The sequence below is a fragment of the Zalophus californianus genome, chromosome 17 (genome assembly GCF_009762305.2).
Source record: "Zalophus californianus isolate mZalCal1 chromosome 17, mZalCal1.pri.v2, whole genome shotgun sequence".
Classification (NCBI taxonomy): Eukaryota; Metazoa; Chordata; class Mammalia; order Carnivora; family Otariidae; genus Zalophus; species Zalophus californianus.
This window is the reverse complement of record NC_045611.1, coordinates 58,763,545-58,907,056: the sequence shown is the minus strand read 5'-3', so window position 1 is coordinate 58,907,056 and position 143,512 is coordinate 58,763,545. Positions and strand designations below refer to the sequence as shown.

The 143,512-nt window shown below is 43.9% G+C and overlaps 5 protein-coding genes, 1 long non-coding RNA gene and 2 pseudogenes across 15 annotated transcripts; 2 read left to right on the top strand and 6 right to left on the bottom strand.

Annotated features, from left to right (window-relative positions):
- Window positions 1-4,997: 4,997 nt before the first annotated feature.
- On the bottom strand, window positions 4,998-11,580 carry LOC113936255 (zinc finger protein 28 homolog). Its single transcript, XM_027619313.2, has 5 exons — window positions 11,559-11,580; window positions 10,598-11,016; window positions 9,646-9,772; window positions 8,496-8,617; window positions 4,998-7,847 (listed from the first exon to the last, which is right to left on the bottom strand). The coding sequence occupies exons 1-4, from the start codon at window positions 11,578-11,580 to the stop codon at window positions 8,544-8,546; spliced, it is 642 nt and encodes a 213-aa protein (XP_027475114.1). The 3' UTR covers window positions 4,998-7,847; window positions 8,496-8,543.
- A 16,748-nt stretch (window positions 11,581-28,328) lies between these two features.
- On the bottom strand, window positions 28,329-45,536 carry LOC113935746 (zinc finger protein 543). Its single transcript, XM_027618138.2, has 4 exons — window positions 45,149-45,536; window positions 42,746-42,872; window positions 36,461-36,556; window positions 28,329-31,163 (listed from the first exon to the last, which is right to left on the bottom strand). Exons 1-4 carry the CDS (start codon window positions 45,176-45,178, stop codon window positions 29,323-29,325), a joined length of 2,094 nt encoding a protein of 697 aa, XP_027473939.1. The 5' UTR covers window positions 45,179-45,536; the 3' UTR covers window positions 28,329-29,322.
- A 611-nt stretch (window positions 45,537-46,147) lies between these two features.
- LOC113935757 lies at window positions 46,148-47,572 on the top strand. The gene is made up of 3 exons (XR_003524108.2): window positions 46,148-46,354; window positions 46,452-46,642; window positions 46,767-47,572. It is a non-coding gene; the product is annotated as an uncharacterized LOC113935757 (long non-coding RNA).
- A 20,205-nt stretch (window positions 47,573-67,777) lies between these two features.
- Window positions 67,778-83,863, bottom strand: ZNF805 (zinc finger protein 805). 3 transcript variants are annotated; one of them, XM_035724965.1, is made up of 5 exons: window positions 82,429-82,517; window positions 82,204-82,305; window positions 81,961-82,087; window positions 77,843-77,938; window positions 67,778-72,599 (listed from the first exon to the last, which is right to left on the bottom strand). In XM_035724965.1, exons 3-5 carry the CDS (start codon window positions 81,992-81,994, stop codon window positions 70,987-70,989), a joined length of 1,743 nt encoding a protein of 580 aa, XP_035580858.1. In that variant the 5' UTR covers window positions 81,995-82,087; window positions 82,204-82,305; window positions 82,429-82,517; the 3' UTR covers window positions 67,778-70,986. The 3 variants fall into 3 exon arrangements, with proteins under 3 accessions (XP_035580858.1, XP_035580857.1, XP_035580856.1); XM_035724964.1 differs by lacking the exons at window positions 82,204-82,305; window positions 82,429-82,517 and adding an exon at window positions 83,573-83,863; XM_035724963.1 differs by lacking the exon at window positions 82,204-82,305 and having other exon boundaries at window positions 82,429-82,509.
- Window positions 83,864-86,931: 3,068 nt separating this feature from the next.
- Window positions 86,932-92,390, bottom strand: AURKC (aurora kinase C). The gene is made up of 6 exons (XM_027618149.2): window positions 90,131-92,390; window positions 89,712-89,903; window positions 89,240-89,378; window positions 88,138-88,286; window positions 87,390-87,564; window positions 86,932-87,214 (listed from the first exon to the last, which is right to left on the bottom strand). The coding sequence occupies exons 1-6, from the start codon at window positions 90,304-90,306 to the stop codon at window positions 87,044-87,046; spliced, it is 1,002 nt and encodes a 333-aa protein (XP_027473950.1). The 5' UTR covers window positions 90,307-92,390; the 3' UTR covers window positions 86,932-87,043.
- Window positions 92,391-101,568: 9,178 nt separating this feature from the next.
- LOC113915705 (zinc finger protein 264-like) lies at window positions 101,569-119,340 on the bottom strand. Of its 8 annotated transcripts, XM_035724958.1 has the most exons (6): window positions 118,295-119,338; window positions 117,081-117,264; window positions 116,856-116,957; window positions 116,613-116,739; window positions 109,594-109,689; window positions 101,569-105,730 (listed from the first exon to the last, which is right to left on the bottom strand). In XM_035724958.1, exons 4-6 carry the CDS (start codon window positions 116,644-116,646, stop codon window positions 104,103-104,105), a joined length of 1,758 nt encoding a protein of 585 aa, XP_035580851.1. In that variant the 5' UTR covers window positions 116,647-116,739; window positions 116,856-116,957; window positions 117,081-117,264; window positions 118,295-119,338; the 3' UTR covers window positions 101,569-104,102. The 8 variants fall into 8 exon arrangements, with proteins under 8 accessions (XP_035580851.1, XP_035580847.1, XP_035580852.1 ...); XM_035724954.1 differs by lacking the exon at window positions 116,856-116,957 and having other exon boundaries at window positions 118,295-119,340; XM_035724959.1 differs by lacking the exon at window positions 117,081-117,264 and having other exon boundaries at window positions 116,856-117,020.
- A 10,519-nt stretch (window positions 119,341-129,859) lies between these two features.
- Window positions 129,860-141,908, top strand: LOC113935754 (annotated as a pseudogene).
- Window positions 133,270-134,073, bottom strand: LOC113935755 (annotated as a pseudogene).
- Window positions 141,909-143,512: the final 1,604 nt, after the last annotated feature.

Below are 143,512 nucleotides of genomic sequence, written 5' to 3'. Positions count from 1 at the left end.
CACACCTGTTATAATCATTAAAAAATAACACATGAACACATGTGAATCTTGTATTTATATCAGAAAAAAATAATTTCAACGGAGAAAGCATCACCAAAAAGATAAAATATGTATGTAATTTGTAATACTGACTCAAATTACATAAACTGTTTCAGAATAACAAGGGTAAAGATACCAGTTCATGAATATATCAAGCATTTTTATATCAGCCATCTCAGAAATTATTTTTTTTTGCTAAATAATGATATCCCTATATATTCTTTTTAAGATTTTATTTATTTGAGAGAGAGAGAAAACAAATAGGGAGGAGGGGCAGAGGGAGGCGTCCCCTGTAATATTTTAGATGTGTATCTTGTATCCATGCTATGGTTGGATATTTTTTTAAAGATTTTATGTATTTGTTTGACACAGAAAGAAAGAGAGCGAGCGAGCACAAGCAGGGGGAGCAACAGGCAGAGGGAGGAGGGAGAAGCAGGCTTCCTGCTGAGCAGGGAGCCCAATGCAGGACGCAATCCCAGGACCCTGGGATCATGACCCGAGCCGAAGGCAGACACCCAACTGACTGAGCCACCCAGGCGCCCCCCAAAATCTCCACTTTCTTAAACCCTCCTACAAATCACTGAGCACAAGCCCAGAGCCTGGAAGACATCCTAACACCCTTTTATTGAGTGTTGCACATTTCCAAGAGTGCGCTATCCCCCCTGCAGTGCACCAATACACCTCACTCTCTTCCACTACAGGTATCAGGTGCATTTCTGGTGCCAGAGGGCGCTGGCGCCAACTACCCATAAACCCGAACACTTCTCTGAATTCTAGGCTTGCACATCCAGCTACATATCAATGCCTCCTCTTAGATGTCTGGTAGAAATCTCAAAACAACTGAGCACAAAACCCAATTCCTCATCTCGCCCTACCCCGCTGCACCCTTCCCACCTTAGCCACAGTGGCTGGGCTCTGGTTCCCGCACCAGACCACACTCATCAGTCTTGCGTCGTGACACACGCTGTTACTTTGCAGATGCTCTCCAACTCTAACCCTGCCTGAGAGTCCTGCATCCTTCCAGGGTTGGCTTTGTTTTGTGTGCTTTAGTCCAATGTCCATCTTCCCATTTTATATAAGAACACGGAACTCCAGGGACGAGTGACAGGACCAAAGTCATGTGGCCGGGATGGGCACGGTGCAGACAGGCTGGAATCCCAACGAATTGCAACTCCGAGCTCTTAGCCCTTAGGCCACTCTACCCCCTCCACACCTGTCCTCACATGCCCGTTTCGATCCTTCTCTCATGTTTCCAGGATTCCCAGACACATTGGTGTCAAAGCAAGGGTTCCTTGATTCCGCCTGTTTAATGTATTTTCTATGAGAGCTCAGGGCAGGGCCCATGTCTCAGCCCTCCACGTGCCCTAACTGCCCGTGGCATGCCATGACTGAAGCACGCGGTATCATCCTTCTTGCCCACACGGTAGCAAGCTCAATAGCTAGGCTCTCTGAACACGTAAGGGGAGGCTGGATGGTGGGAAATGGGAGATGAGGGAACAAACCTCAGTCCTTCCTCCGCTGGACAACATGTCACAACTGCTTTGCGACAAACACAGGCCCAGGCCTCTGAATGTGCTGCACTGTACCAAAGAGCTCCCAGGTGGGGAAGGAAACATCCTCTGTAGAGTGTTTCTTCAACCCTTATAGCTACAGCCACTGGTCTGTGCAGGAAGGATGGAGGAGGAAGGAGCCCCTGGAAGGCAACTCTCTTTCCCAAGCGATAGGAAACTATATATGGTGCCATTTAATAATTAGAAGTGTTGTGACTACTGACTCACTGAGAAATGCATGAATGAGAAGTGTGGCAGAGCGCCACAGAATGGTTTTGGCCCACAGCGCGGATGCAACACTATGCCTGTGGTCATTGACAAGGCTCTGAGGAAGACTCAAAGTGAGAATGATTATATTTATATTAAAAATTGCTGGGGCGCCTGGGGGGCTCAGTCGTTAAGTGTCTGCCTTCAGCTCAGGTCATGATCCCAGGGTCCTGGGATCGAGCCCCGCATCGGGCTCCCTGCTCGGCGGGAAGCCTGCTTCTCCCTCTCCCACTCCCTCTGCTTGTGTTCCTGCTCTCGCTCTGTCAAATAAATAAATAAAATCTTTAAAAAAATTGCACAATTTTTTTTTATCATGAGGGAACAATGATCACCTCATATAGTTCAGCATCTGTCCTCAAAGACAGTCCCAAAGGAAGGAGATATTCCCTAATGCCCTGCCTGATGAGAGCACAAAGGAAGTAAGTCCACAGGGGGTAAACGTGAAAGTACGTGCACCTGCACTCATTCAGCTTCATCCCTCAGGTAAATTCCAGTCACTTTTCTTTTCTTTTTTTTTTTTTAAATTTTATTTATTTATTTGAGAGAGAGAGAATGAGAGATAGAAACACGAGAGGGAAGAGGGTCAGAGGGAGAAGCAGGCTCCTCGCCGAGCAGGGAGCCCGATGCGGGACTTGATCCCGGGACTCCAGGATCATGACCTGAGCCGAAGGCAGTCGCTTAACCGACTGAGCCACCCAGGCGCCCCCCAGTCACTTTTCTTTATAACAACACTTGACACATTCTCGTAAGATTAAACAATGAGATTCCTTATCTGTTTTTTTTTTTCTCCAGAGTTTATCATGAATTTAACTGGAATGTGTGGTTTACTGTTTTAGCCCTAATCTGACCCCGGAAAAGTACTGAGGTGGACCTGGAGAAGTCCCTCAAGAGATTTAAAAAAGTGAAAAACCCAGTCAGAGGAAAGGTTTAAGACTCACCTGGGAAGACTACATAGCTACATGAGTAGCATCATGCCTCAGAGAAAATAAAGAAAAATGCAAATCTGGATCAAGGAAAAGTGAGCAGACTGGATGTTTAAAATGACATGAAGAAAAGGCTTGTTTTTTTTTAATCGAAGATTTCGCTCAGCACTCTTACTCAACATAGTGCTGACATCCTAGCTGGAGCAATTAGGCAAGACAAAGAAATTAAAAGTATCCAAATTGAAAAAGAAAGAAGTAAAACTGTCATTATTTGCAGATGATATATTCTTATATTGAAAATCCAGGGACATCTGGGTGGCTCAGTTGGTTAAGCATCTTCCTTCAGCTCGGGTCATGATCCCAGGGTCCTGGGACTGAGTCCTGCATCGGGCTCCTTCCTCAGCAGGGAGCCTGCTTCTCCCTCTGCCTGCCCCTGCTTGTGCTCTCTACCTCTGACAAATAAATAAATAAAGTATTTAAAAAAGGAAAAAAAAAAAAGAAAATCCAAAAGACTCAAATAAAAACTGTTGGATCTAATCAGTGAATTCAGTAAAGTTGCTGGATATGAAATTTATACACTCAAATCATTTTCGTTTCTATACAATAACAATGAAACATCTGGGGGGGAAAACCTATCTCATTCAAAGTAGCATCAAAAACAACAAAATACCTAGGAGTGAATTTAACCAAGGAAGTGAAAGATCTGTGCAATGAAAAATATAAGATTCTGTTGGAAGAAATGAGACACAAATGGAAGGATATCTTGTGTTCATAGATTAGAAAAAATAATAGTTAAAATGTCCATGCCATGCAAAGCTATCTACAGATTCAACACAATCCCTATCAAAATTCCAATGGCGCTTTTCACAGGAATAGAAGAAACAATCTTAAAATTTGTATGGAACTGCAAGACCCCTAATAGCCAAAACAATCATGAGAAAGAACAGGTAGCATCACATTTCCTGATTTCGACTATATTAGAAAGCTATTGTAACCCAAACAGTATAGTATTGGCTAAAAATAGACCAACGGAACAGAATAAAGAGACACAATTAAAACCCCACATATACAGTCAGCTAGTATTTGATGAGAGCCAAGGATATCAAATGGGGAAAAGACAGTCTCTCCAACAAACGGTGTTGGAAAACTGGATAATTCCATGCAGAAAAATGAAATTGGATCCCTATCTTACACCACTCACAAAAATTACCTTGAAATGGATCAAAGACTTAAACATAGACCTGATGCTATAAAACTCTTAGAAGAAAACAAGGGAAGCTCCAAGACAGTAGTTTTGGCAATGATTTTTTGGATATGATACCAAAGGCACAAACAAAAGAAAAAAATCAACAAGTCGGACTATATCAAACTTAAAATCTTCTGCGTTGCAAAAGAAACAATTAAAAAAAAATAAAAAGGCAACCTATGGAATAGGAGAGAATATTTGCAAACCATGTTACCAGATAAGGGGCTAATACCCAAAATTTTATAAAGAACTCATGTAAGTCAATAACAAAAAAACCAATCTGATTAACCCGTGGGCAGAGGAACTATACAAACATCTTTCCAAAGACATCCAAATGGCCAACAGGTACAAGAAAAGGTGCTCAGTATCACTAATCATCAGGGAAATGCAAATGAAAACCACAATGAGATTATCACCTCACACTTGTCAGAAAGGCGAGTATCAAGAAGATGAGAGATATATGTCAGCAAATATGTGGAGAAAAGGGAACATTTGTGTACCATTGGTAGGACTGTTAACTGGTCCAGTCATTTTGGAAAATATGGAGGTTCTTCAAAAAACTAAAAATAGGGGCTACCTTCTGGGGTCCCCTCCCTCCTTGGAGCTTTGTACTATCACTTTGCTATCACTCAATGAACCTTGCTTTTGCTGCCCACCAAAAATAAATAAATAAATAAATAAATAAATAAATAAATAAATAAATAAATAAATAAATAAATTTAAAAAAAGGGGTGCCTGGGTGGCTCAGTCAGTTAAGCATCTAACTTTGGTTCAGGTCTGGGCTCTCTGCTCAGTGGGGAGCCTGCTTCTCCCTCTGCCTTCCGCTCCCCCTGCTTGTGCTCACTCTCTCTCTCTCAAATAAATAAGGAAATAACCTTAAAAAAAATTAAAACCAAACTACCATATGGTTCAATAATCCCACTTCTGGGTATATACATATCCAAACGAAATGAAAACAGGATCTCAGAGATATCTGCACTCTCATGTTTATTGTAGCATTGTACGCAAGAGACAAGATATGGTAACAACTTAAGTGTCCATCAAAGGATAAAGAAGATGTGGCATATATACAACGGAATATTATTCAGTCCTTTGAGATGCTCTGAGAAAAAAGGAAATGCTGTCATTTACGACAATAAGGATGGCCCTTAAGGACATTATGCTAAGTGAGATAAGTCAAACACAGAAAGACAAATACTATATATTTTTATATGTGGAATAGAACTGAACTCAAATGAGAGTGGAATGATGGTTACCAAAGGCTTGGGTGGGGGGATGTTGTTTAAGGGTACATACTTGCAACTAGTATATAAATAAATCCTGAAGATCTAAGACACAGTAAAGGGATTGCAAGGAACAAAACTATATTAAAAACATGAAACTTGGCAAGAGACTAGATCTTAACTGTTCCTACCACTAGGAACACAGGATACCACTAGGATATAGGAGTTAATGCTACAATGGCAATCATATTGCAATATAAATTCATCAAATCAATGTTGTACACCTTAAACTCACATGATTTTATATGTCAATTATATCTCAATGAAGAATAAATAAGTGAATAAATAACTGAAGCCTTAACTAAATGGTCTTAAATGGTGCAGAAAATGTACCCATTCATATATATGTCCTTAGCCCCTTACATATGAAATAATTTTAGGTGACAATATTTTTAGTGTTCTAATTTCTTTTAAATGCTTCATAAATTATGACTTCACATTTATCACAAAGACTAAATGACCCTTACTAGTTGAGTCTGTTTTTTAACAAAGAAGGATTTCGATAAATATTTGTTTAGATGCTGTCAAGTATCCAGCTCTCCTGTCACAGAATGGCAGTGAATGTATATTAAGTCAGGTGAAGGGATGAGGCCCCTTTGCTCCCACCTGCCACCCCAAACAAAAACAACTGAAAACAAATTGTCATGGGTTTGTAGGGAAACCTGAAAGAAACCATGAATGCATTCCTTTTTCTGTTACATCGACTTCTTTTCTTCCTCCTCCCTTATGCCTTTTCTCTTTTTTAAAAATAGTCCATGATTGCTTTTCAGCGCATACTAACACTGAGCTGTAGCTGAAGGTTTTGAAACTGCACAATAACCACTAGTTTCCTCTCCTTTTTAAATTCTCATTTGTAGAGTAAGGTCCAAGCTGAGTCAACTTCCAAAAGGACCCTTTAGAAGACAGTAAGTGATGATCTGCTTCAGAAGATTTTCTCACAACGATGACACTTACAGGGTTTCTCTTTGGTATAATTTCTCAGATGCCGAGCAAGAGGTTTCCTCTGGCAAACATTTTCCTCAGGAGTTACATTCTCCCCAGTATGAGTTCTCTGGTACTGACCGAGTTAAGTCCACTTGCAAAAGGCTTTCCCACATCTCTTACACTCACAGGGTTTCTCCCCAGTATGAACACTTAGGGGGTGCGTGAGGGATGAACGAAAGCTGAAAGTGTGTTCACATTCACTGTATCCACAAGGTTTTCCCCACCGTGACTCCTCGTGTAGAGTTAGGGAAGAGCGGTCACAAGAGGCTCTCAGATCTTTATACTCAAAGGATTTTACCCCAGTGCGGTTGCTATTAATGCCAGAAATAAAAATGGTGAATGAAGGCCTTCCCACATCACTGCACTCAGGCCTTCTCTCCTGGGAAAACCCTACATGATGAGTGAGAAAACAGCTGTCACCAAAGGTTTACCCACATACTTTGTACTTGAAGAGACTTTCTCTTGGGTGGGGGAAATTATTTTGGACAAAAGCAGAGCTGTCCCAGACTTTCCCACATTCCTTGCATTCACAAGGCCTCTCCCATTGTGAATCTGCTGGTGCTGCATGAGGTCTGACCTGCAGCTGAAGGCCTTCCCACACTTGGAAGTACTCCCCTGGCTTCACTCAATGTAAATCCTCCCCTGGCTTCGCTCAATGTAAATCCTGCCCTCTCAAGAAAGGTTTTCTCACATTCGCTGTGGTCACAGGCTTCCCTCAGCATGATCTGCTGATGTCGAAACCACGCCAACATTTGTTAAACTTCCACTTGTAGAAATTCTGCCCATAGACCGTGGAAGCTTTCTGTGGCCCATGTGAGTGGTTCATGGAAAGCACCCCCCTCCCCGAGAGACTCACTCTCATGAAAGTCCTGAATGCAGATTAGCTGTTCCCACACCAATGTGCTTAGAGCTCACCTTCCTGGGAAGACTCTCCTTGTGGGAAAGTGTCCCAGGGTCAGGTGCCTTTCCTGCATTTCCAATGGCCCTTGTTCCCCGGTTCACCACAACCAAGAGTCCCTTGAGATGCTCTGAGTCAATCAACCCTGGAGGGAGGCTGCCTCCAACAAATAGAAGGCTTATGGTCTCGGGTTGTGCTTTCTTGCCTAAAGGAAATCTGATACACAAAAGGCCTCCCCACACTCAGGACCCCTGTGTGGTTTCTCCCTGCTGCGAGCAGCCTGGTGCTGGATAAGTCCAGAGCTGACCACAAAGTTCTTCCCACCCTCCCTGCAAGTAGAAGCCTTCTCCAACACATGGGATCTGCAGATCTTCACAAATGAGGCCTGGCTCCCTTCCTTTCTGAAGAAACTTTCTCAACTCTGCGGCTTCTGCATCTGGTCAAGGTTTATACTACACCAGAAGTCTCTCCTGCTGCTCAGATGGTGTTCCCTGTGGCTCAGCCAGGTGCAAAGATGTCTTTCAAGACTGGGTCACACATATCACAGGGATGAACCTTTCGGGTGGAAGGACCTGCCTTGGGAGTTCCCATCTGTGACACTCACAGAAACACCCCGCTTAGAATGCGCAGCCTCATCCTTCACTCCATGCCATCAACCTGAAGGAAGATAAATGCGGGTTAAGTTCAAGTTTAATTGGTGGCAACTGGCAGGCCATAACACATGCTGTGGGATACAACCAGGAACGAGTCCGTGGGGCTGCATGCAGAACACGGGAGTAGAATCAGGATGAGAAAGGGAAGCTGTGCGCTGCAGGCCTCTAAAGGTCAGAGAATGAAGAAGACCTCACGGGGAGAGGGTACAAGGACGGAGTGCAGTATGAGGAGGGGCAGGGTCTCCAAATCACTCCTCTGCCAATGGTCTCCCAGCAAGGCCTCATTCCTTGTGATAGGTGAGTGCTGTGCAAAAGGGTCTGTCCAGGGCCAGGAGAATCTGGCTGGCACGGAATACTTAGTTTTCAAGGAAAACTGAAGGATGTGAGCACAACTCATGACATGTTAAATGAAAGCCAATGCTGCAGAGTACCAAGAAAAGAAATGACATGGAGATGGCGGGCAGGGGGAAGAACTAACAGGTAACTGAGATCAGAGTAGAAATGACAGTGGGCAAAGCATCCAAATGGGGAAAGAAAAGGGGGATGAGGTCAGCCACGGGTACTGGCATCAGAATACTAGGAGATACAACAGGGGTTGCTGGTATAATGTGAAGCCAGCCCTGAGGCGACCGTCCCCATGGCTTCCACTCACCAGGGCCAGGCCTCCTCCAGATCTGCTTTGCTGTAGCTGGAGCTGTGTTTACCTTCTCAGGCACCCTGGGCTCCCCTCCGGCTCCATGTGGGTAACAACATGGGACCTGGAAACGGCGAGTCCTAAAGGGAAAGAAGAGCTGCTGAGTGGCTGGCAGCACCCCAGAGCAATGCTCTCCACAGAAAAGATTAAATATTTTAAGAATCTTAGAAAAGTGTCTTGCAGGAACAGCTCACTGTTCTTCACAAGGAATGACCACGTTGGTGCCTGCAATTCCTGGAACAGTCAGGCCCCAGGAAAAGTCAACTAGAAGAAGGGGTAAGAATGTGGGCAGAGACCAGGGGTTTGGACAGATACCCAGTCAAGGTGTGGCCAGGCCATCTGGGATCTGTTGGGCAGACCCCAAGACTCCTGACCCCCAAATCCTTCATTTCAAAGCTTTGGGAGAGGAGAGGTTGGGGCTGCTGCAGAAGAGGAGCTAGTGCCCACTGTCCAGCCCTGGGACCCACCACCTACTCCAGGAAGCCAAGGAAAGGGGTTGTGCCATGAGAGTACTGTCAGACAGACAGCTGCCATTTGGGAAAAAAGGGGAAGAACAAAACTCAGCCCAGGAAATTGGGACTCATACCTATCCTCTGGTATCCATGTCCTTGTAAGTCCTTCCAGCTGAATGTGGGCTGAACCTAAAACTTCTTTTTAATGAACAGAATATGGCAAAAATGATAGGATGTCACTTCTGAAAATAAATTATGAAAATACCAGCTTCTACGTTGGATGCTGTCTCTTGCTCATGCTGGTGGAAATCAGCTGCCTTGTTGTGATCTGCTTATATGGAGAAGACAACATGGCAAGACCCTGAGGGAGGGCTCTAGCCAAAGGCCAGCAAGAAAATGACTAATTAGTCCAACAGCCTCCGACTCAGGGGCATGACCTTGAAAGGAGATTCACCTCCAGTTGAGCCTTCAGATGAGACAGCAAACTTGGACAGCTTGACAGCAAGGTTATGAAAGACCTTGAGCCTAGAGGTACCCAAGTACGATATGCCTGATTCTTGACCCACAGAAACTGAGATAATAAGTGTTTGTCTTCATCCCACTGAGCTTTGGGATAACTTGCCACGTAGCAACAGATAACTAAAGCAGGGCCTTACCCAGTGAGGACACAAGTGCAAAGTTCTCCAGCATCACATCACGGTACAGGAGTCTCTGAGCTTCCTCAAGGAGCTCCCACTCCTCCCGGGAGAAGTACACGAACACATCCTCGAAGGTCACACAGCCCTGTCACGACGGGGGACAGTTGAGCCCACAGGCCACAGGGGTCACCTGTCTGTCCACTCACACAACCACCCCTGGTCCCTCTCCTCCTAGCCTCCCACCTCAGAGCAGATATCAGGCCTTGGTACCACCAGCGCCTGCTCTCTCCTGTCTCTCTGATCTCTGTGTGCGGCCTGGAGCCAGGCAGGTGGGCAGATAAATACTGTGTAAGCTGCGGGTCTTCCACGAAGGGCACCAAACTCTCTAGCTGGCCAGTTCTCCCGGTGTCCTTCAGACCATGCCTCCCAGACAAAAGCAAACTTGGGCTCAGCCTTCTTCCATAAGCCCCCAGTACTAGGGCCTTAAAACTCGCAGGTCACATTCCTCCCGAGTCTCCCTACCTCCTCCCTCACTTCCAGTCTCCACTCTGTAGCCAGGGGAAGCCTGCTGAACGAAATCTGTGTCAAACCACCTCCGTCCTCAGCTCCAAACTTCCAGAAGAGAGGCCCAGCATCCGCGGCTGCCATTCCACTGCTCTCTATTCCCCTTAAGACGCCATGGAGACCCTGCTCACTCCCAACTCAATCTCACCTCCAAGCACTGGCACATGCCTGTTCCCGTGACTCGGTCACCCTTCCACTGGCCGCCCTGATCGGGAACATACCCATGTAATACCTGACCTGGGCTCCGGATGCGCGGCCAGAAGTGACCTCCTCCAGGGACTCCACGACCGAGAAAACGTGAGATAACAGTCCCACCACCACCATCCGCCATAAGGAGGAACGGTGACCATGAGGGTGAGACGTGGCGGGGGATGGCGGGGAGGAGGCTGGGTGACCCTCCACTCACCTGCGCCGTATTCATCCGTGCTGCCGCCCCTGCCACGCCAGGGGTCCGGTTGGGCTGAGCAGGGCCCGAGGGTCGGGCGACCAGGGTGCGTCCCGAGGGCTCAGCTGGGGCGGGGTCGCCTGCGGCTGCGTGTCGCGCTCCGAGCTTCGCTGTAAGATGGTGTGAGATGCTCACAAGGCCCCGGCCGCCGCTTTCGGGGGCCCGGGCGACGGAGCGCGGGGACCTCAGGGAAGGTGCAGAGCCGGCGGCGCCCGTCCCACAGCCGGGCACAGTCTCGGGGAGATGGGGCCGACGCCGGGGCGTCACGGCTCGCCCAGGGCGCGGAGGCGGTCCCCGCCACGTCAGTCTCCTGCCCCGCGCGGCCCGGACTGGCCCGGTGCGCGCTCCAGTCCACGTGGTCGTGGCCCGACCAGCCGCCGCTCACCAAGGGATGCGCTCCTGCGCCGCGGACGGAAGTCCCGCCCCGGCGCACAGGAAACTCCCCTCCCCGGCGGTCTGCGGCCCGTCGCTCGGGGCGGAAGCGCCTAGCCCCCGCTTCTGGGTAATGTAGTGTAAGCGCGCCGGCGCCCCGGCGCGTGCGCCAGTCCCGTCTTCACGGCGACGACAAGGGTCAGCCGGAGCGCGCGGGGAAATAAGTAGAGCCAGGTTTCCCCGTGAAGAGAAGCACCCCAGTTCCCGCGGGCGAGGCGCGGAGCCCCGCCCCCAGAAGCCAGGCGTCGCAGGACCGGGGGACCTCTGCGGCCCGCCCCGACCCGGATGCGGGAAACTGCGGCGGCGGCTCAGCGCTGCAGTAAGGCATCCTGCCGCTGCTCCCAGGTTCGGGAACCGGGGCTCTACCGAGACTAGAACGGGAGCTAGGTCGCTCGGGGGATTTAAAGTGCCTTTCACGTGGTTAGTTCTCATTAAGTAACTAGGAGTTGGCATTAACATACCCTGCTGGGGTTGGCGAGGTCGGGCTTGCCTCTTTGCAGGATCCTTGGCATTATCGAAACAATCTACAATGACTTCTTGACCGGAAAGTAGCCTCACAGGTACTGATTAAAAATTTCACATAAAAGCACAGATTGAACTATTTGGCTTATTTAGTTATTTCTTAAACAGCGTGGCAGGAGAGTTTCTTAAACTACAGGGAGGCAAGTTGCCCAACACATGCATTACTACAGGGCACAGGATTCAGATCTCGGCAGCATCATGACTAGCAGCTGTCAGGGTTAAGTGGAGAGTGGAGCTGATATGGTCTCAATTTTGTGACATGACCTGTCATCTAGTTCACAGTAACCAGGACCTTCGTCACCTCGTCCTGCCCTTCTGATGCTGAGGGCAGGTAGGCCTAGGTACAAATACGTGATCATGAAGCTCAGAAGCTTTAGGTCATCATGCCCTGTCCTTATCAAAACAGTGTCACCGTCAGACCATCACCTGAACTTGCAGCCCCCAAAGGAGTACAAAATCCTGGGGCGCTGTGAAATCTAGATCCAATGAGACTATTCCCAGAATTGTGCACAAGTGTGAGAACAATTAAGGCACAATTTTACCATCACTTCTGCCTATATCCAGTTGGCCACAGCTCATTCACATGGTCCCAAAAGAAGTTTAAGGAGAGCTGAGACATGCCATCCTCCCAGGTGTCCAGACAGAGCAAACGGGACTAGTAAGCATCCAGCCACCTTATGTCATAATCCATCAATTTGGTCATCAGATATATACTTTATTATTTCTCGTATGCATTCTACACTGTCACTTTTTTATTGTTCCAACTCAAACCCCATGTAATTACTGAGGCCATCTCCCCGTTACAATCTCTACAGTGTGTTGTTCAAATACTGTTCCTTAACATTAGGAAACTATCAACACAAAGTAAATTGCTTCCACTCATATCCAGTATATGGTGGGTCAGGAACATATGGAATGACACAGTGAAGGTGCCAAAAAAATAATTGTCCACACAGATTTGTATACTTCACAAAATAGTATTTTTCAAGAAAGAACATAAAATAAGACTGTATGAAATCTAAAATGAAAAATATAATAGAAAACTAAGCCATATAAAATGAATCAGGTTTATATTTAAAGGAAGTGATCCCAGGTAAAAGGTCTGCACTGATGGAAGGAATGAAGATCCAAAAGAGAGATACATCTGTGGATTAATACAATTATTCACTATCTGAATAACACATGAACAATATCTCCTTGTTGAGTAGAATGATAGAATTACCATGCAATCCTCAATAATACCCCTTATATTGTTCAAGAAAAGGGTAAAGGTAGTAACACTATATTCTGTTGTGTTACAGACATGTATTATAATTTTTACCTTAAACATTAATAAAATAGGACCATATACATTCCCAACTAAAAGCAATGTTTAGAAAGCAATCTAACAATGGAATATTATGCAGCCATCAAAAGGAATGAAATCTTGCCGTTTGCAACGACGTGGATGGAACTAGAGGATATTATGCTGAGTGAAATAAGTCAATCAGAGAAAGACATGTATCATATGACCTCACTGATATGAGGAATTCTTAATCTCAGGAAACAAACTGGGGGTTGCTGGAGTGGTGGGGGGTAGGAGGGATGGGGTGGCTGGGTGATAGACATTGGGGACATTAACTCGATTCCAGGACCCTGGGATCACGACCTGAGCCGAAGGCAGATGCTTAACTATCTGAGCCACCCAGGCACCCTACAATTTTTTTTTTTTTTTAGATTTTATTTATTTTTGGCAGAGAGTGTGTACAAGCAGGGGAAGCAACAGGCAGAGGGAGAGGGAGAAGCAAGTATGTGCTATGGTGAGTGCTGTGAATTGTGTAAGACTGATGAATCACAGACCTGTACCTCTGAAACAAATAATACATTATATGTTAAAAAAAAGATTGCAAGAGGGGAAGAATGAAGGGGGCGGAAATAGGAGGTGGAGACGAGCCATGAGAGACTATGGACTCTGAGAAACAAACTGAAGGTTCTAGAGGGGAGGGGGTGGGGGGACGGGTTAGCCTGGTGATGGGTATTTAAAGAGGGCACGTTCTGCATGGAGCACTGGGTGTTATACGCAAACAATGAATCATGGAACACTACATCAAAAACTAATGTATGGTGATTAACATAAAATAATAATAAAAAAGGAAAGCAAATAATCTATACAAATTTTTAAAAGGAAAGTATAACAAACAGAACTGAAGCAAAAATAAGAACAAAATAGGAAGATGCATTTGAACCCAAATATCCCAGCCATCACATGAAATGAATATGGAATAAATGGTTGAATTAGTAATCAGTTATTTTTGGTGGGTTGAAAGATATCCCACAATAATTACTTTATACGTCATACTTTTTTTTTTAAGATTTTATTTATTTATTTGAGAGAGAGAGCACATGAGAGGGGGGAGGGTCAGAGGGAGAAGCAGACTCCCCGCCGAGCAGGGAGCCCGATGCAGGACTCAATCCAGGGACTCCAGGATCATGACCTGAGCCGAAGGCAGTCGCTTAACCAACTGAGCCACCCAGGTGCCGTATATGTCATACTTCTAAGATATGATGTTACATAAATGAAATAAAAGTTTGAGAAATACACATCTTGTAATTATTTTTAAAGATTTTATTTATTTGAGAGGCAGAGTGAGCAGGGATGGGGGGGTGAGGGTGCGGGTGGGGCAGAGGGAGGAGAGAATTCCAAGCAGACTCTGCACTGAGCTCAATCTCTCAACCCTGAGATCATGACGCCAAAATCAAGAGTTGGACGTTTAACCAACTAAGTCACCCAGGCACCCCTATATCTAATAATTATTACACAAAAACACAGAAATGTGTATTTGTATTGGAAAAAAAGATATAAGGAAGAAAACAACTGGAAGACATACTTTAAAATTTGTACACAATTTTTTTTTAAGATTTTATTTATTCGAGACACAGATACAGAGAAAGAGAGAGCATGAGCAGGGAGAGAGGAAGAGGCAGAAGGAGAAGCAGGCTCCTCGCTGAGCTAGGAGCCCAATGTGGGGCTCGATCCCAAGACCCTGGGATCATGACCTGAGCTGAAGGCAGACACTTAACCATCTGAGCCACCCAGGCGCCCCACAATTTTTTTTTTTAGATTTTATTTATTTTTGACAGAGAGAGAGTGTGTACAAGCAGGGGAAGCAGCAGGCAGAGGGAGAGGGAGAAGGAGGCTTCCTGCAGAGCAGGGAGCCTGATGCAGGGCTCGATCCCAGGACCCTGGGATCACGACCCGAGCTGAAGGCAGACGCTGAACCATCTGAGCCACTCAGGGGCCCTGTAAAATTTGTATACAATTTTTAAAAATTTTATTTATTTGAGAGAGAGAGAGAGAACAAGGAGGGGGAGGGAGAGAGGGAAAGGGAGATGGACAAGCTGACTCCATGCTGAGCATGGAGCCAGACACGGGGCTCAATCCCAGGACTGTGAGCTGAAGTCAGATGCTTAACCGACTGAGCTACACAGGTGCCCCTAAAATTTGTATACAATTTTTTTTAAGATTTTCTATTTATTTGACAGAGACACAGCGAAAGAGGGAACACAAGCAGGGGGAGTGGGAGAGGGAGAAGCAGGCTTCCTGCGAAGCAGAGAGCCCGATGCGGGGCTCGATCCCAGGACCCTGGGATCATGACCTGAGCTGAAGGCAGACGCTTAACGACTGAGCCACCCAGGCGCCCCTAATTTGTATACAATTCTTAACATCAATTCCAAACTATGTAAAAAACAATAATTTTACTATAAGAATAAAGAGTTAAATCTGGGATATTTTACTATGATTTTTAAAAAGCAGGTATAATGGTAATTTTCCATTAGATTCACAAACCAAGATGGACAAACCTGACCTGAAGGATACATACAGACCTGTAGACACTGACTAGAGGAGGTTTGCTTTTTAGCACAAACTGACTATGTATAAAACTGACAATATACAGAACCATAAAAAAAAAAAAAAAAGAAACTCTTTAGGGGCGCCTGTGTGGCTCAGTAGGTTGAGCGTCTGACTTGAGATTCTCTCTCTCTAGCCCTCTGCTCCTCCCCCCTCATGCTCTCTCTCTAAAATTAATAAACAAAATCATTTTTAAAAACGCCCTCTTTAACTGCATAGAATGAAATAAAGATTGCAATTAGGGTGGAGATTAGTAACAGAAAATATCTGAAAAAAAAAAAAAACTAAAGATATGCTTGAAAATCGAGTTCTGAAATACTAAATAACCCATGCCTAAAGAAAGCAAAGACAATATTGAACTATGGGTTGTTTTTTTTTTTTAAGATTTTATTTATTTATTTGACGGAGAGAGACACAGCGAGAGAGGAAACACAAGCAGGGGGAGTGGGAGAGGGAGAAGCAGGCTTCCCGCGGAGCAGGGAGCCCGATGCGGGGCTGGATTCCCAGGACCCTGGGACCATGACCTGAGCCGAAGGCAGACGCTTAACGACTGAGCCACCCAGGTGCCCCTGAACTATGGTTTTTGAAAATAATGACATTCCCAATGCCAACTTGGCAGGCCTTTTATAAATAGCATAATGGACAGTAATCAGACAAATTAGGAGAAATAGGGTCTGCCCTTGAGTATGGGCTTGGGTTTTTCATTGGATTTCTCTGCACTTCAGTTTTCTTATTACATTGAAGGGGTTTCCATGGTTCTTTAAAGTGCTCAACCTCTATTATTCAAAGCATACTTTTGTTTTAAAATTCTTTTTTTAAAGATTTTATTTATTTATTTGACAGAGAGAGACACAGCGAGAGAAGGAACACAAGCAGGGGAAGTGGGAGAGGGAGAGGCAGGCTTCCCGCTGAGCAGGGAGCCCGATGGGGGGCTCGATCCCAGGACCCTGGGATCATGACCTGAGCCGAAGGCAGACGCTTAACGACTGAGCCACCCAGGCGACACTTGTTTTAAAATTCTTATATTCAACTTGAAGTTTTGCTTTACAATGTACCAAAAATGATGATATCCCTACATATTCTGATGAGATGCAATTAATGAATTCCATTAAAAGGAGTACCATTTAATGTATATAAGAAAGGATGATAACGAGACAAGTATACATTCATCTCAGAAATCTTTAAAAATAACATTAACAGGTAATACAAAAAAGCATCTGTAAAGCATTATTCCATTCATATAAATTTCAAAATCCAACAAAAATATAGTAACCACTATTAGTAATACACATTTAAGGTGTTAAACTATGAAGAAAAGAAAATTAGTAAAGTAAAATTCTGGATGGTGTTCTCTGAAGTGAAGGATAGAATCTGCAATCTCACAGGCTCATCCATGGCATGCTAAGATTGCCATATTCCATTTTTTACTGGGGAGAGGGGATGCATTAGTATCAATTTATTACATTTACCTTTTTTCCTCTTTTTCATACATGTCTAATTCAATGAGATTAAATGGATAAATCATAAAAGTATAGCTTGGAGACTAGTTATGTGTTTCCCATGCAACCCCTAGCTGTACAGAGAGAACATCCCCAATACCTTTTCAGACACATATCTACCTTCCCTCAGTTAATACTATGCAAACATGACCATTATGATGTTTTTTTTTTTTTTAAAGATTTTATTTATTTGACAGAGCACAAGCAGAGGGAGAGAAAGGGAAAATCAGGCTCCCTGCTGAACAAGGAGCCTGATGCGGGACTCAATCCCAGGACCCTGGGGTTATGACCTGAGTCGAAGGCAGTCGCTTAACCGACTGAGCCACCCAGGCGTCCCCATTATGATGTACTTAATCACCATGTATTAGGTTTTCCTGGTTATGAACCTATCTATAGAATTCTGCAGAATTTACTATTTTGTGTCCAATATACATTGCCCCTCAAAGCATTTTGCATGAAAGCACAGTCTTAATCTCTGTGTTTTCTTCCACTGAATGAAAGGTAGAAATTAAGTACCTTACAGGAGCACCTATAAGGCTGCCTGCCGCTCTGTCTACTTGTGCTCTCTGTCAAATAAATAAAATCTTAAAAAAATTAACTATCTTATAGATGACTGTCATCTGAATTATATCCAGTTCTTGGTTATTATGAAATTGTTATAACATTTATGTATAGTTATGTTGGTGTAAAAAGCACTCATTCCTAATGGGTATGCCTCCAAAGTGATTAGCTTGGTTATAAAATGTTTAGAAGTAATATAAAATCTTTACCTCAGACCACATATGAGTATTAACTCAAAAATGGGTCTAGACCATAAAATATCTAGACGAAAACATAATTTAAAGCTTTGCAACCTTGGGTTGCACAAACTCCAATTAGAGAGTACACAGAAAGAACACATAAAAGAAAAAAATGAATTTTGGATTACATCAAGATTAAAATCATCTGTTCTTCAAAAGACACTACTAAAATAATAAAGACATAAGCCATTGATTGAGAGAAACTATTTGTAAAACACATCGGACAGAGGACTAGCATCCGGAATATTAAGTAAACAAATTCTTTAAAAAAAATTTTTTTTAAAGATTTTATTTATTTGACAGAGAGAGAGACAGCAAGAGAGGGAACACAAGCAGGGGGAGCAGCAGAGGGAAAGGGAGAAGCAGGCCTCCCCCTGAGCAGGGAGCCTGATGTGGGGCTCGATCCCAGGGCCCTGGGATCATGACCTGAGCCGAAGGCAGACAATGACTGAGCCAACCAGGCGCCCTTAACTAAACAAATTCTTACAAATCATGTTAGGAAAAAAATTTTAAATGGGCAAAGAATTTGATCAAATAACCAAAGACCAGGGCGCCTGGGTGGCTCAGTCGTTAAGCATCTGCCTTTGGCTCAGGTCATGGTCCCAGGGTCCTGGGATCGAGCCCCGCGTTGGGCTCCCTGCTCAGCGGGAAGCCTGCTTCTCCCTCTCCCATTCCCCCTGCTTGTGTTCCCTCTCTCGCTATGTCTCTCTCTGTCAAATAAATAAATAAAATCTTAAAAAAAAAAAAAGGAAAAAGAACCAAAGACCTATGAATGACCAATGAACATATGAAAAGATGCTCAGTATCATTAGTGATTCTGGCAACACTTAAAACTACAATACAATATACACCTGCTAGAATCGCTAAAATTAAAAAGACTGACAATACAAAGCACTGATGAGGATGCTTAACAACTAGAACTCCCATGCATTGTTGGTGAGTGCACATTGGTACAGCCACTTTAGAAAGCAATTTGGCAGTTTCCTATATAGGTAAATATACACATGCTATAGGACACAGCAATCTCCTCCTACAAATTTACACAAGTTAAAATGTCTCCTTCCAAATACCTGTTGAAATACTTGGCAGTTTTATGCACAATAGCCACAAACTTGGAAATGCTGTCCATGAACTGATTAATGGATGAACAAATTGTAGCACATACAGGGGCGCCTGGGTGGCTCAGTCGGTTGGGTGTCTTGCCTTCGGCTCAGGTAATGATCCCAGGGTCCTGGGATCGAGCCCCGCATCGGGCTCCCTGTTCAGTGGGGAGCCTGCTTCTCCTTCTCCCTCTGCCTCTCTCCCTGCTCATGCTTGCTCTCTATTTCTGTGTCTCAAATGAATAAATAAAATCTTAAAAAAAATTGTAGCACATACAAAAAACTAAAATACTACTTGGCTTTATATAAAAAGAAGAGATGAGGAACATGACCGAATCTCAAAATCATTATGCAAATGAAAATATCTGAAAAAAAGAAAGACCACATATTAAACGATTCCATTCATTTGACATTCTAAAAAAATAAGTCAGTGGTTCCTAAGGCTGGGGGTTTGGAGAGGAATTTGACTGCATGAAGGAAGATTTTGGGGTGATACAAATATTTCACATCTTGATGGTAATAGTGGTCACAAAACTGTATATATATATTTCAAAATTAATCAAGATATATATATTTTAAAGATTTTTTATTTATTTATTTGAGAGAGAGAGAGACACAGCGGGAGAGGGAACACAAACAGGGGGAGTGGGAGAGGGAGAAGCAGGCTTCCCGCTGAGCAGGGAGCCCGACGCAGGGCTCGATCCCAGGACCCTGGGATCATGACCTGAGCCGGAGGCAGATGCTTAACAAATGAGCCACCCAGGCACCCCAATCAAGATATATTCTTAAAAGTGAAATTTCTGAATGGAAATTATGCTTCAATTACATTTTTTTGTTTCAAAACATTTTTTATTTTTTTAAGATTTTATTTATTTGACAGAGAGAAACACAGTGAGAGAGGGAACACAAGCAGGGGGAGTAGGAGAGGGAGAAGCGGGCTTCCTGCTGAGCAGGGAGCCTGATGCGGGGCTCGATCCTAAGACCCTGGGATCATGACCTGAGCCAAAGGCAGACGCTTAATGACTGAGCCAACCAGGTACCCCAAAACATTTTTTAGATAAATTAAAGTTTAAGATAATTTGATGCAGTTCAGATACTTCCCTAGACTTGTCCAAAAGAACAAAGAAGGAACGTAAAGAAAATATGCACAAACCAATAAAATTTTTGAATTTGTTTTACACTGGGTGAAAATTTTGAAAGATTTAGAAAAGAGAGTATCTGGCATATCAATCATTTTATAGGCTGAAAATATTAACATCACAAGGGAAATGCTGTAGAGAGCCACAGTGGGTGAGCAGTGTACAACTCATGGGGAAATGCACACTGGGGTTGCCATGATTTTGGAAGAGTAACACATAAAACTTCATTTGAAATTCCTTTAATCAGTGAGGAGCAGTGGAATTCTAGAAATGGTGATAACAAAGTCAGAAAATACTGTTCATCTGAGTAGCTGAAGTCTCCAGATATTTTAGTTTACTTTATGGACATCTAGGATTTCACCTGTGTAGAGAAGAGCTGCTTGAAGAAAATGGATCAGAAAACATGATGATAAATAAGGGCAGGTACATTCAAGCTGTAAATATAAAAATTGAACCCTGAGAGAAGGCTAAAACGATGCTGAAAAATATGAATATACTTGGAAATGAAGGGTACGCAGAGGTTTGTGGGGTGGTGGAGATGGGGGTCTCCAGCTTTCTCCAGAATTCCCCCACAGCTTGAATCAGCTCAGAAAATGTAGGGCTTATGAATACTCTTGGTTTAGGCCCATGTATGGCAAGTACCACAAAATGGAGCCAAAAGGGGAGCTTTCAGAGGAGCATGGAGTAGTATCTACAAGTGAGAGTGGGAAAATGAGAACTAGGGGCAGCTGGTGAATGGAAAGAAAATGTGAAAACAGAACTTCTTCAGATATTTTACAGCAGAAAACTGTGAGATGATTCCTGGGGTCTGGGGAGTTTATTTGAGAAATGAACTTAGGATGCACAGGACAGCAGGCTGACATCATGGGCAAGTCTGGCTCCATCTTGCTGGGGACCCTCTGATAAGGCTTGTGGGAAAGTGGGTAATATAGAGCATGGGATATCAACAGCGCTGGCTACAGAAACTGCCTTGCAAGACCTCAATCCATTTGTGTCTATACTGTGATTGCATCTTCAGTGTAATGGCCAACTAGTGTTGGCAGATCACGTAGTCAATACGCTCTGTTGTAACGGTGTCTGCAGAGGCCCTGTTGGAAGGGAAGTTAAGACCATATCCAGAAATAGTATCAATCCCAGTAAGGATGAATCATTTCCCCCTCCAGAAGGGAACGGATCTGATATAAACAATCTGCCACCAAGTGGCAGTTTGGTCTCCTATAGAATGTACTGCATCATGATCTTAGCGTTGGTCTTTGTAACTGGCACATTAGACATTCAGTAAGTGAAGTGGCTATTTCAATTGGGGCAAGAGGGATGCCATGATGTAAGGCTCACCTAAAATCTCCATTTCTTTTCTTTTTTTTTTTAAAGATTTTATTTATTTATTTGAGAGAGAGAATGAGAGAGAGAGAGCATGAGAGGGGAGAGGGTCAGAGGGAGAAGCAGACTCCCCGCCGAGCAGGGAGCCCGATGCGGGACCTGATCCCGGGACTCCAGGATCCTGACCTGAGCCGAAGGCAGTCGCTTAACCAACTGAGCCACCCAGGCGCCCTAAAACCTCCATTTCTGCTACCATAGCCAATATTACCTATAGCTCTAGAGACAAAGACTGGGAAGGCCGAAGACTGAGCCTAACCTCAACTACTCTGCTCCCCTCCCTTCTCCTCTGCACTGGGTGCCTATAGGCACTAATGGGGGACACACATATCCATTCACTTTGCACTCCCTCCAGTAACTTCATGCTCCTGTTCCACACAAACTTATCATTGATCTGCCAGTCTTGATTCTTCGGTGCTTCTGAACAACCAGACCAGCCATTTGCCACAAAAGTACACATATATCCTTACATCAGGCCACCCCTCCTAATATAAACAGAGAGGATTTCTCCACACCAGTGTCATACAGGGGTACTCTACATGAGATGTGATGTATCATCAGTTCATTTGCGATGTACCCGGCAAAGAGCAAGGTGCTCCGTCTGTAATCAAGGCCTGGGTTTTTCCTATTCAACCAGCAAATCAAAAGGACAAGAGCCTGATTGGTACCCACTTTCAATCCCATCTCTCGCTTCTGCCCCACATTTGGACAACCTGAGAAAAAGCCCCACATGCTCCTTCCCTTTGTACAGGTGGGAGAGCTAAATGCCCACCCTCACTTAGTACCAAGGCAGAAGGAGGTGATCCAAGGTGGTAATCTGCTTTCACTTCAGGATAGTGTCGCAAAGGCTCAGGGGAGGAGCTATCTTCCAACCACATCCAGAAGCAATGAGGGTAGTTGGCACTCCACTCCCTGATTCCTCCACAAAGACAGTTGATAGAAATTACTCAATCTGAACAGACATAAAACAGACTGGGAAAAAACTGTAGAAAGAACAGAGCCTCAGGGACATGTGGGACAATTAAAAAAAAAGATCTAATATGTTATTCAAGCCCCAGAAATGGAGAAAGAGGGTGGATCTAAAAATAATACTGGAAGAAATAAAGGTTGAAAATTTCCCCAAATTGCCTAAAGGCATACACCTGCAGTTTCAAAAACCTAAACAAACCCCAAACAGGATAAACAAAAAAATTCTACTCCAGGACTCAGAATAATCAAATTTCTGAAAACTAAAGACAAACAAACATTTGAAAAGCACCTAGAGGGAAATGACATATTATCTGTAGGGGAACAATGGTTTGAATGGCAGATTTCTCACCTGAAACCGTGGAGGCCTGAAGGAAGCGACATAACATTTTGTAAGTACTAAGAGAGAACTGCCAACCATGAACCCTATATTACATCAAAATGTCCTTCAAGGATGAGGAAATAAAGCCATTCTCAGATGAAAGAAAATAAAGAACATTTGTCACCAGGAGACCTACACTGAAAGAATGGCTACAAGAAGTTCTCCAACAGAAAGGAAATGATAGCAAAAGAGGCTTGACATTTCAATGAAAAGGGTTAAGAAACAGAGGTTAAACTGACTACCCTTCTTCTCATGAGCTTCTAAAAATGTTTGACAACTGAAACAAAAGTAATAACATCATTTGATATGGTCTTCAACATATGAAGAGTAAACATCCAAGACAATTGTATTAAAAGAATAGTGAGTGGTAAAGGGACCTAATAGAAGTAAGGTTTCGGGGCACCTGGGTGGCTCAGTCAGTTAAGCGTCTGCCTTCGGCTCAGGTCATGATCCCAGGGTCCTGGGATCGAGCCCCGCATCGGGCTCCCCGCTCCGCGGGAGGCCTTCTTCTCCCTCTATCACTCCCCCTGCTTCTGTTCCTGCTCTCGCTGTGTCTCTCTCTGTCAAATAAATAAATAAAATCTTAAAAAAAAAAAAAAGGTTTCTACACTGCACTTAAATTGCTAAAATACAGTTGACAGGAGACTTTGATAAATTGCACATGTACATTTTAATACCTAGAGTAGCCACTTAAAAAGAAAAAGAAAGGAAAAAAGAAATATACCCCCCAAACCCTATACATGAATCAAAACTGAATTCTAAAAAATGTCCAAGGTCCTAAAAGAAGGCAAGTAAACCCCCTACCCCCACCCCCACAAAAACCAAAACAGAAAAACAGGAACAAGAGAGGAAAACTTAAAAATCAAAGTAGAAAAATGACATTATTTAGTCCCAACATGTCAATAACTACTTCAAATTTAAATGGTCTAATATACCAATTAAAAGACACACTGTCAGATGGTAGGAGAAAAAAGCAGGACCCCTCTATATGCTACCCACAAAAAAATTACCTAAAATATAAAATATAGGTAGGTTAAAATAAAAGAGATGGATAAAGATAAACCATATAAATAGTAATAAAAATCCAGCAGTGGCTATATTAATATTAAAGTATACTTCAGAGCCATGAAAATAAACAGGGACAAAGAGGGATATTAGTTGCATAATGATAAAAGGGTCAATACACCAAAAAGATACAGCAATCATAAATGTATATGCACCAAACAAGAAAACATTCAAACACACAAAGCAAAAGGTAACAGAACAGAAAGAAATAGACAATTCCACAATTCTAGTTGGGGATTTTGACACTCTTTTTTCAGTGATTGATAGAAACACTAGGAACAAAATCAGCAAGGACAGAGAAAATCTGGGTAACACCAATAACCAGCAGAATCTCACATTTATAGAACACTCCATCCAACAACAGCAGAATATATATTTTTTTTTCCGGAGCCTTTAACTACCTTCATTTTATTGAGAATGCAGTCAACAGTAAATTATGACTAGTGACTGTGGTTGTTTGCAAATATTTACATGGACGCCGGGAACACCTCTCAGAACTTTTCTGCAAAGACACTGTGCAAACACATCTATATATCTTTTTTTTTAAAGATTTTATTTATGTATTTGACAGAGAGAGACACAGCAAGAGAGGGAACACAGCAGGGGGAGTGGGAGAGGGAGAGGCAGGCCTCCTGCCGAACAGGGATCCCGATGTGGGGCTCGATCCCAGGACCCTGGGATCATAACCTGAGCCGAAGGCAGACGCTCAATGACTGAGACACGCCGGTGCCCCCAAATCTATATATCTTCTTTAAGCGCCCATGGAACATTCAATAAGAATGCTGCTTATGGCTAACCTGCTTGTGGATCATGAAACAAACCTCAACAAATGTAAACATTTTGAAATCACACAGAACATGTACTCGGACCACATGTGAAACTAAAAATAACAGAAAAAATAATAAAATATTCCAAACACTTAGAAATCAAGGAGCACACTTCTAAATAATCCATGGGTCAGAGAGGGAGTCTAAAATGGAATCAAGAAATATTTAAACTGAATGAAAATGAATTCAAAACAAATGAAAGTTTGTGGGATGGAACTTCAACAATGCTGAGAGGGAAATTCATAGAACCAAATGCTCCTTACATTAGAAAAGAAAAAAAAAAACCTTCAAGTTAATAATCTAATCTACCATCTCAAGAAACTACACAGCACTAAATAAAACCAGAGAGAGCAAAAGAAATAAAGACAAGAGAAGAAACTGAGAATAGAAATAGAGAAAATCAATGATATAAAAAGCTAGTTCGGGGTGCCTGGGTGGCTCAGTCGTTAAGTGTCTGCCTTTGGCTCAGGTCATGATCCCAGGGTCCTGGGATTGAGCCCCACATTGGGCTCCCTGCTCAGCAGGAAGCCTGCTTCTCCCTCTCCCACTCCCCTGCTTGTGTTCCCTCTCTGTCAAATAAATAAATAAAATCTTAAAAAGAAAAAAAGCTAGTTCTTTGAAATAGTCAATAAAATTGATAAAAATCTAAGAAGATTAATAAAGAGTAGATATGCATTTCCAATATCAGGAATAAAACAGGAAATATAAACACAGATCTTCCTATCATGAAAAGAATAATAAAGGGATGCTTCAAACAATTCCACAATTTAATTAGAAGACTTAGATGAAATGGAACAACTTCTCCAGAAGGGCATTCTATCAAAACCCACCCAATATAAAATACTCTGAACAGTCCTATACCAATTAAGTTGAATCAATATGTGATTAAAAGTATCCCAAAGAAAGGGGCGCCTGGGTGGCTCAGTCTTTAAGCATCTGCCTTCGGCTCCAGTCATGATCCCAGGATCCTGGGATCCAGCCCTGCATCGGGCTCCCTGCTCAGCGGGAGGCCTGCTTCTCCCTCTCCCACTCCCCCTGCTTGTGTTCCTGCTCTCGCTATCTCTCTCTCTGTCAAATAAATAGATAAAATTTTTAAAACAACAAGTGTCCCAATGATTTCACTGGAGAATTCTACCAAATATTCAAATAAGAAATAACACCAATTCTACAAAAATCTCATTCAGGGGGAAGGGGGAAAAGAGGAAAAGAAAGGAAGAAAGAAAAGAAGAACACTTCCCAGTTCATTTTGGGAAGCAAGTAGTGCTCAGACACCAATACCAGTACAAAAAAATTAAACTATACACCAATATGCTCATGACTTTAGACACAAAACTCCTCAGCAAAATACTAGCAAATAGAATGCTATTAATAATATTCCATGACCTGGTGCAGTTTCCTTCAGGGAGACAAGGCCAGTTCAGCATCCAAATCCAGTCAAAGGAATCCATAATATCAACAGACTACAGAAGATAAATCACATGATCACATCAACCAAAGAAGAAAAAGCATTTGGCAAAATTCAGTACCCATTCGTAATGAAAACTCTTAGCAAATTAAGAGGGTGATTTTCCAAACTAGATAAATAACATCTATATATATAGAGATAAACCCAAAAACAGACCCTTAACTATAGAGAACAAACAGATGGTTATCAGAGGGGAGGTGATTGGGGGAATGGGTGAATTAGGTGAAAGGAATTAAGACTACACTTACCTGTTTTTATTTTTTTAAAGATTTTATTTATTTATTTGACAGAGCACAAGCAGGGGGAGTGGGAGAGAAGCAGGCTCCCCGCTGAGTAGGGAGCCCGATGCAGGGCTTGATCCCAGGACCTTGGGAACATGACCCGACCCGCAGGCAGTCACCTAATTGAGCCACCCAGGAGCCCCAACGCTACACTTATCTTGATGAGGAATGAGTAATATATGGAACTGCTGAGTCACTATATTGTACACCTGAAACTAATATAATGTTGTGTGTTAACTACATTGGAGTTAAAAATAAAAAAAAAAGGTAAAACAAAAACCCCACAGCTATCATCATATTTAATGGTCAACACTGAATGCTTTCTGCTTAACATTATGAACAAAGCAAGTATGTCTTCTTTCACCACTTCTATTCAACATTGCACTCCAAGTTCTAGCTATAGTACAATAAAAATAGGAAAGGGGAATGAAAGAGATACAGATTAGGAAGAAGACAAAAGATGTTTGCTATTTGCTGATAACATTATTTTTTATGAAGAAAATCCTCAGGAATCCACAAAAAAAAAATCTAGAAAAGTGAATTCTGCAAGGTTGCAGGAGACAAGGTCAACATATCAAAACTAATCGTATTTCTCTGTAACAGTAATGATCATGTGCAAACTGAAATTAAAAACTCAATATGACATATAATGACTCCCCCCAAAAAGTGCCTAGATAAAAATCTAACAAAATATGATCAGAGTCTACAAATGGAAAATTATAAAACACTAACGAAATAAAAAAGGATCTAAATAAATGAAGAGACACCACATTCATGGACTGAAAGAGTCAATATAATAGATGCCAAATCTCACCAAAATGATCCATATACTAATATAATGTTTATCAAAATCCCAGCAAGATGTTTTATAAATACAGAAAAACACAATAAAGTGTATATAGAAAGCCAAGGGGAAAAATTAATATGGAAAGCTAAATTAATTTTTAAAATTTAGGGTGAGTAATCACTTTACCCAATTTTAAGATTTCTGAAAGCTACAGTAATCATGATAGTGTGGTACTGGCACAGGTTTAGACATACAAATCAATGGGATAATATAGAGAACTCAGAAATAAACCACCATAAACATGCCTAACTGATTTCTGACTAAGGAGTAAACATAATTCAATGGAGGCATAATACTGTAGTCTAGTTTTCAACTAATGGTGCTGGTCAACTGAATATCCTTAGGCAAAAATACAAGAAAGAAACTCAACCTCACATGGTAATGCAAAAATGAACTCAACATGGATGAGATTTAAACGTAAAGGGTAAAACTATAAAACTTTTAAGAGAAAATACTCAGGACTGAAAGCTTGCTTAAGACTTCTTACACATGACATGAAAAAGATTAAGAGGTTCCTTCATAATAATGCCATGAATCAATATAACAGAAATGGCTTGGCCTACAATGGCAATATAAAAGTACACATGTGGTGATTTAAAAGGCCCTGAGGAGGGTTAACATGAATGCATGATTATTTTTACATTTCTTCACAGCATATTTCTTAGTGTGAGGTAATACTATTATGCGTAGCTCAAAAAAAAAAAATCAAAAACAAACAAAAAAACCAAAGAAGGAATTCCAAAAGACCCTGATAAAAGGTACTACACATTACTTATTATACCAGGATTAAGGTCATGGTAACAAGACTGTGAAACTCAGAGATACCTGCATGTGCACATATCAATTTCATCTGTTAAAATTCTAGTCAATCTCCTCAATGGCGAATCTTCACACGATCTTTTGTAAGATTAAAAATGAGATTTCTTCTCTGTGCTTTTGTGAGTTAATTTTTTCTTTTTTTAAAGATTTTATTTATTTATTTGAGAGAGAGAGAATGACAGAGAGCATGAGAGGGGGGAGGGTCAGAGGGAGAAGCAGACTCCCCACTGAGCAGGGAGCCCGATGTGGGACTCGATCCCGGGACTCCAGGATCATGACCTGAGCCGAAGGTAGCCGCTTAACCAACTGAGCTACCCAGGTGCCCCTGAGTTTATTTTTTCTTAAGCTAATTTAGCTATGTATTTGATTTTGTTTTGGCTCTAATTCAACCCCTAGAAAACAACTGATGTGGACTTGGGAGAAGTCTATGGAGGATGGGAGAAGCTTAGGAACCACAATCAGAGGGAAGAATTCAGATTCATCTGGGAAGGTCACATAGCTACACCGCTGTCCTCACACAAAAAAACCAATAAACAAGTAGATCAAGAGCAAGTATAAGTAGTGGGTTGTTAAAGACACATGAAAAAACATTGTTTTGTTTTTGTTTAAATCAAAATCTTGAGTGTGGTACAGTGGGCCCATTTATACATACATCTTTACCTCCTGAAATTTAACAGTATTTCATAACTCAAGCCTTCATATTTCTCATTAAGGCTTATGCTACTCAAGGGTAGAGACGAAGCTGTAGAACAAAGGCTTTCAATAAATGTTTTCAGACACACCCTAAATGTCCAACTGTCCTGATAATGGACAGCAGTGGAAGTATACACAAGATAAAGGGGACAAGGCTCTCTCATCTCTGAAACAACACTCCCCCTTCCCCAAATAAGATAAGGAACAAACTACCCTAGGCTGGTCACAGAAGTCTGAAAGAAACCATGCTTGAATTTCTCTTTTATGTCTTCTCTTCCTTTGTTTAAATATCCCTGAGATAATTTTTCAGTGTAAACTGAGGAGAAAGATGTGGCTGATGGTTATGCTAAATTCATGAGAATAACTGGATCACACTCCTGGATGAATTCTCAGATGTAGAATAAGGCTCTAGACTGGGTAAATTTCCAGTGTGACTCCTTAGATGACAAATGATATCCTGCAACAAAAGGGTTTCTCATAGGTAAGGAAACTGAAGGGTTTCTCTTTGGTGTGAATGATCAGATTCTGAGTAAGATGTTTCCTCAGTGGTTACATTCAAGAAATCTTTCCCCCATAGGAGCTCTTAGAGGGTGACTGATGGCTGCTCATTTGTGAAGGGTCTTCCCAATTCTGTTACACTGACAGGGTTTCTCCCATTATGAATCCTCTGATGCTGAGTGAGGGATGAGCTGCGACTGAAGGCTTTTCCACACTCACTGCACTCATAGGGCTTCTCTCCAGTGTGGATAACGGAGTGTCGGATAAGGCTTGTGCTCCAGCAAAAGGATTTCCCACACTCCCTGCATTCATAGGGCTTCTCTCCACTGTGAATCCGCTGGTGCCTTGTGAGCCCTGAACGGCGGTTGAAGGCCTTCCCACACTCCATGCACTCATAGGGCTTCTCTCCAGCGTGGATGCTGATGTGTCGAATGAGGTCTTTCCTAGTGCTAAAGGCTTTCCCACATTCTTTGCACTCAAAAGGTTTTTCTCCAATGTGAGCCCTTTTATGCAAGATGAAAGTGTAACAGTAGGTGAAGGCCTTTCCGCACTCACTGCACTCGAAGGGCTTCTCCCCAGTGTGGATAATGGCATGTCGAATGAGGTTTGCCCTCTGGCAAAAGGCTTTGCCGCACTCCATGCATTCATAGGGCTTCTCTCCACTGTGAATCCGCTGGTGCCTTGTGAGGTATGACCGGCGATTGAAGGCCTTCCCACACTCTGTGCACTCATAGGGCTTCTCCTCAGTGTGGATGCTGAAGTGTCGGATGAGGTCTGATCGATTGCTAAAGGCTTTCCCACATTCTTTGCATTCATAGGGTTTTTCTCCAGTGTGGGCCCTTTTGTGCAAGATGAAAGTAGAGCAGTGGGTGAAGGCCTTTCCACACTCACTGCACACATAGGGCTTCTCCCCAGTGTGACTCCGCTGGTGCTGCTTGAGGTGTGACCGGCGGTAGAAGGCCTTCCCACACTCGAGGCACTTGTATGGCTTCTCTCCTGTGTGGATGACATAGTGCTGAATGAGGTCCGTGCTGTCGCAAAAGGCTTTCCCACATTCACTGCATTCAAAGGGTCTCACTCCAGTGTGAATCTGCTGGTGCCACGTGAGGTGGGACCTGCGGTTGAAGGCCTTCCCACACTCTATGCACTCAAAGGGCTTCTCTCCCGTGTGGATGATGTAGTGTCGAAGGAAACCAGTCCTATCACGGAAGGCTTTCCCACATTCTTTGCACACAAAGGGTTTTTCTCCAGTGTGGCTTCTGTTATGCAAGACTAAATTGGAGCGGTGGGTAAAGGCCTTTCCACATTCACTGCACTTATAAGGCTTCTCTCCAGTGTGAATCCGCTGGTGTCTTGTGAGGTGTGACCTGCGGTTGAAGGCCTTCCCACATTCCATGCACTCATAGGGTCGCTCCCCTGTGTGGATCATGTGGTGCTGGAGGAGGTGTGTGCTCTTGCTAAAAGTTTTCCCACACTCAGTGCATTCATAGGGCTTTGCTCCAGAGTGAATCTGCTCATGTCGCACAAGAAAGCAATTCTTGGTAAACACTTTCCCGCATTCCTCACGCTGATGGGGATGTTTCCCTTTATGAATCAAGGGATCTTTCAGTAGGCCCTGTGAGTCATATTTGTGGAGAACACGTCCTGGAGGGATCAGCTCCCGTACAGTCCTTGAGTGTACACCATCACCTGTCCCTAAACCATCATGTTCAGGCTTCATGTTCCCAGGGAGCTTCTCCATTTGGGGGTTTATCCCTGGTTTCAACTGGCTTTCCAGCATTTCTGATGGCCTATCCTGATTTTTGCCTTGCTCCAGCTGGGAGTCCCCCAGAGCTTGCTGAGTCAGTTGTTCCTGTGGTGAGACTTCCTCAGATAAGGCAAGGTGAGAAAGGGAAAGCTCTGTGGTCCCGGGTTTTGTACTGTCACCTGAAGGGAATACAATATACAGAAGGGCTTATTAGAGATGGCAACACAGAAAAACAAAATCGCCATTTCAGTGGGAATAAGAAGATGAAAATAGTGGCTCTGTGCCTGCCATGTTTTCAAATCTCTGAAATCCAGTTTGCAATTTCTTTTTGGACCTTGAATTCTTGAAACCTTTGAGGGGAAACCCAGAGGGAGAGAACAGATGGGGGACAGAGTGTCTGGCAACTAGGGACAAGTACACAGAGTAATGACACTGCATTGCTGGGTTTGCTCAAAGCTAGAATGCCTCCAGGTGCTATAAGAGGCCAGAGAAGGGCCACCTGATGCAGCCTCCACAGCAGCCGTTAAGAGGTAAGGGAGGGTTCCTAGGCAGGGAATGCAAGAAATTGCCATACAGAGAAAACAGGAAAGCCATTTCAGCCTTAGTTGATGGAATGAACAAAGGTAGAGTCTTTCAAGATTCAGGGAACCTTCAGTGCACCAGACGATGAGGCTGGTAAGAGTGCAGCCCGTCATGGGATTGGTGTCCACACAAGAAGAAACAAAAGCGTTTGCATCTTCTCAGGGCCATGTGAGGAGAGGAGACTCCTATCTGCAAACCAGGAAGAGGGCCCTCACCAGACACCCAGATCTGCCAGCCCCTGGATCCTAAACATCCGGCCTCCAGAACTGTGGGAAATCAACATTTGTTGTTTAATCCTCCATTCTGTGGCATTCTTGTTACAGCAGTCCAGACTGACTAGGCAGTTGGTATAAGTAATGTCCTCATTCTTGAAGTCAGTGATGTTAAGTGTATTATTTTCAAAAAAGAAATGAATGAGCAAGTAACTTAGTTGACACATCAATTAATCAAGGTCATTCGTGAATCAGTGATGACAATGTGTCATAAACCAAGGTTTATGAATTATCGAAATCTGTACCTGAGGTCCACTAAACAAAAGTTAGAGGTCACAGCAGTATTACGGTTAAGATCATGGTCTCTGACCACAGAAACCCTAGACCCAAGTCCCACAAGAACTTAGTATTAGCTCCGTGGCACCTGGCAAGGCACTCAAATTTCATAAGTCCTCATTTTGTCTTATAAAAAATAAAGCTAGAAATAGAGACTGTCCTGTAGGACTCTGAGGATGAACTGAAATCCTGCATTTACCACATTTACTATGTGGATCATGTTCAGTATGAGGCCATACCTACATGTCAGCTCTAATTTTTTATTATGGGTTAGTCAAATAATATACATCTGGGGCCTAATTAGGAAGCATATAAATTGGCAGTGTCAGAATGTGTGGATTAACATTGAAGAGTATTGAAGAGTAAAAAGAATGGTCCATGAGATGCCTGATAAGCCAACATTAAAGTCACCAGAGTAAGACAAGGAAGGTCCTGGGAGATTAGCGGCAGAGACTCCAAGAGGATCAGATGCTCACGATACAATCTGAAAAGTCTGCTGCATTATGAATTCACATAGCTGGAGGTTAAGAGAGTTGGCTCTGGAGCCAGAACACTTGGCACAAATTCTGCCCGTACCAAGTGAGTTTATACTATACAAATTACTTAGCTGTTCCCATCTCAATTTCCTCACGTGAAAAACTGAGGGACTCTGTTTCTGCCTCACTGACTGTCCTGAACGTTAAATGAGAAAATGCCTATAAAGTGGTCAGCACAGTGCCAGCCACTGGAGGATCATTTGGGAAATTGTGGGCCATCACCCATTACCATTATGGTTGCTGCTGTATTTGAAAATTAGGAGCGAAGCAGTGACTGTGTAAGGAATATTTTCAGTGCTGTGGTACAGACAAACCCCCCCACAGGGCCTCAAAGCACAGAGAGAATGATGTTACCACTTTCACATGTGAATGGTGGGAATGTGAAAGGGTGCAGCCTTCTTCAGAACTGCTTGGCATTTTTCCAATAAAGCCAACCTGACCTAGAAACATACCAGAATCTGTTCCTAACAGAAATCAGTGCTTATCTGCACCGAAACACATAACAAGAATATTCTCAGCAGCATTAACTTGAAAACAACAGGAATGCCTGCCAAGAGGGGAATGGATAAATGAGTGGCAGTTTTTCACACAATGAGATATTACGCTAGATTGAGAGTGAACGAACTCCAACTATATGCAACCACATGAAAAGAATCTCACAGACATAACGATGGTCAAAAGGAGACAAATACACACACAGCACGTGGTGGGGTTCCATAGTCAAAACAAATTCATGCTAATGGTCTCAATAGGGATTACCTAGCAGAAGGTGCTTCTGAGGGCATGAGACCCTGACGAGGTGCTGGAAATATTGTACAGTAGTCCCCTTTATCTGTGAGGGATTTGTTCCAAGACCCCCAGTGGGCCCCTGAAATTGTGGCTAGTACCAACCCTATGTATACTCTGTTTTTTATATATACAAACCTATACTAAAGTTTAATTTATAAATCTGGTATATAAGAGATTAACAGAAGTAACTAATAATAAAATAGAACAAGTATAACAAACGCTGTAATAAAAGTTACACAAACATGGTCTCTCTGATATTTTATTATACAGCACTCACCCTTCTTCTTGTGATGCTGTGAGATGACAAAATGCCTACAAGATGAGATGAAATGAGGAGAATGACACAGGCATGTGACATAGTATTAGGCTACTGGTGACCTTCTAATGATACATCAGAAGGACGATCATCTGCTTCTGGACCATAATTGACCACGGGTAACTAAAACCATGGAAAGCAAAACCACAGATAAGGGGGCACCATGGTATATATTAAATATTAACATAGGTGATGGTTATACAGGTTTTTATGTTCACAAAGATTCATCAAGCTGACCTCTTAAGATTTTTGCACAACAGAGCATACGAGTTACAACTCATTCAAACAGTGCAAGAAGGGACACCTGGGTGGCTCAGTCAGTTAAGCGTCTGCCTTTGACTCAGGTCATGATCTCAGGGTCCTGGGATTGAGTTCTGCATTGGGCTCCTTGCTCGGCTGGGAGCCTGCTTCGCCCTCTGCCTGCTGCTGCCCCTGCTTGTGCTCTCTTTCTCTCTGACAAATAAATAAAATCTTTTTAAAAAATAAATAAAATTAAAATTAAGAAAAAAGTGGAAGAAAATAATAGTAGATGGGAGAATGGAACACAAGTATACACATCTCTTGCAAGAATGAGACAACTTGGGGCACGTGGGTGGCTCGGTTGGTTAAGCGTCTGCTTTCGGCTTAGGTCATGATCCTGGAGTCCCGGGATCGGGCCCTGCATTGGGCTCCCTGCTCAGTGGGGAGTCTGCTTCTCCCTTTCCCCCTGCTCATGCTCTCTCTTTCTCTCTCTCAAATAAACAAATAAAATCTTAAAAAAAAAAAAAAAGAATGAGACAATTTTTCCTAGGAAATGGGTTATACAGGGAAAGCAGTTGATACCAGTGTGAAGACACTGGAGAGCCATGACTTTTTCATTGACTTTCCCCTAGTATGATGCAACCAAGCATATTTTTATGTTGAACAGAGAATGGGTAAAGTTACAGAAAAGGCAGAAAAGCAGTGAAGCAAGAAGCCAGCTCCCTGAAAAGGTGTGATCTGGCCTCTAGTGTGAGAATTTGCCACGGTCAGGGGCAAGGCCTCCTCTGGGGGGAGGTGAGAAGGGAGACCACACATATGAGAGATTCAGATCAGTGTGTAATGGTTGGTGATCAAGCAACACAAGAACACAGATTATTTCTGACATGAAAATATGCTAAGACATCCATGGCTGGGGGATGTGGTGAAGGTCGGGAACAAGCTCTCAGTGGCTGGGGGAGCCAGTACGGGAGACAGGGCAGATCAGAGGGACACAGATGTGGGGAGACCAGCTATCACCCAGGCAAAAGTTGAAAACATGGACTCAGGAGTGTAGGGATGGGTCTCAGGGAGGAGGGGAGGTGGTGAAGACGTTCATGTGAAATGGAGAGGATGTCTGAATGTAGGGGTTAGTAGAGACGGAGGTGTTGAGGAGTTATCTGAAGCTGCATCTGGCCTAACATGCATGGGAGGTGGGAAGAGCAGGCAAAATCATGAGCTCCCTCTTAGGCATGTTGAGTGAGAAGTGTCTTTTCCACTTTTCCACAGACGTGAGACCAGTGACAAGGATGAAGATTTGGAACACACTCCGAGGGGCCGAAGAGACACATACCTGGGATGAAAGCCCAAGGGACCACCAGAGGGGAGAGAGCATGGCTCTGCAGTGGCACCAGTCACCATACCTGACATCCCCAGGGCCTCAGCAACCCAGATTTGGGGAACAGAAGGCAAAATGTTACCTTGAAGGTTAAGCAAACAGGAGGGGTGCGAAGATATGGAGCAAGGGAGTGCTTCTGAGTGTCTGACTGGCACCTGGAGACTGGATGGATGGAGAAGGTGAGGAAGGGTGGGATGCAGAGTACAGCTTGTTTCCTTGCAGTGCAGAAGGAAATGTGAGATACTATCATTATTCATCAGGACTAATATGATCTGAATAAGACTAACAGCTTACTTTTGCTGAGCCATTCACTCACTATGGGTCAGGGCCAGTGTCAGCCAGTTTCATACACAATCTGGTACATCCTCAAACAACTCAATGACCTGGGAGCAAACTGAGTGTTGCAGACTACACTCACCGAACCATTTGTTCCTCTCCTTGGACACACAGCTCAGCCTCATTTCCCAGGCCCAGGTGCCTAAGTGTGGCCAGATGCCTTGTCAGTGGAATGTGAGGAGAAATAATGTATGTGGAAGTGGGTATGACACCTTCCTTTCTTCTCCCGTTTCCCCTCTGCCAGCTGGAAGACACCAGGACAATGTGCAAGTCTCATGTTGATAGGAGGTACCTGGGTCCCCGAATAACTGAGTGGTACACAGCTCCACACTGACCCACATTGTCCTTGGGTGAGAAAAGTACTTTTCATATGCTGAGCCACCAAGATTCTGGAATATGCCTGTTAGAGTACTTAGATTTACATTGGCTAAACTTATATATAAAGGCACAGTGAGATCATGCACCTTCCCCAGGGCCACAAGGCTGTTGTGGGTCCCAGCTAGTTTTTAAGCCCAAGCAGCTGGAACTGAGAGCCTGAACTTATTATTAATAGGTCCCACACCTCCACAGGAGCGCTGGAGATTGTGATAGGGCTGGAGGGGGTGGGCAGAAGGACCACAGGTTAAAAGGCTCCATGGGTCCTAAGCCTCTAGAGAGGCCACAATAATAAAACTTCCACAAATTCCAGTGGCAGTAATCGCTGTGCTGTCTGTAAGCTGCCATGACCCTGACCCGGCCCGCTGTTGGCACCTACCTGGGCAGGAGTTAGGGGAGAGGCCTCTCTTCAATGTCTGTAACTCTGGGCTGTGATCCAATGGGTAGAACAGCTCTGGTTTGGGCAAAGGACAGCCTGTTCAAGGAGAAAGGAAAAGGATGTGGAAATTGTGGCGAGAAGAAAGAAACCTCTCAATCTAGACTGGGACTTCAGAATTTGGAGAAGGTCTCAGAATGAAGCTGCTCCCATCCATGCAAACAAAATGATATGACCTGGAAACCAATGCATAAAACATCATTATTGGGCCCCAAAGACCGTAAACATTAGGGTTGGCTCCAGAGACAGCACCAATTCCCTTTGACCTCCATCATGTAGAATCCCAACATTGTTCAGACCTATCTCCGGAATGTGCTTTCTCATGAATCCAGTTAGGCGCCTCTACCTCCCTGTGCATCAGCCATACCTGGTGAGTCTGAATGCCACCACAGACTAATTTACATAAAATCTCTGGGGTGAAGCCTAGGCATCAGATTTTAAAAGATTTTTCTTTCTTTTTTTTTATTTAAAGATTTTTATTTATTTATTCATGAGACACACAGAGAGAGAGAGAGAGAGAGAGAGGCAGAGGGAGAAGCAGGCTCCCAAGGAGCAGGGAGCCCGATGCGGGACTCGATCCCAGGACTCTGGGATCATGACCTGAGCAGAAGGCTGACGTTTAACCATCTGAGCCACCCAGGCGCCCTAGGCATCAGATTTTAAACACTCCCCAGGTGATGGCACCCCACCTGGTAGGTTAAAAAACCCTGGTTTCCATCATTTCAAAAATGGCATCCCTGAGTATCGATAGTCTGAGGAAGGCTGGCTACTCTGAGTGAAGAGAAAGGTTTATTCCAGGCAGAAAGACTGGAAGACAAAAACAGGAACAAGGACAACAAATAGGAAACAGTGACAAACATGGTAAATATTAATCCCACTATGTCAATATCACTTGGAACATCAATGTTTTTCTAAATGCTCCAATTATAAGACAGAGGTTGTCAGAGTGGATCAAAAAACAAGACCTGGGGTGCCTGGGTGGCAGTCAGTTAGGCATCTGACTCTTGGTTTCAGCTCAGGTAGTGAGACTGAGCCCCGTGTCAGGTTCCACACGCTCAGTGCAGAGTCTGCTTGAAATTCTCTCTCCCTCTGCCCATCCCGCTCATGCTTTCTCTCTCTCTAAAATAAATAAATAGGGGCACCTGGGTGGCTCAGTCAGTTAAGCGTCTGCCTTTGGCTCAGGTCATGATCCCAGGGTCCTGGGATCGAGTCCCACATCGGGCTCCCTGCTCATCAGGGAGTCTGCTTCTTCCTCTCCCTCTGCATGATGTTCTGCCTGCCTGTGTGCTCTCTCTGTCAAATAAATAAAATCTTAAAAAAAAGAATAATAAATAAATAAATAAATAAATCTTAAAAACAAAAACAAAACAAAACCCAACTATAGGTTGTCTATAAGAAACCCACTGTAAATATACAAATAAGACACATACATGTTGAAAGTAAATGAATGGAGAAAAATATACTAATATGTTAATAAAATATGCTAATACTAATCAAAAGAAAGCAAGCATACCCATGTTATTTCAGACAGAGGAGACTTCAAAGCAAGGAAAGTTACCAGGGCTAAAGAAGGCATTATGTAATGATAAACGGGTTAATTTGCAAAGAAGACATAAAAATCCTTAATCTGTTATGTGTCTGGCAACACAATGTCAAACTATATGAGGCAAAAACTGATAGAATGACAAGAAGAAATAGATGAATCCACTATCAAAGCTGGAAACCACACTACCCCTCTATCAGAAATGTACAGATCCAACAGGCAGAAAACTAGTAATGACATAGTTGAACTCAACAATACCATCAATTAATTGGATATAATGGACATCTACAGACTACTTCATCTAAAAACAGAATATATGTTCTTCTCAAACTCACACGGAACATTTACCATGATAGATTATATTCTGGGCCATAAAACACACTTTAACAAATTTTAAAAAGAACAGAAATCAAAAAATGTCTGCTCTCAGACAATAAAGTAATTAACTAGAAATTAATAACAGAAAGATAATTGGAAAATCCCTAAATAGGTAAAGATTAAACAACACTTTTATTTATTATTTTTATTTTTGTTTATTTTTTAAAGATTTTATTTATTTATTTAACAGACAGAGACACAGTAAGAGAGGGAACATAAGCAGGGGGAGTGGGAGAGGGAGAAGGAGGCTTCCTGCTGAGCAGAGACCGATGTGGGGCTTGATCCCAGGACCCTGGGATCATGACCTGAGCCGAAAGCAGACGCTTAATGACTGAGCCACCCAGGCGCCCCTGAACAACACACTTTTAAATAACACATTGGTCTAAGACGCAATCTCAAGAAAGTAAAAAATATTTTGAACTAAATGAAAACAGAAATACAGGGCACCTGTATTTGGAGAGTTGGAAGAACATGTGACTCTTGATCTTGGGGTCACGAGTTCGAGCCCCACACTGGATGTATAGGTTACTAAAAAATAAATAAATAAATAAACTTTCAACAAACTAACTAAAAAACCAAAAATACAACCTAGCGAAATTTATGGGATGAAACAAAGCATGCTTAGCAGGAAATTTATAACACAGAATGCATATTTTTTAAAAGAAAGATCTGAAGTTAATTAAATTTCCACCTTAGGCAACCAGAAGAAGAATAAATTAAATGCAAAATAAACACTACAAAAGAAATAAGAATTAGAGCAGGAATCAATGAAATTGAAAACAGAAACTAGAAAAAGTAAACAAAACCAAAATCTGGTTCTCTAAAAATATCAATTAAGAGTGAAGGGGGGGGAAATCGGAGGGGGAGACGAACCATGAGAGATGACGGACTCTGAAAAACAAACTGAGGGTTCTAGAGGGGAGGGGGGTGAGGGGATGGGTTAGCCTGGTGATGGGTATTAAAGAGGGCACATTCTGCATGGAGCACTGGGTGTTATGCACAAACAATGAATCATGGAACACTACATCCAAAACTAATGATGTAATATATGGTGATTAACATAACAATAAAAAATTTTAAAAAAAGACAAAAAATAAAAGGATCAATAAAATTGATAAGCTTCTAGTCAAGCTGACTAAGAAGAAATGAGAAATGACACAAATTACTAATATCAGAAATATAACAGAGGACATCACTACAGATCCCATGGACATTAAAAGAATATTAACAGAATACTATTAACAATTTTATCTTCACAAATTTGATAACTGAGATGAAGGAACCAATTACTTGAAAGACACAATCTGCTAAAACTCACACAAGAAGAAACAAAAATCTGAATAAGCCTATATCTATTAAGGAAATCGAATCAATAGTTAATAACCTTCCAAAAAAACAAAGCACCAGGCCCAGATGGGTTAACTGGTGACTTCTACCAAACACTGAAGGAAGAAATTATACCAAGTCCCTACATTCTCTTCCAGAGACAGAAACAGAGGGGTATTTCCTAACTCAATCTGTAACTCTAATATCAAAATGAAACATATTACAGAAAAGTATACACAGTATCTCTCATGAATATAGATGTAAAAAAATCCCCCACGAAATATTAACTAATCAAACCCAACAATGTATAAAAAGATTACATACCACTACCAAGTGGGATTTATCCCAGATATACAAACCTGGATAAAAATTTATTTATTTATTTATTTTTAAATTTTATTTATTTTTGACAGAGAGAGAGAGCACAAGCAGGGGAGCGGCAGGCAGAGGGAGAGGGAAAAGCAGACTCTCTGCTGAGCAGAGAGCCCGATGTGGGGCTCGATCCCAGGACCCTGGGATCATGACCCAGGCCGAAGGCAGACGCTTAACAACTGAGCCACCCAGGTGCCCCAAACCTGGATAAAAATTTAAAAATCAATTAATACAATCCATCACATCAACAGGCTAAAGAAAAATCACACAATTATATTGATAGCTGCAGAAAAGCATTGATAAAATCCAACACCCATTCACTAAAAAAAGAAAAAGAACCTTAGAAAAATAGGAATAGAAGGAAATTTCCTCAGCTTGATAAAGAACATCTACAAAAACACCTACACTTAACAACCTACTTTAAGGTGAGAAACTTGGAGCTTTCCCACTAAGATAAGGAACAAGGCAGGATGTCCTCTCTAACCATTTTTCAACATTATACTGAAAGCAGCAGCTAATGTAATAAGGCAAGAAAAAGGTATACAGACTGAGAAGGAAGAAATAAAATTCTTTATTTGTGGATGACATGGTCACCTATGTGGAAAATCCAACAGAATCAACAAAAGACCTCTGGAACTAATAAGCAATTATAGCAAGACTGCAGGATACAAGCTTAATGTACAAAATGCCTTTGTATATACCAGAACTTAACAAGTAGAATTTAAAATTAAAAACACATTACCATTTACATTAGTACTCCCCAAATGAAATACTTAGGTATAACTCTAACAAAATATATATAGGATCTGTATGAGGGAAGCTACACAACTTCAATAAACAAAGTAAAAATAAAAAAAATAAATGGAACGATATTTCATGTTCATGGATAGGAAGGCTCAATATTGTCAAGATGTCAGTTCTTCCCTATTTGATCTATAGATTCAATGCAATACCAGTCAAAATCCCAGCAAGTCATTTTGTGGATACCAACAAACTGATTCTTAAGTTTATATGGAGAAACAAAAGACTCTGGTCTCCTAAGCATTACAGTAAAAAGGAAACAGCAAACACTCTTGTATGGGGCCAGCAACCTGAGTCCAGGGCGCCTGGGTGACTCAGTCGTTAAGCGTCTGCCTTCGGCTCAGGTCATGATCCCAGAGTCCTGGGATCAAGTCCCACATCGGGCTCCCTCCTCAGGGGGAAGCCTGCTTCTCCCTCTCCCACTCCTGCTGCTTGTGTTCCTGCTCTCACTATCTCTGTCTCTGTGAAATAAATAAATAAAATCCTTAAAAACAAACAAACAAACAAAACCTGAGTCCCAGAAGGCTAAAGCAGTGAGAGAGGGAGGGGGATGTGCGCAGGAGGATTCAATCCTCAAGAAATGGGGGTCCAGAGAAGAGGCAGACTTGGTGATGCTAGACACCATTTCATGAACCACTAAGAACAAAAAGCTGGGAACCGCACTCAGTAATTTGGTCAAAAAAAGACACCAGCATAAATAGAAAATATCATCTCTTCTGGCCAACATTTCACAAAAGAAACCACCAAAAAATGCAGAGGAGAGCTTTTCACAATGAAGATGTGTCTTTTAAATTGAACAGACTGGGGTGCCTGGGTGTCTCAGTCGTTAAGCGTCTGCCTTCAGCTCAGGTCATGATCCCAGGGTCCTGGGATCGAGCCCTGCATCGGGCTCCCTGCTCGGCGGGAAGCCTGCTTCTCCCTCTCCCACTCCCCCTGCTTGTGTTCCCTCTCTTGCTGTGTCTATCTCTGTCAAATAAATAAATAAAACCTTTTAAAAATATTAAAAAAAAATTGAACAGATTAAGCTTTATGAGGGACTCGCTGCAGTGGCCCTATTTTCCTTATTTGCCAAGGATGTCACTCAGAAGAATTAAATGAGTGAAGAGGAACAGTATCAGCATACAGACAGAAGTAGAGACAAGGACCATGGGGCTTCACACAGCAAGGACTGGGTGGCCACTTCCTGCTGCAAAATAGCTGTGGCAGAAAAAAATCATTGTGAAAAAAAAGAGACACAAGCAGACCCACAGAGAGAAGCCAGGACAAAAGTCCCAAAAGCCAGGGATTGTGTTTCTCTAAGTTCCTGTATCAGTCCCTCAAGGGGCCCAGCTGCAATTCCTGCTTTTAGGTTTTGTGAGACAACCCCATTTCCTCCCAACACACCCTTCTCCTTTGGCTGTGACCAAAAGTAAACTAGACCAAAAGGCACCTGGCTGGCTCAGTCTGCCTTCGGCGCAAGTCATGATCCCAGGGTCCTGGGATCGAGCCCTGCATCGGGCTCCCTGCCCAGTGGGAAGCCTGCTTCTCCCTCTCCCACTCCCTCTGCTTGTGTTCCTGCTCTCGCTGTCTCTCTCTCTGTGTCAAATAAATAAATAAAATCTTAAAAAAAAAAAGTAAACTATGTTTCTTACTTAACGCTCCTTGAGACACGGGAGAGCAGGAAAGAAGACAGGAGTCTAGAATATGACTGAGGTGGGGAGGAGAACAGGAAGGCTACAGACGCCTTCTCAAGCAGCCAGGCCTGGAGCCAAAGAGCAGAGTGAAGGAAGTGACAGCTATTCCACACTGCAGAGTTAGGGAGCCCTTACCCAGAGAGACCAGGAGCCCACAGGTCTCCAGCATCACCTCCTGGTACAGGGTCCTCTGGGCCGGGTCCAGCTGCCCCCACTCCTCCTGGGTAAAAGTCACGGCCACATCTTCGAAGGTCACAGGCATCTGAAAAGTCAAACACAGGCAGTGTGTTGGTCTTGGGGTTATTGACGGGAAGCAGAGCCCATCTCTCTCGATGGCAAGGGGGCAGAGTGACCAAATACCCCCTGAGGGCTGAGCTCTGTGCTGGACTCAAGGAAGCAGAGATGCTGTTTTGTCCTGATTACAGCAACAACTCATAAGAGACAGAGCCTCCTATGTGGGAGCCAAAGGAGAATGGTGTGAGGGCAGGACCTTTCTGTGTGGACTGTGAGGCACAGAATGGTAAGGGCTTTAAGATGCCACAGGAATGGGAGAGAGTAACAAAGATAATGAAAACAGTACCAATAATAACTACAGCAACAGCAGCCAAGACTCACTGATCTTCACTGCATGCCTGACTCATGCTGACCTCTGTCTTGCTAATGTGAATGAAAGTCCCCAGCTCTGAAGTCTAGAATCAACACTTGCCTGCCGTGTGAACTTGGGAACCTCACTTCATTTTTCTCAGCCTCATGAGAAATTCTCAGCCTCAATACAGTAATTCTCACTCAGCAGTAATGTTATGAGAATTAAAGAAAAAAATCTTTGTAAAAGAAACACTGGGGTGACTGGCCACAGCCTGTGAGGTCAGTATCATTATCACGTTCGCGTCAGTCAGGGCCCTGAAGTCCAGGGGACTCTAGTAGTTCACCCACAGTTTACATATGGTATGAGCAGAGGCAGCATTTGAACTGAGGTCCCTCTGGTCTAGAGTCTAATGGCATAATCTTGACACTCCTCCATTAGCAAAGGAGTTAATGAAGATGGGAAGCATTTCAGATAAATTTCTCTGCCACACACTCATTTCAGCCACCACTGAACATAATTCTGTGGACATGGGCAGAGGAGGGAACTCAACATCACCCACCTCACAGGACGATCACCTGAGGTGGTGGCACCCACTTGGGAAGTGGCAGGGCCTGGATCAGGTCCCACTGCCTTCTGTTCCTCAGAGACTACTAAGGAGAATCCACAATGCGTCCATGTTTCTTTTTCCTACCTGAGCCTTTCCCTCCACCCCTTTTGGCAGCTCTGAGGGAGTTCAACCCCCCCCACCTGAGTCTCAGTAGCACGTATCCCTGAGGAAAGAATACTTCAAGCCCAGAACACAGAAGTTACCGAGGACAATGCAGGCTGTGGCCATGACAGCAGCCTTTGCCACAGTGTCTGTCATGGCTGCGAGTATGAAAGAACATTCAGCAAATGACCACACGGTCTGGCCCTCCTAGGGTATGTCTCAGCAGAAGGGGGTAGGGGCACCATGGAAATCACACAGGTACTCTGGGGACTCCTTAAACAACCAATCTACCTTTTTTTGTCCACACACCTCCACTTGCTAAAAGGCCATATCCCCACCTCATGCACAAGGCCTGCTTGGCTTACAAAGCTGACTTCGGGTGTCACCTTCAGGCATCCCCATCTGCTTTTTGTAGAGAAAGGAGTAAAAATGCAGGCTGTGGTGGTCAACACATTGGCTGTTTCTGCTACTTAGGAGCTGCAGTGATTTTGGACACTAAATCTCTGAGCCTCAAGGTGTTCTTGTGCAAAACAGCGATAACACAACTCAACTCAGAGGAGCTGAGGATTAAACGAGGTGATACGTTATGCCTGCCTGTCAGCCCACAGGAAGAACCAGTGAAAGCCAGCTATCACGGTTTTTGTTACTGTTTTCTCTTTGCTCCACAACATCCTAGACAAATCCAACCACGAACACTTACCTAATTTTGCCAGGTTCCCTACACAAAAACGCAGATGATGGGCAAGGAGGGAAGGGGGCATTTTAGCCTGAACTGCTAGGAAACATCTCTCCGAGCGAGTGACATCCGAGCAGAAGCCACAAGGATGTGAGAGAGAGGCCCTGCAAAGTCATAGGGGCAGTATCCCAGGCAAAGGCCAGTGCAAGGACGGAGGCTGGGCGGATGAAGAACTCGGCATGGTCGGGCTGGTGCATCCGGAAAGGCGGCAAGGTCGGAGGAGGTCGGCGGGAGAACCGGGTAGGCACCTGCAAGTCATGGCAGCGGGCTGGACTGAGAAGTGACCGAAGCCCTTGGCAGTAAGCACTTTTCACCCTTCGTGCACTGACTGAACACCTGCCAGGGACCCGCCACAGACGTAGGACTACGGATAAGGTGACAAGCCAGCGCCACTTGCCGTAAACAAACGACAAGGAGAAAAGGAAATCGAACGGCATTCTCGGCCTCCAGGCTGCCTGGGAGCCCCTCCGCAGCACAGAGGAAGCAATGCTGAGCATCGTCACTCACCCGCACCGGCTCCATCCACGCCGCCGCCATCACAGGACCCTGTGCACAGAGCAGGACCCGGAGGGGCAGCGGCCGAGGGGCCTGCAGGATTCAGCCGACCGCCACCCGTTCGCGGCCCAGAGCGGGGTGACCTTGGCTGACTGTCGCACTCCGAGCCTGAGTTCCCCAGTGTGAAACGCGCCCGAGGCCCAGGGCGTCGAGTCAGGGCTGCGGGGACAGCGACCCGCGCCCCAGCGGGCGCTCACGTGACACCCCGTTACGGAGGATGAGGGACGGGTGTCAGGCTTGTAAAAAGATACGGAGGCGGCACCTACGGCCCACAGCTTCTCCGCTCAGGCCTCGGAAAGGCACCCTGCCCACCGCTCAAAGCACCACTGCCCAACCGCCACAGGCGGATGACGTACGCCTCATAGGGTCCGGAAGTTCCGCCCCCGCCGGCAGGGGCCGCAGGAAATGCCCCTGTCTTGGACACTCATTGGCCCAGCGCCCGCGCAGACACGCGGAGCACAGCCTTCTGGGTAATGTGGTTTTCCCCTTACCGACAATCGGCGGTGGGACACTTTCCAAGCGTGTCTTCTCCGGAAGAGTGCGCGAGGTCCAGGGAGCAGCCTCAGACCCGCTTCTTCAGAGTGGGATCAAAGGGCGGGGGCGAGGCTCAGGGAGCGGGGACCTCCGACCGGGGTCAGGGCACGTGCCAGGTCCCGTAACCGGCTTCTCGGCTCGGCTGGTGAGCTCCCCCGTGCGCCTCTCCTCCTGGCGATCGTCCTGGAGCGAAGACGGACGCTCGAGCGGTGACGTAACCGCCGAGACCGGGACGCAGGAAGCCCGCTGCGACGCGGCGCACGCGCACCGCACGGCCCCTCTTGGGCCGCCTCTGGTCCAGCGCCACGTGCTGCGGGGCCTTGACGCGTGGAGGCGGCCCCGGGAGCCCGAGGAGCGCTGTGCGAGCCTCTGAGCTGGGGAGGCCGCACCCGAGCGAGGCTGGGGGCAGGTCGGGACTCCAGTCTGGAGCATGGGCACTTCCAGCTGTGTCTGAGCGCCGGCAGAGGGGTCGTGCGTGGATACGGAAATTTCGGGCATTGTTAGCAGATGCTGCCATCTCAAGGCAACACGAGGGTGAGACTAGATGGAGAAAGGCATGGACAGGGGCGAACCCTGAACCAAGCCGGCATTAAGTAGCTGCAGACAAGAAACCAACAAAATAATGTTAGGAATGCTAACAATCCTTCAAGAATGTGTTACAAAACTTCTTAGAAGTCATCATCGGTTACTTCTTTGGGTTTGTTTGTTTTTTCTCTCTTAGGCCAAGGTGAGAAAATAAAATGCAGCTTCCGATGAATTGAGCATACGTACAGTTATAAAAAACATGGAAACAGCGTGTGCATTTGACCCTGCTGTCCTGTCACGATTACTAAACACATCACAAAGGACTAGACCTCCCCTTTCTTTTCTCCCCATGTGTATAAAATGGGAATCACAACACGCATATTTCTTGTAAGTACTTGTATTTATTCAATTTTTTAAAAACAAGAATAGTGCTCTCATGTAAATGCATAGAGGGAGATAAGAGAAATCTCCCTAAAGAATTCCAAGTAATACACAGATACTCTTATTTCAGGTGGTAGAGCTTGAGTCCTTTCGTTTGGGTGGACTTAGAGACTAAGTATGGAAAGAGAAAAAGTGTAACTTGACAGCAGAGGAAACTGGCAGACATCACCCTTACCACCTGATCAAGGCTAGCGGCATTGGTAATTGTCATGTTCACACCAGGTACCACAAGTACAATACAACAAAACTATTCTATGATGTCCTTCCCCAAAACCCCCAACTTCACTCATAAAAAAAAAAAAAAAAAAAGATCAGATATTGCAAATTGAGGAACATTGTATAAAATACCTGATGAATCCTCATCAAAAGTGTTTGGATCATGAAAAACAAGATATGACAGAGCAATTGTCAGAGATGAGAGAAAACTAAACATAAAATGATTAAATGCAACTTGATGCCCTGGAATGGGATGCTGCAATACAAGGACGTTAGTTGGGGGGAAAAATGTAGTAAAATCAAAATCGTTTGTAAGGTAAACAATATTATACCAATGTTAATTTCTTAGCTTTGACAAATGTAACATATATCTGTAAAATATTAACATGAGGTGAAACTGGGTGGAAGTTACATGGGAACTCTATATCTGCCACTTTACACTAAATCTAAAATTGTTTAAAAATAAAAAAAATTTAAAAAGAACAAGGAGGGACTTCTAGCTTGACAAGATGAGTAGTTATGTGGACTCATTCCCTAGTGAAACTGGTGAAGAAAGTTTTAAAACAAGTAAGCAAGGGCACCTGGGTGGCTCAATCGTTAGGCGTCTGCCTTCGGCTCGGGTCATGATCCCAGGGTCCTGGGATCGAGCCCCGCATCGGGCTCCCTGCTCGGCGGGAAGCCTGCTTCTCCCTCTCCCACTCCCTCTGCTTGTGTTCCCTCTCTCACCGTGTCTCTCTCTGTCAAATAAATAAATAAAATCGTTAAAAAAGAATAAAAAAATAAAACAAGCAAGCAAAAACAAACAAGATTTAATGTCTGTGGAAACGTTCCTAAGGGTACACACCAAATGAATATTTATTCAAGACGATCTATAATTCTGTAAAAACAATGAGTCTGTGGTATTTGAACTGAGACATTCATTCTCCTTCAACATTCGCGATTTAGTGAGATAGAAAATCCACTATACGGTGATGCAGATGAGAGCACAAGGATCCCTCACTCCCAGCTCCCAGTGGGAGAGTTACCTTCCCAGGAGGGGCTGAAGGTCTGCATTTCTCATCCTGCTCCCAGCTACTTGTTGCTAAGGTTAAATTCCTGGCCAGTATGGTCCCAGAGGTTTCTTCTTCCACCAAATCACCACTTCTGGGTTGGAGGCTCCACCTGGGGCACCATGCTGCTGAGAATACTGGTACGCTGTCATTTTCACCCCAGCTGAAAGGAAGTATTTCCATAGTAGGAGAGGGCAGCTGAAAAGACTTGAAGCTTCTTTCCACCCACCCCACTGATCCTTCAACTCCCAAAATAGGGGTGTCTGAGAGAAGTGGGCCATTGTCCCCACTCCCAGGTCAAGAGCACTGGCTCAGTAATTTTGCTTGGGGGAAGCAGAGAACCTGGGAAGACAAACTTGGGAGTACCTTGCCTGGGGCAGAAAAAATATCAAACACCATAGGAACCCAAGAAGCTTGAATATTTTTGGTTCAGGCAGTGGAGCAATTTGCCTCAGAACTTTGTTGAAAGCAATATAATTCTGGAACTCTCTCCTCAAACCCCATGAATGGTCTCTTTAGTTCTCTGTAGGTGGAAAAACTCACCAACTCCCAAATTCTCTCTGGCCAGGAATGTGTTAAATGGGTCACAACCCTGGAAATTCTGTAATCGGCTTCATGTTCAGCTCCTGTCAATTGGGGGGGGTATCACCCTCTAACAGGTGTCAGCTCCAGTCAGCTCTTCCTTCCATTCCTTGTAGAATCTCTCTTGTTCCTCATGGAACCAGGAGCGCAAACATATCCTAATCCCAAACAATGACTGTCATCCAGGGACTGTAGTTCCCCATGGAGTCACATGCTAGTTTTTGGGAGCAGAGACAGGGAACTAGTAGATCAACAACCAACAGTCCTAACAATGGGAGCATTTAGTAGCCTTATGGTAAAATCCACTCAACATTTACTCTACAAGTATTTCCTGGAGCAGCTGAGGGAAGGCACTTTGCAAAGTTCTGTGAAGGATATAGTGTTGAGTCATTCAAACCTAGATTGTAGACAAGGTGGGCCAGGGTGATGAGACTCCTCATGTCAACCATTCCCTCCTCATAGAGGTCTCTCCATATCTCTCAGTTTTAAAGTAGTCCTCCACCCCGATATCACTCTTCTTCTACTTCTCTTTTGTCACTCATAATGTTTTAAAAAAATAGATATTTAGGGCGCCTGGGTGGCTCAGATGGTTGGGCGTCTGCCTTCGGCTCAGGTCATGATCCCGGGGTCCTGGGATCAGGTCCCGCATTGGGCTCCCTGCTCCTTGGGAGCCTGCTTCTCCCTCTGCCTCTCTCTCTCTGTCTCTGTCATGAATAAATAAATAAAATCTTAAAAAAAATAAAAAAATAAAAAAATAGATATTTATTTGATCAGTATTTAATGAAGGCCAGTTTTTTTTGACAGGCACTGCATTAAACAATGGGGACACATATATACCAAAAAAGAATGTATTCCTGTTCTAGGGGATCTTTGATCCTAACAACCAATACTTTAAAAACAAGAACAATGAAAACCCTAAACAATATAGGTTGAGGGCGCCTGGGTGGCTCAGATGGTTGGGCGTCTGCCTTCGGCTCAGGTCATGATCCCAGAATCCTGGGATCGAGTCCCGCATCGGGCTCCCTGCTCCTTGGGAGCCTGCTTCTCCCTCTGCCTCTCTCTCTCTCTCTCTCTCTCTGTGTGTGTCTCTCATGAATAAATAAATAAAAATCTTTAAAAAAATAAAAAAAACCCATATAGGTTGAAAGGAGGGAGTGCTATGGAGATAGGAAAAATTAGAACAGATGAGAAATAGTGGGAGAGTAGAATGAAAGCAGTTTTGCAGTACTAAGTAACATGGCTGGGACAAGTCTAGTGAGTCATACCAGATCAACCAATTCCTGGGCACATTTTATTTATTTATTTTCCCCTGGGTACATTTTAGAGCATACAGGAAACATTCCAACCTCCTGTTGATGGCCTACAAGGCACTACACAAGGTTTCTACTTATCTCTCTGATTCATCTTGTCCCACTTGAACGCCTACAGATGCAGCTCTGGCCACACTAGCCTTCTTGCCCTTCTTCAGGCACCCAGTGCTCCCCCACTTGTTTCCTTTCCTAGGTGTTTTCTGTGTGAAACACTGTTCCCTTAGATAGTCACCGGGTGACTCATTATCTGAGCACAGATTTTGAGGAGGGGAAATGATTATCATGAAGAAAGTTTATTCTTACAGATCTCTAGACTCAGGATGCAGAGCCCGGAAGAAGGGGGTGGTTCCCATTAGGGTTTTCAGGATTGTGTAATTTGCATATGAAAGGCAAGTCCTCTATCAGGAGTTTCCTATCTCTGAGAACTGGTTATCCCAGGAACTGAGAGCCTCCCTGCAGTGAGCAAGGTCCCAAGTTCAAAGCATCAGGAATACAGATAAGAGGGGCGCCTGGGAGGCTCAGTCGTTAAGCGTCTGCCTTCAGCCTGCGGCCTGATCCCGGGGTCCTGGGATCGAGCCCCGCATCCGGCTCCCTGTTCAGTGGGAAGCCTGCTTCTCCCTCCCCCACTCCCTCTACTTGTGCTCCTGCTCTTGCTATTTCTCTGTCAAATAAATAAATGAATAAATAAATAAACAAACAAATAAATAAATCTGAAGAAAAAAAGAATACAGCTAAGAAATTACAGTTAATACACTGTGATATGGGTAGCTACAGCAGGGTTTTTTTTTTTTTTTTTAAGATTTTATTTATTTATTTGGCAGAGAGATACAGAGAGAGGACAAGTAGGCAGAGAGGGAGAGGGAGAAGCAGGCTCCCCGCCGAGCAGGGAGCCCGATGCGGGGCTCGATCCCAGGACCCTGGGATGATGACCTGAGCTGAAGGCAGCCGCTTAACCGACTGAGCCACCCAGGCGCCCCTACAGCAGGGTTTTAAGTAGAGGGGTGATTCCACTTGATTCATGTCTCAAAAAGATTACTCTGGGTGCTAGATGGAAGTTAGATTATGGAAGGGGCATGAAAAGGGGGAGGTCTGTTAGAAAGTTCTGACTGCATTCCAGATGGGTGAGGACGCTGACTTAAAGTAGTGATAGGGAGGTGGTTTATCACCAAGTACAAACAGTTGACCAGAAGGGACAAGTTATCAAATTAGTAGAGAAATATGGATATGAATGTAATGGTTTCACAGTATGGATTGTTGTTATTTTAACCTACCCATACCCCACACTGCCTCCTTCATATGGTAAGCAGATTTCTGATGATACTGAAGTGCACCTTCACAGAAATGCTTTACTACATAGAGATGCTCACGCAGATATCACTGTTCTGCTGTCACAGAGCCTAAGCCAAGGGCCAGCACGGTGGACTGTGCAGGAAAGTGTTCATTGAATAGGCTTTGGCTGCTCAACTGCTACGCATCCCAGAGCTCTGGCCTCTGACCAGCTCCAAGAAGACAACCTGAGTCCTTGAACATCTGGCCTGGTAAGAGTGACTTTAGGCCTGTATCTGCAGGCCCCGCTGCATCAGTTTGACCAGGTAATTTATGCTAACAGCGTAACTCACAGGGAATGATGGGTTTTGGATGCCTGAGGCTCTGAGCCACACCGTATGTTTGCCTTCTGCGATCCCACCGAGTGGCCATGGTCAGTCACGAAGGTACTGCATGCCTCAGGAAGAAACCCTGGACACCGAAGCTTGGGTGACGTTCCCTCATTGGCGATACTTGAACATATTGTCCCACATCTTTGCCAAAAGAGTTAAGCGAGGCCCTGTGTGACTGCATTGGGAGGGAACACCTGAAAGCTTGGGCTGAGTTTCCCCTAGACTTTTTACCCTGTGTGCCTTTTCCCTTTGGTGACCTTGACCTGTGTTCTTGTGCTGTCACAGACAGTGAGCATAACAGCAGTTTTCTGAGTCGAGCGAATCCTCCCAGCAACCCATCAAGCAGGAAGGTGGTTTTGGGGAGCAAAGAACCATATGTATACACGGTTATGATCTAGATGGTGTGCTGGTAAAGGTTCCCTGAGGACGTGCCATTTGAGATGAGATGGGAGGGCTAAGCATGCACTAACTGGGCAGTGTGGGGAGGGAAGACGCCATAGCAGGTGGGAAAGTGAAGGAAAGGGGAACAGGAAGTGAAAAAAAGAGACCAGAATTGTGCAAAAGAAAAGGAAGTAAATTAGGCACATCCCACACCAGGTAAGGCCCCATGGATGGGCCACGTTAAGGATTTGGTTTTTATCCCAAGAGTGAAGGGAAGTCATGAAACATTTTAGGGAAAGGGGGCAGGGGTGAGCCCTCCATGACCAAATCGGAGCCGCATCTCTGGCTTCAGTGTGGAGAATCGACTGGAGGATAAAAGCGGAAGGTAAAGCAGAAGCTGAGGTGTCAGATGATGTTTGGATGGACCAGGGAGGGGGCAGTGGATTGCACAGCAGCAAGGTCCCATATGGGAAAACTTCACAATGACAACATCTGCTTGACACAGAAATAGAAGCAGAATAAACAGGGACTTAAAAAAAAAAAAAAAAAAAAAGGCACCCAGCAGCTAAGAACAAGTCCAGGAAGTATAACCAGGCAGTCTGACTAGAGGGCCCATGCTCTTTCCTCTAGAACCCTCAGTTTGTTTCTTAGAGTCCATAATCTCTCCTGGTTCGTCTCCCCCTCCGATTTCCCCCCTTCATTTTTCCCTTCCTACTATCTTTTTTTTTTTTTTTTTTAACATATATTGCATTATTTGTTTCAGAGGTACAGATCTGTGATTCAACAGTCTTACACAATTCGCAGCACTCACCATAGCACATACCCTTCCCAATGTCTATCACCCAGCCACCCCATCCCTCCCACCCCACCCACCACTCCAGCAACCCTCAGTTTGTTTCCTGAGATTAAGAATTCCTCATATCCGTGAGGTCATATGATACATGTCTTTCTCTGATTGACTTATTTCACTCAGAATAACACCCTCCAGTTCCATCCATGTCGTTGCAAATGGCAAGATCTCATTCCTTTTGATGGCTGCATAATATTCCATTGTGCGTATATACCACATCTTCTTCATCCATTCATCTGTCAATAGACATTTTGGCTCTTTCCACAGTTTGGCTATTGTGGACATTGCTGCTATAAACATTGGGGTGCACGTACCCCTTCGGATCCCTACATTTGTATCTTTGTGGTAAATACCCAGTAGTGCAACTGCTGGGTCATAGGGCAGCTCTATTTTCAACTGTTTGAGGAACCACCATGCTGTTTTCCAGAGTGGTGGCACCAGCTTGCATTCCCACCAACAGTGTAGGAAGGTTCCCCTTTCTCCACAACCTCGCCAACATCTGTCGTTTCCTGACTTGTTAATTTTAGCCATTCTGACTGGTGTGAGGTGGTATCTCATTGAGGTTTTGATTTGGATTTCCCTGATGCTGAGTGATGTTGAGCACTTTCTCATATGTCTGTTGGCCATTTGGATGTCTTCTTTGGAAAAATGTCTGTTCATGTTTTCTGCCCATTTCTTGATTGGATTATTTGTTCTTTGGGTGTTGAGTTTGATAAGTTCTTTATAGATTTTTGGATACTAGCCCTTTATCTGATGTCATTTGTAAATATCTTCTCCCATTCTGTCGGTTGTCTTTTGGTTTTGTTGACTGTTTCTTTTGCTGTGCAAACGCTTTCTATCTTGATGAAGTCCCAATAGTCCATTTTTGCCCTTGCTTCCCTTGCCTTTGGCAATGTTTCTAGGAAGAAGTTGCTGCGGCTGAGGTGGAAGAGGTTGCTGCCTGTGTTCTCCTCAAGGATTTTGATGGATTCCTGTCTCACAATTAGGCCTTTCATCCACTTTGAGTCTATTTTTGTGTGTGGTATAAGGAAATGGTCCAGTTTCATTCTGCATGTGGCTGTCCAATTTTCCCAACATCATTTGTTGAAGAGACTGTCTTTTTTCCATTAGATATGCTTTCCTGCTTTGTTAAAGATTAGTTGACCGTAGAGTTGAGGGTCCATTTCTGGGTTCTCTATTCTGTTCCATTGATCTATGTGTCTGTTTTTGTGCCAGTACCATACTGTCTTGATGATGGCAGCCCTGTAATAGAGCTTGAAGTCCAGAATTGTGATGCCACCAGCTTTGCTTTTCTTTTTCAATATTCCTCTGGCTATGTGGGGTCTTTTCTGGTTCCATACAGATTTTAGGATTATTTGTTCCATTTCTTTGGAAAAAATTGATGGTATTTTTTTTAAAGATTTTATTTATTTAGGGGCGCCTGGGTGGCTCAGTTGGTGAAGCGACTGCCTTCGGCTCAGGTCATGATCCTGGAGTCCCCGGATTGAGTCCTACATCCGGCTCCCTGCTCAGCGGGGAGTCTGCTTCTCCCTCTGACCCTCTTCCCTCTCATGTGCTCTCTCTCTCTTCAGCGAGGAGTCTGCTTCTCCCTCTGACCCGCTGCTGCTGAGAGCACATGAGAGGGAAGAGGGTCAGAGGGAGAAGCAGACACCCCGCTGAGCAGGGAGCCTGACACGGGACTCGACCCCAGGACTCCAGGTTCATGACCTGAGCCGAAGGCAGTCACTTCACCAACTGAGCCACCCAGACACCCAAAGTTGATGGTATTTTGATAGGGATTGCATTAAATGTGTAGATTGCTCCAGGTAGGATAGACATTTTCACAATATTTGTTCTTCTAATCCATGAGCATGGAACGTTTTCCCATTTCTTTGTGACTTCCTCAATTTCTTTCATGAGTATTCTATAGTTTCCTGAGTACAGATTCTTTGCCTCTTTTGTTAGATTTATTCCTAGGTATCTTGTGGTTTTTGGTGCAATTTTAAATGGGATCAAGTCCTTAATTTCTTTCTTCTGTCTTGTTGTTGGTGTATAGAAATGCAACTGGTTTCTGTGCATTGATTATATATCCTGCCACTTTACTGAATTCCTGTATGAGTTCTAGCAGTTTTGGGGTGGAGTCTTTTGGGTTTTCCACATAAAGTATCGTATCATCTGCAAAGAGTAAGAGTTTGACTTCTTCTTTGTCGATTCAGATGCCTTTTATTTCTTTTTGTTGTCTGATTGCTGTGGCTAGGACTTCTAGTACTATGTTAAATAGCAGTGGTGATAGTGGACATCCCTGCCGTGTTCCTGACCTTAGGGGAAAAGCTCTTAGTTTTTCCCTATTGAGAATGATATTTACTGTGGGTTTTTCATAGATGGCTTTTATGATATCTAACCCTACACTGTGAAGAGTTTTAATCAAGAAAGAATGCTGTACTTTGTCAAATCCTTTTTCTGCATCTATTGAGAGGATCATATGGTTCTTGTTCTTTTATTAACGTATTGTATCAGATTGATTGATTTGTGGATGTTGAACCAACCTTGCAGCCCAGGAATAAATCCCACTTGGTTGTGATGAATAATCCTTTTAATGTACTGTTGGATCCTACTGGCTAGTATTTTGGTGAGAATTTTTGCATCCATGTTCATCAGGTAAATATTGGCCTATAATTCTCCTTTTTGATGGGGTCTTTGTCTGGTTTTGGGATCAAGGTAATGCTGGCCTCATAAAATGATTTTGGAAGTTTTCCTTCCATTTCTATTTTTTGGAACCATTTCAGAGAATAAGTATTAATTATTCTTTAAATGTTTGGTAGAATTCCCCTGGGAAGCCATCTGGCCCTGGGCTCTTGTTTGTTGGGAGATTTTTGATGATTGCTTCAATTTCCTTAGTGGTTATAGGTCTGTTCAGGCTTTCTATTTCTTCCTGGTTCAATTTTGGAAGTTTATACATCTTTAGGAATGCATCTATTTCTTCCAGATTATCTGATTTGCTGGCATATAGTTGCTCATATGTTCTTATATTTGTATTTCTTTGGTGTTGGTTGTGATCTCTCCTCTTTCATTCATGATTTTATTTATTTGGGTCCTTTCTCTTTTCTTTTGGATCAGTCTGGCCAGGGGTTTATCAGTCTTATTAATTCTTTCAAAGTACCAGCTCCTAGTTTCGTTGATGTGTTCTACTGTTCTTTTGGTTTCTATTTTATTGATTTCTGCTCTGGTCTTTATTATTTCTCTTCTCCTGCTGGGTTTAGGCTTTATTTGCTGTTCTTTCTCCATCTTCTTTAGGTGTAGGGTTAGGTTGTGTATTTGAGACCTTTCCTGTTTTTTGAGAAAGGCTGGTATTGTCATATACTTTCCTCTTAAGACCACCTTTGCTGCATCCCAAAGATTTTTTTTTTAAGATTTTATTTGTTTATTTGACAGAGAGAGACACAGTGAGAGAGGGAACATAAGGAGGGGGAGTGGGAGAGAGAGAAGCAGGCTTCCTGCTGAGCAGGGAGCCCGATGCGGGGCTCAATCTCAGGACGCTGGGATCATGACCTGAGCCGAAGGCAGTCACTTAACCAACTGAGCCACCCAGGCGCCCCCATCCCAAAGATTTTGAACAGTTGTTTTCATTTTCATTTGTTTCCATGAATTTTTTAAATTCTTCTTTAATTTCCTGGTTGACCCATTCATTCTTTAGTAGGATGCTCTTTAGCCTCCATGTATTTGAATTCTTTCTGACTTTCCTCTTGTGATTGAGTTCTAGTTTCAAAGCATTGTGGTCCAGAAATATGCAGGGAATCATCCCAATCTTTTAGTACCGGTTAAGGCCTGATTTGTAACCCAGGATGTGATCTATTCTGGAGAATGTTCCATGTGCACCAGAGAAGAATGTGTATTCTGTTCCGTTGGGATGAGATGTTCTGAATTTATCTGTGAAGTCCATTTGGTCCAGTGTGTCATTTAAAGCCTTTATTTCCTTGTTGGTCTTTTGCTTAGATGATCTGTCCATTTCAGTCAGGGGGGTGTTAAAATCCCCTACTATTATTGTATTGTTGTCGATGTGTTTCTTTGATTTTGTTATTAATTGGCTTATACAACTGGCTGCTCCCATGTTAGGGGCATAGATATTTACAACTGTTAGAGATCTAACTGTTAAGAGATCTTGTTAAGAGGATAGACCTTTAAATATGATATAGTGTCATTCCCCATCTCTTATTACAGCCTTTGGTTTAAAATCTAATTTGTCTGATATAAGGATTGCCACCCCAGCTGTTTTTGATGTACATTAGCATGCTAAATTGTTTTCCACCCCTTCACTTTCAACCTGGAAGTGTCTTTGGGTCTAAAATGAGTCTATTGCAGGCAGCATATTGATGGGTCTTGTTTTTTTTTATCCAATCCGATACCCTGTGTCTTTTGATTGGGGCATTTAGCCCATTTACATTCAGGATAACTATTGAAAGATATGAATTTAGTGTCATTGTATTGCCTGTAAAGTGACTGTTACTGTATATTGTTTCAATTCCTTTCTGGTCTATGTTACATTTAGGCTCTCTCTTTGCCTAGAGGACCCCTTTCAATATTTCTTGTAGGGCTGGTTTGGTGTTTGCAAATTATTTTAGTTTTTGTTTGTCCTGTAAGCTTTTTATCTCTCCTTCTATTTTTAATGACTGACTAGCTGGATATAGTATTCTTGGCTGCATATTTTTCTCGTTTAGTGATCTGAATATATCATGCCAGTTCTTCCTGACCTGCCAGGTTTCTGTGGATGCGTCTGCTCCAATTTAATGTTTCAAACATTGTAGGTTATAGACCTCTTTTCCCAAGCTGCCTTCTGGATTTCCTCTTTGTCTCTGAGACTTAAAAGTTTTAGTATTAGATGTCGGGGTGTTGACCTATTTTTATTGATTTTGAGCAGGGTTCTCTGTGCCTCCTGGATTTTGATGCGTTTCCTTCCCCAAATTAGGGAAGTTCTCTGCTATAATTTGCTCCAATATACCTTCTGCCCCCCCCTTCTTCTGGGATCCCAATTATTCTAATATTGTTTCATCTTATGGTATCACTTATCTCTCAAATTCTGCCCGTGACCCAGTAGTTATCTTTTTCTCAGCTTCTTTATTCTCCATCATTTGGTCTTCTATCTCACTGCTTGTCTCTTCTGCCTCATTTATCCTAGCAGTTAGAGCCTCCATTTTTTGTTTTTTCTTCTAAAGATTTATTTATTTATTTGCCAGAGAGACACAGCAAAAGAGGAAACACAGCAGGGGGAGTGGGAGAGGGAGAAGCAGGCTTCCCTCGGAGCAGGGAGCCTGATGCGGGGCTCGACCCCAGGACCCTGGGTTCATGACCTGAGCCAAAGGCAGACACTTATCGACTGAGCCACCCAGGCACCCTAGAGCCTCCATTTTTTTATTGCACTTCATTAATAGCCTTTTTTATTTCAACTTGGTTAGATTTTAGTTTTCATTTCTCCAGAAAGGGTTTCTCTAGTATCTTCCATGCTTTCTTCAAGCCCAGCTAGTATCTTTATAAATAATCATCATTCTGAACTCTAGTTCCGACATCTTACTAATGTCCGTATTGATTAGGTCCCTGGCAGTCGGTACTGCCTCTTGTTCCTTTTTTTGAGGTGAGTTTTTCCATATTGTCATTTTGTCCAGAGGAGAATAGATGAATGAGAGAACAAAATGCTAACAGGGTAAAACGACCCCAGAAAAATATACACTAAACAAATCAGAAGAGACCTGAAACCGGGGGGAAATAAAGGGAAAGAAAAAAAGAATATGATCAAATATGATCAGGCTGGTGAATAGATCATTGCCACACACTAGATTTTGGGTATATTTTGGTCTGTTAGAAGAAACTGCCTCCCAAAATTTTTAAAAAAGGAAAACATATATGTATAAAAATAAGGGTAAATATGATGAAGGGATGGAATATGATTGTAAAGATGAAAATTATAAAAGATTTGATAAAAGGAATTGATAAGAAGTTGGTTGAAAAAGAAGAGAAATTTAAAAAAAGCGGAGGGGAGGAGAGAATGTGATCAGGCAGGAGACTAGAACAAAGGCATACACTAGAAATTTAGGGTATATTTCGGTCTGTTAGAAGAAACTGTATCTCAAAATTTTAAAGAGAGAACAACTTATATATATGCAAAAATACGGTTAACTACAATGAAGGGATAGAGTATGACTCTAAAAATGAAAAATAAAAAAGGTTTTTAAAAAAGGGATTGATAAGACATTGGTTGAAAAAGGGAAAAAAATAAAATAGGAAAAGAAAAAAAAGAAAATTTAAAAAATTAACTTTGAAAGACTAAACAATCATGGGAAAAAAAGCCATGAATTCTATGTGCTGTATTCCCCTAGTGTTGGAGTTCTGCCATTCTCACTGATCAGCAACTTGGTCTCTTGGTCTTGGCTGGAAGGGGACTGTTGCAGTGATTCTCAAATGTCTTTGGGGCGCCTGGGTGGCTCAGTCGGTTGGGGTCATGATCCCAGGGTTCTGGGATCAAGCCCCGCATTGGGCTCCCTGCTCGGTGGGGAGCCTGCTTCTCCCTCTCCCTCTGCCTGCCTCTGCCTACTTGTTCTCTCTCTGTATCTCTCTGCCAAACAAATAAATAAAATCTTAAAAAAAAAAAAAAAAGCCTTTGCCCAAGGCGTCATTGCCCAGCCCTTGCTAGGGGCTGGGCTAGGTAATCAGTTCGGTTTTGCTCTTAGTATCTTTTGTTCCCTGTAAGTTTTCCGTACAGCTTTGGAGGAGGAGAAAGAAAATGGCGGCCTCCCAATCTCCACCCCGGAGGAGCTGAGAACTCGGGGCCCCACTCCTCAGTGAGCCTCCGGAGAAAAGCAGTCAATCACTCCTATCTCTCCAGTCTCTGGCCATACTCCGTGCTCACCCAGCCTGTGACCGAGCGTTTCTACCTCTGGCACCCGACCCCGTTTGGAGTCTCTAAACCCAGCAGATCCCTGCAGTGCGCTCCTGCACTGCTCCTCCCGGGGGATCTGGGCAGATCCCCAGATCTGCTACTTGCTGGGTCCCTGCTTCCAGAACGTGGTCGCTTTTCTGTTCAGAGTTGCTGGTATTCTTCTCTTCGATCTCCTATTGAGTTCATAGGTGTTCAGAATGGTTTGATCCCTATCCAGCTGAATTCCTGGGACCAGACGAAATTTAGGTCTCCTACTCCTCCATCTTGCTCTTCCTCCTAGAGGGCCCATGCTCAACACTCCACTGCTCCAAGGAAGGCAAAACGCAGTTGCCCATTTACAATTTAGCTCAATTTAGACCATTCACTTGTGAGACGTGTAACCTATCTGTGAGCAAGCAGATTACAGGTCATTAACCCTCAAAACTCAAGGATGACATCATTGAGCATTCCAGAGGCATCCCTGCATCGCACAACTGAGACAGGAAAGGCCGTCTGTGGGCCAAGTGTGAGAACAGAGGGAGCTGCGCATACTCTGAGGCCAGATTCCCACAGGCCTCCAGCATCAGGTCTCTGTATAGAGCGCTCCCATCTGGAGCCCAATGCTCCCACTTCCTCCCAGTCACTCCCTCTGACAGATCCGTCAACCTGATGAGGCCTGCAACACACTAATCCCAAGTTATGCACATATAATGATGCATAAATTATGACAACATATTTAATTTTCTCTTTCTGGAGCCAAAGGCTACAAGTTTTAACAGCGGGAACAAAGAGTAAATGAGAAATCACTGACATATGTGCAATGTAAATAACAGCATTGACCTGGCCATTTTATCTTTGTAGAAATAAAGGCAAAAGAGGGAATATTTGCAAATCAAATCACCTGAAGCTTTATGTATATAGAGGCAAGAGCCTGTCTCACCAGTCTCTGTACTTTGTCACCATTAAATTAAACCCTACTTTGTAAGAATAGGTACTGTGACTTAATTGTTTTAGTTACAATGGTTTACATGTATATAAGCCGTGACCTCAAAGCTAGGACTTTTTCACTACAGCAAACTGTATTTGTTTAATGCTTGTAAAAGATATTTGAATTTACTCTTTTAGTACCATTCAAGTCACTGTGAAGAAAGAGCTGACATTGCAGGCCTGAGACTGTTATCCTTTGAGATTCAAAGTTTGCCCTTGGCTGGAGTTTGGGACCTTATATTTCAGATTTCCCATAATTCTCAGAAAAGACAAATGGCTCCGGGTGCGTATTGTTTGTGTCAACAATGTGGCTTATGCTGGTGATCTGCTATTCTTCTGGAGGTCTAGAATTTTGATTATATTTTAGAGAAACCGTGCCCAATAATAACCTTGTGCATGGAGTTTCTTTCTTTCTCTCTCTCTTTTTTTAAAGATTTTCTTTATTTTAGAGAGAGCAGAAACTGGGTAAAGAGCAGAGGGAGAAGCAGACTCGAGCGGGCGAGAGGCAGAGAGAGAGGGAGAAGCAGACTCTCCACTGAGTAGGGAGCCCAATGTGGGGCTTGAACCCGGGACTCCAGGATTATGACCTAAACTGAAAGCAGATGCTTAACTGACTGAGCAACCCAGGCGCCCCACGGCATGGAGTTTCTAATGTGCTTCCCTAGTAGACATTTCACAGATGCTGTCATAACTCATCGATGGAACTTATGCACGCAGAACTCTTGAAGAACTTTAGTACTTCTGCCTTCTCCCTTGGCTGAGTTTGCTTTGTATCCTTTTGCTATAATAAATAAACCACAGCTGTTGAGTAAATGCTGAGTCCTTAGAGTCTTCCTAGTAAATCATTAAATCTGGGGTAGTCTTGAGGACTTTCAATACCACCATTCATTATGCAGTCCAATGTTCTACCACTGAGTTACCCCCACACCTCCACCACCATTCATTATGACTTCTTAAGTCTTAGAGATCTGGTCACAAAAGCTGGTGTGGTTTCTCTCCGAAGTCAACATATGCTATATACTGTGCCAACTATATACACAGCTTTGTGTAACCACTCTGTGAGGGACCCAAACATTATAATAAGATGTGCTGTGTGTGGCCATTTACTAAGACACACACATTAAGTGTCTACTAAGGAAAATAAAAAGCTAAAGACAACAGAAGGATACACTGGATGCAGGGATAATGAAAGAAAAATGGCTGCAAGGTATCCAGCTCGGGTAACAAGACAGAACACAGTGGGATTCACTGAGATGTTTCTCAGGCACCTCAAACGTGATGTGTAAAACCAAATGCTTCCTGTAGTCCTCTTCTACCTCCCTACCATCTGAAACCCAGAAATTTTTCTATAAATTCCTATAACACTGTAACAGATTATGCAGCTGTTAAAAAGTTAAGTTTGGTTTATCTCACTCAAATGAGAAAAGGGGATTATAGCTAAATGAGCATAATTTGATCCATTTTAATAAAAATGATGATGACCAGGAAAACAGACATCCTATGAGAAGGAATATAGGAAAGGCCACAGACATGAATCCTACAGCTACCCTAACTGGCCTCAAACCCTAATCTCATATTTCTTGGTTAAATGTACAACTCTTAGTAAATCCCTTAGCCTTTCTGTTCCTCGGTTTTCTGATCTGTAAAACAGGGATAACATCACCTACCACAGGCATGTTGCAAAGGTTAAGAGTTGATGTGTGCAAAAAATGCAAAACAATGACTGTAATATATCATGTCTGCTTGCTCTCATGATTATTGTGGGTGCATCCTCATGGTGATGGCCATGACCACATGACACATGCAGACAGGCTCAGTATGTATGAATACTGACAAGGTGTGGAAGGATGACCAGAAAGAAACATTCAACCTGGAGACAAGAATTTGGGGAACTCTGTAGATCACTGAGCGTAAAATACCTTGAGGGGGGAATTAACTCACTCATGGAACACCTCTCAAGTGAGAAAGCAAGGGTGACAGATTCTGAGAAGCACCACTGTTTGACAGATGGAAGAAGACACAGATCCTCTGAAGGAGTAGGGCAGGAACTCACAGAAACCGGGAAAGGACCTTCAAGTCAGAGGTGGGCAGCAGGAAATAGGTCCCATAACAGACTGTGTGTGTCGAGAAGGGGCAGTGCAGAAGCTGGGAGGACAAGAGGAGACTTTGTGAGACTTGCCTAAGTCGGGTGACAGCGGTGGAGACCACTGTTTAGTTGTCAGTGGGGTGAAGGGTCATGAGGGGGTGGGGACAGACAGTGGACAGTGACACGGGGTGTGTCTGAGAGAGAAAAGAGAAGGGCACAGCTCACTGGGCATGTGGGGCAGAAAGCGCCTGGGGGCAAGCCTAGAGACTTGAACACGGTATAGATTAAGAGGACAGAAGGGGATTAAGAGGGAGAAGTTAAAGACCAAGCAGGGAGGGTATACAGGAAAGAGGTCCTAGACAAACTGGGGGTTGGGTATGTGTCCAGCCACAAAGAGTAAGAGTGATCCTTCAAGAGGAGGGACCTCTTTCTCCTTTGAGACTACATAGGTATTTACTGTTTTTCAAAAGTTTGCTTACACGACTTTGCTTCTATAAAAGACCTACATTAGTACTTGTTTTCAGTAACCGAAAGAAATCTGAGGATTTTCACTTGTACCAAAATGCACCAGCATTTGTTTCGTAGCAAGCTGTTACAGAGGCAATCAACACCCCAAACAGCAAGACTGGAACCACCAAGCTCCTTCCTCAGGAACTACTCAGAATCTCAGCATCGAGCCACCATAGCTTTGAACTGTGTCTGTGAGCATCTGGGCTTTATCTTGATTTATTTTGTGCATCTGTTACCAAGATGTCCTAAAGTATCAGAAAAGCTTAAGAGAGGTTATTTTTTGAGTCTGGGAATGCTAAAAAATTTTTTTCATATAAATGAATGGTAATTGCTTCTTTGCTTTATGCCATTTCAGCTTAGAGAAGGTTTCACAGAAATGCTCTACTTTCTAATAGCAAGGGTGGGGGGGTGGTTGTAGAGAGCTGGGGTATTTTACACAGAAACCTTTCCTGGAGAACAAAACTCTGGACATCCTGCAGATCACACTCAGTTCTAATGTCTGTTCTTAGAAATATACAGGATACCAACACAGAAGACTGCAGGCTTTCCATTCCTTCATATAATCCAGGATTTCTATTCCAACATCAAGATAAACCACCAGAATATATGATTTTGGACTACACAGTATTGCCTGTTTTCTTAGAGTCCTTCTTTGGCACTACAAAGCAGGCAGAGAAATAGAAGATGTATAAAGGCGGGCACCTGGGTGGCTCAGTCGTTAAGCGTCTGCCTTCAGCTCAGGTCATGATCCCAGGGTCCTGGGATCGAGTCCCACTCGGGCTCCCTGCTCGGCAGGAAGCCTGCTTCTCCCTCTCCCGCTGCTTGTGTTCCTGCCCTATCTCTGTCTCTGTCAAATAAATAAATAAAATCTTAAAAAAAAAAGATGTATAAAGGAAACAAATAGAAATTAAACAACTGAAAAATTCAAAAACCAAAATGAAAACTCACTGGGTGAGTTCAATAGATTAGATACAAGAGAGAAAAGATTCAGTGAGCTCAAAGAGAGATCAATGGAAACATCACTCTAAGCAACAAAGAGAAAACAGATTGGGGTACTGGGCGGGAGTGGGAGTCCAAGGACCCTCTGGGACCAGACCAGAAGATCTACCACTCACGTTAGTGGAGTTCCGAAAGAGAGGAGAAACCATGGGGCTGAAAAAATAATCGAAGAATATCTAAAAATCTTCCAAATTGGCAAAGGGCATACACCAACAAATTCAAAAAGCTAAGCAAACACCAAACAGGATAAACCCCCAAAATTTCATGCCAGGTTATATCATAATCAAACTTTTGAACTCTATATACAGTAAGAAAACCACAGTGAAGACAGCCTGACAGAAAGATGAATTACAGACAGGAAAAAAATGGATCAAATGGCAGACTCCTCATCTGAAACCAAAGAGAATAGAAGGAAATGACATGCTTTCCTAGTACTAAAGGAAAGAACTGCTGACCCCAAATAACATATCCCACAAAAATATCCTACTAGAATGAAGGAGACTTACATTTTTAGATACAGGAAAACAAAAACATTTGTTACTAGAAGACCTTCCCCATAAGAAAGACTACAGATGATCCCTGACTTAGAGTGGTTTTAGGATTTTTTTGATCTTATGATACTGTGAAAGTGATATACATTCAGAAGAAACCATACTTCAAAATCTGATTTTTGATTTTTTTCCCTCAGACTAGCAATATGGAGTGTGGTACTCCCTTGTGACGCTAGAGGCCGCACATCTCCCAGTCAGCCCTGCAATCACAAGGGTAAGCTACTGATACTCTACAGTGTACTATGTTGCCAGCAATTTTTGGATATTGTGTCTTGTGTTTTCCCATCCCATCATGTCTACAAAACACCCATCTGTGTCTCCTGCTTCTGGTGAAAAAGAGAAAGGCAATTACTCTTGAGAAGAAACTCAAGATAATTACCTAGCATGAAGGTGGCAAGCTAGTAATGGCCATCACATGTGAGTTAGGACGTCCTTAATCAACAATCAGCCATATTAATGGTCAGTATTGGTTAAATCCACTGTCATCATTAAGAAAAGAGATGGGTCAATTGATGACATGGAGAAATTACTTGTCACATAGATAGAAGACCAAATACAGAAGCACATATTGCTTAGCCCACTGACGGTCCAGGCTAAGGCAAGAAGTCTTTTCAATATACTAAAAGAGCATGCTGATGATCCTACACATACACAAATGTTTATAGAAGTCATAAGTGATTCCAGTGCTTCATAAGGCACCATAATTTCCATAAAATATGAAGGTTACCAGTGAGGCAGAAAGTGCCAATACCGAAGGTGCCGAAGCTTTTAAGGAAGAGCTGCATAGGATAATTGTGGATGAGAAACATTTGCCAGAATAAATATTTAATGACAATAAAAGAAGCTTGTTCTGGAAGTGTATGCTGGTGCATTCATACATTTGTCGAGTCCAAGACAGTGCCAGGAGTCAAGGCACTGAAAGACATCTAATGTTGCTTTGGGGTGGAAATGTTGCAGAGTTCAAATGAGAGCCTTTTCTACTCTACCATTCAGAGAACCCTAGAGTATTCAAGAATGTGAGCAAGTATATGCTTCCCATTTATTATCACCATAACAAGAAAACCTGGATGACATTAGCACTGTTTAAAGACTGGTTTTCAAACTGTTTTATTCCACAGGCAAGAGACTACTGTAGGCAAGAAAATGTTCTATTCAAGATTCTTCTTGGAGCACCTGGGTGGCTCAGTCAGTTAAGCGTCTGCCTTTGGCTCAGGTCATGATCCCAGGGTCCTGGGATCGAGCCCCACGTCAGACTCCCTGCTTGGCAGGGAGACTGCTTCTCCCTCTGCCTGCCACTACCCCTGCTTGTGTCAAATAAATAAATAAAATCTTAAAAAAATTTCTTCTTATCTGAGATAAAGCTTCAAGGCATCCGCAGCATCTCAGGGACATGCATCCTGATGTAAAGGTTGTACATTTGCCAGCAAACACAACTACACTCATTCAATCAATGGACGAAGGTGCAACAGCAATGTTCAAAGCATACTATTTATGCCATTTGTGTAGGCTGTTGAAGTGACTGAATCTAGCCAAATGCTCGACGTTTTAGAAAGATTTTCACATTCTAAATGCTCTTCAGAATGTCACTACACAATGAGAAGTCATGTAGCAATGCATGATGGAAGATATATGTGAACACATTCAGAAGCTTTAACAAAGATTCTGCTGTTGATGAATGTTAAGTAATGAGAAAGATATTAGTGCTTGGGAAACAGCCAGAATTAGACATTAATGATGAGGATGTTCCTGAGCTTGTTGGCATTGAGGATGAAAAGCTTTCTATTGAGGTGCTAATCAAACTGGAAGGACAAAGAAATAAAGAAGTTGACGCAGAAGAAGTAACACATGAAGCACCAAGAAAGGTCACAGGAAACAGACAGACTCTGCTCCTATCGTAATGGCATTTGGATGTTAGAAGAAATGATGTCAGTCACAAGACATTCACAAGAGCTGATGGGAAGATACAGGATGCTCTTGCTTGCTACAGAAAAATATGTAATGAAAAGAAACAAACTGCACAGTCAAAACTTGGTATCTTCCTAAAGAACACTATACTGCCTAAACCATCAACAAGTGTTGCTGCCCTGGTGCCTTCTACCAGCTATTCTTCAGTCTCATCATAAGAAAGAGAAATTGATGACCCTGTGACTGTAGCATCCCCATTACCCAGTAATTAATTTTAGTTCACCACCTCAAACATTCTTTAGGCCCAGCTGTGTATGTTAACGATAAGTAACCATACAATCATAGTTTTTCACTTTCAGTATAATATTCAATAAATTACATAAGCTATTCAACACTTTAGGATAAAATAGGTTTTGTGTCAGATGATCTGCCCAACGGTAAACTAATGTAAGTGTTCTGAGTATGTTTAACATAGGCTAGGTTAAACTATGGTCAGTAGGTTAGGCGTACTAAATGCATTTCTGACTACGGTATTTTCAACTTTCAATGGATTTATCGACATGTAACTCCATCATAAGTGAAGGAAGATCTGTATAGGAGTTTGCAAAAAAGAAAGGAAATGTTAACAGAAAAAGATCTTGAGATTTCAAGAAGAAAGAACAGTGGAATGGATAAAAGTAGAAGTAAACAGACTACACTTCTCATGGGTTTTGTAAAAATTGATAGTTGAAGCAAAAACCATCATCCAATATGATGCTCAGTGTATAAAGAGGAAACACCTAACACAATTATATTAAAGAGTGGGGAATGTAAAAGAACCCAATGAAAGTAAGATTTCTACATATCAAAGTGCTAACGTGTTGATACCATAGGTCGTGATAAATTATATGTGTATAAAACAATACCTAAAATAACTACTAAAATACAAAGAGATAAACTAAAAAACATTATAGATCAAATGGAATTCTAAAAATTAACCCACAGGAAGGCAAAACACAAAATAAAAATAAAACCCCAAAACAACAGAGGAAAAATAAAACAGGGAACAAAGAAAAACCAAATCATAAACTGGCAAACTTAAACCCTAATGTATCAGTAATTATTTTAAACTTAAATGGTCTAAAAATAGCAATTTAAAAAAGAAATCAGCAAAATGGATAAAAACAAAGCATGACCTGAATATGTGCTATTCCTGGGGACTCCTTTCAAATGTAATGATATACCTAAGGTTGAAAATAAAATTACGGAACAATATAAACCAAAACCTGCAAAATATTACCCCCAAAATACAATAGTGACTATATTAATATCAGTTAAAGTATACCCCAAAGAAAATTTACAGGGGCAAAAAGGGACATTTCATAATGATAAGAAAAGTCAACACACCAAGGTGATAGAGCAATCCTAAATGTGTATGAACCTACAACAGAGCTTTAAAATACTCAAAACAAAAACTGATAGAACTTAAAAGGAGAAACAGACAATTCCAAATTATACTGCAGGACTTCAAAATCCCTCTCTCAGCTATTGAGAGCGATACTAAACAGAAAATCAGCAAGGATAAAGAAAATCTGAATAACATCATCTACCAACATGATCATGGGGACATTTATACAAACTCCATCCAATGACAGTAGAATATACATTCTTTTCAAGCAACCTTATCAACATTCATCAAGATAGACCATATTTTGGGTCATAAAGCAAACCTCAACAAATTTAAACAACCAGATCAAACATAAAACAAGTTAGAAGTCATTAACAAAAAGCATGAAATACTCTCAACACTAGGAAATTAAACAATATACTTCTAAATAATTTATGGATTAGAGAGGAAGTCTTGAATAAAGAAATTTTTAGAACCAAATGAAATGTAATTAAAATGTATTACAACTTGTGAGGAAAGTGCTGTGAGGAAAATTTATAGAATGTAATGCTTACATTAGAAAAGCAAAAGATCTCAAATCAGTAATCTAAGCATCCATCGTAAGAAATTACAGAGGAAAATACCACCAAAGCAGATGGAAGAACAGGTCAATACAGATATCAGTGAAATTAGGAACAAAAAGGTAACAGAGAAAAAACAGTGGCATAAAGTGCTGCTTCTTTAAAAAGATACAAAAAAATGATCAATATCTAAGAAGATTAACAAAGATAAAAAGAGAATTGACACATTTCCAATATCAGGAATCTAAGAGGAGATATAAGTACAGATTCTTCCATCATAAACAATATAATAAAGGAATACTTGAAACAAGTAAGAAACTTTAGATGAAATGGAACAATTCCTTAAAAAGGACAACCATGAAAATTCATCCAATATGAAATAGATATTCTGAACAGTTCTATACATATTAAATAAAATAAATACATAATTAAAAAGCATCTGGAGAAAAAACTCCAGGCATAAATGGTTCACTGGCTACCAAACATTAAAAATAAAACCAATTCTATATACTATTTTCCACATAATAAAAGCATATTCCCAATATATATTGGGAGGCCACTATCACCTAGACACCAAAACCAATGACAGTATGAAACAAACAAAAGACAAAAAACAAACAAACAAAAACAAATGAAAGAAAGAAAACTATGTATCATTACCAATTAGAGGAAAACTTCCTCAACAACATACTAGCATATTGAATACTGTAATTTAATATATAAAAATAATTATACTCTAAACCAAGTAGGGCTTATTTCAAGAACACAAAGATGATTCCACATTCAAAACTCAAATCAATGTAATACATCATATCAACAAGCTAAGAAAAAAAACAAGATTATATCAATTGGTAGAGAAAAAGTATGTGATAAAATTCAACACCCATTCATAATAACAACAACAACCAAAAAACCCCACAGCAAACCAGGAATATGGGAAACTTTCTAAACTTGATAAGAAACTTCTATAAAGAAAACCTCATACTAACATCATACTTGATGAAAAACTGAATGTTTTCCCCATAATATCAGAAACCAGACAAGTAGTTACTAATACTGTTCAACATCATATTGGAAATCCTAGCTAGTACAGCAGACAAGAAAATACTAGGTATACAGATGGTAAAGAAGAAATAAAACTGTCTCTTCTGTAGATGATATTTCTGTTTTCTAACCCCAAGCATTCAATCAAACAAATAAATACCTAGAGTTCAGCAAAGTTGTAGGATACAAAAATGACATCCAAATTTTAATTACATTTCTGCACACTACCAAAACTTGTGTGGAAACTGAAGTTTAAAATCAATGCCATTTATAATAAAAGAAAAAAAAAACACCTAGATATAAACCTTATAAAAATCATGCAAGACCTATTATTGAAATTTACAAAACAGTGATGAAGTAAATCAAGCAATACTTAAATAAACATAGAGACATACTGTGTTCATAAACTGAAGACTCAACACAGTAAAGATCCCAATTCTCAAATTGATCTGACAATTTAACTCAATTTCTACTGAAATTCAAGAGTTTTTCATTAAAATAGACAAGCTTCTCCAAAACTTTATGTGGAAATTCAAAGTAATGAGTGCTAAATCAGTTTTAAATAAAAAGAATAAAGAGAGAGAAATTATTTTACACAACTAGAAGATTTACCATCTAATTACAGCAATCAAGTAAACCAATAGTACAGGACCAAGAAAAAGTCTAAGTATCAGCTCCTTAAAACCACATGAAGGTTCATTTTTTTCAAAAAAATCAAAGCCTTAAACAGTTTTAACTGGTGCAATAAAATGTACCCATTCATATGTGTATTCTTATCTCCTCAAACATAAAGGTGTTTGATGGCTCCAGCCTTTATATTTCTCACAAAAATTAAGCTCCTTAAGAACAGAGACAATGTTTTAGAACAAAGAAGATGTTCATGAAGTTTCCAAACCTGCCCTCAATTAACTCTCTTGATACTGGACAGCAATGAATATATATACAAGACACATAAAAGTCTAGGTCCTTCACCTCTAAAACAAAACCCTTCTCCTGCCAAGTAAACTAGGGAATTCAACACAAAGTGCCAAAGGCTTGGCAAGGAAGCCTGAAAGAAAATGTGTTTGTGTTTGCAGTTCATTTTCTCTTCTAAGTCTCTCCTTTCTTTAAAAAAAAAAAAAAAAAAAAAAAAAAAAAAAAAAAAAAATTCCTGAGGTAATACTGCAGTGTAAATTAAGGAAAGAGATGTAGCTGGAGATTTTCCTATGTGCATATAACCACTGGGTCTCCCCTGGATGAATTCTCAGATGTAGAATAAGGCTCTAGACTGGGTAAATTTCCAGTCTGACTCCTTAGATGACAAATGATATCCTGCAACAAAAGGGTTTCTCATAGGGAAGGAAACTGAGGGGTTTCTCTTTGGTATGAATGATCAGATTCTGAGTAAGATGTTTCCTCAGTGGTTACATTCAAGAAGTCCTTCCCCAGTAGGAGCTCTTGGAGGTTGACTGAGGACTGCCCACTTGTGAAGGGTCTTCCCACTTCTGTTACACTGACAGAGTTTCTCCCAGTATGAATCCTCTGATGCTGAGTGAGGGATGAGCTGCGACTGAAGGCTTTTCCACACTCACTGCACTCATAAGGCTTCTCTCCAGTGTGGATGATAGAGTGTCGAATGAGGTTTGTGCTCCAACAGAAGGTTTTCCCACACTCGACGCATTCATAGGGCTTCTCTCCACTGTGAATCCGCTGGTGCCTTGTGAGCCCTGAACGGCGGTTGAAGGCCTTCCCACACTCCATGCACTCATAGGGCTTCTCTCCAGTGTGGATGCTGAAGTGTCGAATGAGGTCTGCACGATTGCTAAAGGCTTTCCCACATTCTTTGCACTCAAAAGGTTTTTCTCCAGTGTGGGCCCTTTTATGCAAGATGAAAGTAGAGCAGTGGGTGAAGGCCTTTCCACACTCGCTGCACACATAGGGTTTCTCCCCAGTGTGAATCCTCTGGTGCCTCTTGAGGTATGACCTGTGGTTGAAGGCCTTCCCACACTCTAGGCACTCAAAGGGCTTCTCCCCAGTGTGGATGACGTAGTGGTGAATGAGGGCTGCACTCTCACAGAAGGCTTTCCCACACTCACTGCACTCATAGGGCTTCTCCCCAGTGTGAGTCTGCTGGTGCCACATGAGGTATGACCTGTGTTTAAATACCTTGCCACACTCAAAGCATTCATAGGGATTCTCGCCACTGTGGATGATGTAGTGACGAATGAAACCTGGCCTATCTCGGAAGGCTTTTCCACATTCTTTGCATACAAAGGGTTTTTCTCCAGTGTGGCTCCTGTTATGCAAGACAAAAGTGGAGCGATGGGTAAAGGCCTTTCCACATTCATTGCACTTATAAGGCTTCTCGCCACTATGAATCCTCTGGTGCTGTGTAAGGTGTGACTTACGGTTGAAGGCTTTCCCACACTCCATACACTTATAGGGCTTCTCCCCTGTGTGGACCATGTGGTGTTGAAGGAGATAAGTGCTTTTACTAAAAGTTTTCCCACACTCGGTACATTCATAGGGCTTCACTCCAGAGTGAATCCTCTCATGTCGAGCAAGGAGGCGTTTCTTGTTAAAAACTTTCCCACATTCATTGCATTTAAAGATATTTTCTTCTTCCTGAATCACAGAATCTTTACCTGACCCACATGAGTCATGGTCATGGACAGCACTTCCCAAAGGGACTGGCTCCTTTACAATCCCTGAACACACATTATCAGCTGTCCCTATGTTGCCATGTTCAGAGCTTGATTTCCCAGGGAGTTTCTCCTTCTGGGTGTCTATCTCTGGTATCAAGTGTCCCTCTTGCATTTCCAATGACCCATCCTGATCCTTAGTTCGGCCCACCTGGGTGATCCCTGGAACTCCTTGTGTTAGTTGTTCCTGGAAGGAGACTCCCTCAGACAGGGCTGGCTCACTAGCAGTAGATTCTGTGGTCTTGGGTTTTCCTTTGTCACCTGAAAGAAATCCAATACACAAAAAGGTCTGTTCGTAATGCCAACATAGAAAAAAATGAGCATTTCAGTGAAATGAAGAGAAAAAAATGAAGATGAAAATAGTGTCTCTGTGTCTTGCTACCTCTGAATCCCAGGATAACAATGTCTTTTTTTTCCCAAGAGTCCTAGGACTACTGACACCATGAAAGGGAGACCTGGGGGAGTGGTTGGGTTAGAAGATGAAGTGCAGGAGAGGAGACACAGTCAATTCCAGACTGGATATTTATGCAAATAGGTAACTCATTTGGGACCCTGAGAGTTCATGCTTAAAAGATGACTGAGGGCAATGCATGACATGTAATTAGAGGGTTGGTGCTTCGAGCTATAAGGTAGCAACTAGGTCTCTGGACACAGTCATGTAGGAAATGACTCAATCAACTGTGCTTATGTAATGACAGTAAATAAAACTCTGGACCCTCAAGCTAGGTGAAATTCCTAGGTTGCCAATACTTTGTATTGGCACGTAAGGAACCCCTCCAAAAACTGTTCCAAAAAACACCTGATGCAGACATATTGGACATGACTTTACAACACCACGTTGAAGAAGCTCAAGGAGCTAAAGTAAGATATGGAGAAAGTCAAGAAAACTATGTATATTTAAAAAAAAAAAAGAAAACTATGTATAAACAAAATGGAAATATCAACAAAGAGCTAGAAACCTAAAAAGAAACCAAAAAGAAAAGTATAATAACTGAAATGAAAAATTCACTGCAAGGATTCAAAGGAAGATTTCAGTAGGATGAAGAAAGACTCAGCATACTTAAATACAGAAAATGAAAATTATGTCCACAGGGGAGGGGGGAGATTTAAGAAAAGTGAACATACCCCAATGGACCTGTGATACACCAGTAAGAGAACCAATATACTCATTGTGGGATTTATCAGAAAGAGAAAGGGTAAAAGAAAATATTTTAACAAGTGGCTGAAAATATCCCAAATTTGATGGAGACATCAATAATAAATATCCAAAAAGATCAGTGTACTCCAAGAAAGATGAACTAAAATAGATTCACACCAATAAAACTTAAAATCAAACCTTTGAAACCCAAAGATAAACAGAGTATCTTGATAGCAAGCTTGAGGCAACTTGTCACAAAAAGAAATTCTCAGTAAGATTACAAGCAGAGTTCTCATCAGAAACTTGGGAGGCCAGAAAACAGTGGGTCAATATATTCGAGGGTAAAAGAAAAAAAACTGTCAACCAAGAGGCAAAAGTGTCCTTTAAGAGGAATAAATTAAGACAGTTCCATATGTAAAACCCGAGGAAGTCTGTTACCACTGGACCTGCCTTGCAAGAAATTCTCAAGGAAATCTTGCAGGGTGAAATGAAACGACACTAGACAGTAATTCAAAGCCATATAAAAAAATAAAAAATCTCAATAAAAGTAAATATATGAACAATTATAAAGGTATTATTTTAACAATGGCTTATAACTCTACTTTTTGTTTTTTTACAAAAGTTTTTACATGATTTAGGGGACTAATTAAAAAAAAACTATACTAATCTAAAAGCTAATGTTACTGTAACTTCAGGTTATAACTCCACATGTAGTTTCTACATAATTCGAAAGACTAATGCATTTAAAAGAGTCATTAGTTTTGGGCGCCTGGGTGGCTCAGTTGGTTAAGCAACTGCCTTTGGCTCAGGTCATGATCCCAGGATCCTGGGATCGAGCCCTGCATGAGCAGGGAGCCTATTTCTCCCTCTCCCACTCCCCCTACTTGTGTTTCCTCTCTTGCTGTCTCTCTCTGTCAAATAAAAAAATAAAAAATCTTTAAAAAAAAATAGCAGGATACAAAGTCAACACAGAAAAATCAGTTGAATTTTTATACACTAATAATAAACAATCTGAAAATGAAATTACAAAAATAGGTACACTCATAACAGCATCAAAAAGAATGAAGTACTTAGGAGTTAGACCTAAACAACAAGGTAAAAGATGAAGACAATGAAAACAATAAAACGTTGCTAGAAGAAATTAAAGATGTAAATAAATGGAAACACATACCATGGTCATGGATTAGAACTCTTAATATTGTTAAGATATTGATACTCCCTAAAGTGTTCTACAGATTCAGTGCACTCCCTATCAAAATCCCAAAGACATTTTTTGTAGAAATATTAAAAACCATGGTAACATCCATATGGTATCAGAACGGACCCTGAATAACCAAAACTCTTACTTACCACAAAACTACAGTAATCAAAAAACAAAACAAAACAAAACAAAACTACAGAAATCAAAATAGTGTGGCACTGGCATAAAGATAAGACATATAGACCAAGGTAATATAATTGACAACCCAGCAATGACCTCTAACGTATATCATCAAATCATTTTTTTTAAAGATTTTATTTATTTATTCATGAGAGACAGAGAGAGAGAGAGAGAGAGAGGCAGAGGGAGAAGCAGGCTCCCAATGAGCAGGGAGCCCGATGCGGCACTCGATCCCAGGACCCTGGGATCATGACCTGAGCTGAAGGCAGATGCTTAACCATCTGAGCCACCCAAGCGCCCTATCATCAAATCATTTTTGACAAGGGTTGCCAAGACCATTCAACAGACAAAAAGACAGTGTTTACAACAAATGGTGCTGGGAAAACTAGGTATTTACATGACAAAGAATAAAACTGAACCCTTATCTATCTAACATCATATGCAAAAATGAACTCAAATAGGATCAAAGACCCAAATGTAAGACCTAAAATACAAGATTCTTAGAAAACACGGAGCAAAACCTCTATGGCACTGGATTTGGCAATGACTTCTTAGATATGACACCAAAGCCATCAGCAACAAAAGAAAAAATAAACAAATTGGAGTCATAAAAATTAAAAAACTGTGCATCAAGATACTATCAACAGAGCAAGGCAATAACCCCAAGAATGGGAGAACATATTTGCAAATCATATATCCAGTAAGGGATTAATATCCAGAATATATAGAGAACTAAAACTCAACAACAAAAAATCACAATACAGAAATGGGCAAAAGACTTGAATAGACATTTCATCAAAGATGACATACAAACCGTCAATAAGCACAAGGTGTTCGACATCACTAACCATTAGCGAAATGCAAATCAAAACTACAATGAGGTATCCTCTCACATCCATTAGGATGGCTATCAGAAGATCAGAAAATAACAAATACTGGAGGATATAGAACAGTGGGAACTCTTGTGCACCGTTGGTGGGATTGCAAAATGATATAGTCTCTGCTGAGACAGTATGGCAGCTCCTCAAAAAATTAAAAATGGAATTAAGAGATGATCAAGTAATTTCATTCATTTCTTGTTATATTCCCAAAAGAATTGAAATCAGGTTCTCAAAGATGTTTGTACACCCATGTTCACAGCAATATTATTCACAATAGGTAAAACATGGAAGCAACCCAAGTGTCCATTGAGGGATGAATGGATAGCAAAGTGTGATATGTGGAATATTGTCGAGCCTGAAAAAGGAAGGAAATTTTGACACATGCTACCACATGGATAAACCTTGAGGACATTATGCTAAGTGAAACAAGCCAGTCATAAAGACACACACCCAAATACTGCATCATTCCACTAATATGAAGTACTTAGTCAAAATCATAGACACAGAAAGTAAAATTGTGGTTGCCAGGGCCTGGGGCACAGAGATGGGGGGGTTACTGTGTAATGGGTAGAGTTTCAATCTTACACAATGAAGAGCTTTGGAGATGGATGGTGGTGATAACTGCACGGTATTACGAATGTATTTAATATCACTCAACTGTACACTTAAAAATGAATAAAATGTTGTTTTATGCTATGAATATTTTAACACACACAAAAAGTAACAGAAGGAATATACAAAGAATCCCTACAAATCAAAAAGAAAATGCAAACCAGTTAAGAGAAAAATAGGTAATTATCATGAAATGACATTTCAAAGGAGAAAATATAGGCTGACCAATAATCATATGATCAGGTGCTAAAGCTCTTCAGCAATGAAGGAAAAGCAAACCAAGACCATAAGATACAGTTTTGTCAGCTTAATACTTGAGAGTACCAAACATTGGACAGAGTTTTGTCAACGATTGAGGAGCCTTAGAGTATCAAGTATTGGGCAAAGTATAGGTTGAAGGAACCTCCACGCTTTCCCGGGGAAAGTGTAAATTGGTACATGTCCTTTAACACAATGGCAATTATCCAGTAAACTTGGAAGCTTGCATAGCCTATAAACCAATAATTTCACTCCAAGAAACACCAAAGACACCGTAATCATGTGCAAGGGGATGACTGATACAGGACTGCTCCTGGCAGCACCACGTATGAGAGTCAAAACATGTGAATAACTGAATGTACACAGAGTAGATGATTATGATGTGAGACAGGAATTTATTGATTTTCTTCAGCTAAAGGAATTTGAGTCTATTTTTATGTTGAGTAGAGAAAGGATGACATTACATTACAAAACAAACAATATGAATGAAGAAAACATCTTCCTGAAAAGGTGTGCTCTAGACTCTGGTTCAGGAACTGGCCAAGGCCAGAGGCAAGACCTCTCCCTCAAGATGGAAGGGGAAGCTGCAGACACCGGAGCCTGAGCAAGTGCGGTAGGGTCGAGGATCAAGCAATGGAGGAGGCGGACTTTACTTTCAACGCAAAGACCCACTGACACCTCAGGGGTCATATGCTGAGACATCCACGGCTGGGGAAGTGGTAACCACCTGGAACAAAGTCTGAGCTCCTGGAGTAGCTCATGCAGGACACAGAGCTGACTAGAGGCACCAGCAGATACAGAGGCCGGTGAGGAGACTAGTAGCATCCCCCAGAGAAAAGAGGATGGGAGCGTGCACTGAGCTTGGGGACGGGTCTGAGGAAGGTGGTGCAAGTGATGGGATTCAGGAGATGTACGAGATGTGAAACGCACAGGACTGGGGCATGGCCGGATGTGGGGGCTGAGGGAGGTGGCGGTGTGAGGAATTCTCTGAGGCCGTACCCAGTCTCTAACCTGCTTGGGTGGCAGGACCATTCACTGAAACTTGGGAGGTGGAAGGAGTGAGCAACATTCTGGGTACCTTGCCAGGCATGCTGACTTCGGGTCAAAGGGCTCCGTGCCTTCCAAACCCCCAGAGAGGCCAGAACAAGAAGCTTCCCCAGGGAACCAGGGCCAGTGGTCTCCTCCTGGTCTCGAGCCTGCAGGGTCTCCCACCTGCCCACATCTTGGCTCCTACCTGGATAGGCGCTTTGAGACAGGTCTCTCTTCCACGTCCACAGCTCCTGCCCGTGCTGCAGCTGGTAGATCAGCTCAGGTCTAGGAACAGGACATCCTGTTCACAGAAAAAGAAAGAAGACGCTAGGATTTTTGTGAAAAAAATAAAATCCTTCAATCTAGTCTGTAAACAAGATCTTGGAATAAAACTTCTCCCATCCACACAAAATGCTAACATGCAAACCCAGAAACGAAAGGCATGCCATACTGCCAGGGAGTTATTTTCCTCACAATAAGTAAAAAAACAATATATACAGTCATAAATATCATAATATAAATACAAACTGTAATCATAAATAACCATAATCATAAGGTACTGTGTCAAGCAACTTAAATGCATATCATTTCAAAATTGAAATAAATTACAACTTACACATTTAAAATACTTATTCATTCAAAACAAGGTATTTGCCTTCATTGATCTAGCTTTCTAGATCCTAAGCACAATTTTGTATCGTTCTTATAGGCCACAGACAAAATGAGGATTCTATCTTAGGATTTCCTCACAGCACCTTCAGCAAGTACATACTGTAATCAGCACCACTTTGTAGATGAAAAAACCAAGGCTCGGGCAGATAATGTGATCTGCCAAAGAGCAAAGAACTGGTGAATTGCTGAGCCAAAATGGAAACCCAGGTCTAGCTCTCTATGCTGTTTTACCACAAAGCTACACTTCATTGTTCCAGAGGTGCTGAGTCCACCATCCATAAGGATGATGAAGATCATGATGAGAGAAACACAGTGTTGGCAGCGAAATTCTCAACTGCTAGCCTGCACACAAGCTGGTCACACCACGCATTGTTCTGAATCCTGTTCTTAAGTTACCCATTTATCCTTGCTACAGTCCCAGGAAGTATATACTAAAGTATATATTAACGCAATTTACCAGTGAGCACACCCAGGCAGACAGGTTCAGTAACTTGCCTGTAGCCACAGTTTTTAAGGAGCAGAGCTAGGACTGAACATCAAGGATCTGGCTCTGGACCTTTGTCTCCTAAACACGACACTAAGGAGGAAACAGCAAACACCCTTGTATGTGGCCAGCAGCCTCAGACCAAGTGGAGCGTGGTGGTGAGGTAGGGACATGAGCATGAAGATTCATCCTCAGAGAACAGGGGCCTGGGGAGGGACAGACTTAGGGACTCCAGACTTCAGCATTTCATAACTACTAAGAAATAACTGAAAATCCTACATAGTGATATGGTCCCAGACAGACATTTACAGAAACATCAAATACTGTACACTGTCAACAACATTAAACATAAAAAGGATTTTTACTACAAGGAAAAAAAAAAACCAGAGAACAGCTTCATAAAATGAAGTATGTTCTGGGGCACCTGGGTGGCTCAGTCGTTAAGCAGCTGCCTTCGGCTCAGGTCATGATCCCAGGGTCCTGGGATCGAGCCCTACGTCGGGCTCCCTGCTCAGCGAGAAGCCTGCTTCTCCCTCTCCCTCTCCCCCTGCTTGTGTTCCCTCTCTTGCTCTGTCAAATAAATAAGTAAAATCTTAAAAAAAATGAAGTATGTTCCATACTGAGTAAATTAAGCTATATGGGGGACTCACTACAGTGGCCGAGACTTCCTGATTTCCTGAGCACTGGGAGGCCATGAGATTATATGGGCGGAGCAGGAAGAGGGCTTGCGACAGTGCTCCAAGGACCTGAGCAGGCTGTGACTATTATTAATCACTTTTCCTAAAAGTGACCCACTTTTATTTTTCCTAGATTCCTTCAACAAGGGAATCTATTATCACTCTAGTAAGTGGAAACCGGAATCACTGGCCTTGATGGCAGGTCACCCTGAAGACACAGCAATGAAATCAGAACGATCTTAATTCCCAGTGAGCTCCTGCTGCCTACTCAGGGCTGCATGCTCACTCTGTTGAAAAGGGAAATTAGCAACAATTAGGGGGTGAGATGTTAAGATTCAGCATTAAACCCAGATTTTTCCGCAGCAACAATCAGGAGACAAGAGCGAGCAGAAATAATGCAGTGATGATGTCAGGTGTCCCTCCATGCCAGCTGATGAAGTGTCCACGCGCCCTCTGAAACAGGGTTTCTCAACCGCCATACAACTGACATTTAGGTCAAGATAATTCTTTTTAATATATACATATTTTTTAAGATTTTGTTTATTTATTTGACAGAGAGAGACACAGCGAGAGAGGGAACACAAGCAGGGGCAGTGAGAGAGGGAGAAGCGGGCTTCCCGTGGAGCAGGGAGCCCGACGCGGGGCTCGATCCCAGGACCCAGGGATCATGACCTGAGCCGAAGGCAGACGCTTAACGACTGAGCCACCCAGGCGCCCCTAGGTCAAAGTAATTCTTTGTTGGGAAGACAGGGAGGAAACGGTCCTGCGCGTCGTAAGGACGTGCTGGCAGCATTCCAGGTCTCCCCCCACTAGGTGCCGGTCCCACCTCCACCCCACCTGTGACAACCAAAAATATCTCCAGACACTGGCCAGCGTCTGCGGGGGGCGACACCGTCCCCGGATGAGAACCACTGGCACAGAGAGTGGTCACCAGGATGACGAGACCAAGTGAGGGGTGGGGGAGGGGCCGCCATGAGCTCCGCTGGGCAGGACACAGCTGGCGAGACAGGGATTCTGCACAGAAGGGGTGACCGCGAGAGAGGCTGAAATGCCCACGGACACTCCCCAGGCGGACACAACAGCAAGCAGAGGCCCGAGGCAGGGCCGGGCGTGGGGAAATCACTAGATGCCCAGCACAGCCAGAGCACAGTGAGCTCAGGGAAAGCACTGATGGTGGCGGATGAGGTCAGCAGGAAAAGAGAGCAGACTTTTTATTTTGAAACATTTTGTTATGAAATATTTAATCTAGCCAACTTCTCTAATTTTGCTTTTTCTCTTCTCACTGACAGACATAATTCCAGTCCTCTAAGAACAGGCATGTCTCATCCTAAGCTCTGGATTTATAGCCCTTTCCCTCAAGTTGAATGGCGCTGTGGTCATTCTCCTCAAGCAGAGAAACATCTAAGCTGGTGTTTCTCAACCATGGCACTCTGGATGCTGCAGGCGGGATAATCCTTCATTGAGGAGGGCGGTTTGTCCATCGAAGGACGTTTACGGCATCTCTGGACTCTAACCACTAGACGCCAGTACCACCTACACTCAAGGCCAGACAACCCAAAGTGGCTGCAAACATCGCCAAATGTCTCCTGGGGGCACAAATCCCAACTGCTGAGAAGTATTACTCTAACCTCTCTCTCGGACTGGCAGAGGATGTTGGCCCTCGAAACAAGCGATAATCGCGAAGGCACACAGACACAAAGGAGCCCCACAACCGGGATCATGTTGTTTGGGACAACACCTGTTGGCACTGAAGGCCAAGGCCTCCCGGGGCCCTGCCTGACTCACTCTCTTCTTGGAGAACATCCCATCACTCACAGCCCTGCTAAGGACACTTGAGCCAATCAGGCTCACGCAGTCAGCTCCCTCTCTGGAATGTGAAATCAGAACCTCGGATGGAGGCCGGTCTGTGCTGGGCACTGGGTGAGAGGTCCAGAGAAGCACTGGCTCGGGTGGCCATTCCTGCCCCAAGGACACCGCACACAGCCCAGCAGCAGACACAGAAAGAGGAACAACATAAACACGAAAAAAGACGCGGAGACCAGGAATCTGGGGGCCAGAAAGAGCAGGGACCAGGTGGCCAGTCCTGTCGCAACCTGATGAGGCAGAGGAAAAACCTTTCTGCATACAGTGACATGAGCAGAGAGAGCCAGAGAGAGAAGCCAGGACAAGAGACCAGAAGCCAGGGTATAATCGTGGTGGTTCCCTGTTCCTCTGTCAGTCCCTCACAGGATCCAGCTGGAAACCCTCCCTCTGGGTCTGCACAACACCCCCCTTTCCTTCCATTACTTTCTAGGAGCCAAAGAGGAACTGTTTCTTGCCCAGACAGACACAGGAGAGCAGGCCCAAAGAGATGAGTCTAGAAAATGACTGAAGCTGCGGGCGGGTGGGGGTGGGGACCCAGAGGCCTTCTTGACCAGCCAGGCCTGGAGCCACAGGGTGCTCTGACAAGAAGGTGGCAGGTCCCCCCATGGTGGAGTGGGGAGGACTCACCCAGAGACACCAGAAGGCCACAGTTTTCCAGCATCACCTCCTGGTACAGGGTCCTCTGGGCCGGGTCCAGCTGCCCCCACTCCTCCTGGGTAAAAGTCACGGCCACATCATCGAAGGTCACAGATATCTGGAAAGTCAAACAGAGGTAGTAGCGTTGGCCTTGGGGCTGTTGGATGTGATCAGAGCTCATCCCTACATCCCTGGTAAAGACGCAGAGTGATCAAGGTTCAAACCACCAAGTACCTCCTGAGGGCTAAGCTCTGCGCTGGGCTCAAGGGGCAGGTGGGCAATGCTTCGGATGTACTACGGTAGAGTCTAAGGGAGAAGCTTTCTCCGTGGGAGCCACTGGAAGGTCACACAAGACAATGGAGATGACGCGAGGACTGGGAGATGCAGACAGCAAGGGCTCTAGGACGTCAGAGGAATGAGTGAATATGATAATAACAGTATCAGTAACAACAGCAGTACCTGAGCCTCACTGGTCCTGCTAGCTGCCTGCCCCATGCTGAGGGCTTCACATCCTGGTTAAAGGGACTATAAGTCCCCAGTTCTTAAGTCATCTTAAGTTTCCACTAATGTTGTCTTTTGACTTAAAAAAAACACTTCATTATGGAGTTTGCCTTGTTAATGTTTCCCTTCACCATATTCTACAGTTTCCGCAATGTGAAATGTCCAACACATGCAGGACCACATCCCTGCATGTGACCAAACCCACTAATTAAATATAAGTAACTCAGCTACTCCACTCCACTCTCTGATGGACACAGCCCCACTACTGCAGAGCTGTCATTTAAATGCTCCAAGTCACTGGCTCACGGTTTTTCATGTGCACCTGCAGTGCCCACATCTCTGTGCTTTCTAGCTTTGTCCCCTCTATCAGGGCTCTCAAGTTAATATTTAAATTAAACACCTGGAAATTCCTAATAAACTAACTGGTTCATACATAGGAACTCTGCAATATTACTCAGTTCTGGTGCTAGATAAACTCACATCACTGGGCACATTTTGGACAGATAGATAAACACAGAAAAGTCAACTGGGGCCTCCACATTGGCTACTAGGTGATATATGTCCAAATTATGAAAACTCTCTGACATGCACTCCCCTAGCATCGTATATGATTGGTTAGGGGTGCAGATACAGGTTTTTTTCTGATCGGTCTTATGTTGAAAGTAGGGGGAAAACTAGGGAGGATCAGTAATTAATGAAATCGTGGCTATTTGGGGCCGACTCTTAGAGAAGTCACTGTTTAGCTTCCCGGACTGTCACTAGAGCTCGTAATCTGGCTTCCGGCCAAATAGGACAGAGCGCACTGGTTTCCTGGGTCGCTAACGGTAGATAAGGGATTAGTTTCCCGGGCCGGCAGCTCCAAGTTTTGGGTCAGAGCTCTACTTTTAAATACGGTCTGCCAATTGTCAGATCACGTGTATATTCAGGCTCTCTCTGTAAATTCTGTTCTAAGGCTGGCGATCAAGAAAGTGACAAGCCTTCTCCGCTCGTCTTACACAAACACAACTCAAAGAGAAATCGCGCACCTCTCTCGACTTCCAGCCCGCCCAGGAGCCCCCTCCGCAGCAGAGAGGCAGCAATACCCAAAACATCGTCCACTCACCTGCGCAGGGTCCGTCCACGCCGCCGCCATCATGGGACCCCGTGCACAGAGCGGGGCCCGGAGAGGCAGCGACACAGGCGAGTCCCGCGGGCTCGGCCAACCGCCACCCCTCCCCTACTCCGGGAGGGGTGACCTCGGCTGACTTTCGCACTCCCCGGTCACCGGGTAACTCACGGCTCCTTCAAAGGCGCGGAGGCAAGTGGTAGCCTTCTTTCAGCTCTTTTTCCCCAGAGCTTCCCTGGAGGCGGGTCACAGAACAGCGATCCCCTCCCCACAGCTGGCGTGGACGGAACCGTCGCACACGAATGACGTCCTCCACCAGGAGACCGGAAGCCCCGCCCCCACCCGAGCGGACGCCCGGTGCACAGCCTTCTGGGCAATGTAGTTTTTGCTTTACAAACGAGCCGCAGAAGAACGTGTTCCGGAACCGGTCTTCCTCGTCCTAAAAGACTTATCAGGCCCAGAGTTCGCTGTCAGACCCGCCTCTTCACAGCGAACACAACGCGGGGTGGACCGAGGAGAAAGGGCGAGGCCGTCCCTCTCATGCCCGGGTAAGTCGAGGCTCAGGGAGCGGGGGCTTCCGACCGGGGTCAGGGCACGTGCCAGGTCCCGTAACCGGCTTCTCGGCTCGGCTGGTGAGCTCCCCCGTGCGCCTCTCCTCCTGGCGATCGTCCTGGAGCGAAGACGGACGCTCGAGCGGTGACGTAACCGCCGAGACCGGGACGCAGGAAGCCCGCTGCGACGCGGCGCACGCGCACCGCACGGCCCCTCTTGGGCCGCCTCTGGTCCAGCGCCACGTGCTGCGGGGCCTTGACGCGTGGAGGCGGCCCCGGGAGCCCGAGGAGCGCTGTGCGAGCCTCTGAGCTGGGGAGGCCGCACCCGAGCGAGGCTGGGGGCAGGTCGGGACTCCAGTCTGGAGCATGGGCACTTCCAGCTGTGTCTGAGCGCCGGCAGAGGGGTCGTGCGTGGATACGGAAATTTCGGGCATTGTTAGCAGATGCTGCCATCTCAAGGCAACACGAGGGTGAGACTAGATGGAGAAAGGCATGGACAGGGGCGAACCCTGAACCAAGCCGGCATTAAGTAGCTGCAGACAAGAAACCAACAAAATAATGTTAGGAATGCTAACATTCCTTTCAGATTTATATTAGGCAAAATCTTACAAGTCACCATCAGTGACTTACTTAGTTTTCTTCTCATGACTATGAAAGTGAGAGAATAAAATCTCACTTCTAATGAATTGAGAATCCATACGGTTATGAAAATGGAAACAGTATGCAGAAAATGCCAAGAGATTTATTTTGTGGAATATTACTCAGCCACGAGAAAGAATGAAATTTTGCCATTTGTAACGACATGGATGGAGCTGGAGTGTATTATCCTAAGCAAAGTAAGTCAGAGAAAGACAAATACCATATGATTTCACTCAGATGTGGAATTTAAGAACCAAAACAAACGATCATGGGGGGGATAAAGAGGAAAACTAAGAAACACTATTCACTATAGAGAACAAACTGATGGTTGCCAGAGGACAGGTGGATGGGGGCATGGGTTCAGTAGGTGATGGGGATTAAGGAGTGCACTTTTGATGAGCATTGGGTTATGTATGCAAGTGTTGAATCGCTATATTGTACGCCTGAAACTAATATTACACTGTATGTTAGCTGAAATTTGAATAAAAACTAAAAAAAAAATTTTAAAAAGTGGAGAAAAGCATAGTGATTGAATCAAGGATTAAGATGCAGTTAATTTCCTAGAAGATGCTGTTTATAAAAGGAGGTTGTGGAGAAGTGTGGCTTAATTAGCACACGGAACAGTGTGATCCACCACTGAGCATAGTAATTTGACCAAATTGGAAAAGACATTCTTCTTTTCACATGGGGTTGACACGGTTAAATTAAATGGTTTGAAGGTAGGATGTATGTCAGATATCAAAGTTAAGATTTTTATATTCTGTGTCATGGGCGGCACAATGTCCGGAATCAGTGGTGAGGAAAACTGTGTAGCTATTGGAGACTTTGAAATCCCTACTTTACTGTAAAGCATGTCTGAGAGTTTTCGTAATTTAGACATATATCATCTAGTAGTCAATGTGGAAGCCCTAGTTGTCCTTTGTCTGCTTATCTACCTCCCCAAAAATGTGCTGGGTGATGTCAGTTTATCCAGCACCCAAACTGAGTAATATTGCAGGGTTCCTATGTACAAACCAGTTAGTTTATTAGGAATTTCCAGGTGTTTAATTGAAATACTGATTCAAGGGGCGCCTGGGTGGCTCAGACGGTTAAGCGTCTGCCTTCGGCTCAGGTCATGATCCCAGGGTCCTGGGATCGAGCCCCACATCGGGCTCCCTGCTCAGCGGGGAGCCTGCTTCTCCCTCTGCCTCTGCCTGCTGCTTCCTCTGCTTGTGCTGTCAAAAAAAAAAAAAAATTTGAAATACTGATTCGAGAGCACTGATAGGACAAAGCTAAAAAGCACAGAAATATGGGCCCTGGAGGTGCAGATGAAAAACCATGAGCCAATGTCCTGGAGCATTGAAATGACAAATCTGCAATAATGGGGCTGTCCATCAGAGAGTGGAGTAGCTGAGTTACTTAATTAGTGGGTCTGGTCACATGCAGAGATGTGGTCTTGCATGTGCTGGAAATTTCACATTGTGGAAGCCATGTAGAATATGGTGGAGTAACATTAACTCCATATAAAGTATGGAGTTCGGAAATAGTGGTGAAGGCAATGCCTGCGATGAGCAGAAAACATATTTAAGCTCCCAACTGTGTCTAGATGTTTATTCTGGTGCTGTCAGCTTATCATGGATGGAGTAGCTGACACATGCAGCTATAACAGGATACAGGGAAAAGTCAGAAGAGAGTTCCCTAAATTGCTGAAAGTGGAGGATGTGATTTCAGAAGATGTGGTGTTACATTTATTATTAGGGATGACTTATTTGATGCAATCAGAATATGACACACCACGGAGGTGCTAGTGAATTCATTTGAGAATTGAGTGGCATCGATGTGCAGTGAAACATTTTGTCTCAGAGACATGCTGGATGTCAGTACAAAGAGGGTGGACCTCCGGGTTGATCAGAGTCCTGGTTTACAAATGGCACACTCCTGAAAACACGGGGAATAGTAAACTGAGTCTAGAAGAAATGTGATAGGTGGTAGGTTGTACACCACCAGGGTGGTTGTCTGCATAAAGCAGTAACTAAGTTTTCAAGGTGAGTAGAGTCACCATCCTTGGGGACCAGGAGGGACATCATCTTGGGACGCTCTCATGGGAAAGAGTTTCTACAAGAAATAGATTCTACCCAGTCACATAACTGCATAGTCAAATAACTCTAAAGAACCGGTACAAAATGATTCAGCTTTTATTAATTAGCATCTTGCATCTTAGAAGAAACAAAGGACAGGTAAGATAGTGGAGCCAGGAGAGCTCCCTGGACAAAGACAATAAAACAGGTGCAGACAGGGCTCAAGAAGCCATCTGAACAGACGGAGGCAACACCCTCTGAGAGTGGGCCCGGACCCAGGGGTGCTCCAGGATCTGGGCCAAGGGCAGCCGCTCCGAAGGCTGGTATCTGAGAAGCTTGGAGATCAAGTCCTGGGCCCCCAAAGGTAATGATGGGGGAAACCTTACATCTACCTGATGAGGCCACAGAAGAAAAAAAGAGAACGTGGTTAATTTCTGTGCCGCATGCTTTCTCCATTCCTTAAGACCCTTCAAAGCACTGTTCTGGATCTTTTTGGACAACCTTTGTGTGCATCCCAGGCTCTGCAGCCTGGCTCCCTAGTGAGTGCCCAGAGTGTAGCCATCCTACCTTGAGGATGCGTCTGTAGGTCTCATTATGGGAAGGGCTCTCAAAGGGTGGATTTCCCACTAGCAGCTCATAGCACAGCACTCCAATGCACCACAGATCAACCTTCTCATTGTATGTTCTCCTTTCAATCATTTCTGGGGGCAAGTAGTCCAGAGTCCCACACATTGTCTTTCTTCTAGAGGACAGCAGGGAAGAGAGCACTGTGTAGAAGCCAAGAACAAGGGTAACCCTCCTTTTCTATATTCCAGTGAGGTGGGAGACCCTAGAAAGTCCGAGCAGTCCCCTCCTGAGCATGGGAGTTTGGAAACACTAAGTTTTAATAAGGATCAAGGTTTAGGGAAGGCAAATACTGGAACCCACCAATTCCATATTTTGGAATTATTCATAAAGTTATGTGGCTCCCGATCGAGGATGTTTTCAGAATATTTTGGGCATCAGTAGAGATTTTGAACAAACTGATGGTGCATCAAGAGGGACCAAGTAAAATTCCTGGAGTTATGGAGCAATGATTCTTACTTACATGGAAACTTACTGAGAAAGTTACATGTTAACCGAGATCAAAAGATAAAAGATAAGGTTGAGCCACATTCTTTCAGTCTACAAATGCACATTAAATATATGCATATGAAAAAGGCAGTACTCAAATACAAAACCAAATTTGTATCTGGGTCTTACACATGGAATGCATGAAATTGGATCATTCCTAAGTGGCACCCAGGGCCCATGCCGCCACCACCACCTTACCTACCTCAGAGATGGGGTGTGCACTGACCAGCCAAAGTCTGCAATCTTCACCTCACCCCTGAACCCCAGCAGTAGGTTCTCTGGTTTAATATCCCTGTGAATCACCTTTTTCTCGTGGCAGTAGGTCAGAGCATCTGCCAATTCCTCCATTATCTGAGTGAGCAAAGAAAAAGCCATCAGGAAATGAAGCCCACCACAATTTCATATGAGATAAAATATGCATTTTATAGTTGTAGTGGAATCTTTTATTTCCTTTTATTTCCTGTTTACCGACCCTGTTGCTTCCTTAATGGCACCACAGTTTTTGGTGGGGGAGGGATTCCTCTCCCCATTTTATGTGGTCTTATAGGATGGATGATAAAGTGGCCAGAACCTCCATTTTGCCTTAGAACAGCGAGTAGCTGGACACAGGACCTACGCTGAGCTATAACAGATGATCTCCCACAGGATTTGACACCTGAAGAAATGATACAAAAGCAGGAGGAAAATTGCAAGATCACTCATTCTGACAGCAAGCTGACCCAACCCTTCTGCTGGGATAATTGTTGCTCTGATTCCCCATCTGGAGCCCTCTAGAAATCTCTTGCTTCCTATAAGCCAATTCCACTCACTTATTCAGTGAACTCCTTCATAGGCCTTCAACATGCTTTTCTGCATAAGGTAGTGGAGTTAGATGGTCTTGCTTACACTAATTATTAATATTCTGGGGTAATTAGGGTATCAAACTGTGAAGTTATGGGCTGTATGTGTCATTATATAAAAGGTATAGAATTCGTGGGCGCCTGGGTGGCTCGGTTGGTTAAGCGACTGCCCTCGGCTCAGGTCATGATCCCGGAGTCCTGGGATCGAGTCCTGCATCGGGCTCCCTGCTCGGCAGGGAGTCTGCTTCTCCCTCTGACCCTCTTCCCTCTCGTGCTCTCTATCTCTCATTCTCTCTCTCGAATAAATAAATAAAAAATCTTAAAAAAAAAAAGGTATAGAATTCAGAAACAAACAAATAGAACCTGGACAATAATGACAGCCACAAGCAGTGACACCCCCCCCATCCCCCCGCCAACCAGTCCACAATAAACTCCGACCTCAGAGCCCCCAGGCCCCTGCCTCACCGTGGCTGTGTGCTGTTCATCTAACGTGTGGCTCTTTTGCAGCTCCTTGTAGAGCTCACCCCTTGGAGCATATTCCAGAATCAGGTACACACGGCGTGCGTCATGGAAATAGTTGTACAGACGTAGGATATTGGGGTGTCTGGAGAAGAGACAGAGGAAGGGTCAGACTCATAAGACCCAACTCCTGATGCTATCACAAGTGACTGGTCACACAAAGGGCAAACTGTGCTGGGACCAGAATAACAGCAGCCTGATACTGGAATGTGTGAGAGAACAGGAGCAGGCATCAGGGTTTTGGTGTCTGAAACAGGGACGATTACATGGTGTAAGTGGAGTGAACTGCAGAAAAAAATCTTCAAGGTGGCCTGTTTGAGGGTAGTTTGGGGGAAATGCTGGGCTCAGATGCCGGAGATGGAAGAGAAAGCAGAAGAGCAAGAAGCCAGTGCCGGATTCGCCTACAGGCTGTCCTTACTGTAGATGCGCCTGGATTTCAATTTCCCTGCGCAGTTGGTGCTCCAGTCCTTCCTTTTCTATCTGGGACTTGAAGAGGACTTTCAGGGCCACGATAAAATGGCTTTCCTTGAGCCGAGCCAGGTACACATTCCCAAATTTTCCCTTGCCCAGAGGACGCCCGATTTCAAAGTCATCAATTGTGAGTCGCCGCCTGAGAGCAAAGGAAGGAAAGAGCCTCAGGTTGGGAGGTAGGTGGAGGGCCATCAGGGGCTGTGAATGCTCACCTTCCTCTTCCACTTCACCCCACCTCTGCCCCTCGCCCTTCTCGGGCACAGCCAGGCTGTCTGGTCCGCGAGCCAACACGGAACACGTGCCGCTCGCTCTTCCTCTCTCTCCCCGCCCCCTGCCCCCTTCCAGAGACAGCGCCGAGACACTCACACGGGCGGGATGCTGAGCTCCACGCGGCCTGCTGCAGCTGCTTGAGACAGACGGAGGCCAGCGCTTCCTCCTGCGCACCCTCCCGCCCCAACCACGGGCACCAGCCCTTCGCAACCTTTTCTCTGGTCCTGGGTCCTCGCCCCTTCACCTGCGGGCCCGACACCGCCCGACTTCATCACAGCGTGCGGGGGGCTCCCGGCAAGAGACGACGGCGACGGGACAGCCTCCCTGAGCCCTTTGGAAATGTCCTGAAAAGGCGTGAAGGTAGGTGATATTCAGGCTGACGCCCCTCGGGTGCCGACCGACCCCGACGCCGCCTGCACTGACGCCCCCAGGAGGTTCCCCCGCTGCTCGCCGCCTCGGACGCGCGGAGACCAAGGCAAGCCCGGCGAGCCGGGGCCGTGGCCTTTATCCTATCGCCCCCCTCATTGGCTGAGCCAGCACTTCCTGATTGGCTCCCATTGGTTGAAACTTCTGAGCGAGCAGGCAGCGTGCCCAATAGAAGAGACAGAAATGGGAGCTTCCGCACACGCTTAGCCAATGAGATTGCAGGGCGCGGGGACCTGCGGGTCGCTGGGGCGGGGCGGGGCGGACAGCAGGAGCTGGGGCCTCGGGAAGGGGGGGACGAACGGAGGGCCGCCCAGAGGGGACGGTGCGAACGGGTCTCCGAGAATGAATACCTACAGAAACCCGTGAGTGCGCGAATCCGTTAATGAGCTGACGTGGTGCACGTGGGCGTGAACAGACACCAATCGCAGGAAGCTGCCGGGGTGCCCCCGTGAAGTCGGAAACCGCGTGCGCGCCGCCCCGCTTGAAGGTCACGTGCGGTTTGGGCCCCTCTCCGCTCCCCCCGGGAGTTCGGCCTCCGCGCCGGACGTCCCGCAGCGCTTGCACTCCGCTCTGCAGCCCCCAGCCCCGGAGCCTCGCCCAGCCTAGGACTGCAGGCGCATCCGGCGCGATGGCACAGCCTAGTCACCCCTTGCCTCCGTGTATGTGTTGGACCAGCAAAAAAATGGGTTTATTTGGACATAACAGAGACTTACAGTGAGGGACAGGGAAGCTACAGCAAAAACCATAGGCTAGTCCCTTAAACATAGGAGAGGAACACTATTTTATGGAGAAGGAAATTTGGGAGCAGTTGTGAAGCAAAGGCCATTGGAGAAAAGCAACAGATTAGTAAAAGACAGTTTCCCATTGGTTGAGTTTCAGGGGTAGTCTATTGCTTGTACATCTTTTCTCCTTGGGGCCTATAATTGATGGTTCTTTCCTGTTGAGGATTCTTCTGTTGAGGTCTGTGATTGACATCCCTAGGCGGCATGTGAGAGCCCCGCCCCCCCCTCCCCGCCGGCCTCCTGACTCCATTTTAGTGAAATTCCTTTTTATTTTCACAGACCCTGTAATCAGTTTGCATTTGGGGTCTCAAATAGTAAAATCAATCCACATGTCTATTTGGCAAATACAGATGTTTCAAAAAGTTTTAAATGGAATTCTTTTAGACAGGTAACAATATAAATTGTTGGAGAAATAGAATTTAAAAAGAAAAAATCTTCTCCCAACCCAGAAAACCTCTCCACAAAGATAGTAGAGAAAAAAGTTTATTACCAAATAAGGCTTAAACCAGAATTTGATGCCATATCACAGATAATCGCTGAGAGATGGCAAAGTCAGAAAGATACCCTTTCATATTAGCCAAGCAGATACTGGCTTTCTCAGTGTCTCCCATTACGTATTTTCAACATGGACGATAATTAGCCCTCAAGTAAGAAACCATGACGGCACCACTTGTTATGCAATTCATCCTAAATTTACCTAGTAATTGGGCTGCCTACCTGCTGCTACATTGGCTTTCTGTACGGGAAAACAAACTTCTCATTACCTGAGGGTAGAAGGTAGTGTTAACCTTAAACATAAAAGTTATTTTCCCAGCAAAAATGGGTTTATTTGGAAATAGGATAGAATTGCAATTAGAGACATGCAGGCTATGGTAAAACCATAGGCAAATCCAACAAAGAGGAAAGTTATTTTATGGAGGAGGAGTAAGTTGGGACGGTTGCTTTGAACAAAATCCTTTATGGAAGAGCAACAGTTCAAGGTCATGAGAGTCTCAGTGGCAGAGTTGCAGGGATGGTTGATCTGGTGGGAAATGCGGTGTCCGTATTCCCTGATGGGGCCTATAATTGACAATTCTTCCTGAGATTGACGGAGTGGTGCTGTGTGAGAGGTCGCCCTTCTGGCCTCCCAGCTGTTTTAGTTTTATTTGTTTAATTTTTAAAGATTTTATTTATTTGACAGAGAGAGACACAGCGAGAGAGGGAACACCAGCAGGGGGAGTGGGAGAGGGAGAAGCGAGCTTCCCGCGGAGCAGGGAGCCCGATGCGGGGCTCGATCCCAGGACCCTGGGATCATGACCTGAGCCGAAGGCAGATGCTTAACGACTGAGCCACCCAGGCGCCCCATCCAGCTCTGTTTTAAATGAGGTTTCCCTTAATTTTCAGTTTTGCAACTTGGAGCAAGGTGCCCCAAAATTAGGCCTCTACTTTCCCACAGAAATTGGGAGATAGGGATGCTATCTCCCTTGATGTGTGCATTTCAAAGAGATAGCTCCTAGGTCTTTTGAGAGACATTCCTGGGGTGGGAGAGCATGGGGTGCCTGAGGAAAAGCAAGAAGGCTAGTGTGTCTAGAGCTGCAACTGCAGGGGTTCAAGTGGGACGAGAGGAGTTAGATAAATGGAGACAAATTGTGTAGAACCTCGTCAGCCTTTGTAAGGAGGTTGTAACATGCTCCAGAACGTGTTCTAAAATGTACCGGCTGTTTGTTTAATCAGGTATCATAAGGCAGCAGACCTGGAAGTGATTGTCATGAAGAAAGTTTATGCTCACAGATCCCCACAAAGAAGAGTCAGGGAATGCTACCGATGGGAGATTCTGCATTGTATGAATGGAAATCTTGGTTCTTGGCTTCCCCATGAAAGATTTACATGGGGACCCACTCTCAGCCAGCCAGAAGGAAGGTAGCACGCACAAAGCAGTTTATTAAGGGCAGTACACTGTCAAGCTGGGAGAGCAGGCAGGCGCAGAGGTGGCAACTGCCCTGAGGTTGCAGAGATCCACGGAGGGGGTGGTCTCTAGTGGAGGCTACTTCCAGTCATTTGGGGGACTCCTCCCACTGGTTGGGAGGGGGTTTTTGACCTTACAAGGTTTGTACCAGAACCCTCTTGGCAACCTTCCCCCCATGGGGCAGGGGACAAAACTGCAATGAAAATTTACTGGAACGATCTACGGGTCACCCCGGTGCAGAGGTGGAAGAGGAGAGCACAGGTTCAGCACCTGTGGCTCTTGGTCTGTCAGCCCTGGGGTGTTGGAAGCCAGTCAGTACGTGTGACCCCAGGCTTCTAATGTGTAACCTACTTATCACCACCCTTATCTCCACCTCATGTCTGTCCTATTCTATCAGGCATACCATACAAGGCAGTATGGGGAGGCAGCAGCTGTGATGGAGAAAGCATGGCCCAGCACATTTAGTGTGTATTTTGCAGGAAAGGCGAGGCAAGACATGTAAACAGTTTAGGACTGACTTGTTTGAATACAATGTAGGGACTTTGGAGCAAACGGATCACTCCCTGTCTGGTACCTGGCCCTGGAGTTTTAGGGTAGAGGAATGCTGCCTCCTGGAGTTTAGGAGCCAGAGAGAGGCGGTTAGTTTGCATATGAAAAGTGAGGTCCTGAAAGAGTTGTTACCTAGTCCAGGGAGGGGCAGTGTCTCCCCAGTCAGCAAGGCCCTCGATGCCAACCACAGAAAACTAAAAATATATAGTTACTACACTGTGAAATAGACAACCATCCGGGGGGTTTTGAGCTGAATGGTAATGTAATCTGATTCGTGAATTAAAAGATCAGTCTGGGTATTGTGTGGAAATTAAACTATAGGAGGGGCAAGAAAAGGTACGATCTGTTAGGCTATTTTCCAGATGGGTGAGGACGCTGACTTAAATTAAGGTAGTGACAGGGGAGGTGGTTTATCACAAAGTACAAACAGTTGACCAGAAGGGAATTTTGTAAATTTGATAAATTTACTGTAACGATCAAGTTACAGTTATCAAATTAGTAAGTTATCAAATTAGTAGAGAAATATGGATATGAATGTAATGGTTTCACAGTATGGATTGTTGTTATTTTAACCTACCCATACCCCACACTGCCTCCTTCATATGGTAAGCAGATTTCTGACGATACTGAAGTGCACCTTCACAGAAATGCTTTACTACATAGAGATGCTCACGCAGATATCACTGTTCTGCTGTCACAGAGCCTAAGCCAAGGGCCAGCACGGTGGACTGTGCAGGAAAGTGTTCATTGAATAGGCTTTGGCTGCTCAACTGCTACGCATCCCAGAGCTCTGGCCTCTGACCAGCTCCAAGAAGACAACCTGAGTCCTTGAACATCTGGCCTGGTAAGAGTGACTTTAGGCCTGTATCTGCAGGCCCCGCTGCATCAGTCTGACCAGGTAATTTATGCTAACAGCGTAACTCACAGGGAATGATGGGTTTTGGATGCCTGAGGCTCTGAGCCACACCGTATGTTTGCCTTCTGCGATCCCACCGAGTGGCCATGGTCAGTCACGAAGGTACTGCATGCCTCAGGAAGAAACCCTGGACACCGAAGCTTGGGTGACGTTCCCTCATTGGCGATACTTGAACATATTGTCCCACATCTTTGCCAAAAGAGTTAAGCGAGGCCCTGTGTGACTGCATTGGGAGGGAACACCTGGAAGCTTGGGCTGAGTTTCCCCTAGACTTTTTACCCTGTGTGCCTTTTCCCTTTGGTGACCTTGACCTGTGTTCTTGTGCTGTCACAGACAGTGAGCATAACAGCAGTTTTCTGAGTCGAGCGAATCCTCCCAGCAACCCATCAAGCAGGAAGGTGGTTTTGGGGAGCAAAGAACCATATGTATACACGGTTATGATCTAGATGGTGTGCTGGTAAAGGTTCCCTGAGGACGTGCCATTTGAGATGAGATGGGAGGGCTAAGCATGCACTAACTGGGCAGTGTGGGGAGGGAAGACGCCATAGCAGGTGGGAAAGTGAAGGAAAGGGGAACAGGAAGCGAAAAAAAGAGACCAGAGTTGTGCAAAAGAAAAGGAAGTAAATTAGGCACATCCCACACCAGGTAAGGCCCCATGGATGGGCCACGTTAAGGATTTGGTTTTTATCCCAAGAGTGAAGGGAAGTCATGAAACATTTTAGGGAAAGGGGGCAGGGGTGAGCCCTCCATGACCAAATCGGAGCCGCATCTCTGGCTTCAGTGTGGAGAATCGACTGGAGGATAAAAGCGGAAGGTAAAGCAGAAGCTGAGGTGTCAGATGATGTTTGGATGGACCAGGGAGGGGGCAGTGGATTGCACAGCAGCAAGGTCCCATATGGGAAAACTTCACAATGACAACATCTGCTTGACACAGAAATAGAAGCAGAATAAACAGGGACTTAAAAAAAAAAAAGTCATGGGGCGCCTGGGTGGCTCAGTCGTTAAGCGTCTGCCTTTGGCTCAGGTCATGATCCCAGGTCCTGGGACCGAGCCCCGCATCGGGCTCCCTGCTCCGCGGGAAGCCTGCTTCTCCCTCTCCCACTCCCCCTGCTTGTGTTCCATCTCTCGCTGTGTCTCTCTCTGTCAAATAAATAAAATCTTAAAAAAAAAAAAAAGTCATCCCACAACTAAGAACAAGTCCAGGAAGCAAGGAAGCATAACCGGGCAGTCTGACTAGAAGGCCCATGCTCTTGACACTCCACCGCTCTAAGGAAGGCAAAACCCAGTTGCCCATTTACAATTTAGCTCAGACCATTCACTTGTGAGACACGTAACTTATCTGTGAGCAAGCAGATGACAGGTCGTTAACCCTCCAAACTCAAGGATGACATCACTGAGCATTTCAGAGGCCTCCGCGCATTGCACAACTGAGACAGGAAAGGCCATCTGTGGGCCAAGTGTGAGAAGAGAGGGAGCTGCGCATATTCCCAGAGGCCAGATTCCCACAGGCCTGTATAGAGGCCTGTATAGGTCTCTGTATAGAGCCCTCCCAGCTGGAGCCCAATGCTCCCACTCCCTCCCAGTCACTCCGACAGATCCCTCAAGCTGACGAAGCCTACAACACACTAATCCCAAGTTAGGTGCCCTGAATGATGCACATATTTGGTTTTCTGTTTGTTAAAGCCAGAGGCTAAGAGTATGAACAGCAGGAACAAAGAGATGAGAGATTGCTGACATGTAGTGTAGAAAACACCACCTCAATCTGGCCTTTACACTTTATAGACAAAGGTATTAACAGGGATATTTGCAAGTCAGACCACTTGAAGCCACACACACACACACACACACACGTGTAATACATATACATCTATCCGGTGTATATATACATATGTGTGTATATACAGAGTCCTAAGTAACATGTACACACACACACAAATCAGTATTTGGAAGAAGTCCTTTCTCACCAGATTTCCCTGTACCTTGTCATTACTAAATTAAATCCTGGCTAGTTTCTAAGTTCTACTGTGGCTTAGGGGTTTTTTTGGTTACAGTGGTTATGCTCATAGAAGCCTCCAAAGTTATGACTCTTAATTGTTGCTGTAGGAACTGTATTTGCTTTATGTTACAGAAATTTAATCAGCCTTTTAGTACCATTTCAGTCTGTATAAGGAAATAACACAGCAGGCTGGAGAACTCCTATCTTTTGAACTTGCAAGGTTTGCCCTTGGCTGGGGTTTGAGACCTTAGATGTCAGCAGGTTTTGCACCACACCTGGACATGTGTCTCAGTGTGCCCAAGTTTCTGGTATAAACAATGGGGCTTAGATTTAAGGCCTACTATCCTTCTGGAAACCTAGAACTTGGTGCGTGCTAGGAGAGCCCCACCCCCTCCAAAAAACCCCGGGTACCGAGAGTTTCTAGGGAGCTTTTCTAGTAGACTTTTCAAATCATTGTCGTAACTCCTTGATGGAGCTCAAATTAAGCATGTCCTGCTTGACTTCCCTGACACGGGACTCTTCAAGCTTGTCTCTGATGTCCTCTGGCCTTCTTCGGTCCTTGTACCTCTTCCCTTGGCTGAGTTCGCTTTCTATCCTTTTGCTAATAATAAATCATAGCCAGTGAGTATGACAAAACGTGGAGTCTTGTGAGTCTTCCTAGCACATCACTGAAACTGGGGATGATCTTGATGATTCCTGACACAATCATTGTGACTTCTAAAGTTTTACCGATCTGGCCATACAAGCCTGTGTGGATTCTCTTCAAGGTCAACATGTCATATACTGTGCCAACTACATAAACAGCTTTGTGTGAACACTCTGTGAGGGACCCAAACATTACAATAAAAAACACCCTGCTGTGAGTGGCCATTCACTAAGACACACATATACTGAGTCTGTAAGGGGAGAAAAAGTTAAAATGAACATAATGGGACAATGGCTGGAAGTGGGGATGATGAAAATGGCTGCAAAGTGTCTGACTTGGGCAACAACGCAAAAGACAGTGACATTCGCTGAGATTTTGGCACCTCAAACCCAATGCCAGAAACCAAATGCATGCCTTAGCCCTTCTCTACCTCCCAGCCACCTCACCCCTTGTCTGTACTTTCTGCAGTTGCAACAGATTATGCAGCCGTTAGAGTGAGCTTGGTTTATCCCAACCTGAAGGGATGGTCAAGATGCACTGTCAAATGAGAAAAGTAACTTGCAGACAAATGATGGTGATTTGTTCTATTCTGAAGGGGTGCACAGACCTGCCTTACGCAAGGCAGTAAAGTGGTAAGGGCGTGGATTCTGCAGCCTGACTACCTGACCTCCAATCCCAAATCCCATACTTCCTAATCAATTATGAAACCTTGGACAGATGCTTTGTGCCTTATTTTTCTAATCTGTAAAACAGGGATAACATTACCTACCACACAGAGTTATCAAAAAGATGAAAAGAGTTGATGTGTGTAAAACATTCAAAACGGGCGCCTGGGTGGCTTGGTCGTTGAGCGTCTGCCTTCGGCTCAGGTCATGATCCCAGGGTCCTGGGATCGAGCCCCACATTGGGCTCCCTGCTCGGCAGGAAGCCTGCTTCTCCCTCTCTCACTCCCCCTGCTTGTGTTCCCTCTCTCGCTGTGTCTGTCTCTGTCAAATAAATAAATAAAATCTTTAAAAAATAAAACATTCAAAACAATGACTGAAACATGGTAACATACCATGTCTGCTTGCTCTCATTACTACTGTGGGTGCATCCTCATGGTGATGGACATGACCACATGACACATGCAGACAGGCTCAGTATGTATGAATACTGACAAGGTGTGGAAGGATGACCAGAAAGAAACATTCAACCTGGAGACAAGAATTTGGGGAACTCTGCAGATCACTGAGCGTAAAATACCTTGAGGGGGAATTAACTCACTCATGGAACACCTCTCAAGTGAGAAAGCAAGGGTGACAGATTCTGAGAAGCACCACTGTTTGACAGATGGAAGAAGACACAGATCCTCTGAAGGAGTAGGGCAGGAACTCACAGAAACCGGGAAAGGACCTTCAAGTCAAAGAGGTGGGCAGCAGGAAATAGGTCCCATAACAGACTGTGTGTGTCGAGAAGGGGCAGTGCAGAAGCTGGGAGGACAAGAGGGGACTTTGTGAGACTTGCCTAAGTCGGGTGACAGTGGTGGAGACCACTGTTTAGTTGTCAGTGGGGTGAAGGGTCATGAGGGGGTGGGGACAGACAGTGGACAGTGACACAGGGTGTGTCTGAGAGAGAAAAGAGAAGGGCACAGCTCACTGGGCATCTGGGGCAGAAAGCGCCTGGGGGCAAGCCTAGAGACTTGAACACGGTATAGATTAAGAGGACAGAAGGGGATTAAGAGGGAGAAGTTAAAGACCAAGCAGGGAGGGTATACAGGAAAGAGGTCCTAGACAAACTGGGGGTTGGGTATGTGTCCAGCCACAGAAGAGTGATCCCTGAAGTGACCCCTTCTCCTCTGGGGCTCTAACAAGGCTGAGAGAGCTGGGGAATTTTACACACAAATCTCCCCTGAAGACTAGAACCCTGAGTAATCTGCAGATCACCTTCAGTTTTAAGACCCATTTTTAGAAATATCTGTGGACAAAAGAACTTCCATTTCTCCAGATACTTTAGGATTTCTATTCCAGCATCAAGATAAACCACCAGAGAATCCTGACTTTGGACTACATAGTTTTGCCTGTTTTCTAAGAGTCCTTCTTTGGTGTTATAACCTAGGCAAGGAAATAGAAAATGTAAAAAAAACAAACGAGAAATTAAACAAAAAACAAAAAAAAAGCAGCAGCCAAAATGAAAACTCGGTGAATAAGCTCAGCAGGAGAGGAAATGAGAGAAAAGAGAATCAGTGAGCTCAAAGAAAGATCAAGGGAGGGGTGCCTGGGTGGCCCAAGTCATGATTCTGGGGTTCTGGGATCCAGGCCCACTTTGGGCTCCCTGTTCAATGGGGAGCCTGCTTCTCCCTCTCCTGCTCCCCCTGCTTGTGCTCTCTAATAAATAAAATCTTAAAAAAAAAAATCAATGGAAATTGATCAATCTGAGTTAAAGAGAGAAAACAGACTGGATAAACAAAAAATCTGAGAACTCATTTAATTCGAGTCCCTGAAAGAAAGCAAAGAGTAGGGCTGAAAAGCTATTTGAAGACATAATTGTTGAAAATCCCCCAAATTTGGCAAAGGACCTGTATCTTCAGATTTAAAAAGGTAAACAAATTTAAACAGGAAAACCAAAAATTCAATGCCAGGACACATCGTAATCAAACTGATGAATTCTATAGACAAAAACACTTTAAAAGCACTTGACAGGATGCAGCACAGTAAGTTTTTCATCTGAAACCACGGAGAACACAGGGAAGTAACATGTTCTTCTTGTACTAAAAGAACTGTAAACCCAAAGTCTTCTCTCCCACAAAAACATCTATCAGGAATGAAAGGGACATAGAAAATCTTTTAGATGAAGGAAAACAAAGTCCTTTGTCAACAGCAGACCCACCCCAGAAAAAAGGCTACAGTAAATTTGCCAAACTGAAGGGAAATGTTAACAGAAGGCCTAGGACTTCAAGAGGGGAGAAAGAAGGAAGGAGGGAGCAGGGAGAAAACAATGCAATGGGTAACAGGTAAACAGCATACTTTTCGTGAGTTTTGTAAAAAATGTTTTCACAGCCCAGGCACAAATTGTAACATCCGAATTGGTGCTCAGTGTATAAAGAGAAAATACTTAGAATTATATTTAACCCAGAAAATGTAAAGGAACCTCATGGAATTAAGGTTTCTATACATCAAAGTGCTAAAATGCTGATAATACTAGACAGTGATAACTTATGTATGTATAAAACCTAGACACAGAAATTAAGACAACACTCAAAAATGTTATAGATATACTAGGAATTCTAAAAAATGCTGAAGTAACCCACAGGAGGGAAAAACAAACAAACAAACAAAAAACACAAAACAGAAAAGCAACATAACAAAAACCAGAAAACAAGATGAATGCTATAAAGGGAACACAAAAAACAAATTAAAAAACAGTACACTTAAGCCCTAACATACCAATAATTATTTTCAATCTAAGTGATATAAATCTACCAATTAAAACATAAAAAGTAGAAGAATGGATAAAAAAGTTAAGACCCAACTATATGCTGTTTCAAGAAACTTGCTTCAAATGTAAAGATACAGATAAAGTTGAAAATAAAATTATGGAAAAATATAAACCATGCAAACATTAATCAAAACATGCAGTGGGGGGGGGGGGTGCCTGGGTGGCTCAGTCGGTTATTAAGCGTCTGCCTTCAGCTCAGGTCATGATCCCAGAGTCCAAGATCGAGTCCCACGTCAGGCTCCCTGTTCAGCAGGGAGTCTGCTTCTCCCTCTGTCCTTTACCCGGCTTGTGTTCTCTCTCAAATAAATACATAAAATCTTTAAAAAAAATGCAGTAGGGACTATGTTAATATCACTCAAAGTATGCTTCAAAGGCGAGAAAATGAACAGGGACAAAAAGGGACATCACATAATGAAAGGGTCAACACACCAAGATAATATACCAATACTAAATGGGAATGCACCAAACAACAGAGCTTTAAAATACCTGAAGCAGGGGCGCCTGGGTGGCTCAGCTGGTTAAGCGACTGCTTTCGGCTCAGGTCATGATCCTGGAGTCCCAGGATCGAGTCCCGCATCAGACTCCCTGCTCAGCAGGGAGTCTGCTTCTCCCTCTGACCCTCTTCCGTCTCGTGCTCTCTCTCTCTCATTCTCTCTCTAATAAATAAATAAAATCTTTAAAAAAAAAAAAAATACCTGAAGCAGAAAATGATAGACTAATTTTTTTTTAAGATTTTATTTATTTATTTGAGAGAGCAAGAGAGCACACAAAGAGAGTGGCAGGCACAGGGAAGAGGGAGAGGGACAAGCAGGCTCCCTGCTGAGCAGGGGGCCCGATGTGGGGCTCCATTCCATGACCCTGGGATCACGACCTGAGCTGAAGGCAGATGCTTAAACAACTGAGCCACCAAGGCACCCCAGAAAAACGACAGAATTTAACAGATGAACAGACAGTTATACCTCAGGACAGTTCTACATCAGGACTTCATCATCTGTCTCTCTGGAATTGACAGAAATACTAAACAGAAAGTCAGTAAGGATATAGAAAATTTGAATACTACTAGCAACCAAGAGGATTGTGCGGACATTTATAGAAACTCCACCCAATGACAGCAGAACAACATTCTTTTCAGGAGGCCTTTTAGAACATTCAATAAAATAGACTGTATCTTGGGTCATAAACACTTCAATAAATTTAAACAGACCAAACTAGAAATCAGTAACAAAAGATAACAAAAATACTCCAAACACTAGAAACCTAAATAATAATCCATGAACCCATTAAAGTCTCTATAAAGAAATTGAGAAACATTAGAGCTGAAGAAACTGTAATGAAAACTTATGGGATGAAGCTGTCACAATGCTGTGAGAAAACTTTATAGTACTAAATGCTTACATTAGAAAAAAGAAAGAGCAAAATACAACCAAAGTAGAAGATATAAAGATGAGAACGGAAATTAGTGAAATTATGAATAGCAAGAGAAAAATCAATGAAATAAAGTGCTGATTCTCCAATATGATCAGAATTGATAAATGCCTAAGAAGATGGACAAAGATAGGAAGAGAGTGGACATATTTCCAAAATCAGGAATCAAATGGGATAGAAGTATAGATCCTGCTCCCATTAAAAGAGTAATAAGGAAATAAGTCTATAAACTAATTAGAAAATTTAGATGAAATGGAACAATTCCTTGAAAAGGACAAACTTCAAACTATCCAATATCTCCAACATCAAAATTATTCTGAATTCAAGAAATTAGAGGAAATCGCCACTGAATTGTACAATTAAAATGGTTAAAATGGTAAAAAAAAAAAAAAAAGAAGTTAGAGGAAAACCTCAACAAAATACAGTCAAATGGAATGTTTTAATATATATTATATATATATAAAAAAAATTTATACTCTGCAACCAAGTGGGATTTATTCCAAGGATGCAAGGCTGGTTCAATATTCAAAACTAGTCAATGTAATACATTATATCAACAGGCTATAGAAGAAAAATCAGATGATCACATCAACTGATGGAGGCAAAGCATTTGAAAAACTCTAACACTCATTCATAACAAAAAAAACTCAGCAAATTAAGAATAGATGGAAATTTTCTAAACTTGATAAGAAAACTTAAAAAACAAAACAAAAAACCTTCAACTAACATCACACTTGATGAAAACCTGAACATTTTCCTCTTAATATGAGGAATCAGTCAAGGGCATCCTTTCTTACTATTCAACATCACGTTGGAAGTCCAACTAGTGCAGTGAGGTAAAGTAACAGATATACAGATGGGAAGGAGGAAAAAGACTCTATGCAGCAGACATGTCTTTACAGAAAAGCCTGAGGATTCTACCCAAAGAAATGTCTACAAATGTCACCATGGTTGCAGGACACCAAAGTTATCACTCCAAAAACAATTATCTTTCTGCATACTACTAAAGATCATATGGAAAAATGAAACTGTAGATATCAATACCATTTATGATCATTCAAAAAAAAAAAAAAACCCTAGATACAACTCTTAACAAAAATGTACAGAACCTGTTAAGTTGAAAATTATAAAACAGTAGTGAAATATCAAGAATTACTTAGCATACCATGTACGGTGTTCATGATGCTGCTTTTCAACAAACATATCTACAGATTTCAATCAATTCCTATAAAAATGCAAGATTTCTTTGCATCCTAAGATTCATATGAAATGTCAAAGGAATTAGCAAAACTAAATCAATTTAAGTAAGAATAAAGAGGAATCACCTTACCCAATTTTGAGGTTTACCATATAGCTACAGAAATTAAGTAAATAGACTGGATCAAGAACAAGTCTGAAAAAGTCTGTTTGGTGTTTAACACCAAATAACAGTTTTCTAAAAATGTAAGCTTTAGAGTCTTAACTGGTACAATAAAATGTGTTCTTATGTGTATATTTATCACTTTAATAACTTGTCCTCAACTGTCTAACCCTCCTGACATTGGACAGCAATGAATGTATATACATGACACATACAGGGTCAAGGTCCACTGCCTCTGAAACATCTCCCTGGCCCCAAGTAAACTAAGGAATCCATGACAAAGTGCTGTAAGCTGGACAGAGAAGTCTCAAAAGTTTTTCATTTCATTTGCTCTTCTACATCTCCACCTTCTTTTTATAAAAATTCCTGAGATAACACTGCAGTGTAAACTAAGGAGAAACATGTAGGTGAAGGTTTTACTTCATGCACAATAAACACTGCTCTCTCCCTCACGGATGAATTCTCAGATGCAGAATAAGGCTCTGGGCTCAGTCAATCTCTAAAATGCGTCTCTACGTGATTACTGATGGTCTGGGATGGAAGATTTTCTCACAGTGTAGATACTTGGGGGGTTTCTCTTTGGTGTGTCCGATCAGATGCCATGGTAGATGTTTTATCTGGCAAAAGGTTTTCCTCAGTGGTTACATTCAAGAAGTCTTTCCCCAAAAGGAGTTCTCGGAGGGTGACTGAGGACTGCCCACTCGTGAAGGGTCTTCCCACTTCTGTTACACTGACAGGGTTTCTCCCATTATGAATCCTCTGATGCTGAGTGAGGGATGAGCTGCGACTGAAGGCTTTTCCACACTCACTACACTTATAGGGCTTCTCTCCAGTGTGGATAATAGCATGTCGAATGAGGTTTGTGCTCCAGCAAAAGGATTTCCCACACTCCATGCATTCATAGGGCTTCTCTCCACTGTGAATCCGCTGGTGCCTCGTGAGCCCAGACCGGCGGTTGAAGGCCTTCCCACACTCTGAGCACTCGAAGGGCTTCTCTCCAGTGTGGATGCTGAAGTGTCGAATGAGGTCTTTCCTAGTGCTAAAGGCTTTCCCACATTCTTTGCACTCAAAAGGTTTTTCTCCAGTGTGGGCCCTTTTATGCAAGATGAAAGTAGAGCAGTGGGTGAAGGCCCTTCCACATTCAGTGCACACAAAAGGCTTCTCCCCAGTGTGAATCCTCTGATGCCTCTTGAGGTATGACCTGTGGTTGAAGGCCTTCCCACACTCTAGGCACTCAAAGGGCTTCTCCCCAGTGTGGATGACGTAGTGGTGAATGAGGGCTGCACTCTCACAGAAGGCTTTCCCACACTCACTGCACTCATAGGGCTTCTCCCCAGTGTGAGTCTGCTGGTGCCACACCAGGTATGACTTGTGTTTGAAGACCTTGCCACACTCGAAGCATTCATAAGGATTCTCACCACTGTGGATGATGTGATGTCGAAGGAATCCTGGCCTATGTCTAAAGACTTGCCCACATTCTTTGCACACAAAGGATTTCTCTCCAGTGTGCCTCCTCTTATGCAAGACGAAATTGGAGCGGTGGGTGAAGGCCTTCCCACATTCGTTGCACTTATAAGGCTTCTCTCCACTGTGAATCCGCTGGTGCTGTGTAAGGTATGACTTGCGGTTGAAGGCCTTCCCACACTCCATGCACTCGTAGGGCCTCTCCCCCGTGTGGATCATGTGGTGCTGGAGGAGGTGTGTGCTCTTAATAAAGGTTTTCCCACACTCAGTGCATTCATAGGGCTTCACTCCAGAGTGAATCTTTTCATGTCCAGCAAGAAGGTGCTTCTTGTTAAAAGTTTTCCCGCATTCGTTGCACTTAAAGGTATTTTCCTCCTCCTGAATCATGGGATCTTTACCTGATCCACACGAGTCATGGTCACGGACAGCACCTCCTGAGTGGATCAGCTCCTGTGCAATTTGCGAACATATACCATCAGCTGTCCCTAAACCATCAGGTTCAGGGCTTGTTTTCTCAGGGAGCTTCTCCCTCTGGGGTTCCAACCCTGATCTCAAGTGTCCTTCCTGCATTTCTAATGGCCCACTCTGATCCTTGGTTTGGCCCAGATGGAAATTCCCTGGGTCTCCCTGTCTTAGTTCCTGGAACAAGGCCCCCTCAGACAGGGCTGGTGCACAAGGGGAAAGTTCTGTAGTCTTGGGTTTTCCCTTGTCACCTGAAAGAAACCCAATACACAAAAAGACCTGTTAGTAATGACAACACAGAAAAAACAAAATCAGCATTTCAGTGAAAAAAATGAAGACGAAAACAGAGTCTGTGTCTGTGATGTTTTACTACCTCTGAATCTCAGGACTGCAATTTCTTTTTTTTCCCTGGGCCTTGGACTGTTGACACCTTGAAAGGGAGACCCAGGAGAAGCTAGGTGAGGGGACAGAGGTCTGGAATGGAGACACCACTACAATTCCATACTGGATGCGGCCAGACAGACTAGTAAGAATGCTGTGTTTGGTTTCCACTAAGTGAGGACATTGCTGTAACAACACTAGGAAAGGGCACCTAATGGAGCCCTACTGATAGAAGACAGAAAGCGTGTAATGCAAAATTAACTTTTCCCTAAAAGAAGTTTGGTCTTTGTCCCAGCTCCAAGGAAGTAACCTCTCAATGCTGTTTAGTTCCAGAGCAACAGACCTGTCTTTGTCATTCATAGTGGGTGCCTAGGAATGCACCTGATACTTTATGACAACACATAACTCATCGTGGGCCCCTAGTTTATACTGAAGAGATGACTCAGGGTAAGATCTGGCCATATCAGAAAAACCAACCATATAATTAGGAAGCTGAGGCTTTGAGCCACGAGGTATCAGCTGGACCTCTGGAAAGGAAAAAAGGGCTAGAGACTGAGTCCCACTGGTAATGACTCAAATCAATCATGCTTATGTAATGAAGGCTCAATAAAAATACTGAGGCTCTGGCCAATTTCCTGGGTTGGCAATATCCATGCACCTATTGTCACACAGGATGCCAGGAGGTAACAAGTCACTGAAGACACGGGAATTTTGTATTTGGAACACCTCTGGCCCCTCTTCTAAGTTGCGCCTTTGAACAAACATGATTGAAAGTACAGTATAATAGCTTTTAGGAAGCTTTTGAGTCCCTCTATCAACTCATTGAACCTGAAGGTAGTTCTGGGAAATCTCTGAACTTCCAGTAGTTTCAGATGACTTGGGCAGGCTTGGCAGTCTTAGGAGTTCTGTGTTCTTAGCCTTGAGTTTGCATGGCTAACTGTGTGCAGAAAGAGATCCAACGGAGTTTTCTAGTAAGAGGTGCCCATGATATGGCATCACAAGAATTACCACAGATAAAGTACAAAGGGCACAGTAGCCTTAGGAGACAGAATGTACAAAGGGACCAAGAGCATGAAGATGGTACTGATGAGGATCCAGGGAAAGGTAGGAGAAGGAAACAGGATTCCCAAGGTTCTGACAGGGGTGACAGGGAGGCCTCCCAGGACAAGGCTCATAAGGCAGGAGGTGAGCAGGACTGGGCTGGACATACTGAGTCTGGTTTGCCCGAGGAGCAGTCTGGTAAAAAGACTCGCAAGGTACACATGATCTAGATGAGAAAATGGTAATACTGTACTTGAAGACATTAATGGTCAAAAAATTTTCCATATAAATCAGTAGTAATTTCTTCTACACTTTATGCCATTTTGGCTAATGAAAAGTTTCCCAGGGACGCTCTAATTTTGCATAGTGGGGAAGCCTGTATGTCCATCATTACTCAACAAAACCCGGGGGAGGGGGGACTTAATAATATAAAACTGACAATTCTACCCAAGTGAATAAAAAAAAATTCAGTACAATTCCCTATAAAATGGCAACTGGGTCATCAAGGAACTTCATAGTCTGATGGTAGGACTTGTAGGGAAGACCAAACAGGCAAGAATAAGGAAGATACCTACCGTCTCAGATAACAGTACTGTGATGGAATTACAGACTCTCAGACACTGGTACTGGCATAGAGAGAAGACAAACGGGCAAGAGAAAAAGGATAGAGAGCTCAGGAAACACACACCCACAAACACACGGAGCTCTGGTGGCTGGCAGAGGCAGAAGAGCTCAGTGGTGAAAGGAGAGAAAACAGTACATGGAGCTAGAAAAATTGGTGTCACCCTGGGAATGTAAAAACTATTCCTTGAAGGGGGGAAAATCGAATAGGGAGACGAACCATGAGAGACGATGGACTCTGAAAAACCAACTGAGGTTCTAGAGGGGAGGGGGGTGGGGGGATGGGTTAGTCTGGTGATGGGTATTAAAGAGGGCACGTTCTGCGTGGAGCACTGGGTGTTATGCACAAACAATGAATCATGGAACACTGCATGAAAAACTAATGTAATGTATGGTGATTAACATAACAATAAAAAATTTAAAGACAAAAACACACACATACAAACAAAGAAACTGTATTCCTATCTCACACTATCTTCAAATCCTACCTCAGATCAAGGAGAGTTAAATGTCAAATACCAAGTTTATACATTTTTAGGATAAAATAAACAAAAATATCTTTGATGTTGGGGATAAAGATTTTTATACAAGACAAAATCATTAATTATATAAGAAAATTACATTAAAATAAGAACCTCTATTCAATAAAATATACTTTAAATAAGTGAAAAACGATACTGAAAAGTAGAAAATTGTATCTGCAGCACCTATAATCGATGAAAGGTAAGTGCAGGGAATGTACAAAGAATCCCTACAAATCAAAAGCAAACAAGTTAATAGAAAAATAGGTATTTATCATGAAAAGACATTTCAAAAGAGAAAATACAGACTGACCAATAATCGTATGATCAGGTGCTAAAGCTCCTCAGCAATGAAGGAAAAGCAAATAAAGACCACATAAGATACAGTTTTGTGTTCATTTGATTGTCAACGATTGAGGAGCCTTAGAGTATCAAGTATTGGGCAAAGTATAGGTTGAAGGAACCTCCACGCTTTCCCGGGGAAAGTGTAAATTGGTACATGTCCTTTAACACAATGGCAATTATCCAGTAAACTTGGAAGCTTGCATAGCCTATAAACCAATAATTTCACTCCAAGAAACACCAAAGACACCGTAATCATGTGCAAGATGACTGATACAGGACTGCTCCTGGCAGCACCACGTATGAGAGTCAAAACATGTGAATAATTGAATGTACACAGAGTAGATGAATATGATGTGAGACAGGAATTTATTGATTTTCTTCAGCTAAAGGAATTTGAGTCTATTTTTATGTTGAGTAGAGAAAGGATGACATTACATTACAAAACAAACAATATGAATGAAGAAAACATCTTCCTGAAAAGGTGTGCTCTAGACTCTGGTTCAGGAACTGGCCAAGGCCAGAGGCAAGACCTCTCCCTCAAGATGGAAGGGGAAGCTGCAGACACCGGAGCCTGAGCAAGTGCGGTAGGGTCGAGGATCAAGCAATGGAGGAGGCGGACTTTACTTTCAACGCAAAGACCCGCTGACACCTCAGGGGTCATATGCTGAGACATCCACGGCTGGGGAAGTGGTAACCACCTGGAACAAAGTCTGAGCTCCTGGAGTAGCTCATGCAGGACACAGAGCTGACTAGAGGCACCAGCAGATACAGAGGCCGGTGAGGAGACTAGTAGCATCCCCCAGAGAAAAGAGGATGGGAGCGTGCACTGAGCTTGGGGACGGGTCTGAGGAAGGTGGTGCAAGTGATGGGATTCAGGAGATGTACGAGATGTGAAATGCACAGGACTGGGGCATGGCCGGATGCGGGGACTGAGGGAGGTGGAGGCGTGAGGAATTCTCTGAGGCCGTACCCAGTCTCTAACCTGCTTGGGTGGCAGGACCATTCACTGAAACTTGGGAGGTGGAAGGAGTGAGCAACATTCTGGGTACCTTGCCAGGCATGCTGACTTCGGGTCAAAGGGCTCCGTGCCTTCCAAACCCCCAGAGAGGCCAGAACAAGAAGCTTCCCCAGGGAACCAGGGCCAGTGGTCTCCTCCTGGTCTCGAGCCTGCAGGGTCTCCCACCTGCCCACATCTTGGATCCTACCTGGATAGGCGCTTTGAGACAGGTGTCTCTTCCACGTCCACAGCTCCTGCCCGTGCTCCAGCTGGTAGATCAGCTCAGGTCTAGGAACAGGACACCCTGTTCACAGAGAAGGAAAGAAGACACTAGGGTTTCTGTGAAAAGAAAGAAAACGTCTCAATCTAGTCTGGGACTTCAGGATGCAGAAATGACCTCGGAACGAAGTTGCTCCCATCCACACTAACAAAATACCAACCTGTCACCTGGAAATAGGCACAAACACCACTGCTGGGATCCAAAGACTTTAGACAGTAGTGCTGGCTGTGTAGACAGCACCTATTCTCTTTGGCTTCCAGCACACAGAATCCCAGGGAATATGACCCCCTCCTTCCAGAAAGTGTTTCCTAATCAATCCAAGTAAGTGAGTCTCAACCATGCGTGCATCAACCCCTCCTGGCATGTTGGGTTCACATCCAATGGAAAGGAAATCTCTGCAGGTGAGGCCTGGATATCGGTAGATTTTAAAACCTCCCCAGATGATTCCGGCATCAAAGGAAGGTTGAAAAACCAGTCTCTACCAACCTGCAAGTGGCATTCCTCAATCACCAATAGTTAGAGGTACGCAACTTTAGAAAGCTCTATTCCAGGATGGCTGAATGAGGGGATCTGCTGCTCCTGTTGTCTGGCGGCGTCCCGGGACTTTTGTGAGGGAACCTGCCTAAAAGACCTACACCATAGAGAGGAAGTAAAGAAACACACAGCTGGGTTATCACCCACCCACCTGGGAGCCAGTCCCACCTCTGAGCTTCTTATTACGTGAGATAATAAATTTCCTTCAGGGTGAAGACTGAGCTGCTCTGTCATATGTAGCCAAACACAGATGCAGGGTAAAAAGACACAGGACTCTATAGAGAAATCAAAGGCAAAGGCACCAGGACCCACAGAAGGCTGCTCTGGCAGATCCTGAACAACACCCCAAGATTATCAGTTGTCACTAAGCAAATCGCTCATATCTGCTACACGCTCAGCACAGGGCCCAGTAATGGGGCAGTGGAAAGGGGAGGAAGACTCCCTTCAGCTATATGGGGCTTTAGGAAGCTGAAAGCCCAAGAGAAAAAGGAGGGGGGTGCGCTTTAAAACTTATGTACCAAGCAAATACCAGGTCTAGAAAACATAACTCATTCTAAACTATTTATTGATTTAAAATAGTAACAACCCCTAGATACAGAGGGAGAAAATAAAAGATAACTAAATAAGACAAAGTATATAACTAAATCACATTATAATGTGATAACATATAATTTGACCCAATTGGAAATGCAATTTCCATACACTTTCCATACAATTTCCAACACATAATAATTTGACCCAATTGGAAATGCAAAATTTATATACTAAAAACTTATATGTTATATATAATAATTATGTACAGCATAACAAAATTTATACTCCCAAAAAAAATTTATCACCAAAACATAACACGGCACCGATCGGTTTTTCTGACTCTACAATATAGGTTCTGAGTTAACTTTAGAATTTGCTAAAATGTACCAAATGACAAAACTTCATACATTTAATTAATACTAGGGCTCAAATCATAGTGATACCTGGAGATCCCACTAAATTTAAATATTACTCTGCCCCAACTTAAAAAGTAGTGAAATACAGAGGAAAAATACGTATGTCTCACTTTAACTGTAGACTTGCCTATATTTCCCCTACTCATAGTATCCATTGTCCTAAAATATCCCATTTTGGGCATGGATGCTCACAAATTGACTTGGTAAAATGGGACCCACAAACACCAGTTGAGATAGTGAATATGGCCCAGTGGAAGCTGGAAAAGGGCCTCCAGGGAGTAAAACTTCACGTAACAGCTAATCAATAAAGGAATGACTGTCCTATTGCTTCTCCATTTGACAGCCCAGTTGTGTCTGTTCTTAACCTGGGAAAAATAAAGGGCTCCTCCTGGTGGGTTACTACAATCTTAATGTGGTGGTCCATCCATTAGGGTTCCTGCTAAGGACCGAGTGTCTGCCTCTAAATGTCATTACTTAGCCCAAATTCCCAATGTGATCACATCTGAAGATAGGGCCTGTAAGGAGGTAATTAAGGTTAAATGAGGTCGCGGGGATGTGGCCCCAATCTGGGAGGACTGGTGTCCTCAAAGAGGAGGAGAAAGGGGCCTTTCCAAGCCAGAGGCAGGGCCACGTGAGGACACAGCACAAAGGCAGCAGCCAGGAAGAGCTCATCATCAGAAACCCGTCTGCTGGCACCTCAGGTCTGGGACTTCCAGCCTCCAGAATGCCATGAAAATAGAGCTATTGTTTAAGCCACACAGTCTGCAGGCAGAGCTGATCCACACGATCCACACACCCAATACCCAATATAAATAAATTAATAACGTTATCCAATCAACAACCTGGCGACGACCTTGGGCTTACAGATCTGGCTGACCGTGTTCTGTCCAGGGCCTGTTTCAACGGCTTCTCTGCCAGCCTGCCTTTACTCTGAAGGTAAACTTTTCTTTCCCAGGCTGCCTGTGAGGCTGGCTCCACAGCTCTGCCGCTGCAATCTCTGCACACAAGAGCTTAAGTGCACCCACCTTTCTCTAGTAGCACAGGTGTGACGGTACACTGATGACAGCCTCGTCCAAGGAAATTCACTCGACACATTCATACGGATACATCAATCCAGTGTCTTTTCGTCCCACTGTGGGGACAATTTCAGCTAATACTACTACTTAGTATTATTTGGGGGCTGGTGACTACATTCCTCATTTATAAATTTTATTTAATCTCACTACTGCTGTTAGTTACCAATCAGCCCAATTACCAATCCCCAAGGATTTCCTCCAACAAAGACTCTAAGATCTATTCAAAATACCGTTAACAGCACAAGCTCAGCACAGCTCCTCAGGACTCTGTACGACAGAATGGAACCCCATCTGGGCCCTCTGGCATAGCTCCACCTGTAGGAGGTGGCAGCTTCTCCTGTCCTCAGTCCCTTGCCAGACGCTACAGTGCTGGAGGAGGTCAGCCCTCCCCCAGACCCTCTGGCCACCTGGAAAGTCCCTTGAGATTAACAGAGTGAACAGTTACGGGAGTTTGTGGACTATTAGAAAGACACTGCTATCCATCATACGTGATGGAGTTCAGTGGAATGTTGCTGCTTTCTATCCCTTAGCCAGCATGTTCTAAATAAAAAATGAGACCTAAAAAATATTACTTGACCAAACTTCGCGGGGGGGGTATCTTAGTGCCAAATGCCCTGATCAACAAATGGCCCCATCTCCACATTCATTATAAAGTGCAGGGCCATTGCCTAAAAATGGTCTGCTTTGGGGTAAAGAACTCCTAAGAATCTCTTGTCTCACAGACACTCCAAATAGAAGTCAAAATCATACATCTCTGCACATACAGCCACAACACAAGGCACTGCCAGGACATTCCTTATTCCCTTCAGAATTGCAGACAATACTGGTAATAGACACACATTTCACTTCTCAAATTACACAATGCTACGCTCTGGGAAGAGACATTCAACAGAGCTTTCATGGCCCAAACATGCCCCAAAGAACTGGTTTAAGTAAAAGACATAAATGGTCACTTGAAACAACTCCTTTTAAATTCCAGTGTGACAAATAAACCCCTAAATGGGTCTCTATCTTGCCTTAATAAAAGGCCTCTTGGTCTACTTACACCGCACACTAACACCACTGTTTCAACCAAACATGGCAAAAACCCCATCGACGTGAGTGGGCACTCACTTGCAAAGGACACCCCAGTCACACACCCAGACAACATCGTCCCAGACCCCTCAACGATGAAGACGACTCCACCCCCTGATGCTAAAACCTTCACCCCAGCAAATGTCCACAGACTACCTCTCTTAAGACAGAAATTAGACACAGGACCTTTTTTGCTTTCTATTAAGAATTCTATTATGTTCCTGAGGTGACTTTTTTAAAAAACTTCTAAGGAGGAAGGGTAAGGATAACGAATCATTTGATTATAACACTGGAACATTCTGTTCCATCCCTTCACCTCTGTGGAGGCAAAAAGGGCTGGAGATTGAGTTCAATCACCAACGGCCAGTGGTTTCATCAATTATGCCTAGGTAATGAAGCTTTCACAAAAAACCCTAACTAAAGTCATTCAGTGAGTTTCCAGGTTGGTTAACCCAACGAGGTGCTAGAAGGGTGCAAGCCCAGAGGGCACGGAAGCTCAATGCCCTGTCCTATGAACCTTGTTTGCATCTCTCCCATTTAGTGGTTTCTGAATTCAAAACAGTTAATATTAAGTAAGGTGCTTTCCTAAGTTCTGTGAGCCACCCTAGCAAATGGTCAACTCTGAGGAAGGGGTCCTATCTCTGATTTACAACCAGCTGATCAGCACAGGTGACAACCTGGACTTGGGACTGGCGTCTGAAGTGGATGGGTGGGAGGGCGAGAGGCTGCCCAGGAGACTGAGCCCTTAACCTGTGGGATCTGTGCTAACTCCACGTAGTCAGTGTCAGAACTGCATGGTGTGAAAACAAAATTTGGTATCAGAAGTTGCTGAGTAGAGGAAAAAGTTTTTCTTTTACACACAACTACAACACACACAGGCACATGTGTACAGGTGTGTGCACGTGTATATATATACACAAAACACACATAGATACGTAAAATATACAATAGCATTACCTCCCTGTGTCGTCTGTCACTAAGTCACCTCTGTAAATTAAAATCTTTCAAGTATAAATTAATAGAGGGGGAATGCTGTGGGAATTTAAATGAGTAGAGCATGAATAGGCCCGAACAGTCCTGCTTGGTCAGTGCTCAGGGCATCTGTGCTGATGACTATGAACTTCTTTTTTAACATGACTCATGTCTAATTTTTCTTATTTTCGTCAAAGAAAGAATCTTGCATCACTCTGGTAAATGGGAAACCTAGAGTCACTTCCTTTGGTGGCAGGTCACCACGAAAACTCAACAATGAAATCAAAATGATGTTAAGTCCCAGTGACCTCATGCTCCCTACTCAGGGCTATAAACTCAAGGCTACTCCGTTTTAAAGGGAAAAGTACCAACAATCGGAGGGTGGGGGGAATGAAGAAAGTGTATTAAGATTCAGCACTAAATCCAGACTTGCCATCAAAAACAATCAGAAGGCAGGAAACGATTATGCCAGGTTGTCTCTCAAAGCCAGTTGACGAAGTATTCCTGCACTCTCTGAAACAAGGTTTCTCAATCTCGCATAATTACTTGGGCTCATGGGCGTGACTATTTAGGTCAAGGTAATTCTTTGTTGGGAAAACAGGGAGGAAACGGTCCTGCGCGTCCTAAGGACGTGCTGGCGGCATTCCAGGTCTCCCCCCACTAGGTGCCGGTCCCACCTCCACCCCACCTGTGACAACCAAAAATATCTCCAGACACTGGCCAGCGTCTGCGGGGGGCGACACCGTCCCCGGATGAGAACCACTGGCACAGAGAGTGGTCACCAGGATGACGAGACCAAGTGAGGGGTGGGGGAGGGGCCGCCATGAGCTCCGCTGGGCAGGACACAGCTGGCGAGACAGGGATTCTGCACAGAAGGGGTGACCGCGAGAGAGGCTGAAATGCCCACGGACACTCCCCAGGCGGACACAACAGCAAGCAGAGGCCCGAGGCAGGGCCGGGCGTGGGGAAATCACTAGATGCCCAGCACAGCCAGAGCACAGTGAGCTCAGGGAAAGCACTGACGGTGGCGGATGAGGTCAGCAGGAAAAGAGAGCAGACTTTTTATTTTGAAACATTTTGTTATGAAATATTTAATCTAGCCAACTTCTCTAATTTTGCTTTTTCTCTTCTCACTGACAGACATAATTCCAGTCCTCTAAGAACAGGCATGTCTCATCCTAAGCTCTGGATTTATAGCCCTTTCCCTCAAGTTGAATGGCGCTGTGGTCATTCTCCTCAAGCAGAGAAACATCTAAGCTGGTGTTTCTCAACCATGGCACTCTGGATGCTGCAGGCGGGATAATCCTTCATTGAGGAGGGCGGTTTGTCCATCGAAGGACGTTTACGGCATCTCTGGACTCTAACCACTAGACGCCAGTACCACCTACACTCAAGGCCAGACAACCCAAAGTGGCTGCAAACATCGCCAAATGTCTCCTGGGGGCACAAATCCCAACTGCTGAGAAGTATTACTCTAACCTCTCTCTCGGACTGGCAGAGGATGTTGGCCCTCGAAACAAGCGATAATCGCGAAGGCACACAGACACAAAGGAGCCCCACAACCGGGATCATGTTGTTTGGGACAACACCTGTTGGCACTGAAGGCCAAGGCCTCCCGGGGCCCTGCCTGACTCACTCTCTTCTTGGAGAACATCCCATCACTCACAGCCCTGCTAAGGACACTTGAGCCAATCAGGCTCACGCAGTCAGCTCCCTCTCTGGAATGTGAAATCAGAACCTCGGATGGAGGCCGGTCTGTGCTGGGCACTGGGTGAGAGGTCCAGAGAAGCACTGGCTCGGGTGGCCATTCCTGCCCCAAGGACACCGCACACAGCCCAGCAGCAGACACAGAAAGAGGAACAACATAAACACGAAAAAAGACGCGGAGACCAGGAATCTGGGGGCCAGAAAGAGCAGGGACCAGGTGGCCAGTCCTGTCGCAACCTGATGAGGCAGAGGAAAAACCTTTCTGCATACAGTGACATGAGCAGAGAGAGCCAGAGAGAGAAGCCAGGACAAGAGACCAGAAGCCAGGGTATAATAGTGGTGGTTCCCTGTTCCTCTGTCAGTCCCTCACAGGATCCAGCTGGAAACCCTCCCTCTGGGTCTGCACAACACCCCCCTTTCCTTCCATTACTTTCTAGGAGCCAAAGAGGAACTGTTTCTTGCCCAGACAGACACAGGAGAGCAGGCCCAAAGAGATGAGTCTAGAAAATGACTGAAGCTGCGGGCGGGTGGGGGTGGGGACCCAGAGGCCTTCTTGACCAGCCAGGCCTGGAGCCACAGGGTGCTCTGACAAGAAGGTGGCAGGTCCCCCCATGGTGGAGTGGGGAGGACTCACCCAGAGACACCAGAAGGCCACAGTTTTCCAGCATCACCTCCTGGTACAGGGTCCTCTGGGCCGGGTCCAGCTGCCCCCACTCCTCCTGGGTAAAAGTCACGGCCACATCATCGAAGGTCACAGATATCTGGAAAGTCAAACAGAGGTAGTAGCGTTGGCCTTGGGCCTGTTGGATGTGATCAGAGCTCATCCCTACATCCCTGGTAAAGACGCAGAGTGATCAAGGTTCAAATCACCAAGTACCTCCTGAGGGCTAAGCTCTGCGCTGGGCTCAAGGGGCAGGTGGGCAATGCTTCGGATGTACTACGGTAGAGTCTAAGGGAGAAGCTTTCTCCGTGGGAGCCACTGGAAGGTCACACAAGACAATGGAGATGACGCGAGGACTGGGAGATGCAGACAGCAAGGGCTCTAGGACGCCAGAGGAATGAGTGAATATGATAATAACAGTATCAGTAACAACAGCAGTACCTGAGCCTCACTGGTCCTGCTAGCTGCCTGCCCCATGCTGAGGGCTTCACATCCTGGTTAAAGGGACTATAAGTCCCCAGTTCTTAAGTCAGTCTCCTGTGGCTTGCATCCAAACTCTTGAAACCCGACACTTGCCAGCTGTGTTACCTTGAAGACATCACTTCATTTCTCTGAGCCTCGGTTTCTGGATCAATACAATAATAGTTCCCACTTCACCAATAACAGTTGTGCGATTTAAACAGAAATTACTCACTGCTCAGTGTGCTTTGGGATTTTCATTGTTTCTCCCACAGCCCATGACATCTCATCACCTTCATGGCACAGGGAAAGGCTAAGGGAGCTCCACCAATTGATGCAAAGTCTTGCATTTTACAAACCAGAAGCGAGATTTTTAAGACAGATTACTCTAACACAGTGTTGAAAAGAGTAAACTGGACATTCCTCCACCATCAGAGTGATTACAAGTACGGAGGCTATGAAGCATTTACCCCAGTTTTTGCTGTTAAATAATTTCCATCCACGCCCAAGATATTTCTGTGAACATGGGCCGAGGAGCAGTGCCCGGATTTGTTCCCCAGGCCCCCTGGGCCTTCCCTGGGTCTCCCAGACTGGCGGGAGCTGCCACAATGCACCCTACGCCTCCTTGTCCTTCCTGAGCTCTGAGAACCTCTACCCCTGAGGCCAGGAAGCCCAAACAGCTAGAGGTAACACAGGCACCGGCCCCCAAGCGTGCTGGCTGAGGGCTGGAGGTGCCCCCTGCAGAAGACCACAGGGCCGCGCCCTCCAGAGGCGCTCAGCAGCCGGGAGGAACCACCGCAACCTCACCGGCCCTCGTGGGCCTCCCTAAACACCCAAGGTACTTTGCTTTAGTCCACGCACCTCTGTCTGAAAAGCTCTCCCGCCTCCGCCCGGTGCCCAAGGTCCCCTGTTGGAGGGGGACAGGTGGGGCAGCGCGAATCAACCCAGGGCAGGGGGCGGGGTGGAGCCTCCCCTAAGAATGACGGGCGTCCCCGGCGGGAGCATCGTTCTTTCCACCACGTAGTGAAGGGGCCCAAACGCCTCACGGAACCGGGGACCCGCGGGTGGCACGCCAGGCGCGCACGCCCAAACACACAACCGCAGAGACACGTGCGGCGGACGTCGGAGCTCCCGGCCGCGCAGCGCCCGTGCTCCCCCGCAGAGCGGCAGCAATCCCGGAACCGACGTCCACTGACCTGGGCCCGGCCGCTCGGCGGCGCCGCCATCGCGGGGCCCTGCGGGCGAGCACACCTCTGCTCTGCGCGCCCTGGCGACCTCGGCGGAGCGCGGCGTCCCCCGAGTAGAAGGCACCACGACCCGGGGCGCCGCCCTTGGCGACTGCGGGGATGGGGGCGGCTGCAGAGGCCGCGGCCCAGCGGGCGGCCGGGGGAGGGCACACCGCTCCAGGGGGTCACGGCCGCTACAAAACGCGAAGGTGAGTTCCTTCCTCCTTCCGGCTCGTTCCCCGCGGAAGGGCCAAGGTGCGGCACCGGCCCAGCCCTCGGCGAGTCAACGCCGTCCCGGGGCCAACGGCAGAGGCTAATGGCGGCGGCAGCGGAGCGCCCGGAAGTCCCGCCCACGTAGGGGGCCTCAGGAAACGCCCCTTTCCGGGGCTGTCAGGGGCCCGCGCCGCCTCCGATGCCTTCTGGGTACTGTGGTTTCCCTCGTCTGTGTCCGGCCGCGCGAGGCGGCTCTTCGCCGGAGTCTTCCTCCGGGAGGACGGAGCGCGAGCCGCTGAGCGGCCGACCGGCCTCTTTGCGATCCGGGGGGCCCAGGGGGCAGGAGCGAGAGCCTTCGTTCTGTAAACCCGAGGCTCGGGACGGACGTTCGTCAGGGCGGAGGCATATGCAAAGGCCCAGAACTCGCCCTCGGCTCGAGGCTGGCCGGTTGACTTCCCCTTTTTGGTACCACCTCCCCCGATCCTCCTGTCTGGGAGCAGACAAAAGAGTAGTTTAAAAATCGACACCGGCAGTCCGCGTTCACAAATTGCACACTCTCTTGGGCCTTCTGTAAGATGAATGAATTTCTGAGTCACGTAATTGGCCCAGATTACCAAAAAATGGATTTGCCATTCTGTGAAGTGGGGAGGAGCAAATAGAGGGCGTGCGGAGGGAAACTCAGGACTCCGGTTTTGAACATTATCAATTTGAAATGCCCGTGAGACCACAAGCATGTGTTAGGTAGGCATTTCAGCCAATGACTGAACATTGGAAGAGAGTTCAGCCTTGATAAAATAAAGGAAATTTTCAACTTTCCGTGTTTGTGGGCCCTGCTTTTTGGGCTCGCAGGGAAGCTATACTTTAGCATTTACCAAAGTCAAAATGACTTTGGCAAAACGTCAAAGCATGGGCTCTATTTCTGCCCCAAGCACACACTGCACATCTGCTTTGTTGGAAAAAATAACCGAAAAGGAACATTCTAAACATAAAGATAAGGGGGGGGATCCCCTCCTTAGTTCCCCTTAGTCATACGGTTTTGCACATACTAAAGACGTAAGACAAAGTCTGTAACTTTCTGGAATGCCCCTGGTCATGATGATTTGTAACTCTGTGTAAAAACAAAAATATAACACTGTACCAAACGTTCCTTCCCCAGAGCACTCTCTTCTTTGTGAGTGTATACTGGTCAGCTGTCCTAACTTGAGCTTAAATAAAACTCTCTCTTTAAAATTTTAAAAAAGGTTTGTTCATTTTGTGTGGACCCCTTCACCTATATTCCAAATCATGATACTACGTAGGACTATCAGAGGAATGAATGTAGACTGGAGAAGACAATGGATGGAGCATGAATCCTGGACCAACTTGGCTTTGTTAACTGGTTGATGTCAACAAACCAACAAACTCACATTACGGTTCTAAAGTCCACCCGGAGGTACATAAAGCAATCTTAGAAGTCACCATTGGTGATTTTTTTTTTCATAACTGTGGAGCTGAGACAATCAAATGCATCTGTGATGATTTGAGGATGCATACAGATTGAGAACTGGAATCACGGAGTATAGAAATGCCCTTGAGTTAATAATCCTAAGATGAGAGAGAGTCATAGTGACAAGTTATTAATTAGGTCAAGGAATGAAGACTATATCAAGAGTTCTGTAGAGAACTAGTAAGATACATGTTTTATAAATATTTACATGTATACACCTTTTATAACTATATGGTGTATATATGTATATTGCATATACATATGTAGGTACAATATGTATATGAGATTTATTTCAAGAAATTCACTTATATGATTGTGGGGCGTGGCAAGTTTTACTCTATCCATAGGGTAGAGGGTAGGCTAGTGGGCTGGAAAGTCTCCAGACAAAGCTAATGCTGCAGTCTTGACACTGAATTTCTTCCTCTGAGAACTCTTACTTAAACCTTTAAGATCTTTTCACTGATTGGATAAGGTCCACCCACATTACCAAAATAAAATCCTTTGCTTAAAGCCAATCAGTTGTAGATGTTGAGCATATCTATAAAATATCTTCACAGCAACACTAAATTAGAGTTTGATCCAATAACTGGCTAGTATAGCCTAGCTAAGTTTACACATAAAACTAGCCATCATATTCTACCTCTTGTCAACTTGGCACCCACATACATCTCCTTAAAACATACTTAATTTCCAAATAAAAACAGTAAAAAAAAGTCACACTTATGCTTAACTAGATCAAATCTGGTATTGGTCCATTGCTAGGACGGACCATACTACATATAATGGACTTTATATGATGAATGCAATATGATCCGAATGAATCTGTTGACCTATTGACCTAATGTTAAATTCTCTGACATTAGAAATTGTCCCCTGGTTGTGTAAGATAATATCCTTGTTCTCAGAAAATACAAACAAATATGAGACATGAAGTATGAAGCTCTTAAATGTTTCAGAAAAATATAAATTGATGGAGAGTGGGAGGGAAAAAGGATGAGTGATAGAGCAAATGTGACAAAAGTGTAACAAAAATACACTAGGAGGAAACATTGTTATCACCAGAGATGAGGAGTCAAAACCAAAAAAAAAACCAAAAAAAACCCCAAAACCAAAAACAAAAAACCCATACAAACAGACCTTGTTAAGATAACCTTTGGGGGGGTGCCTGGGTGGCTCAGTTGTTGAGCGTCTGCCTTCAGCTCAGGTCATGATCCCAGGGTGCTGGGATCGAGTCCCACATCGGGCTCCCTGCTCCGCGGGGAGCCTGCTTCTACCTCTGCTTCTCTCTCTGTCTCTCATGAATAAATAAATAAAGTCTTTAAAAAAAAAAAAAGATAACTTTTGGGGCACCTGGGTGGCTCAGTCAGTTAAGTGTCTGCCTTCGGCTCAGGTCATGATCCCAGGGTCCTGGGATGCAGCCCCGCATTGGGCTCCCTGCTCAACAGAAGGCCTGCTTCTGCCTCTCCCTCTGCTTGTGCTCTCTCTCTCTCTCACTCAAATAAATAAAATCTTTTTTTTTAACGATAACTTTTATCTTCCTTTAGTCTCCCCATTTATTTTAGCTACTTTTGAACAATTGCCTCTCTTTGTTCAACTTAATATATAAGCACTTAGGTTTTGCTACTTCTTTGGGTCTTCGTTTCCTTATGAAGCCTTGTGTATCAGGTAGAACTTACATTAAATAAATTTATAAGCTTCCTTCCTGTTAATATGTTTTATGTCAATTTAATTCTCAGGCCCATCCAGAGATCCTAAGAAGGTAGAGGTAAAATTTGCCTCTTCTACATAAGCCATGAGCCACCCAGGCATCCCGATATGTGTACTTTCAACATTTATATTATACTTCAATCAAAAGTTAAAATATTGGCTGGGGCACCTGGGTGGCTCAGTCCATTAAGCGACTGCCTTTGGCTCAGGTCATGATCCTAGAGCCCCGCACTGGGCTCCCTGCTCAGCGGGAGTCTGGTTCTCCCTCTCCCTCTGCCCCTCCCCCCTGGGCTCGTGCTCGCTCTCTCATTCACCTTCTCTCAAATGAATAAATAAAATCTTTAAAAAAAAAGTGAAAATATTCTATGAAAAATGCAAGAAAAAAAATCCTTGCTATAAGTGGTAATAGTTTATCCTTTTAATATAGCCTCAGGGACATAGAATTTGATTAATCATAATCACTGATTTATATGACATTGTCATCGTTTTTGTTCTTTTACAACTCATTTCACTTTGTAAAATTTAATATATGTGTAATGATCACCTGTGAATTTACCATGCAAATCATAACTAGAACATTATCAATCATTTATATCAAATATACCTGAGAGATAACCACTGTCATAAATTTTGTGTAGATGACTTATTTATTTTTTAAAATTATATATCTGTATGTGCCTAGATAAAGTTTGGTTCTACTTGATTTTGAACGGTAAAAATGGGATGTCTTATGATATGTCATTATCTGGACCTTGCTTTTTACCTCAACATTCAGGTCATGATCCAGGGTCCTGGGATCGAGCCCCGCATGGGGCTCCCTGCTCCGCAGGAAGCCTGCTTCTCCCTCTCTCACTCCCCCTGCTTGTGTTCCCTCTCTCACTGTGTCTCTCTCTGTCAAATAAGTAAATAAAATCTTTAAAAAATATGTGATGGTGAAAATTCTATGTTTCACGGTGATGCTTTGTAAAATAAGTATTTTTAAAAATATGTTCATGGGGTGCCTGGGTGGCTCAGTCGGTTAAGCGTCTGCCTTTGGCTCGGGTCATGATCCCAGGGTCCTGGGATTGAGCCCCGCATCGGGCTCCCTGCTCCGTGGGAAGCCTGCTTCTCCCTCTCTCGCTCCCCCTGCTTGTGTTCCCTCTCTCATTGTGTCTCTCTCTGTCAAATAAATAAAATCTTTAAAAAAAAATACGTTCAAATTGACTATTTAAGCAGTGATGCTTTTCAGAAGGCAATCAGAAAGGTTCAGTAATTTTTCCAAAGTCATACAGAACTTAAGTATAAAGTTAGTATTCAGATTATGTGTCTGGCTGGGTCCAGGATCTATATTTATAACCACTATATATTTTATATATTTATAACCACTTTACTATATTGTCTATCTGGTGTTGCAAATATTTTTCCCTATTTGTGAAATATTTTATTTTTATCTTTAAATTCCAAGGTTTAAAAAAAATTTTACTGGGTGCCTGGGTGGCTCAGATGGTTAAGCGTCTGCCTTCGGCTCAGGTCATGATCCCAGGGTCCTGGGATCGAGCCCCACATCGAGCCCCGCATTGGGCTCCCTGCTCTGCGGGAAGTCTGCTTCTCCCTCTCCCACTCCCCCTGCTTGTGTTCCCTCTCTCACTGTGTCTCTCTCTGTCAAATAAATAAAAAAATCTTTAAAAAAATTTAATAAGAAAAGGTCACCACTTCAAAAGATAAGTGAAGAGCATTAAAAAAAGCAATTTAAAAAATGTATATAATAAACATTGATAAAAATGTGTGAATATGGTAGTACTCAGAAATGCTCCTGTGATGGTTTAGGTGTACAGGTTAGTATAAATTATTAAATCTCTATTAATGGAAGAATAGGAGACTTACCTAGCCCTTCCTAGGTTAAGAGGGTCTATGATTCTAAGAAGTGATTCAATTGGTAAAGATAAAACTTCAGAATCACTAAAGATTAAATAAACAGGAGGGGCCATCCAGGCTGATGATATAAAACCATCCTCGAGGCTGATTCCCAGTCTGATCCTTAGACTTCAGAACTCTCTTCCAACATGGCCCAAGACAACTCTCCAAACAGTAAGTTCCCCACACACCTGACTAAAGTTTTCATTTCATTGGTTTGGGGAGGAAATTGGACTAAAAACCTCCTGGGCTTGTCAGAAGTTGTGGGAATTCCATTTTTAAACTTTGAAATAAGTGTACTAGGATTAGGGAAAACCAGTTCCTCTCATGTGAGATGAAAATATGCTGTTTTCGGGCGCCTGGGTGGCTCAGTTGGTTGGGCAACTGCCTTCGGCTCAGGTCATGATCCTGGAGTCCCGCATCGGCTCCCTGCTCGGCGGGGGGTCTGCTTCTCCCTCTGACCCTCCCCCCTCTCATGTGCTCTCTCGCTCTCATTCTCTCTCTCAAGTGAATGAATAAAATCTTTAAAAAAAAAAGAAAGAAAATATGCTGTTTTCTGAGCATTGAGCATTGGGGATTTCAGAAAGATACAGGCATTTCAAGAACTAAACAAGATAGATTCTTGCTTCAGGAAGAAGAAAAGGGAGAGAGATACACTTAGAAAAAAAAAAAAACTATGAGAGGTATGAGAAAGTTCAGAGACCAGAAGATCTTTGGAATCAAAGAGGCTTCTAGATTTCTCTCTCCAGACTCAACTTTTCTCCAGAACTTTGGATTTGTCTATCTAACTTGTTTACTTGTCTCTAACCAGCATCTCAAACTCAACATGTCCCAAACTGGACCCTCCATGTTTCCACCCAAACTCTCCCTCCCTGAGTTTATCCTCACTCAGGACATGCCGGGTGCCCCGGCCAAAAAAATCTAGGAAACATCCTCGACCCATTTTTCTCTTATGACCCACATCTAATCAGGCTGGAAATTTTGTTGGTTTTAACTTTAAAATATTTTAGGAATCTGACCATTTTTTTGGTCCATCCCCACAAGGCCCTATGAGGCCCTATATAATCCGCTTTCCCCGCCTCATCTGAGGTCTAGGACCTCACCTGCTTATGCTTTATTTCCTCTTCTGCAGGCTGTGTAACCTTCTTGCTGTCTCTTCAATAGGCCAGGCAGGCTCCCCCTGCGATCCCAAGTCCCTGCAGTGAGCCTCTCTAAGTGTCAACGTGGCTCCTTCTCTCATTTGCTTCAAGTCTTTGCTCAAGTCATTTTCTCAGTGAGGTCTTCACTAATTACTTCACTTGAAAATGGGACCTTACCCTGTGCATTCTCTCTTTTCCCTCCTTCCTTCTTTTTTGCCATGGGAATACTTACCATCCGACATACTATATATTTCACTCATTTGCTTTCTATCTCCTGACTCTCTGTGAGGTCAGGGCTATCTTGACTGTTTTGTTCACAGTGCCTAGGATAGGGTCTGGCTTTTTAATAGGCACTCTAGAAATATGTTTTTGAACAATTAAAATCCCCATAATTGCAAGCATCTGGCTTTATCTGATTTTCTAACTTTTGAACTGCAGTTTTCAATTATGATGTCTTTAGTTCCATCAATTTTTCCCATTGCATTTTGGCATTTTATTTAAGTAAACTCTTTTCTATCTCAGTGTAACATAGGTTTTCTTGTACATAATCTTCCATTTACTGTTACATTTTACATGTCTTTAATTTGGCATTTTAACATATACTGTATATTGTATGGCTCAACTTCATTTTTCTTCACACAGTAAGCCGTTCTCTCCCAACACTACCCTTTCCCACTGATTTTGGAGGCTATAGCCCATTCCAAGTTCTCACATATAACAGGCTTTCTGTGCCTTGGCTTTCTATTTGGTTCCATTTGTCTACTTGTCTGTTTCTGCATGAGTACCATAGGGAAAAAATTTCTACTAATCTCTTTCAACTGGATAATTAAATCTATCATCATGGGGCGCCCGGATGGCTCAGTCCTTAAGCGTCTGCCTTCGGCTCAGGTCATGACCCCAGGGTCCTGGGATCGAGCTCTGCGTTGGGCTCCCTGCTGAGCAGGGAGCCTGCTTCTCCCTCTGCCTCTGACTGCTGCTTCCCCTGCTTGTACACACTCTCTCTCTGTCAAAAATAAATAAAATCTTCAAAAAAAAAATCTGTTATCTTTATCCTTTTTTTAACAAAATATATAATCTACCTTGTGGGCTTTTACCCTCCCTGCACATTTTAGGTTGCCCTCAAAATCCTGTTTGGTTCTTCTCAGAAAACACAGCTCTAGTCTCATCACAGAAAAATACCAGATAAACTCCAATGAGGTTCTACAAAATATCTGCTCAGGACTCCTCAGAACTGTCCATATCATGAAAAACTAAGAAAGCCTGAGAAACTGTCAGAGCCAGAGGGAGCCTAAGGAGACATGATGACCCAATGTAGTATGATACCTTGAAAAGCATCCTAGAACAGAAAAAGGATATCTGGTAAAAAATTTTTTGGTAAAAAACTTTAAAAATGTGAATAAAGTATGGACTTTATTTTTTTTTAAGATTTTATTTTATTATTTGAGAGAGAGCATGAGAGGAGAGAGGGTCAAAGGAGAAGCAGACTCCGCCCTGAGCAGGGAGCCCGATGTGGGACTTGATCCTGGGACTCCGGGATCATGACCTGAGCCGAAGGCAGTCGCTTAACCAACTGAGCCACCCAGGCGCCCTAAAGTATGGACTTCAGTTACTAATAACGTATCAGTATTGATTCGTTAGCTGTGACAAATATCCTGTACTAATATAAGATGTTAATAATAGGGGAGGAGTACCTGGCTGACTGAGTTGGTAGAGCATGCGACTCTTGCTCTTGGGGTTATGAGTTTGAGCTCCACATTGGGTACAGAGATTACTTTTTAAAAAGTACAGTGAACGATAGGGGATACCGGGTGTTGATACATGGGAACTCCTCATACTATCTTTGTAACTTCCGTAAATCCAAATATCCTAAAATAAGGTTTACTTGGTATTTTCGTTTGGAAATGCAGTTCCGTCGGTAGACATTTAAGATGGTCACTACTACCAACACTATGGCAGTGACTATCCATTTGCATTACCCAGATGTATATGTGTCGTCGGCTCCTCTAGGGTATAGACTCAGGAAGGGAATTATTAAGCTGTAACTCTGTCTGGAACTTTGTGCCCCCCAACACCCCCCCAACTCCCCAGTCAGAGACGAACTGGACCTTGATACTGCTCTCAAGGAGCCTTTAGCTTATGGGGCTAAAACATGCCCCAGGATTGATGAAAGAGATCTTACTGGGATGGCCGGGTGGCTCAGTCGGTTAAGCATCTGCCTTTGGCTCGGGTCATGATCCCAGGGTCCTGGGATTGAGTCCCACATTGGGCTCCTTCTCCCTTTGCCTGCCACTCCCTTTGCTTGTTCTCTCTCTGACAAATAAATAAAATCTTAAAAAAAAAAAAAGAAAAATCTTACTCAGCTTTGATCTCTTTGCTTTCCTCCTTCCTTACTTTCATCTTACTTTTGCTCTTCCTCATCTCGGCCTCCCAGCCCAGCCGCTAACTGTAGTGTCTCAGGAAGCGCTAATCTGCTTATCTCTTCCCCTACTCCCTAGGGAGTTGGTCTGGGTTGGTTAGAAGTTCTACTACAGCTACTTAAGGGCTTTCCTTTAAGCTTTTTATTGTAAAGGAATTTTTCCTTCTAAGAATGGATAGTCAAGGACCTGTGCACAGAGAATAATGTAAGTGATGGTATAAGATGGGTGGGGTCCTGTGAGAGTTTTGTTTCGTTTTTTTTTTTTTTTTTTTTTACCTAAGGTCAACCTCGGAGCCAATCACTTTGCCATCAGAAAAATTAATCACAGGGGCACCTGGGTGGCTCAGTTAAATGTCTGCCTTCTGCTCAGGTCATGATCCCAGGGTCCTGGGATCGAGCCCCAAGTCGGGCTCCCTGTTCGGCGGGGAGCCTGCTTCTCCCTCTCCCTCTGCCCCTCCCCCTGCTCGTTCTCTCTCCCACGAGCTCTCAAATAAATAAATAAAAATCTTAAAAAAAAAAAATTCTGTCGCAGACTATTTGGAGCATGGAGCACGGTCCTTAGACTGGAGAGTCAGGGAAGGACTCTGAGAAGATAATGCTCAAGCTGGAACCTGTCGTAAAGGTGCAAGTTAGTCCATCACCGTGGAAAGAACATCACAGGAAGAGAAGAACAAGTACCAAGCTTGAAATAGGAGGAAGTTGGCCTGGTTGGGGGACAGAAAGGAGTTAGGTGTGGTGGCTGGAGGACACACCTGTTTCAGGGTATAAGGCCAAGTAGGTCACTAGGTGATGATGTCAAAGATATAGGTAAGGCCTGGGATGCCTGGGTGGCTCAGTCGGTTAAGCGGCTGCCTTTGGCCTGGGTCATGATCCCAGGGTCATGGAATTGAGCCCCCCATCGGGCTCCTTGCTCAGCAGGGAGCCTGCTTCTCCCTCCACTTGTGCTCTGTCAAATAAATAAGATCTTTAAAAAAAAAAAAAGATATATGGGTGCCTGGGTGGCTCAGTTGGCTAAGCGACTGCCTTCAGCTCAGGTCATGATCCTGGAGTCCTGGGATCGAGTCCGGCATCGGGCTCCCTGCTCAGCGGGGAGTCTGCTTCTCCCTCTGACCCTCCCCCCTCTCATGCTCTCTCTCTCTCTCCTTCTCTCTCTCAAATAAATAAATAAATAAAATCTTTAAAAAAATCATTAAAAAAAAAGATATATGTAAGGGCCTGATCAACATGGTATGATTTAAGAGGAATCGTGGGTGACAGTAAAGTTAACTTTCCCCTTTCAGGGTGACTGGCTGGCTCAGTGGGGTAGAGCAGGTGACTCTGATATCAGTGTTGTGAGTTCAACCCCCATGTTGGGTGTAGACATTACTTTAAAAAAAATTCAAAATCTAAAAAATAAGTAAATAGCTGGGAGATGGGTATTAAGGAGGGCACGTGTGGTAATGAGCACTGGGTGTTATATACAAACAATGAATCACAGATCACTCTGTCAAAAACTAATGATGTACTGTATGGTGATTAACATAATATAATAAAAAAATAAAAATAAAAAAATAAAATATAAAGTAAATAAAAATACATACATAAAGTTAACCTTCAACTTTCAGTGAAGTATAATAGACCAGGAGGTAGTAGACTGGCATGCAATTGAAGATTTAGGCTTTTAGGAGGGACATTCAGGGATCAAAGAGAAAAGCATCTTTATAGACTGGGAATCCAAATGAATTCTTTTGCTTAAGGAATGTAATGAGTAGCCATAGTTAAGAGTTTTCACTGGATTTTCTTTTTGCATAAATGTGGAGTTAGACTTTCTTGAGAGTGACCTCAGAAATATTGCAAAACTGTATCAGAGACAGAAAGATTCAACTTGCTCTTTCCTATGAGGTGCCAATCAAAGCAACTCAGTACATTAACGTCTCCTCTATTTTTTTTTTAAGATTTTATTTATTTTTTGACAGAGAGACAGCAAGAGAGGGAACACAAGCAGGGGAAGTGGGAGAGGGAGAAACGGGCTTCCTGCTGAGCAGGGAGCCCCATGTGGGGCTCGATCCCAGGACCCTGGGATCATAACCTGAGTTGAAGGCAGACGCTTAACGACTGAGACCCAGGCGCCCCTAAAGTCTCCTCTCTTATGAATACAGCTGTTGTGCTTCCAACTGAACCTCTAGCAACCCTAGTAAATTTTCTTCTCATCTCAGTTCACTAAGTCTAATTTTGTTACAAAATCATATGTTCCAAACAAATGTCCAGACTTTCCGGATTTGGCTATTTTAAGGTGGTGTCCCATATCTAAAATCACATAATGTGGGGCACCTGGGTGGCTCAGTCGGTTGGGCATCTGCCTTCAGCTCAGGTCATGATCCCAGGGTCCTGGGATTGAGCCCCATGTTCGGCTCCCTGCTCAGCGGGGAGCCTGCTTCTCCCTCTCTCTCAGCTGCTCCCCCTGCTTGTGCTCTCTCTCTCTCTCAAATAAATACATAAAATCTTAAAAAGAAAACAAAACACAGAACACACTTGTGTGTTTAAGGGCTTTATAACTGTGGCAGAGTTCTTTCCTATTGGGTTCTGGTGGATTCCAAATGAAAAGAGGAAATCAGACACTAGCCTGAGCCTGAAGTTTGAAATGTTTAAGCTGGCCTATTAAATGCTTCTTCTTTCCTAATCTTTCCAAAGAGACCATAACAATGAATCAGAGACGCAGCCGCACCAAATTCACAGAAGATCAATTGAAAATCCTCATCAAGGCATTTGACCAAAATCCTTACCCAGGTTATGCTACCAAACAAAGACTTGCTTTAGAAATCAACACTGATGAGTCCAGAATCCAGGTAAATTACAAATTCTATATCTCCAAGACTAGAATTAGAACAGGAGGAGAGGAAACTGTTGATCAAGCACATGTTATGAGCCAGTCTGCTAAGGGCTTTGTGTGGACTTTTTAAATAAACTTAAAGCAAAGTTTATTGAGGGATAGTAAAGTTTATTGAGCAATAGTACAAAGCTCCTGAAGAGGGAGGGGACCAGAGAGGGTTGCCCTGGAGTATCTTGATTGACACCCAGAATGAACTCACAAGGATGTTGCTCTTTGTCTCACCTCACAAATGTGGGTACTGAGGATCAAAGAGGAAGGAAGTGTGTAGGTACTCCTTCAGAGAAGAGGAAATGCTTGAGCTGGTTGTTAAATGCGTAACCGCAGTATCTATTTATTAACTTAAAAACATTAATATAGTCATGTTGGGACCAGATTGTGAAGATGCTAAATGCCAATCCTTGACCTAAGACTTAGTCAGATGTGACAGGTATCAGTAACAATCCTGAGCTTTGATCTAATAAGAATCACACACACACTGAAGACAGGCAGTGATGAGGTTGAGATGACATAAACATACTTAATTCTCTCATTTTCTTTTCTCACTTAAGATTTGGTTTCAGAATCGAAGAGCTAGGCACCAGTGCCAGAAAAAATCAGAACCCGATGAGGACTTAGAATCAAGTCAAGACCAAGATCACTCTGAAGAGGAGATTCAAAGTAAATAGTCTGCTCCAGTCGTATTCCCCAGCAGAGGCTCTTGGGTAACCAGTGCCTCTCCACACTGGCGCTAACTACTACTCTGAGTGGGAAAAGAATGTTCTCTCCCTGGACCTCCTGATCAGGGTCTTCTGGTTCAGGGTTCAGCATGGAACCTGGATATTCTTCCCTGCATGATTCATGGATCTTCTTCTTCTTCTTCTTTTTAAGATGTTGTTTATTTATTTGAGAGAGAGGAAGGGAGAGAGAGAGAGAGAGCATGAGAGTGGGGTGAGGGCCAGAGGGAGAAGCAGACTCCCTGATGAGCAGGGAGCCTGATATGGGGCTTGATCCCGAGTCTCCGGGGTCATGACCTGAGCCAAAGTCAGATGCTTAACCGACTGAGCCACCCAGGCGCCCTGGTTCATGGACCTTCTGAGACTCTCCTCTGCTTACGTTCTAACCTAACCATATACTACATCTCCTCTAGAACCTTCTGCCTGGAATAAGCTGGGGCAAGGCCCTCTTAAGGAGAGGAAACAGGTTCCAAATTAGATGGGAGACAGGGTGGGACGTGTTTGGGTTCCTTGTTTGAATATGTAAACTGACCTCTGAAATGTTCCTTGACCCTCAGTCTTACATCTGTGACAGGTAGAGAAGACAGACGGTGTCGTACCAGCTATACTTCTTCACAATTACACACCCTCATCGGGGCATTTATGAACAACCCTTATCCTGGCATTGATACCAGGGAGCAACTTGCTAAAGAAATTGGCATTCCAGAGTCAAGAGTCCAAGTAAGTGTTGAAGAATTCGACTGCTCCATCTCCTAGGGATGGAGATGTATGGGACGGGGAGCCATGTGGACATGACAGGCACATTCCCACTCCAGGATCTTTCCACAAGCTGTTCTCTTCATCTGGTAGGTTCTAACCCAGGTTCCCCGACAGCCAGCTCTCACCCCCTTTAGTTCTTTTTTGTTGTAATCAATGTTTTATTTTTTGTCTTTTTTTTTCATCTGTTCACTGCATTTATTAGTAATATTAAAAATTTTTACAAAAAAATCACTCTCAGTTCTCCTGTGGCTCTCATCCCTCTTGCCTGAGCCCATTTCCTCAGGACCAGTTCAAAACTGAACCTGTCCGCTGCCATTTTCACAGAAAGCAACCAATGAAGATGCAAGGGATGCAGCAGAAGGTTGGAAGAAGGCAACAGTATTATCCAGGTTCCACCCAAAGGTCAGCTGGGCGGAGAGTCACAGAATTCAGACAAAAGGGCTAGTGGCCTCACCCAGTGACATAGTTTAACGAAAGTGGGCTGGAGAGGAGATAGGGTAGCCCACCAGAGCCTTTAGTGAACACCTCAAAGGCTTGCATCAAACACGGAAGAAACGATACCAGTAGAAAAATGGGGAGGACCAGGGAGGCAGTCTTCTGGAAAGTTCCAGAACTCTCCCATGTTGGGAGGTGTGGAAAGTCTAGAGGGCACCAAGAGCCTCACTCATTTTTGGCAGAAAAAAAACTCTAGCATTAGGAAGTCACGAAGATGCCGCCCACATTGGGAAAGGCTACAAAGGGATGCACAGTTTCATAGGCACAGCAATCACAGACCAGAGTAGTGGGGATCACCACTACTGACACAGAAACCACAAAATGCAAGGGCAAGGAGAGTGGCCTTTCGGGGGGAAACTCCACTAGTGTCATTCAAACTTGAGCCCAGGTCAGATGACCTGGTGAGTACCACAGAGGAGCTGGCAACACTGAGGTGTCACATAAAAAGGACTCAAAACAAGCAGCTAGAAGAAGGGAATGGTAGGAAACTGCTCCAGGGCTCTTAGGAATTGAGGGTAGTACTGGGGATAGGTGCACAAGCAACAACACAAAAGAGGTTACCTGTTCAGCAGTCAGTTGGCGAGGCGGAAGAGGACCCAGGAGGCAGATGAAGGGAGCAAACATGGGGTCCTGAAAGCGAGTCTGGAGGCTGGATCAGAAGGGGTGCACACTGCACCACTGATGAAACAACTCTGGACCCCAAGGGAGGAGTCAAGATGGTAAAGGAGTCAGGGGGCCCTAAGTTTGTCTCATCCCTCAAATACAACTTGATAGTTATCAAATCATTCTGAATACCTGAGAAATCAGAGTTCTGAGGAAACAAATATTGACAACTCTACAAGTAGGAAAGCAACCACCTTTTGGAAGGTAGTTGTTTTTGTTGTTTTTCCTTTTTCTTTCTTCTTTTCTGGACAAAATGATGAGGAGAAATTCATCCCACAAGAAAGAACAGGAGGTAGTACTCACAGCCAGGGATTTAATCAATATGGATATAAGTAAGTTGTCTGAACGAGAATTTAAAACAATAATTATAAAGATACTAGCTGGGCTTGAAAAAAGCATAGAAGATACTAGAGAATCCCTTACTGTAGAAACAACTCTGAACCCCAAATGGGGGAGGCGGCAGATGCAGGTGGGTGTCACTGACAGAGGATGGTGGGGGGAACAGCCTCACTGTAGCCATCACAGGACCACAGGGAAATATATGGCCTTCAGGTCATGGAGGGCTCTTCCCAGCCTGGATGGGAAGGCAGTCTCACAGAGGAGGTCCGTTGATGCCTGACTGGTAGAAGGCACAGAGGTCCTCATATCAACAGTGGCCCTTTTTGGCTACGTGTCAGCATATAAGGCAGTTGGATTTGTCTTCCATAACCTGGAGTCCATCCTTGGGCAGGGAGATATTCTTTTTTTTTTTTTTTTTAAGATTTTATTTATTTATTTGACAGAGAGAGAGACACAGTGAGAGAGGGAACACAAGCAGGGGGAGTGGGAGAGGGAGAAGCAGGCTTCCAGCTGAGCAGGGAGCCCGATGCGGGGCTTGATCCCAGGACCCTGGGATCATGACCTGAGCCGAAGGCAGACGCTTAACAACTGAGCCACCGAGGTGCCCCAGGGAGATATTCTTGATAAGAGACCAGCTTTTGAGCCTTCGAGAGATTCTCTGCTTTTTGTGAAAGCCTCCCCTGGAGGGACCCCCATGGTCTGGTCTGGGAAAAGGAGATTCAGCCTCAGTCACCCCTACCAACCACAACCATTTGGGCCACACCAGGGGCCTTGGCCTCCCTGATTTGGGCCTTTGCCCAGGGGAGGAGGTGGGAGACTCAGCAGTGGTAGAATCATTAGTCCCCTTGATTCTGGAGGACCTCTGTAAAGAGCTGACTTGGGGTCATCAGGCTTTCCACTGGCCAGGAGGCTACGTGGTCCAATGGGACTCCATCCTTCTCATCTCGTTTCTTCCCTCCTGCTCTGGCAGTGAGGGCTGCTGCTTCTGATTCTGCTTCTTCAGCTTCGGCATCATGGTTGTGGCAATGGCTACAGTGGGATTCGGAGGGCGGTGAGGAAGGGGCCCGTTGGGATTGTTTCCTGTTTGTTTTCTGAACAGCGCCTGGCACATGACAATAAGAATTTGTTGAAGGAAGGAAGGAAGGAAGGAAGATTACATTGAATACAAGCCAGACATTTGGCTAAAGTCTTTATATCTATTGTATTTTTCAACCTTTCTAATTATCCCATGGGTTTGAAATTATTTTGTCTACTTCAGAGATTTAACATGTAGATCAGAAATGTAGGGTCCTTTTGTAAAAAAAAGATTTTATTTGGGAGAGTGCAGAAGCAGGGGGAGCAACAGTGCAGAGGGAGAAGCAGGCTCCCTGCTGACCAAAGAGCCTGATGTGGGGCTCGATCCCAGGCCCCTGGGATCATGACCTAAGCCGAAGGCAGAAGCTTAACCTACCGAGCCACCCAGGCGTTCCAGAAATGTAGGATCCTGATGGAATATCATGCTGTCAGAGCGGTGTACTCCAGGTGTGTATTTAAACCAGTGCTCCTTCCAGTAATCAGGGAACGGATGCACATCAGTGGGTCTGATGCTCCTTTCTCTCTCTTCTCTTCCTTTCTCCTTCTGTGTCTTTCATGTTGCATTCATACCAAGCGCCTACAGTGTGCTAGGAACAGTCCTACCTAGTGAGATATTCATAAAGAACAGAATCTTGGAAAATAATAAGGGAGATGGGCAAATAAACTGACAAATTTCGATGGTGTGATTAAATCACACAAATTTACCTTCTAGACAAATATGAGTGAACAAATGTGTTTATCAACAGGGAAGCCGATGTGTCTGGTCAGAAATAGTTTGACAGAGGAAAAGTTGATCCGAGGCTTGCAAAGTAGGGGGAAATTCCCCGGGGGAAGACCAGAATAGTGGGGGTTAATAAGGGTGGCATTTGTGGCAGACTGGATCTCTAAGAGCAGTCCTGTGGCTTCCAGAAAATTGTAAATTTGTCTACGGGCTGGTGAACCAAGGTGTCATAAAGATACTTAAGGAGGCTTCAAGTCTGAACCAGCTGTTTGTAGCCAGTTAAGATGGTGGACACAAACCCCAAATGTAAAATCATTCATTATCCTGAGAGCTGTGAAATGGGGCCCATCTCATTAATCCCTATATGCTGAGCCGAGCTCAGAGGTCTTGAAGTGGATTACACACTTGGAAAATGGAAAATGCTTGCTAGAAGAGTTTATATTTTATCCTTTGGGTGGTAGAGACATGCTTGAAGAATTGAGGCAGAGGAGAAAGCATGCTATGGTTACAGTTTGAAATAGCTCCTCTTCCCCCAGAGTGAAGAATGGATTTAACGATGGAGACAGGAAATAAGTTTGACAATCAGTGGAAAGTCAAGGAGGCTGAAACGTGGAAATGAGCGTTTACGAGACAGCATGCACATAGATTGACAGCATATGCACAGATGGGGTGTGGAGGACAACGACGGCATGGAGAGGGAAGGAGATCAAATAGACAGGGGAGGATATGGCGGGTTTAGCTTGGATGGCTGGTCCAATATCGGACCCCCGGTATTGGCATTATCCAGCAGGGGGATTGGGTTCCGGAAGAATACAAGGAGTTCCCCCAGGGCTGGAGGTGTCTGTCTGAGATACCTAAGACTGGATATCTAAGAGGCAGCTTCCAAAGACTGCAGAGCTCTGGGGAGGAGAGAATGGGTCCCAGTGAAGAGGCTGGGAGATTTTATAGAGAAGATGGGTATGAGCGGCAGACTGACTTTTGAGTAAAAGGTTTGGTGTGATTCTAAAAGAGTGTGAATTGAGAGAGAAGAAAACAGAAGCTAGTGGTGAAATGCAAAGCGAATTATGTCCTAGTATAGCCATTCCATATTCCTTGGGCTAGTTTCTCCCTAGAATTCAAAGCTGAATATATTTTTCCTTAAGATAAAGATATGGATATAGGTGCAGAGATAATGAGAAATCTCTGAATAACTTTGTCAACAGGGGACTGATTCTTGTAGATATCACAAGCATGGCAGATGGAGAAAGGGATTTATGATTTGGGTGTAGACGCCGTATACAGGGCTACATATGTGCAGGTCTTCCAAAACCAGCATTCATCTGCAGAGTGGTCTATACCTTCAGGAAGGATGTGAAAGTTTCAGTGACATAATGTGACTTTTCCAAAGCCTGGTTTTTGAACTCTAGACCTGTGCTTTATTCTCCTCCTCTGTGAAGACCAAAAGTAGCAGCTGTGGAATATGAACGTGTGTGTGTGTGTGTAATATATAAATCTGTGTTTTTCTAAAGTTATTATTATAAATTATGTATGCATATATTTAACGTGTCTAATGTGCATAAATGTGTGTATTTTATCAGCAGAGGCTAGGGGTAGCAATCAATTATGTATTGTGGGATGAAAAATATTTTCCTAGACAGATATACTCTCCTGGGTCATGGAAGAAAAATAGGCATTTTTGAGAGGAAGGAAAAAAGATGGGAAAGGAATTCCAGGCAGAGGGAAGAGCTTCAGTCTAGGCACGTTAGGGGAAACCCAGCAGTGGTAATGAGGGGGTCATGGGGAGTTGAGGGAATGAAACCCATCATGAAGGTACTAGGTGTGTGGTTCAGAATTTTGGGCTTTATCTCCAGACCCAACAGACTTTCCTAGATGTCATATGGAATGTCAGTGATTTTGAAATTAAGCCTAAAACAAATCATCTTACTCTTCCTTCTGCCTTATGAAAAAAGCAATGGTGAAGTTTTCATGGCATCACTTGTTTTAACTAATTCTCAATGTTTTACCTTAGATTTGGTTTCAAAATCGGAGATCCAGATTCCATGTCCAGAGAAAAAGAGAACCTGATGATCAAGACTCAGAACAGAGACAAGACCAGGAACAGGATCTCTGGGATGAGAGAGTTCAAGGTAATCACCCTGTTGTTCTCATTTTGGCTCACAAGCAGAGGCTCCTGACTGTCCAGTCCTTCCACGTGGTGGAGTCAAGTCCAACTATCTCTTGGGAAGTAGAAGATATTCCTACTCAAGTGTCTTATCAGGTTCCATGGAGTAAGGGGATTGGTTATAGTCTCTGGAGGCTCTTCCCAAGTCAGGCCCCCCCCCCCCAAGGAATTCCACTGGCCATTTTTCCAGCCGGAGTCCAGATACCCCAGTAGAATGTGCATTTTGGTCACTGATGTCTTCTCAGTGCCTGGTACATAGTAAACAATTGGTAAATTTTGTGGAAGGTATGGTTGACTTAATGGAAGAATCAGTCCTTAGGTGTGTTCTGCCAGGGGCCGCCTAGTGCATGGCTGTCCCAGGAGATAGTAAGTTCCATGTTGGGCTAGAAAGGCGGGAGCTGAGTTTACTTTCATGTTTGAACGTATAAACTGGCTTCTTCCAATCCCCCGTAGGCATAGAAACTACACAAAATGACACCAGTCTCACTCTCGGCTGTCTTATTTCTCCAGTGCAAATGCAGGGTGGCCAGAGAGACATTCAGTACATTTTATGTCTTCAGCCTGGGCTCTAAATCTTTCTCACTCATCTTGGGACTATGTCATTCTAAACATACCTTCAGCTTTTCCAGAAGCCGAGCCTGCTGGAGATGGTAAACAGAACTTCAGGAGCCAGAGACAGATACATATGGCACCACACAGCCCTACTGACTGGTCGTAGATCCAGAGTTCAGCAGATCTTGAGGACAATGAAAATAAACTTATCGATAGCATTTTTCAGTCATCATAGTAATTGTGCTTTTCAGTAAGAAGCATTTATTTGGTCTTCATCCCCATTGCTGGCACAGAGCTTCTCAAACCTTTGGAATTTCCAGTGATTGGAGAAATTAGAGTTCTTCCTCCCTGAACTCCAGGAAGTGGGGAGGGGCTGGAGGTTGAATCATTTGCTGATGGCCAATGATTTATTATTTTTTATCTTAATTCCAGTATGGTTAACATACAGTGTTATATTAGTGTCAGGTGTACAATACAGGGTTTCAACAATTCTATACACTATTCAGTGCTCATCATGGTAAGTACTCATAATCCTCCTCACCTATCTCCCCCATTCCCTCCACCTCCCTTCTGGTAACCGTCAGTCTATTCTCTGTAGCTAAGAGTCTGGTTTTTTGTTTCTCCTTTTTCCTTTGTTCATTTGTTTTCTTTCTTAAATTCCACATATGAGTGAAATCAAATGGTATTTGTCTTTCTCTGACTGGTATATTTTAACATGTGGCTTTTTAAAAAGTTTGTTAAAAAGATTTATTTATTTGAGAGATAGAGAGAGAGTGCTCTCCCATGCTCTCATATACAGACTTGAGTCGGGGGCGGGGCACAGAGGAAGAGAGTCTTTCAAGCAGACTCCCTGCTGAGCTCAGAGCCTGACACGGGGCTCAATCCCACGACCCATGAGATCATGACTTGAGCTGAAACCAAGTCGGCTGTTTAACCGACTGAGCCACCCAGGTGCCCCCTCTCTTTAAAAAGTTTTTATTTTTATTTTTTAGTAATCTCTACCCCCAACATGGGGCTCAAACTCACAACCCCAAGATCAGAGTTACATGTTCTACTGACTGAGCCAGCCAGGCACCCCTTGATTTATTTCACCTAGCATGATACTCTCTAGATCCATCCATGTTGTTGCAAACGGCAAGATGTCATTCTTTTTTATGGCTGAGTAATATTCCGTTATATATATTATTCCATTATATATAGTCTTTATTTATATTTATTATATATTTCACCTATATATATGGAATATATATATTCTATCATATATATACTTTATCCATTCATCAATGGATGGACACTTGGAATGCTTCCATAATTTGGCTGTTTTAAGTAATGGTGCGATAAACATAGGGGTGTCTATATCTTTTCAAGTTAGTGTTTTCCTATTCTTTGGGTAAATGCTCAGTAGTAGAATTACTGGGTCATATGGTAATTTTATTTTTAGGAACTACATTTTCTAAAGAGTTCTCTTCTATATGTAGCATGTACTATCATGTGAAAAAAAAGTTAACACACTGCCAATTTTCCTAAGAAGAAAAAGGATTTTTAAATATTTGGTAAAATAGACATAACATAAAATCTGTTGCCATTTTAATGATTTTTAAGTGTACAATTGAGAGCATTAAGTACATTCACACTGTTGAGAAAGTGTGACCACTGTCCGTTTCTAGAACTTTTTCTTTTTTTTTAAAAGAAGATTTTATTTATTTATTTGACAGAGAGAGAGAGGGAGAGTGCACAAAGAGAGGGAGCGGCAGACAGAGGGAGAAGCAGACTCTCTGCTGACCAAGGAGCCCGACGCGGGACTCGATCCCAGGACCCTGGGATCATGACCTGAGCCAAAGGCAGACGCTTAATGACTGAGCCACCTAGGTGCCCCTGTATTTGTCATTTCTAAGTGACCTATTCCTTGACTTGCTTGTTTTATAAATAATCTTAAGTGACTTTCTGGAGACCCCCCCAGGGGCTGCATTCTTTAGGCAGTATTTTCTTTTTTAATAATTAAGTGTAATTGTAGTAAAATAAATAGAACATAAAATGTACTATCACAACCAATGTACAGTTCCATGGCATTAATTACATGTATGTTTTTCAACCAGCACCACCATCCAACTCCATAATTGTTTTCCCCTTGCAAAACTAAAACTCTATACTGCAAAACAATAACTTCCCATCTCCCTTCACCTCAACCTGTGGTAACCACCATTCTACTTTCTTTCTCTATGAATTTGACTATTCTAGGTATCTCATATAAATAGAATCATACAATATTTGACCTTGTGTCTGACTTTTTTTCCCATAGCATTATGCCTTCAAGGCTTATCCATCTTATAGTGTGTGTCAAATTTGTCTTCCTTTCTATGGCTGAATAATATTCCATTATATGCATATACCACATTTGCTTTATTCATTTATTCATTGGTGGACACTTAGGTTGCTTCCATCTTTGGGCTATTGTGAATAATGATGCTATAAACCTGGGGGTACAAATATCTGTTTCAATCTCTGTTTTCAATTCTTTGGGTTATATATCCAGAAGTGAATTGCTGGACCATATGATGAAGAATTTTTAAAATAAACAGATATTATGAAGCAGATATTTTATTATTTTTAAAAAACATTTTATTTTTTTAAACTAGGCTCCACACCCAATGTGACCTCAAACTCATGACCCCAAGATCAAGAGTCACATCTCTACTGACTGAGCTAGCCCGGTGCCCCTGAAGCAGATATTTTAAAAAGTAAAATATCTGGTCAAATAGGGACTTCTACAAGGAGTGTGGTAATTTTAAATATGCTAAAATTTCATACCCAGTTAATAAAGTTACATTCTAGGGTGCCTGGGTGGCTCAGTTGGTTAAGCAACTGCCTTCGGCTCAGGTCATGATCCTAGAGTCCTGGGATCGAGTCCCGCATCGGGCTCCCTGCTCAGCGGGGAGTCTGCTTCTCCCTCTGACCCTCCCCCCTCTCATGCTCTCTATCTCATTCTCTCTTTCAAATAAATAAATAAATTCTTAAAAAAAAACTAAAAAAAAAATTTACATTCTATAAAAGTTAAAAAATCTATATTATGTAATAGATGGAAAACCTTTAATTGATGTATACCCATACCCACACACGAAGATATCTGTGACATATATACTTTATTTTTAAATAAGTTCATATTCTAGGTCAATACTATCCAACAGAAATTTCTGTGTTGCTGGAAATACTCTTTACTGGTGCTAATAGCCACAAGCCACAGCTGACTACTGAGTAGGACAAATAATGGCTAGTGTGACAAGAGGAACTGCATTTTTAATTTATTTTAATTTTTAAAGCTTTATTTATTTGAGAGAGGGAACACAAGTGGGAGGGGCAGAGGGAAATGGAGAAAGAATCTCAAGCAGAGTCTGCACCAAGCACAGAGCCCCAACGTGGGGCCTGATCTCACGACACTGAGATCAGGACCTGAGCTGAAACCAAGAGTGTTGGACGCTTCACCAAATGCGCCACCCAGATGCCCCGTAATTTTACTTTAATTGTATACAGTCACTATGGGAAACAAACTGAGGGTTGTTGGAGGGGGAAGTGGGGGGGTGTGGCTGGGGGATGGGCATTAAGGAGGGCACTTAATGTAACGAGCACTTGGTGTTATATGCAAATGAGGAATCGCTAAACTCTACCTCTGAAACTAATAATACACTATATGTTAATTAATTGAATTTAAATTAAAAAAATAAAGGCAAAAAAATGTGCAGAGGCACGTGGCTAGCGGTTACCCTATTGAACAGTGCAGATCTAGAAAGCATCTTGTGAACTATTTAATTCAACATTACATTGGCAGCATCTTTCCAATTTTATAAATCTGCTCCTCAAACACTGGTATCTATTTGATGGCGTTAGTAGGTTAGAAAGTATATGTAAAACTGTATCTTAATCACAGCAAAACTGAAACAGCGCCCCAAGAGTTAATGAAGTTAAAACTAGCAGAAAATTATAAATAAAATCTTTAAAAAAGACTAGCAGAATATTTTAATTTTGTTTTTTAGACAACTGTTTTCCCAATAAACTATTGGGCCTTTTCAGACCCAACAAACCCACTAGCTGTCTCTGCGGAAGCCTGGACTCAAGGTCAACTGATACAGTCCCAGCCCATGAACAAGGAAGGCCCTGCATTTCTTAATCAAGAAAATGAGCCCAAGACCCCATCCAGCTTATACCAGCTGCCCTAAATTGCTTCCCCTCGTCCTGACATCAGGGGCTGGGTTTTGCTTTGTTCTGGTGTTGTCTTTACCCCCAAATGAATATGGGATGTATGTTACATATAGGTTTGCTCATTATGCACACTCCGTCTTTACTCATGAAAAGTCATGCTCCCCCACTCTCTTCATCAATATGCATGTAGCCTCAACTCCTTTGATTATAAAAAACTTGTTCTCTCCCCCTTCCGGAAGGCGGGTTTGAAGCTCCCTCCCACCTCCTTGTCTCCTCATCTGGCTGCCTCTTGAATAAACCCTTTCCTTGCTGCACACCTGGTGTCTCAGTGATTGGCTTTGCTGCACGTCAGGCAGATGGACTTGGGTTCAGTTACAGAACCAAAACAATAAGGATAAATTTTAAGAGAATGTACATGACCCAAATGAAGAAACCTAAAATACTGCACTAAGGCACCTAAAAAGAAGACGTGAATATTAGTAACGGTGGGCTGGCATCGAACCCAGAAGTCAGAAAAAGAACTAAATAAAGCGAAAGTATAATAAATACTTAATGAAGATAAAGTAACTTGGGTGGTTTTGGGGCAAGGTCTCCTTAAAATAACTGAGAGCCAGAAAACGTTGCTGGTGAGGTGATATTTTGAGCCAACATTGACAGGAGAATGCATGAACTGCCTGAGAATCTAGAGGAAAAGATTTCAAGGCAGTAAGTTCAAGAGTACTGAGGTGAGAAAGGAGCAAAACGTCCAACGACCAGAAGAGACCGTTTGGTAGGGATGCTATTTAGGAAGGAAGTGCTCAGGGGGGTAGGGGAGGGGCGGGAGGGGAAGCTTCCTAAAAGAAGGGGGAAACCATGAGCCATTGAAAGGCTTCTAATCGGCTTTAGGTTTAAAAGGGCATGGATCTGGAGAATAAACAGTCAATCCACAAGTGTCAGGAGGCTCGGGAGGCTCGTGAAAGAGAAGTGGGCTGTGTGTTAGGGATCACAGCAGTCCTGGACACTACAGGGTTAAGATTTGAATGTGGATTTTCCCGTCCACCTCGTTTGCTATGAAACCCCTGAATTCTGTCCGTGGGACAGCAACTTCTGAGATAGAGATAATAATGAATGTATACAATTACTTTGTGCCTGGTGCCCTTCTGAGCTCTTTCCGTGTCTTAGACCAGTTAACCCTCACTACATGGTCACTTCCTTCATTATGACTACGGCAGATGAGGCAGCTGAGGCCTGGAGTGATAATGTCATCTGTTGGTGGTCCGACAGCTGGTACAAGGTGGATCAGAGGCGGGGCCCCGGGGTGCACTTGCTTTACCACTGGCTACCCGGCTTCCCACAGCCTCCTGGAGATTTTCAGAGTAGGTCGCCTTTAGTTCAGAGGAGTGCTCAGCGCTGGAGGGATATCAGTTTGAGGGCCACGAGCTGACATATGGCTTGGTAAGGAGATGCAGTGGCAAGTTCTTCCATCATAATTCTAAAGTGTTAGGTTATACTTGCTTTCAAATTATTTTTATTTAAGAAAGATGCTTTTTATTTTTTGTAAACATTTAAACTTTTTTTAAAATTTTATTTATTTATTTGACAGAGAGAGACACAGTGAGAGAGGCAACACAAGCAGGGGGCGTGGGAGAGGGAGAAGCAGGCTTCCTGCTGAGCAGGGAGCCCGATGCAGGGCTCGATCCCAGGACCCTGAGGTCATGACCTGAGCGAAAATCAAGAGTCAGATGCTTAACCGACTAAACCACCCAGGAACCCCTAAGAAAAATGCTTTATCACTGGAGTCCAGTTCTGCAGTTT

Coding starts and splice junctions, on each gene's coding strand:
- LOC113936255 (XM_027619313.2), bottom strand. CDS start 11,580: ATGCCAAGGATCCTGCAAAGAG. Junction 11,017..11,558: donor GCCAAGGATCCTGCAAAGAG/GCAAGCCCGACC, acceptor TCCCTTGGTGAG/CGGCGGCTGGTCGGGCCACG. Junction 9,773..10,597: donor CACGGATGAATACGGCGCAG/GTGAGTGGAGGG, acceptor CCGTCGTGACAG/GGCTGTGTGACCTTCGAGGA.
- AURKC (XM_027618149.2), bottom strand. CDS start 90,306: ATGAAGTCGGGCGGTGTCGGGCCCGCAGGTGAAGGGGCGAGGACCCAG. Junction 89,904..90,130: donor GAGCTCAGCATCCCGCCCGT/GTGAGTGTCTCG, acceptor CTTTGCTCTCAG/GCGGCGACTCACAATTGATG. Junction 88,287..89,239: donor ATGAACAGCACACAGCCACG/GTGAGGCAGGGG, acceptor TTGCTCACTCAG/ATAATGGAGGAATTGGCAGA.
- LOC113935746 (XM_027618138.2), bottom strand. CDS start 45,178: ATGGCGGCGGCGTGGATGGAGCCGGTGCGG. Junction 42,873..45,148: donor CGTGGATGGAGCCGGTGCGG/GTGAGTGACGAT, acceptor TTGACTTTTCAG/ATGCCTGTGACCTTCGAAGA. Junction 31,164..36,460: donor CTCCCCTAACTCCTGCCCAG/GTAGGTGCCAAC, acceptor TATTCCCTTCAG/GTGACAGTACAAAACCCGGG.
- LOC113915705 (XM_035724954.1), bottom strand. CDS start 117,116: ATGGGGCAGGCAGCTAGCAGGACCAGTGAGGCTCAG. Junction 116,740..117,080: donor GCAGGACCAGTGAGGCTCAG/GTACTGCTGTTG, acceptor TTGACTTTCCAG/ATATCTGTGACCTTCGATGA. Junction 109,690..116,612: donor TGGCCTTCTGGTGTCTCTGG/GTGAGTCCTCCC, acceptor CTCTGTGAACAG/GGTGTCCTGTTCCTAGACCT.
- ZNF805 (XM_035724963.1), bottom strand. CDS start 82,464: ATGGGGCAGGCAGCTAGCAGGACCAGTGAGGCTCAG. Junction 82,088..82,428: donor GCAGGACCAGTGAGGCTCAG/GTACTGCTGTTG, acceptor TTGACTTTCCAG/ATATCTGTGACCTTCGATGA. Junction 72,600..77,842: donor GTCTCAAAGCGCCTATCCAG/GTAGGAGCCAAG, acceptor GATTTCTTTCAG/GTGACAAAGGAAAACCCAAG.